The 104,440-nt window shown below is 45.0% G+C and overlaps 4 protein-coding genes and 4 pseudogenes across 5 annotated transcripts; 2 read left to right on the top strand and 6 right to left on the bottom strand.

Annotated features, from left to right (window-relative positions):
- Positions 1 to 664: 664 nt before the first annotated feature.
- DVL3 (dishevelled segment polarity protein 3) lies at positions 665 to 17,487 on the bottom strand. Its single transcript, XM_028100994.2, has 15 exons — positions 17,074 to 17,487; positions 11,700 to 11,769; positions 11,048 to 11,169; positions 10,817 to 10,926; positions 10,482 to 10,617; positions 10,202 to 10,295; positions 9,917 to 9,986; positions 9,137 to 9,276; positions 8,893 to 8,969; positions 8,710 to 8,777; positions 8,406 to 8,555; positions 7,509 to 7,640; positions 7,180 to 7,347; positions 3,749 to 3,964; positions 665 to 3,649 (listed from the first exon to the last, which is right to left on the bottom strand). Exons 1-15 carry the CDS (start codon positions 17,232 to 17,234, stop codon positions 3,213 to 3,215), a joined length of 2,151 nt encoding a protein of 716 aa, XP_027956795.1. The 5' UTR covers positions 17,235 to 17,487; the 3' UTR covers positions 665 to 3,212.
- Positions 17,488 to 21,914: 4,427 nt separating this feature from the next.
- Positions 21,915 to 22,392, bottom strand: LOC114207045 (large ribosomal subunit protein mL40 pseudogene; annotated as a pseudogene).
- A 1,542-nt stretch (positions 22,393 to 23,934) lies between these two features.
- EIF2B5 (eukaryotic translation initiation factor 2B subunit epsilon) lies at positions 23,935 to 32,672 on the bottom strand. The gene is made up of 16 exons (XM_028101048.2): positions 32,437 to 32,672; positions 31,275 to 31,399; positions 30,028 to 30,213; positions 29,757 to 29,934; positions 29,357 to 29,437; positions 29,059 to 29,136; positions 28,495 to 28,807; positions 27,310 to 27,455; positions 26,944 to 27,085; positions 26,718 to 26,819; positions 26,425 to 26,532; positions 26,149 to 26,239; positions 25,740 to 25,863; positions 25,042 to 25,167; positions 24,514 to 24,624; positions 23,935 to 24,360 (listed from the first exon to the last, which is right to left on the bottom strand). The coding sequence occupies exons 1-16, from the start codon at positions 32,623 to 32,625 to the stop codon at positions 24,301 to 24,303; spliced, it is 2,160 nt and encodes a 719-aa protein (XP_027956849.1). The 5' UTR covers positions 32,626 to 32,672; the 3' UTR covers positions 23,935 to 24,300.
- A 14,915-nt stretch (positions 32,673 to 47,587) lies between these two features.
- Positions 47,588 to 54,440, bottom strand: LOC114207139 (5-hydroxytryptamine receptor 3E-like; annotated as a pseudogene).
- A 10,892-nt stretch (positions 54,441 to 65,332) lies between these two features.
- Positions 65,333 to 72,351, top strand: LOC114207094 (tetraspanin-17 pseudogene; annotated as a pseudogene). Its single transcript, XR_003608782.2, has 2 exons — positions 65,333 to 68,206; positions 70,975 to 72,351. The product of XR_003608782.2 is annotated as a tetraspanin-17 pseudogene (transcript).
- A 40-nt stretch (positions 72,352 to 72,391) lies between these two features.
- LOC114206909 (actin-related protein 2/3 complex subunit 1A pseudogene) lies at positions 72,392 to 73,922 on the top strand (annotated as a pseudogene).
- A 6,656-nt stretch (positions 73,923 to 80,578) lies between these two features.
- LOC114207097 (5-hydroxytryptamine receptor 3C-like) lies at positions 80,579 to 85,678 on the bottom strand. Its single transcript, XM_088022973.1, is given in 10 exon segments — positions 80,579 to 80,780; positions 80,884 to 81,109; positions 81,319 to 81,405; positions 81,408 to 81,519; positions 81,884 to 82,044; positions 82,389 to 82,558; positions 82,858 to 82,967; positions 83,678 to 83,722; positions 84,150 to 84,316; positions 85,612 to 85,678. Coding segments are annotated over 10 exon segments (1,347 nt in total).
- Positions 85,679 to 92,185: 6,507 nt separating this feature from the next.
- On the bottom strand, positions 92,186 to 98,235 carry LOC114207141 (5-hydroxytryptamine receptor 3C-like). The gene is given in 13 exon segments (XM_028101150.1): positions 92,186 to 92,316; positions 92,349 to 92,402; positions 92,522 to 92,711; positions 92,713 to 92,756; positions 92,942 to 92,971; positions 92,974 to 93,142; positions 93,892 to 94,052; positions 95,192 to 95,333; positions 95,336 to 95,366; positions 95,653 to 95,762; positions 96,236 to 96,280; positions 96,698 to 96,864; positions 98,169 to 98,235. Coding segments are annotated over 13 exon segments (1,341 nt in total).
- Between the last annotated feature and the right edge of the window lie 6,205 nt (positions 98,236 to 104,440).

Below are 104,440 nucleotides of genomic sequence, written 5' to 3' on the forward strand. Positions count from 1 at the left end.
AATATTTGTTCCAGACATGAGCCTTTTCCCAGGGATCAAGACCCAAGTAAAAGGGCAGGGAGCAAGGAGGCAAATACTTGTAAGAAACTAACCAAAGCTTTTCAAGAATGTCTGTTTTATCCCGGCTATACATACGTATGTGACCTCTCAAGCCAAGGACCTGTGTGCCTTCTAGTGAAAGCATATATGTTGCTTAAAAAACCGTTGGCAAGTTTAATTTAACTGGACATGGAATTTGAAATCCCCTCTCTGATGAACAGAGTTAATCTTCACATCCAAGCTGAGAAGAGACAGCAAACCCTCAGACATGAAACGCCTACTTCCTCTTGCAGGACCTAAAGAAAATCTGTTAGCTCTTCTCTTTCTGTAGGGAGAGATGCCCTGCTGCCTTCACTGCTGCTGAGCCCATCATGGGAGGAAGGATAAAAAGGGGCAAACCTGGTTGCAAACCCTACTGTTCCAGCATCCTCCTGCTACAAGCCAGGACGTGGCAGGATGAAGATCTAGTCTCCCTCAAACGGTGGCCACAGTGTGAATCCAATAAGTGACCGAATATAGGCATTTCTAATTCTTGAACCAGCACTCAAGGCTTCACTGCTACCTTTCCAAAAGCTTTATCTTCAGTAATATCCTACCATTTAGAGTATAATAATAATAATAATAATAATAATAATAATAGCTACCATTTATTGAGCACCTATTCTACTGTGTGCCAGGCACTGTGCTAGGCACTTTTCGTACATTATCTAATTTAAATCCTCACAACAACCCTGTGAGGTAGGTATTATTATCATCATTTTACATATAAGGGAACTGAGGCTCAGAGAGATTAAATAACTCTCTTATCACAAAACCAAAAAGTAGTAGAGCTGGGATTCAAACCCAGAACAACCTGACTCCAAATCCCATGCTCCTGTGAGTTAGAGTAGAGGCAGGGGGGAGAGAAAGGACCATATTCAAGAAAGATCGTTGGAGTGGAATGGATATGATATGCTGACTAGTAAGATATGGGGAGGAATTTAAGCCCATAAATGTTACTAGCTGGTGTGCCTATGTAGAGTGTGATAAAAATAACCAGGATTGGAATTCAGGAGGAACACACTTGATGGGGGAAATGAGTTGAGTCCATATGTATATGTCCATGGTGATGTCCAGGGGGTGGTAATACAGATCTAAAATTTGGAGGGAAATTGTGGCTGGAGATATGTGTTTTAGAATCACCAGCATATCAGTGTCAACTGAGGACATCAGGATAGATAACATCATTTGAGGAGTAAACATAGAGGAAAGAGAAGTGAACCAAAGATGGAACACTGGGAGCACCAACACTGAAGGCATGAGCAATAGTGGAGGAATTCTCAAGGGAGTTGAACATGGCAGAGTCAGGAAAGGAAAAGTATAGGAGGCAGCCCTGTAGTGGTGGCTAGAGAAAGCCATGGCCTGGGTTGGAAGCAAACCTAGAACTCCTAGAAGGCAGGCAAGACTGAGTCATGCTTCCAACACAGCCCTTAGTCACCAAAAACCCCAGGAGGTCTTGGTTAAATGAATGAACGCCAAAATGTCCCTACCCTGGTTTGCCCCAAAGCCTGGAGCTTAAGACTTAATCCCACTCTTGACACCCCAGTCCTAAAAATATGGAGAGAGGTAAGCCAGGAGAATTTATAGAAGAGGTTTAAAGAGAAAGTCATAATTTGCTTAAACTGGAGAATAAGGTAAAAAAAATAAAACCTGGCACTTTAGTAGGAGTCCCAGAAGTCCTCCTGCCCAACCTTTCTCTGGGGCATCATGGTGATTATGAAATCAGGGAAGGGCGTGTGGGGTAAGCGGCAGGGTGAGGACAACCTGCCAGTTGCTTGGGGTGTCCTCTGCTGAGCCTAACCTGAGACCCAGCTTACGAAGTTTATCCAGTAGGAAGATGATGGGGACGTGTGGGAGGCTTGAGGGCTATAAGGAAGGGGAGAGGGAAGTCAGGGAACCAGCCCTACAACCTGGGAGAGAAGGTCCAGCCCTCTGGGTAGGGACCAGCCCTGAGGCTTAAGTGAACTTGGCATAGGTACGTGTGTGTGTGTGTGTGTGTGTGTGTGTGTGTGTGAGAGAGAGAGAGAGAGAGAGAAACAGAGGAGAGAAAGGGATGGGGCACTCTCTGGAAAGGGGAACAGAGTCTCATACATGGGTGAGAGGCTGGAGCCCCCCACAAAAGCCTAGTGACTCAACATGTTGAAGTGAGGGTGTGGGAGCTGAACATCCTTGGGAAGCCCTGAGGGGCTGCTGAAGCAGGGTTCCTGGTCTCCTCGGAGGCTGGGCCTCCCCTTGCTGGGGGCTCACAGAAAGTCAAACAGCCCGAAATTCTTGGCTGCTCCAGGCCCAGGAAAAATTGAGGGAAGAAAAAAGAAAGAAAAGAAATGTTTCAGGCCCAGAGGTGAGATGAGCCTGGTGGTTAGTAGGGTTAGGGGTCTGAAGGAACCAGCACACAGGGCAGGCATGGGAGTATAGATGTAGGGGTAGAGCAGATATGCTTCCCAGAAGCCACTAGCAGCTCAGGCAACTGAGGGGGCCCTTCGGGCTTCTAGTAAAGGTGGGCACAGGCTGAGATAGCTTGGATGGTTATTGGAAGTGACTACAGCTCTAGGTTGCAGGACTGAGGCAGCACCCCCCCCCCAAGGTGGGGCGGGGGCAGTTAGGAGCAGGGGCAGCTGAAGCAAGTATTTTTTGGTGTCAGTATTGTGGGGGAAAAGTTAAGAGACTGGCACACATGCTCAAGGGGATGCGGTTAATGGAGGGCTGATGTAGCTGAAATGAACGGTGCAAGGTTGCTGCGGGGGTACCGGTGGCGGGGCGGGGGGGGGGAAGGTGGGGCTAAAGGGGTGAGCAGGCCCTCAAGGGCACCGCTGGGTTCAACTCCTTAAGTGTGTGTGGGGAATAAGGAGCAGCACCAGCAAGTCGGGTCCCAGTAACATGAAGGATCCTGGGAAGGCCTACGCAGCGGTTAGTGGACAGAGGGGCAAGCTAGGGCCGGTGGCAGGTTAGGGGCCGCAGTGGCGATCGGTGGGTGCACCCCGCCCTCGCTGCGCCCAGCGAGGTTAGCGCGCCTGAATTTAGTTCAATTTATTTCCCTTTCAGGTACCAGACAAAGTAAAAAAGACGGACGGATGGAGAGAGGGACGCAGCCGCCCGGGTGCGGGAGTGGGATGCGAGTGGGGGAGGGGCCCTGTTCACATCACATCCACAAAGAACTCACTGGGGTTTCCCATGGCCATGCGGAAGGACTGTCTGCTGGCTGTCAGTTCAGGGGGCACAGAGGCCAGGTCGCGGCCCGGGGGGGCTCCTGGGGGCCCCATGGCCGCGGGCGGTGGGGGCATCATCAGCATGGGGGGACCGTAGAGAGGGGGCACGCCAGGGGGGCCGTAGCTCGGGTGCGTGTGATGGCTGCGCAGGCTGCCGGCCATGGAGTGGTGGCTGCGGTGGCTATGCTCGCTGGCGGCAGGCCCCGAGCGCTCGCTGGGCGCCCTTTCCCGCGGCCCACGCAGGCTGCTGCGAGTTGTGTGGTCCGACTCGCTGCCGCTGCCGCCCGACTTCGAGTCCCCCGCCTTCGGGTCCTTCTCCTTCCGCCGGTCACTGCCGCTACGGTTGGAGCCACTGCTCCGGCTGCCTGCAGGGGACAGGCAAGCCCAGGGCGGGCGACGCTCAGAGCTTGCAGAAGCAGCTTGGGGTTCGCCTGTGCCCCCACCACCGCCCCCCTCCACCTTACCTTCACTGTGCTGACTGCTGGCGCTGCCCCCACCATAGCTGTACCCCAGCTCTGGGAAGCCTGGGTGCGGGTTGTAGGGGTGTGGGGGCGGCGGGTACTGGTAAGGGAAAGCCATGGGCCAAGGGGCGGCCCCTGGGTGCGGCAAAGGGGCCAGCGTGTCCTGGTCAGAGGCGCCACTGGAACCGTCGTGATCATGGAGGGACAAGTTGGCCATGTCTGTGGGGGGGAAGGCCAGATGAGCTGGGTCTATCCCATGCCCCCACACCCCTAGGTCAGGAGAGAGAGGTCCCCGGTCTAGGTCGGGTGGTACATCTGTGATGACACCTAACAGCAGTGGTAGTTTATCCCCCAAATGAGTGGAGGCATAGGTCAGAGATCTCTCACTTCTTCAGACCCCCTCTGCCACCTACCTGAGATAGTGGAGAGGGAGACCCTGCAGACACAGCACCAAGGAAAACCCCTCAGGAAGGCCCTAAGCCCCACCTTCAGATGCTCAATGCCCAACCCTGACACCCAACTCCTAGGCCCAGGAAGGCCCCCTTCCAAGGGTTTGACAGTTTCTCCTCCTTCCTCAGTAAACTGGAAGAAGGAGCACAAGTCTTAAATGGGCAATATTCTCCTCTGTTCACTTGGGGGGAGTGTGGGAAGCTGAAATAGCAGACAGGTATTGCAAACCTGCAAGTCATTAGACACGATACAAAGCCCTTCACCTCATGCAAATGTTACCACCATCCTATGAAGAGGGCATTAGTCACATTTTTTCCAGATGAGGAAAGTGAAGTCCAGAGAGGTTAAATGACCCACCTGAGGTCAATCCAAATTGTAGCCAGAGCAGAAGCTAGGAGTTGCTTACTTTCTTATCTTTCCAAGTGAGTCATTAGTAAAGAGTAGGGAGCAGTTTGGGGAAATTTAGGTGAATTTTTGCCCTCTCCCTTCATCTAGGACTAAAAAAAATACCCATTATAGGCCAGAACAAACATAGGCCTTTCAGAGCCTCCCCATACAGAAGGCTAGTGGTCCAGATGGATTTTCTGGTGCTGCTGGGGAAGGTGGAAAGAGCTCAGAAAGAGAACAACTTAGATGCCTCCTCTGTGCCCTCCACCCCATTCCCAGCCAGGCCTCATTCTTCACAGTATTAACATTACTTGTTTCATGACTCTGGCTCCCACAGTAAATTGTTCACTCCTTAAGGGCAAGGCTGCCCCCACCAATGTTGGAACTACTTGAAAGGGGCCACCAGAAGTGTTACCTGCCTGGGACACCCCTTGCTCACACGTCATCATACCAGGTCCCAGAGCTCTGACACAGCTGGAATTGCCCTACGGGCCAGCTGCTGGATACAGATGGAGCCCTTTGTTCCAACTCCTTAAGTAAGCCAGCCCAACCTTCCAGGGAAGAAGAGGTCAGGAGAGGAGGATCTGAGAGGGCGGAGGCAGTCTGTGGAGTCTACCAGCTAAGCCATCAACTTTTCAAGGCCTGCAGCTAGCATGGGGGTGGGGGTGGTGGTGAGGAACAGGGGGCTGCCTTGGCTCATGCCCCAAGAGCTGGTGACTATTTCAGCCTCCGAGCTGTTGTCCTGAGGGGAGTGATTGTGGGCTCCTGGGGATCTCCCAAAGAATTGGGGTCCTCAATTCTTTCCTTTGAGCCTGCTGAGGAGGCTGAGGAGACCTTGGCCAGTGAGAAGAAAAAGACCTATCTGTCAGCATATCCCTGAGCTGGGCCTCTGGGGGGCCTTGGTGCATGGATAGAAGACCCAGGAGGCCCCAGGGATAGAAGAGTATCTCTTGAGCAAAAACCACACCTGTCTTGAGAAGCTTTAGGGGTCCCTGGAGGTTCAGGGCCAGGGCTGACTTCTTCTAATGATGATAATAATTACCACACAGGATTGAGTCTAAGAAGCCATGAATTATAAGATGCACTCCAATTTCAGAGATATCAAAATGTGAAAGAAATGTTCACCTTAGAATCAATTAAATTTATGAATGGAGAATTTTTTAAAGCACTTACTGTGGGCCAAACATGGTGCTAAAAGCATTATACACACTGTCTTAAACCTCTAAAAAGCTCTGAGATAGGTTCTACTATTACCTCCAACTTATAGATCAAGAAATTGAGGCAACAAGAGGCTGTCACTTACTCATGTTTACACAGTGAGGGCGGAGCTAGGATTTGAACTCAGAACTGTCCAACTCCAAAGCCCTAGGCACCTGTCACCCTCCATCACGACCTTGTGCTCTGAAGCAACAGCCTTTCTAGTCCTAGAACCTAACCTGAAGCATTTTAAGTCAATTTTTGGACTTCAGCCAGCAAGCACCACTGGGATGACACAAGGCTCCCTGAGGCAGAGGCGGCTGCTGGGAGTGGGCCTCTGCTCCCGGCCCTGAGCAATGCTGTCCTGTTTTGAGGACTCCCCATCCTTCCCAAGGGCTGTCTACCTGCTCAGGAGGAGAAGGGGGGGTTCCCTGCAGACCTTTCCTCCTTAAAAACCCTCATTGGCTTTGCACTCTCTCGGGATCAAGTCAAGCTTGGGGCAGCTTGCAGAGTCCTCTACAAGCTGGCCCTGACGGTTTTTTTTCAGTTTCATCCCAAGGCCCAGCCCACCCTCAAGGGTCTGAGGAGGCTGGGGACTTGGGGGCTCAAGCCAGCCCCAGGTCCTGCCTTGGTGGAACCTGCTTGGTGCTGGGAGGGTGATCAGGGGCCAACGGTAGGATCTTTGATCTTGCTAAGATAATGTTTCTGCAACACCACACACCTAGGCAGCTCCAAACGGCAGTAAGAAAAAGGACTCTGGAGCCAAAAAGACCTGGACCCAAGGCCTAACTCCTCTGTGTCTGACTGTGAGAATGGGTGGACTATTAAGTCTCAGTATCCTCAGCTGAAATAGGGACAGTGATCCATCTCCCCAAAGGTGAGGAGGCGGGGTTGTGAGGACTGAGTGAGAGTGAGATGATGCTTAGAAACAACCAGCACAGGGCGCCTGGGTGGCTCAGTCGGTTAAGCGTCTGCCTTCAGCTCAGGTCATGGTCCCAGGGTCCTGGGATCAAGCCCTGCATCGGGCTCCCTGCTCCACGGAAGGCCTGCTTCTCCCTCTCCCACTCCCCCTGCTTCTGTTCCCTCTCTCGCTGTGTCTCTCTCTGTCAAATAAATAAATAAAATCTAAAAAGAAAGAAAGAAACAACCAGCATGGTGCCAGAAACAGAGGAGGCACTTAGAAAATGCCAGGCCCAAGACGGGGATGCAGACAGGTGAAAAGGCCTGACTGGGATCTGCTTCGACTAGAGAGGGAGGCCCGTGTCAGGCCTCAAGCTGGGCCCCCACCTTGGCTGCCTGCTCACGCCTCATGTGGGCTCCCTGGGGTCTGCTGCCACATCCCTGGGCCCCTCCCCACTCCCAGCCAGGAGACAGAGCAAGGAGGTGGGGGAGGCACATACTGCCACAGAGGTCACCGAAGATGTAGTAGCACTGCTCAGAGAAGGTGATCTTGTTGACGGTGTGGCGGATGAAGCCGGCTTTCAGCAGGTTGCTGGCATACTTGCGGGCCTCCCTCCGGTCAGTGAAGCCTTCCACGTTGTGGTATAGCCAGTCCACCACATCCGAGCCTGGGGGCAAGGCCGCCACTTGATTGGGAGGCCCACCTGACTTGGGCTCATCTGACCTCACAGAAGCCACAAGGCTGGGGCTGGTGCCAGCTCCAAGGAGTGGCCCAAGGGAGATCTTCAGCCCCCACCCCGCCCTTCATCCCACCATGGGGCCCTCTCACCGATGAAAGCGTTAGGGATGGTAATCTTGAGCCACATGCGGTCTCGGACCTCCAGCCCAGATTCAGGGGAGGCCATGGCTTTGACAATGGCAGCCATGTCACTGTGGATGGACAGGTGGAAGTCGTCTAGGCCTGGGGGTGGGAGGCAGAATGGTGAGGCAGAAAGGGGCTACAGAGTTAGGTGGAGAGGAGCTGGCACTGCAGCTCTATCACCCAATAACTATGGACCAATGGTGGACACATTATTGACTTCTAGGACACTTAGTTTCCTCCTCTGTAAAAATAGGGACTTCAATATTTATTTTGCAAGGATTTGCTTGTTTGTTTTTTAAAGTAGGCTCCATGCCCAATGTGGAGCCCAACACAGGGCTTGAACTCACAACTCTGAGATCAAGACCTGAGTGGAGATCAAAAGTCCAACGCTTAACCAACTGAGCCACCCAGGCACCCCATATTTTGCAAGGGTATTTGAAGAGAGAATTAAATAATATAAATGAAGGTGCTTAGCAAAGTGTATAATACGTGTGTTATAATAAAAATGGCAGTCATTTGCTGAGTGCTTACTTTATGCCACATACTGGGATCGAGGCTTCACTTACACCCTCTTGTTAAAACCCCCTCCCTCACCCCGGGACCTGGTAGAGTGCGTATCATTAGTCCCATTTTACTAGAGGAAACTGAGGCTCGCGGGGTGCTCAATACAGGTTCAGAGGCAAACACTGTTTTGTGAGGGTTGGGTGTCCACTCTGGGAAGCTGCAGTGTGAGGTAGCTGGAATGAACTCAGCCCCCTCTCCAGCCCCCTCTGGCTTTTAAGCAAGAGTCTCCATGTGGGCCTTCATTAGTCCCTCCCACCTGGCCTCGTCTGCTGGGCCTCGGGGGCAGGGTTGGACACTCACGCTCTGTGTCAGGGATGGAGCTGGTGATGGAGGAGCTGGTGGAGGTGATGGTGCTCAGGGAGGGGCTCATGCCATAGGCAGGGAAGGTGCCGGTCATGGCTGCAGTGTGGGAGACCCAGGCTGCAGGGTCAATGGGACGGATGGGCTCGCCTGCAGGGAGGATGAGAGTCAGGGGCTGCCCACGCTGCCCACTGGCAGGCCCCACAGGGTAGGTATGAGGGTTCAGGGCAACACAGAAGGAAGGAGAGACAGGGTTCACGTGTGCCAAGCACCAGCTTTAGGGCTGAGTTGCCCAGCCACTTACTCCTGGGCAGTGTGAAGCAACCACGTGGACTTGGGTCCCAGCACTTGGCTACAGTCAGGGTGATGGGCCTGAAAGCAAGGGTGTCCCTAGTGAGGGCAGGATGCACAGAGTCCAGACCAACCCTCTTGCCTAACAGCCAGAAATGCCTGCCCCCTCCTTCCCAATGTCCCATCCCATCCATACCCCGGTTTGTGCACAATCTCCCGCAGTACCCGGACTGCGTCGTCATTACTCATGTTCTCAAAGTTGATCTCGTTTACCTGGGAGAGAGGGCCAGAAGTGGGATAAGCAGCTGGGTTGGGGAGGTGGATAGGGAAGCTGAGCTTGGTGGATCAGGTCTTCCCCCTACCAAGAAGTGGCCTCTAAATGAGCAGGGATTATCTCCCTACTCCCCATCCACACCACCATCTCCAGTGGGCAGTGGTACCTGTAACAGCATATCTCCTGGCTCGATGCGTCCATCTGCAGCCACAGCACCCCCCTTCATGATAGAGCCGATGTAGATGCCTCCGTCACCACGCTCATTGCTTTGGCCCACAATGGAGATGCCCAGAAAGTTGTACTTTTCTACAGAGAGTAATACAACCTTAAGAGGGGAACAAGGTTCCCACCCAACTTCTGAGCCCCTTATTAGAAAAGGGTGGAAAGGGATGGGAGGAACTAACATTCATCGAACCTGAATCAGGCCCGTGTTCAGCACGGTCAAGCATGCTTCCCTTCAGGCCTTGCTAGCTCTGCCACAGGGTCTCTTCATCCCATCCTACGAAGGAGGCCACTGAGCCTTGGAAAGCTTCAGCGCCTTTTCTAAGCCATTAAGTGGCAAAGCCAGGATTCAAACACAGACTTAAATTCTAAGGCTGGGGCTCTTTTTACTACATCCAGCTATCTCCTAGAGACAGTACCTAGGGCAGAAATCAGAGAGCAACAAGCATCGGCTGAAAAAGGGAAGCGGGATAGGAATCAGAAATTACTTCCTCCAGGAAGCCTTCCCTGATGCCATCCCTCTGCTTCCACAGCTCTCTGTGCTTGTCTCTGTCATAGCCCTGATCACGAGCTGCTGAAATGATCAGTGTATGTACTGGTTTATGTTTATGAGAGAAAGCTCCTCGGGGTCAGGGAACATATCTTGTGCCTCTCTGAACTCCTCAAGTCTGCCCAGTGTCTGGCATATAGTAGGCCCTCAAGAGTGTTGTTTCACCAGACTCACCCATGTTGAGAGTGACTGTGATGATGTTGAGTGACATGGTGGAGTCCGTGATGCTGCTGAAGGACGAGGACTGGAATAGACAGAGGCCCTGAGCAGCACCGAGGGCTGGCAACAACTCAACTGCTCCCACCTAGCTCCTCCTCCAGGTGAGCCCTCGGCACCCCCTCCCCTCTAAGGCTCAAATGCTGGCCCCATAGGAGGAGGTCTAAGGAAGCACACACCCTGGATCTGCCTGGACAGGGCACAGTCTGCCCCCACCCAACCCTGGCATCTCAGGCCCCGTACCCGCTCAATCCGTGAAACCTTCTGCTTCCTCCGCCGCCGCTTATGTCTTCTCATCAGGCGTGAGGCGCTGCTCTGCTCTGTGGAGCTGCTGAACCTGGGGGGCCCACAGTCGTTCCCCACCAGGCTGGCCCAGCACTGCCCCACAAGAGGCACCGCAGGGCCCAAGTCCCCCATGCAAAGCCCACAGTCCTCCCAGGGTCCCACCATCCTTGGGGGGAGGTGGGGTCAGGGCTCCTCGAGGGTTACCTCTCCCACAGTACCAATGAAACCAAAGCCCCACCTGCTGGTGGAGTCATCCTCATCCGAATCAAAGAAGCTGGTGGTCTCTAACTCGCTGCTCATAAGGGTGGATGAGCTATCATAACCCCCTGGCTCTCGCCGCCGTTCCCCCTTTGCAGTTCCATTTAGCCGGGTTGCTGCAGGGAACAGAGGCAGCTGGGTTCACAGTGCCAATGCAGGAGGGAAGGGAGGACACAGGGCTGGGCTAGGGGCTGCACTGGGGCCAGGCATACCCCAAGCTCAGGAAAGGGCAGAGATGTGGGTAGCTGAATGGAAGCGGTGGGGGTAGGCGTGGGTGGGGGGGGGAAGGAAGGTGTCTGTTCAGGGAAGACGCACTGTGCTCTGGGCCGTCCCTCCTGCGTGGCCGCTCGCGCTGGGCAGACACCAAGGAGTCTGTCTCTGTGTCATTGTCCAGGTTCTCCTGGCTGCCTCCACCAGCATGAGGGCTGCAGGGAAGAGAGGACTTGGTGGGAGAGGTGGCAGGCTGGGGGCTCCCTCCCCCCAGCCCTGGGCTGAGCTGATGCATCCCTCCCCCATGGGCCCGCTCCATCCTCAGGCCACACTCACTGGAAGGATGGGGGCCGGGAGTCCCCAATGCCTCCCGTGCGCTCCATGGGCGGTGGCAGTTCTGATGGGTTGTCAGCACAGAAGGGAGCTGGCTCTGGGTGTGAGCCCTCAGCAGACACCAACTGATGGGGAAAGAATGGGTGGGTAGTGTGGTACGGGGGGGCACCAGGGAAATAGCAGATGGTTGGCTTCTGGCAGGGCATGCAGACTTGGGGAGAATGAAGCAGGGGACATGGAGGTAGAAGGGACAGGACTGGGCAAGGTCAGCTGCGATGAGGAATGGACTCACTGCTGGTGGATGGGAGGACGGGAGGCATGAGCTATTGAAGTGGGATGGGGGCAGAGAACAAGGGTCAGTGGTCTAAGGCAGAGGTTGGCTGGAACCTGAGGCAAAGTTCCTCAAAGGGCGTCGGAGACATTTGTGTCTCTGATGAGTGTTTCGGTCCCTCCCTCTCTCCATATTCCACCTCCCCCCGGCCCCCCATCTTTCACCAAGGCTACAGAGTCTGGGGTGAGAAAGAGTTCAGGTAGAAAACTCAGGGGAGAGTCAGATATTAAGGTATAAAACCACCAGCTATAATCTCAGCAATGCTTTTCCTCTGTCTAGCCCACTGCAGGAACGCAGGAGGGAGGGCTGAGGAGGGCTCCTTACCCAAGACACCACCCGGCCATTGAAGCAGGGCAGCTTGGCATTGTCGTCGGAGATCTCCTCCTTCACCACTCTGCAGGGAAAGGGTGGGGGTGTCCGAGTGAGCTTTCTGGGGTGGAAATGGAAGGGTCCTCACAATCCTAACTCAGGGGCTCCTCCACCCTAAACTGGGAATCATGCCACCAGCCTAAGCCTGTTCAGATGGGAGCAGAGTGGGGGTCACCTAGGGACAGCTCTTTAGCACCACCAGGAAGACACCAGCCCTGCCCAGACCAGATGCCATCCTGGGGTGTCCTCTCAGTTATCAGGTGACTGCAAATTACACCTGACAAATTGCTGTCCCCCATGAATGTGGCTACTCCCTAGAATCGTGAGAGTGCTTTACCCAGTCCAACATAGCTCTTCTGGACTAGACTTATTCTTTCCCTCTGACCCTAAACTAGGAAAAAGTACATCCTTATTTCTGTCTTTCCCTTCTTGGGAATCCTGACATTCTTCTGGGAGGTGTGGATGAGGAGTTTTAAGGATATTAGGAAAGAGAAGGAGAAACTGTATTTACTGAACATCCCCCACTGCCTTTATGATAGTAGTACCAACTGCTCTCATTTACTGAGCACGTATCATGGGCCAAGCACTAAGCTAAGCACTTTGCTTGTGTCATTTCATTTAATACTCACAGCAATGCTAAGACAGACACAGATGGGGAAACTAAGGCTTAGTAAGTCCAGAAATTCACTTACGGTCACACCACTAATAAAAGCTGGAATTTGAATCCTGGTCAGCTTGATTCTTTAGCCTTTATTCGTACCTATTATACCATCTTATCTCCCTAGAATTAGAATGTGTATAATCTTCACATCACCTTCATTGTATGGACAAGATTCTCATTTTATGAGTAAAGAAATGGAGAAACATTTAGTAACTTGTCCCAGGTCACAGAGCTGGAAGATGTCAGAGTTGGAATTCAATCCCAAGCTTGCCTGACTGCAAAACCTATGGTCTTTCCATGGTATTTCACATTTTTTTCTCATACCATGACAGGTGATGTGGATGTGTGTGTGGTGTTGTTGGGGGAGACAGTGATGTGGGGCATGGAGGGGGTGGGATGTGTATAGGCATGTAATTTGGCTCGGGGGATGCATCAAGGTAAGAAGTCAGACCATGATTACAGTTTGGGGCCAGGGAAAGGAATGAGAAAGTTTGAGGAACCCAGACTGTTTCAAACACCCCAGGAGTACAGAGCTGGAAAGATGTGATCAGGGGCAAGAGAAAGGCACATGCCTGGGGTTGTGAGCAGAGAGGGAGGCTGGGAAGCCTAGTCCTTCCTTGTTCTTGGAGCAGCTTCTGCCCAGAGCCGGGAACGTGCTTGGCTCCTTGTGATGCTCACATTCTTGGACTCACAGCCAAGTTCGAAGACCGAGCCTGCCCTTCTCCCTCCCATCCAGCTCTGGTTCCTCCACCACTTCCAACCCCACAAAGACCCTGGGAAAGCAGCTCTAATCATCCTGGTCAAGCCCACGATGGCAGAAAGCCTAGGGATAGAACATGCTGAAAAGAAGGGACATGGAGATAGCTCAGAGTCATGAGCCAGGCTGGCCACAGGGTACCCTAAGCTTGCAGTCCAATATGGGAACTGGGGCTCAAAGGAAAATGGGGTATGTGGGTCTTATGGCAGAGACTGACCTGCTCTGGAGAGGGTCTCTTTGTGGTGGGAAACTGCTGCTGAATCCCCACCACTCCCTCCCTGAGCAGGCCCCACCACATAGCTCCAATGCTACAGATGTTTCCTCTCTTTCTAGGGGTCACCGACAGGTCGCCAAGGCTCCGCTGACTCATAACGATCAGCTGATCTTCAGCAACAGCCTTGGGGACCTCAGACAGACCTCCCCCTCCCACCATGGAGATGAATGGCTCAGGGTTGCACAGCACTAACACACACGCACACACGCCGTAAGCAGAGCTGAACACATCTGGGTTCTAATTCTGCCATTTGTTAGCCCTCCTATCTTAGAGAAGTTTCTTAACTTTTCCAAACCTTTGTCTTATCCTGGTAAGTGTGATTTGTGTGTTGGCATGATGTAGGCTTATAATAAAAGCTAGTTATTAGCTGTGTCAATTTTTAGCAGGTCCCATACTCTTTCCAACTAGGTGTAAGTTTCTAAGGGCGGGGACCAAACAAATCTACACATCACTCGTTGTCCATCATCGTTCATTCAATTAAAAAGCCTTTGCTAAGAGCCCAGCGGGTTTTAAATCCTGTGCTTGCCATTGTATAAACCTCAAGAAGCACCAGACCAAGAGCCTGCCTTGTCCTTGGAGGTTATGGCCCAATGGATAGTTCATACAAGTATATGGCAAGTGGGAAGTGGTCAGAACCATAAGAACAGCAGATGTGTTCACTGGACAGACATTTGTCGAGTATTACTTAGGTGTCAGGTCCTGGCTAGGAGCTGGGTAGGTGTAAGGATAAATGGGATAAAGTGCCATAACTTTAAAAGCTAAATGCAGAGAATGGGGCAATTTGGACCTGCGGAAGAAAAGGGAAGAGCAGTGTGCTCTGGGTAGGCCTAGAGGAAGGGCAGAATGTGACATGCAGCAGGGAGCAACATGGTTGGTAGTCCAACTTCCCATGTTGCTCCCGCCCACAGCTCAAGGCCACTCTAGCATCCATCAGTGCTGAAAATGTTTATTCTTCCTCCATTTCCCAAGTAATTTAAGAGGGTCTGGCCTATTTAACTTGACAAATACTTCTGGAGACCAGATGGGAGTTGGGGAGTCCTCAGTCCTCACAAACCAGAACCTCAGAGGGTGAGCTTGGAGAGCAGCCTTTCTCCTCTGACCCACTCTCCCATCTGTCAGCAGAGGTCGCTGGCCTCTGCCCGACCCTAGTCTCATGGGGCTAGGATAAGTGGCAGCCCTATCACCTCTACAGTTTGCCAAGGCTCAGCATCTCCCTCAGAGAGGATGTATCTGTTCAATGGTGATGATAATAATAACACCTACAATTGTATGATTAAGGTCTTAGACTTTGGAGCCAGATTTCTGATGCAGAATCAAGCTCTGCCACTTACTAGCTGTGTGGCCTCGGGTAAGTTACTTAACATTTCTTCATCTATAAACTGGGGATATTACTACTTATTTCATAAGGCTGTTAAGATGATTGAATGAGTAAAGATTTGAAAAGCACTCAGATCAGTGCATGCACACTGAAATACCATAAAAAGAGTTTGTTAAATAAATGAAATATATATACTTCTCAGCTACCAGTTCTCTGTGACAAGACAGCTCTAGCCCTCTCCTGCTCAATAATCCTCCTGGGGATAAAAACAAAATCAATCTCCTCCTTTAGCTTTGTTCTCAATCCTGTTAAAACAGTCTACTATAATATTTTGCAAAGGATGGTTCAAGTACCACTAACGTATGCAAGATCGCTTCAGGTGCACCTGAATGAATGTTTAATTCAATAGTTAAGTATTTATTTTTAACATATTTAGAAAGAAATACAAGTAGAAAATCAGACCTGTGATTTCATATTACTGATTGGGTCAAGCTAAGAAAGAGAGAGTGAACTGGATTTAAAGAACAATATTAAGTCAACTGTGAGCAGATGTAATGGGAACCCTCCTATGACTGCGGTTAGGCCTGGTTTGACAGCAGTCTTGGGGAGTGGGAGGTAGCCCAGAGAGGTATAGGTTTAGGAGGTGGGGGCTAAGCGCACTGGGTTCAGGGGTGAGTTGAGGGCAGAGACACAGGCCTACCCTAGTCCCTCAAGGCATCCGGTCCCAGGGAGGCTCCAGCACACTGCACTCTAGCTGATTTCCCCTATCCCATACCCTGAGGTGGCATCTTAGTCTCTTCCAACTCCGTTTTTCTCTTACCAGGCCAAGGCCTCTGCCCCCTCACTCTCACCCCTTGCAGATCGATCCCTCTTCAGAATCTTCCAATCAGGGGTGTCTGTATCTGGACTGAAGCCAGACAATCATTACTACACCAGGAGTACCCCACCCCAGTGTAGGAACAACAAAAGAAGCAAGAATGGTCAGAAGCTGCATAGCACATCCCACGTTCAAAGCACTCTCACAAACAGGCTCTCATGGGCTCATCAAACCCTGAGTTCCGTGGGGTAAGATGACAGCAAAACATGTTAGGCAGAAGACAGAGAAGGTGCTTGCTTCCCAGGCCAAGAGGGGAGGGGTCCTGGAAGAGAAGCCAGACTCATCAACACCAGGGAGGAGACTGTCTCCCCTCATTCAGCTCTGGGGCCTCAGCTCCAAAGAGCAGTGCAGGCCTCAGGCTGGGGCTGGAGAGACAGCCTTTAGGCCTTCAGGGCCCGGGAAGGCCTTCCCCACAGGCCTCCAGGCCCAGTGCCCAGTTAGTGTGGGGCAGGCAAGTCTGGGGGCCTCCCCCTCCCCCAGTCCCCTGGGAGTTGGGGGGGGGGTGTGAGGGGATGGGCCAGGCTCCCCCTCCCAGGCCAGCTGCTACAGAACCTTCCGGCTCCAACATTCCATCCCCTCTTAAAGGGGAAGTCCCTGCTTCCAAACTCCGCCTGCCCAAAGCCCTGCAGCTGGGTGGAGAAGACCCCGCCAGGCAGAGGAAGATGAAGAACACCAAGAGACTCTTCCTGGCCCTCCCATCCAGGCTCTGAGGCCCTTTCCAAGGTCTCCCCTTGGCCACGATCTGGAGGAAAAAGGCCCCAATTCTGAAGGGAAATCAGCACCTAGGCCAGTGGGGACTTCTCAGGGGTCAGGCACTCCAATTCCTTGACAACATCCTGAACACCCCACAAGGAAGGGGAGACAGCTAAATAAACATTAGGCTTGCTGGCCTTAGCTTGCAGCCTGGCCCCTGAACCGCCCCCCCCAAGTCCCCCTCCCCCCAGTTCAAAGTCCCACAGCATAGCCCCTGGATGCACTACTCCAAATACGGTTCTGAGTTGGGAGCTGAAAAGATGGAGAGGGCAAAGGCCAAGTGCCAAACACCCCAAGTCTCTGCTAAAAAGGTGGCTCCCTTGGCGGGCGGAAGGTTGGGGACTCTGGCTCTGGAATCGGGTGAAGGGGGGGGTGTGTCTGTCTATGTAGGCCACTGGTCTCTGAGGAGGTGAAGGGGACTTGGAACTCTGGTTGCTCTTGGGGAATTGGACGTCCCCCTAAAACTAGGGGGGCTAGGTCCCCCACAAGACGTAAAAGGAGAGTCCCTAAAGGGGCTAGAACTCCAGCCTCTGAAAAAGCCAGGGGGCCCCCAAATGCCCAAGTCGCCGCCTGGAATCCAGAGTAGGGCCAGAAGCCAGTGTAGCAAGGGGAGTCCAAACTGGCCGAGTGGGCCCGGAGAAGCCGGAGGGGCCGGGGTCCCCCGGAGGTGAGGCGGGGGCCATCCTCACCCGAAATCGTCGTCCATAGACTTGAAGAAGAACTTATAGCTGGGTCGCTGCAGAACGCCCTTAAAGTCCGCCAAGGTGACGCGCTCGGCGGGCAGGGGCAGCTTCACCAGGTACGGCGTCTCCTGCCCGTCCAGGTGGTAGATGATCTTGGTCTCGCCCATGGCTCCGGCCTCGGGCCCGGCGGCCCGCGCGCGGCCTGCTCCGGCGGCCGGGCCGGGCCTCTCGGGCGGCGACGGCCCTCGGCGCGGCCCAGCGGCTCAGCCTAGCTCCGCGGCCGGCCGCGGCGCCAGCTCCCTTGTTCTCCGGCCGCTCCCGGGTCCCAGCGCCGCCTGCCGCCGCCGCGGCTGCCGCTTCCGCTCCCCACTCTCCCGGCTCCGCTGGAGACTGCGACTCTTCCGGTGGCCGCGGCCCTACCCGGCTCTGCGCTGCGGCTCGGCCCGCTCCCCTCCCCCGACCCCGGCGCGGCCCCGCCCCGGCGCGAGCTCCGCCCCTGGCCGCCGCCGCGCCGCGCTGGCCTCACGGCAGATGGTTGGGGCCACTACCGGGCCCCGCGGACACCCCGCGGTGAGCTCGGCAGCCTGTGCTCCGCTCCCAGGCCTGCGGGGAGCTTGGTGGCGGTCGCCTAGGCTCCCCAGACAGGGAAGGGCAGATCTCACCAGGATGGCCGCGTTCGCGGATTCATCAAGGTCCTGGCTCTGGACCCTAGGGGGATCGGCTGTTCCTCAGCAGCCTGGGGTCACTTTGGTCCCCAGAGGTGGGGGGGGCGGCCCAGAGGGGGGGCGGTTCTGACCAGGTATCGATGGAGGAAAGTGACGTTCATGTGGCCCTTTTAGGGTCTGTTGGAAAGAATAGCTGCTGTCACTGAGTCTACCAAACTGAGTTCCTTGAGGAAGAACGGAATCGAGTTCTGATTCCTTCTTCTAACCTCAGTACAGGGCACCCGGGTGGCTTAGTAGGTTAAGTGCCTGCCTTCGGCTCAGGTCATGGTCTCAGGGTCCTGGGATGGAGTCCCATCAGGCTCACTGCTCGCTGGGAGTCTGCTTCTCCCTCTCCCTCTGCCCCTCCCCTCTGCTCCAGCGCGCGCTCTCTCGCTCTCTCTAAATAAATAAATAAAATAAAATAAAAATAAAATAAAATAAAATAAAATCTTAAAAAAAAATAACCTCAGTACAATACCTAGGTGCAAAGCCGTGGCTTAATAAATGGACTGATGCAGAATGAGATGAAAATGAGTGCATGACTGGGCCAGTAAGTCTCAAACCAGAACTAGGTATAATAGGTCCCTGACAGATCTCTTCACCTCTTAGCTCTTGATTCATTTAATAAATGGGTGCCCACCAAGGTGCAAAGCACACCGCAGGGGATAAAGTGAAAACAAGACAGTTAAGGCTGCCCTCAGTCAGGACTTTCATTCATCTGAAAGGCGTCACACCAGCTGGTAATAAATAACTTCCCAGGGACAAATGCTAAGAAAAAGATAAAATGGAGTGATGTGGTAGTAAAAGGGACAAGAGAGCCATGGGTGGTTAGAGAAAGACTCTTCCATTTGAGCGAAGACAGAATGGAAAAAGCAGCAGCTAGAAGGTCCGGTGTGGGGGGAAAGGCATTCCAGGCAAAGGGCACAGCCAGGTATAAAGGCTCAAGGCAGGAATAAACTCTCCCAATTTGAGGAACAAGAAGGCCATTGTGACTATAGTGATAGTGGTAGAATGAGGCTGGAGAGGTAGACATAGGTCCTTTAAGGCCACAGGAACAAGTATGGGCTCCTCCCACTCCATTTTGTACACTGTTGCCAAATTAGCATTTTCAAAGTACCACTTCCACAGACTCTTCTGCTCAGAAATCTCTCCACATTCCCCAGTGCTTTCCAAATATTCTTAGTACGGTATTCAAAACTCTCCATAATCGAAACTACCTACCTCTACAGCTATTTTTTCATTATATCCTGGCTAAATTTTTTACTTCAGCAAATCAACCTATTTGCTAGCCCCTGCACATACCTTGTGAACTTTCATTTCATACCCTTCTCTTCACTTTTTAAATTAAATATATGTGCATGTTAAGAAAGCTCTTAACAGCAGTTCTCTGTCCCATTTTCCACCCCAACCCAGTACATAGATATTTTTAAACCTCATACTAGTTACCGATTTATGCATTCTGGACATTGCTTATTTATTTCCAAATTTGATTGATGGATTTATCTTTCTTCACCTCCCCCTAACCTCTTAAAATAGTGAAATCATACTTTTTGGTTAAGTCAATATAGTTTTTAGCATTGACATTTTGCCTATGAGTAAATGCTTCCTTTTTACAACTTTTTGTTTCTCCTGGCATTAGTCATTGCTTTACTTTTGCATTTGCTTTTTAAAATAGTATATCTACCATTAAGTCTTACCATATAATCTAATAGTTTCTCAATGCATATTTTGTTTACACTGTCAAATATATTAGATAATCCAACCATTTTTTTCCCCTTGGAGCCTTCCATTCTCTTGCTCTGGTCTGCACTATTGGCTGTCTCAGCCTATGCACGACTGTCATCCTGGAACTTCTCTGCATCATCCTCAGAATTCCCTTTACCTCTCCTCCCTGTTGGGTCCCCATTTCCTGGATATTTTACTCCTTTGCTTTGGTAAAGCACACACTTTGGTGGCTTACTTTGAAAGCATGGGAAATAAAACGCTTTTCAAGAACTTGCAAATCTGAAAATATGATTGAAAGTAACTTTCCTTCAGAATTTTGAAGGTATCACTACATTGTCTTCCAGCATCCAGTGTTGCTATTAAGCAGTCAGTTTGAGCTCTATTTTTCCTAAGGCTTTGCACATGACTTGTTTTTACTCTCTCTGGAAGTCTTTAGGAAGTTCTTTTTATTCCTGGGGTTCTGAAAAATTTTTTAAAGATTTTATTTATTTATTTATTATTTTAAAGATTTTATTTATTTGTCAGACAGAGAGAGAGAGCACAAGCAGGGAGAGCAGCAGGCTCCCCTCCAAGCAAGGAACCCAATGCAGGACTCGATGTGGGACTCAGACTCCATCCCAGGACCCTGGGATCACAACCTGAGCCAAAGGCAGACGCTTAACCTCCGACTAAGCCACCTAGGCTTCCTGGGATTCTAAAATTTCATGGTGATATGTCTTGGTGCTAATTTACTGTGCTAGGCACTTGGTGAGCCCTTTCCATCTAGAAATTCAACAATATTTCCTTGAATTACTTAATAACATCACTACCATTTTCCCTGTTTTTTATAACTCCTGTTAGATGTTGGAGCTTCTAGATTGATCCTTATTTTTTTCCCTCCTTTATCATCCATTCCCTTTTATTTTTAAGTGACCGCACCTTTTTTGGGAGCTTTTCTTCACATTTCCAATCTTTCCCCTATCCAATTGGATAGGTAAAATGTTCACAATTCAAAATTCAACTACTTAAGGATGGATGTAGTCTCCATCCTATTCAGGCCTGCAGTCCTCCAATTCTCACTAGGAAATAGTTCACTTATTTTTAATTTCTAAAAACCTTGTTATCCAGTTCTCCCTTTTCATAGTACTTTCTTCATAGACACACTATCTTCCTTCTTTGAATTTTAAGAATAATTATAGCTCCCCGCTGCCCTGAGGTTTTCAAAAATCTCCCTCCTTTCTCATTGTTTCCTTCATTTCAGTTTTGTTTTGGTCCCCACCTGTCACACTGGAAGTTTCCTCAAATGTTCGATGGCCATTGGCGGTCTATTCACATTTAAGAGCAAGATACTAAAAAGGTGGTTGGAAGCTGTCCACGTACAGGGCTTTTTTTGTTCTGTTTTTTAAAGATTTTATTTGTTAAAATAATCTCTATACCCAAAGTGGGGCTTGAACCCACAACCCCGAGATCAAGAGTCGCACATTCCACTGACTGAGCCAGCCCCCACATACAGGGCTTATTAACTAACAGGTTTCACTGCAGAGTGATCAAGTGGGGTTGATGATGGCTTTTTGTTTTGAAGAAGCAAAAAATATATTTAAAGGCTTTCTTTTTTTCCTGTTTTTCAGTTTGTTTTTGCCTGGTATGTGCTGATATTCAGAGCCCTCATATACTTTCACTTATCCCTCATTTCCAATCTAGCCCCTCACCCCTGTCCCCATGTCTGCTCTTGAGTCCAGAGGCTCCAGTACCTCTTCCCTAAGGTTCTGAAATTTCATTCATTCTACTGGGCACTCATGAGCTCTGTCAGTCTGAAAACTCAAGACCTTTGGATTTAGGAAAACTTCATAAATATTTCTTTGATAATTTCCTCCCACCATTTCTCCAGAGACTAAATCTCCCACTTCTCGCGGGATTAGCAGGGCTAATCACCTGGCTAAACTGGATGAGGTAGAGACCTGGGAGGCCTTTTCTAGATCTTTGATTCCTCTCCACCCCACCCTGTTAGGAACAAATCCTTATCCTCTTTGCTGCACCTTTTCTGGGTTTAAAAGGGCACATTGGGTTTGCTTTTTCTTAAAAACCACCTCAGCAGACAGAACCCATCTCATTCTGTTCAGTCAACTTTCACCTTCATTTATTTTTCATTTTTCAAAATGTCAATGTCTCTCATTCATTATATTACCTCAGGTTTTCCTTACTGAGTTATAGGCCTTTTTTGAAGAATTCCTTTAGCGTTTAAATGGGGTTTGGGAAAAAGCAAAAAACCCACATGTTTAATGTGCCATATTTAAATGGAAACCCTTTGCTTTGCTTTTTTTTTTTTTTCTTGATTAAACATATTATTCACAGCATGCCTGACTCTGTGACAAGCAGGCTTGAGCCCTGGTCATTCTGGCTCTAAGGGGCAGTGTGTTCTGCGGACAGGTGCCTGCCGCTCTACCTCTTAAACTCCACCTGTGTGTATACCTTGGTGATATGGTATCTGCCTTCAGTGGGCTGGTAGTTGGAGATCGGTGGCGTGTAATCTGGCCCTTCTCTTTCAAAGGGGAACAGATTGGGGTCCCGCTTGGTGACCTCCACATGTAGGGACGGGAGTTGCTGCTCCTGCAGAGCTTCCTGCTGGGACTCCGTCATGGACCTGATGGCGTTCCTCTCCTCATGCTCTAGATGCTTGTACAGAGACCACTTCCTCAGGAGCAGAGCTCTCTGCTCACTCTCCTCAAAGGGAAGCTCCACGTGAGGCCGCTGTCTTGCTTTATCCAAGAGCCTCACAGGTGTGATAAAATCTTCGATGGGAATTAGCTCCTGGCTAGCTTTCTCCAGTCGTCTGATCCTCTTTTTCAAACGGTCCTATACTGCTTGGTCTTTTTTAGGATCTACCTTTTTTTTTCTTTTGCAGAGGTTCTGCTCTCATGGGAATGAGCCCCCAGGACAAAAATGAAGCTCGCTGGTGGGTGTCTCTAATCTGTGTCTGCCATGTTCTCAGAAGCCAACTCCACGAGCACAGAGCGTGAGCAGAAATTCCCAGTGCCACGAAGGCCACGGCCCCTCTGGCAGTCGACCCGCCCCCCTGCTTCCAGGCGAGCACCCCTTGGCGGTCCAGTCTGCAGTGCTCCTCTCAAAGGTCCGGCCTTCCCGTTGCTCCGCGTTCCCCACCCTTCTACCCCTTTCTACTTTTAGGCCACTCAGGTGTCACAATCCTGTAAGCCTTCCCTAATTACTCCACTGGAAGGAATCTCTTCCTTCTATAAAGTTCTATAGGCCACCCTCTGATCCCTGCCACCCATTAGGTAGAAATCAGAGGTGCCCTATAAGTTATTTGTATTTAACTGCTCCTAGTAGTCCATGCCATAACCTTTATATGCCTTCTAGGCACTAGGTCCTGTATCTGAAAAGCAAAAACTGAGATTTACTGAATAAGAAAAGTAAATTAAGCTCCTGCGTTTTCCTCTTTAGAAATACTTAGTAATGCCCCTCACACCCGAGTACAATTCAGTATCATTTTCCTTAGCTTACTCCTTTCTACCCAAATAAAATGAGCATTGGCAACCATTTTATCTGTGATGTTCAGGAGGGCCAATCGGTACCAGTAACATTCGCCACAGTTTAAGTGTCAATAGGGTAAGGGTTTTAGGACAATAACAAAGAGCTAAAAAAGATGAGACAGAAGGGCATGTCTCATAGTTGAGGTTAAAGGAGACTATATAGCAAAATGGCAAACTCCAGCATGGCTCTATCAATGACCAGTTATGGGACATCTCTGAATGTTAGGCTCCTCATCTGAAAATGGGGATAAGACCTACATCAACTACTGTGAAGGTTAGCTAAACACATGAAAAGTATTTAGCAAAATGCTTATCGTAAACACTCTCTCAATATTAGGGGAAAGCCCATTTCATAGGATCTTCCTCTGTTCTTAGGATACCCATTGCTGCCTTGGAGTTATATTTGCCTGAGGCAATTTCCCTTCACTGAGACACAATATGCTGAAACAGAAAGAATTCTTCATTATGAGATTCAAGTCCTTAGCTCTACTCTTAAGAGTCTTGAGACCATAAGCAAACTTCCTTATCTTGAAGATGCTGAATATCCCAGCTTCCCTGGTAGTGGTACTGGGTCAACTGGACAAAGCATGTGAGGGACTGGCAGTTGGTTAAATGGACTTTACATAGCTTGGATCATCACCCCTGGCAGGAAAGTGTTTGGACTAGGGCTCTATGGAAACAGGCTCAGGCACACCACTCCAGGACCACAAGTTGGTCCACAGAGGCTGGAAAAGAATCTAAGCCTCTGACTACCGATGAGCAATGGTCAATTAGCAAGGCACCACAGTACCACCTAGTGGCTGTTAACACCCCACTTCTGTCTCTCCCCTAGGTGTTAGGGAAAAGCTGCCAGGTTCAGAACTCTTTGGTCACCTACATCAAGAGCTGATCAGAGTTAGAGAAAAACCAAATACACCGCTCTCTTTTTTAATATTAACAAATACAAGCAGCAGAAAGGGCCAGCTGCTCTCTGCTGTTCCCTGAGAAAGCCAGAGCACAAAAGTGTTCCCCTGGGCTTCCTCTAACTGCAGGGCCTGCTTTGCTCCTCCTTGGGCAGAGCTCTGTTCCAGCCCAACTTCCCTTTTCCCAACTCTGCGGTCAGGATGGGAGGCACGTGGTTGCTGGCAGTGGGAAGAATACTGTAGTTCCAGCATCTGCTCCTTTAAGTCTCCGCTTGGATGGCGGTCACTCATCCTTCTGCAACTAGCTTCTCATTTGCTCTGGCCCAGAAGCCAGGAGGGCTATCAACCACACCCACAGAAGCAGGCAGTGCAACTTCAGTCATCTTCTGATGACTCCTCTTCTGCCTCTTTTAGCCACTGGATGAACCTCTGCAGCTGTAAGGAAGCAGAGTGGAGAGCTACTGAAGGAGGGTCATATAAACATCTTTAACAGCCACAGAGTCCCAGGGACCAATCACCCTGGAGTCTGTGGCCAAGAGCCAGGGGACCAGACAACCACCGTGGTGACAGGAGGGCGGCCTGACTCACCTGTTGGTTCTTGCGCAATTGCTGGCCCTTGTCAGTCATATCCTTTTGGCTGAACCACCTCAGGATTGTTTCCTCAGCCAGGATCTCCAGCTGGTAGAAAGCCATGAGTACCTGCACAAGGCCAAAAGGAGAGATCTCAGGGACCTTGCAGAATCCAGCAAGATATAACAGATAACAGAGGAAGAGGAGGCAAGATCTTAGCACCTCTCTCTACCAGACTGTCAGCTTCCTTTAAAACACCAAGCAGTTGCTTTTAAAAGAGACAAAAATGAGCTTTTCACTCTGCTACTGGGACAGGTATAATTTCTGGAACTACTGCTGGGTCCCCAGGATAATCCCCAAATGGATGCCTTACTAGCCTGGCTCTCAGCTGTACTATCCCAGTAATCAGCACAATAATAGGGGTGGAATGGTGCTATTAATCAAATCCTATACTGGATTCTGTTGGCCTGTTTTGTGTCTCCATGGAGGTAGCCAAGGTCTGTTTCCAAGCAAATCCAGGACTCTGGGGCTTGAGGTGGTATTCACCTTGGCCATGGAAGTACTAAGAGCTTCATGCTCCAGGAAGAAGTCCTCAATGGCTGCCAACGCTTCCAAATGATCGGCTGCACGCTTTATGTAGTTCCTAAAAACAGGGCTCCAGGACTTGAGCAGCTATGGAAGAAAGGAGAAGGGAGCTGCAATATATTCCTGAGCATGCACCTATACCCGGATAGCAAAGAGAGTCAATCCTGAAAACATGGGACTTTCAGGATATGAGAAAACAAGAGGGAGATGATACAGGCCTGAGGAATCCTGTCAACCCTGGCAGTCAGGGCTGGCGAAAAAGAAAAGATTTCCCAGGGAAAGTGAAAGGGGGTCAGATGCTATAGGCTGCCTCAAAAAATCTATTACCAGCCTAAAGGTTGATCTCATTCTGGGTCAAATCATTTCAGTCGGAGAATATAAAAGTCCAGGTCTGTTCTGGGCATACCTTTGGGGTCTAGTATGGTCTGAATCCTGGAGTCTCAAAGAGCACTCAGTATTGAACCTAACTTGATTTCTCTGGACCAGCCAAGTTTGCTCTAGTACCCAATCTGTATCCAAAGGCAAGGAGAAAGGAACCACAAGTAACACATATTCCACAATAAGACCTTCTACTGCCTATTTCCTTTAAAGTGAAACATGGCAAGGACGTGGATATGCCTCCAACCAGTCCCTTGTACCCAGCCCCGATCTTTGCTCACGGGAAGCAGCAGGGCACAGTAACGGCTTGGGTCCAGCAGGGAATCCGTTTGTTGCAGGGGGAACTCCAGGATCACGTGGCTCAGTACCTGCATCACCTCTTTTAGGCTTATGTTGTAGGCATACCTGTGGGGAGACAGGGGTGACAGCAGGGCCTTCACTGGCCCTTTTAGCCTGCTGTAGGATTATGACTTTGGCAGGACACTGAAACCACATGCAAGGGGAGGGCTTTGGCAGGGGAAAGTCTGTGCTGAGGGTGGAACCTAATGCTCTCCTTGCTCCTGATGCTACTGGCCTTGTCCATTTGGGATGCTGAGGGAATCAGTTCCTATTTGGGAAAGGAATAGGAGAGAACCTCTACCTGCCTGGGATTACTCAGAGGAGAGAAGAAAGAGGGAGGGCTGGTCTTACTTGAGAGAGTTGATCTCTAGGACTAGATTGTCACAAGAAATGTTCTCTTCCTTGCCCCGCTGTAGTGTTCCCAGGACTTCATTCTGGAACACTGAAATCAGAGCACGAGTAAGTTCATGAACCAATAACATTCCAGAATGCTTTAAGTTCTCTAGTCCTGACTTTATACCAAACCCTTCTGGGAGAAACACAAGTCTTTGGCTAGTTGATCCAGACAAAGAACAAACTGGTGGTTTTCTTCTTTTGTCCCAGCACACTGCTCTCCTGGCCAATCACCTTTGATGTCATCCATCTGTGGGGAGCCTGCTCGGCTATCTAGCTCCTCGGAATCCATACTCTGCTCACTTTCAGTTTCACTCTCTTCTTCCACGTCGATCGTGAGTCCTGAGAACCCATAAGGGTGAGAAAAAAGAAAAGTAAGGAAAGAGCTGTTGACAGAGAGGAATATATCTGCCCTGTCTGAATGTATAAAGTAATGGACGAGTAGGTGGATTCTGAAGTGTTCACTTTTCATCAAAATATTCTGACTTGGGAAGGGGGGGGGGTGACAGGAATAAGGCCTTGCTCACCCCACAGATTCTGCCGTAGTTCCTCTTCATCCTCCACATTTATGTCTGCAGCTCTCCAGAGGTAGCCCTGGCCAGCAACTCCGACTTCTGCTGGATTGTAACCTGGAAAAGGCAGTGATCTTTAGTGAACGCATAGGAAACACACAATCCCTCCAGGAGGAAACACTGGTTTTCCCATGGGGCAGAGAGACACACACAGATGCCCCACACCTGATTAGCCTCACACCTTTCAGCTTCACTTTCTCCTTTTCTTGGTTAGCCCCAGAATCGTCACTGAACTGGCCATCATCCTCATCTTCCTCTGCATCTGGAGGGTGCAAAGAGATCACCGAGCCCTCAGGCAGCGTGATGTTTGGGCCCACCACCACCTAGGGGACACAAAAAGAGTGGGTGACACAGCTTCATTAGTATGTTGGGGAAAGGTACATCTTGACAACGAGAGCGATTTTTACTAAGCTAACTAGAAGACAAACGAATCCACTGGATTTGGACTCTCAATTCAGGCTGGATCATGGGTGGACATAAGGCCCCTCTGGCTTAGCATGACCACCACTCAGTTTGGGGTCTTTGTGCAGTATGGAGCAGGTCTCACCTGGGAAGTGAGGACACAGCGTGCCTTCAGTGTAACTTGTTCCTTGACTTCAGCATTGTCACAGAGCAGAGACTGATGGATCTGTGCTCCAGCAGCCACTCGGACACCCCGCCACAGGTAGGCCTGGTCCAGTACCACGTTATCACCTGGCTCAGAACAGGAAGTACTCCTGGTCACTCAGGGTTCCAGACCAGGGCCATTCCTGGAGGATAGGGCTGAGTGATACCAGCATGGCTCCCATCCAGCTCTGATACTCCACCCCCAATTCACCAGAAACACCCTCTCCCCCTCTACACTCCAGCCCGAGGACAGAACAGTGCTTAGCATGACCATCCTCCACCAGGTTTACAACAATCACAGACTATATACCAGACTTAAGAACCTGAGAACCTTCAAGATATCTGGGGACCCCTTTGAACTCAAGAACCGTATTAGAATCATATCTACATCTAGAAGCAGAACTAAAATTTCCCATCTCTTCTTGTACATTTTAACTAATTTTTTAAAAGACTTTAAGTATCTCTATACCAACGTGGCTCAAACGCACAACCCCAACATCAAGAGTTGCATGCTCTACCAACCAAGCCAGCCAGGCACCCCTCTTCTTGTACATTTTAGAATTAGAATCTTACTGTTCTTTTAAAGGACAGTTCCATTAGAAGCACCCCATTCCTACAACCAAAGTGAGTTACCAAGAGGTCAACCAGGCAGTTATGGTTGAATAAAAAGAACACTGGACTTAGAGTACTTAGATTCAAGTCCTAGCACTACCTCTCATTAGCTATGACCCTGAGGCAGACAACCTCTTTGAGCCTGTTTGCTTGGCTATAAACTGGAGATAAATAATACCTACTTCACAAGGTTTTTGTGAGGATAAATGAAACAATGTATGCCAAAGCCCTTTATAAACTGCAATGCACCAAACAGATGTTATTATTGCATGTTAATTATCCACTTGGTCCTGAATGTGAATAGGGTACTCTGGAATGTGAAGAGTCACCCAGTAAGAGGCTCACAGGCCACAAATTAAAGGCCACAAATTTCACATCCCCATTCCCTCCTTTATTAAAGTAGCCACTCTAGTTCCTTATTCTCAGGGACTATCCCTCTGTATCCTTCACCACGCCCCACCCCCCCAGGTTCCTGCTCCTAGAATGACCATCCTGACTTCCCCACTGTGCTCACCAATGTGGCAGCCAGGGCCAATGACACTGTTGGTGATAAAGCAATTGCTGCCAATGACAGTGCCAGAACCCAGAAGCACATTTTCCTCGAGGATGCTGCCATGGCCCAGGCTGACCTCAGAACCTCGGTAAATGTTATGCCGGGAATGAGTGCAGCTCTGGGTTGTGCTGTCAGTGAAGTTCGCCTCTGGTGTGAGAGGGTAGACCCATCGGCGGATGACATCAGCGCAGACTGCCGCATACATGTGCAGGTTGGAGACCCGGGCACCATATTCCCTAGTTGTCACGTGCATGTGGATCTGGTTTCCTAGGATCTGAATGGGGAGAAGGAAAGGGAGGTAGCCCAAGCAAGTAAGAGAGGAAGAACACACCCAGGTACAACTCTTTCTAACCTTAAGTTCCCCTCTGCCCCTCAATTTCATAGCCAAATGGCTCTTTGTGTCTGATTCCCTCTCTCCTGCAGCTCTTTTCCTTCATCCTAAGGCTCAATAAAACACAAAAGGGGACCAAAAGTTATCATCAGCATGGGATAATATCTTCTAAAGAGGCCTGGGAGCGTTCTTACCTCCTCATTCACTAACAGGCCTCGGACAAAGTCATCTCGAGTTTGGTAGTCAAAGTTGTCTGTAAAGAGTTGAGGCACCTGTGGGCGGGGGGAAGTTGGGTGGGACCAAGGTGAGTGCTATTCTCTGGAAACAAAAATAAGTCCCTACAGACCTATCAGACCCTGTGATAGCTGGACAAGGGCCAGAATCCCCAAAAGGTTCCCAATGGGATACTGCAGTCAGGATGACAGCACCTATTTACTGTGGAACTCAGAGTTCTACTCTTTGGATGTGCAGCCCTGGCCCTGAAAAGCTCACCTGAGGAGAGCAGATGCTGATATGACAGTCCAGTAAATCATAGCGAATCTCTACTCCATCTCCACTGCCCTGGAACAAACTCTGTGGGGAGAAGGTATGAGGACTTTATTTAAAAAAAAAAAAAAAAGATTTTATTTATTTATTTATTTATTTATTTGTGAGAGAGAGAGAGAGAGAGAGAGCGCGCGAGCACAGGGGGAGGAGAAGAGGGAGAAGCAGGCTCCCCGCTGAGCAGGGAGCCTGATGTGGGGCTCGATTCCAAGACCCTGAGATCATGACCTGAGCTGAAGGCAGATGTTTAACTGACTGAGCCACCCAGGCGCCTGGTATAAGGACTTTAACCTGTCTCCTGCTGAAGCCTGTCACTCTCCCACCTCAAGGACCCCAGATACCCACACACCAGCGGAAAAGAAAACCGTCGAAGGCCTTGGGTCTTCTGGAAATGGAGAACCCGGTTTGTGGGACTATCCACAGCCACTACCACATTGTCCTCATGGCAACGAGTTGGGTGGCTAGGGGACGACTCTTTGAAGATCATTGTCATCACAGATACATTTTTTTCTAGCTTCCGCCTCAATCTATAAAGTATAGGAGGGAGAGAGCAGCAAAACAGCAGTTTTAGGGCTCTGCTGGTCACAAACCCTTTGTCCCTACCATCTTCCCATCCTGACCTGTGTTCTTCCAGGGCTCTGGTAATATTGATGTTTGAGACGACATCCCCATACACCAGAAGGAAGTCAGAGCGCACCAAGGCCTTGGCATCAACATCACGGAGAACATCCCCCAGTGATCGATATAATTCTGATGTAATTATTCGAACCACATTGAGGGATGTAGGGCGGCACCACTTGGATTTCCTAAAGGAAGGGTATGAGGGGAATGAGCAAATCAAGCATAAAGATCATATAGAGCTTCCCTATTTTTCTCACCCATTCAACATTCACACCCCTTCTCTATGGCTTTTTTGGGTTCCTGACAGCATCCTCTACTTCAAAGAGATTTATGAACTGTAATTAATGGTTTCAGGATCCTGTGTCACCAGTCTTGTTTTAAGGGTTGGAGAAACATGGTTATTTCTTCTCCATACCCTGACACCTGTCCCCTAACACAGATTTGAATTCAAAATCCTGCTGAGATTTAGAGTATACAAAATATCCTGGGAACACACTTTCCATGCCACTTCTCTCCATCAAAGTCCAAACCAAATTTAGGAACTGTCTAAAGGACACCATGCTAATATCCTAGTCTTTATTCCCTGAACTTCCATAAATCCTGAGATTCACTCTTTTTCAAGAAGATTTCATCAATGGGCGCCTGGGTGGCTCAGTTGGTTAAGCGACTGCCTTCGGCTCAGGTCATGATCCTGGAGTCCCGGGATCAAGTCCCGCATCAGGCTTCCTGCTCAGTAGGGAGTCTGCTTCTCCCTCTGACCCTCTTCCCTCTCATGCTTTCTATCTTTCATTCTCTCTCTCTCTCTCAAATAAATAAATAAAATCTTTAAAAAAAATAAAAATAAAAAAAGAAGATTTCATCAAACATTTGTTAAGTGTTTACTATGTACTTTGTACTAAGCTAGGCACTGGGAATACAAAGATGAGAAAGAGCTCAATATTTAGAAGCTCAGTGGAAAAACAAAGATGTTAGTCTTGTAACTTGCATACCGGAGCCATTAAATAAAAACAAAACCTACGGGACAAAATTTTTTAAGTGAGATTCAGAAAAATCCAAATGCTATTCTTTAATCTTCGTTACAACTTTAGCTGCTCACCTGATAAGTGAAGAGAAAGCCCTTAGTTCTTATGACGGAATCCAAATAGACATATTTTTCCCCTCACAATTTCCCCTTATTTAGTTATAACCATCCTAAGGGAAGTGGAAAAAATGGTGAAACATGGAAAGAAAAGTTGCAGAACCTTACAGTAAATGTTCCTTGATTTGGGCAGCCTTCCAGCAACAAAAGACAAAGGTTTCCTGTACACCTGTGGCAGTCAGAAATTCCAGAGTGTAGTCAATTAGTGCCACATTGGCCAGGGGCAAGAGGACCTGGAAGGTAAAAGATGAAAAAAGTCTGAAGTCTTGAATCCACGAAGGGCCTCTAGGTACTATTCTTTCCTCCACTTAAGTACAATTTTCACTTTCCTACCAGTGTTTCCAAACACCATTGTTTTACTTTATCTTCTCAAGTGAAAAGTAATCAGGCCCCTGCCTTTGATGTTCATGGCATCCTCTAAGCATAAGAATCTACGGTGAGAATCTAATAGTAAGCATGGAATCTACTTGCTTAGCACCAGACATAGCTGTTACAGAACAGCAGGCCACCTTGGCAAAGGAAAATACTAAAAATCAATCATATCTCCAGAAACTTAAGGAATGATAAGGCCATTTCCCCCATAAAATTTCCTTCCTTGATCCCTTTCTAAGGGGAGTCAGAGACTGGCCACCCCAATCACTTGTCCCAAATGAACAGCCTTTAGGTTTTTTGGGAGGAGTAGGGAGTTAGGATTTTTCCTGAACTGAATGCAGCTCTCTGTCTTTGACTTAACTGGGGACTGCTGAGTGACCCAGCAATCCCTAAAACTAACTCAGTCCAATTCCCCAGTATCTAGATAATACTGGGTCTGCTGGCAATCAGCCACTAAACCTGTTCTGTCCTCCTTTTGACAGATGGCACCAGCTGTCATTAAAACCTGGAAAGAAAAAAAACACACCCTCCAAGATTCAAGACGTCTGTTACTACGGGATTAGACTGTTAACAGTCTGCCTTTTTTTTTTTTTTTTTTTAGGCATATGACCACCCTTTTGCAGGCAAAAGGAAGTGTTATTCCCATTCACCCAAGGATCTTTTTCCACTGCACAGTTAAAGGCATTACAGCCTCCGTCTGAAGCACTGAATCCCCATGAAAAGGCTTCTCACAAGCACCGCTTCTATATTTAGCCCTCTGCACGCCTTCCAAACCTCAGGTGGCCAGGACTACGAGTGCCCATCTGCCAGAGTACTCCTCACTAGGCAGCCGAAAGAATAACCCGCCCTAGCCCGGCCACCTTCGGGCCCTCTGGCTGCTCCCGCGCGCGGCGCTCACCCGAGGCTGGTCCTTGGAGATAGGGAAGAAGCGGCGATTGAAGCTATCTGCCACCAGAACTGCTTGCAGGGGTGGCGGCGGTTCCTCCTCGGTCCCTTTGGCTCCCCCGCCGCTGCCGCCGCCTCCCGGCCCAGGGCCGCTTCGCTTGTTGGCCCGATTAGCCACCGCACCAGGCGCAGTCGCCGCCATCTTCTTCCCTCACGGCCACCACTTCCGCACGGAAACTGACACCGTTCGCAGTAGGGGACAAAAAGGACCCAGCGCTCGAAACGCGATGGACTAAAGGGGAAGGAGGGAGGAGACGAGGAGAAAGCAGTGCGCAGGCGTGTCCCCTAGGCGCGGGCCCTGGCTGAGGTGTGAGCTGGGAGGAGCAAACCGTGCGCCGCGGGCTGGCTCGGCGGGTTGAGGCGCGGGGTGGGGTGGAGTCCAATGGACCACAGACTCGAATTGCAGGTACAGTAGGCCTTCATTTGTACGCGAGCAAGCTGTGATTCTTGAGGGATGGTAGGACTTGGGGTCTCTGCGAGGGGGCCAGATCCATTCGGAATATGTTATCTTCCTTGCCGGGAACATGTTAACAACTGTGGTCCTCCATCTACATTCTAGTCACGTAAGTGTGACCCGGCACCTTGGGGAGCTCGGAACCCATTCAGACATCCCCTTCCCTCAGGGGACTCACCGTCTACCTAAATACAGAACGTGGTATAGTGGGGAGAGTAGTAATTCTGTTGAGCGCTGATGGTGGCCAGGGCACGATACAAACATTAAGTCATTTAATTCTTCACACATTTCTGCGAGAACATCTTACTCATTCGTTCGTTTCTTGAACTCTCAGAGGGGTGAACTTCCCCCAGCTACTAAGTGGAAAAACTGGTATTGGAACCGAACCTGTCCCACTTCGTAGTTCCACAGTCTTTCTGCCAAGTGGGGATAAAAGTTACTATTTTATGATTTCTTCATTTCTTCGTTCATTCGGCCTATCAGCATTTATTGAAACCCTACTCTGAAGTTGAGTGGGACTGGAGTTAAGCCTTGGCGGCGGAAGGAACTGCGAGCACAGAGGCGCACAGAGGCGCAAAGCCGTAGGCTCCGGAGATGCGGGAGGATTGGGGAAGAAGGCGGTGGCTGCGGGGAGAGAACCAGGCCTGCTGAGGAGCCAGACCGTGGGGACTCGGCGGAAGCGAGGCAAGGCAGCTCGGGCGGCATTTGTAGGTCAGGAGCTTTCCAGCAAGGCACCGCGCCCTTTCTGCCCAGAACTGTCCGAATTCCACGATCCGCTTATCCCGCAAAGTTTCTGCAAACCTTTCCACCCATGCCCGCCTTGCTTGTTGGGATTTGAGGTTCAGAAGGCTTAGATTTGTTGTTTCCACGTAGGACCAGGGAGATCTTTCATTTCTTCCCCATACTAGTGAATGAAAGCACTGAGCAAAAACCATTTCCTAAGGATTTTGGAAAATTTAGCCTGGAGAAGGAAAGAGAAGGCAACTCAGTAAAAGTTTTCAGTTAAATTTATGTACATTGAAGAGAATGCTGTTCTGCTGTCCTACAACTCCATAGGCAGAAAGAAAAAAAAGGATGACTAAATTGGACTACTGATTTGCGGGTGCAGGTACACACAGAGGTGGGGTGATGGTGATAGTGGTGGTGGTGAAGCATATAGAAAATAGGTCCGATTTTAGACATTTTTAAATGACTCTTGTGACCCAGGAAAGTGGTGAGTGATAAATCCAGGCCTTCTAATTTTGTAGACAGGCAACTGGATAGATGAGTTTTTTTTTTTTTAAGATTTTATTTATTTATTTGACAGAGAGAGACACAGTGAAAGAGGGAACACAAGCAGGGGGAGTGGGAGAGGGAGAAGCAGGCTCCCCGCAGAGCAGGGAGCCCGATGTGGGGCTGGATCCCAGGACTCTGGGATCATGACCTGAGCCAAAGGCAGATGCTTAACGACTGAGCCACCCAGGCGCCCCTACATGAGGTTTTTAATGGGACTCAGATGGGTCTCAGAGAGAATGTTTGTTTCAAAATTAATCGACTCAACAACAAAAATCCAAACAAAAATGAGTCCAGTTCTTGAATAAACATTTCTCAAAAAAAGATGTACAAATGGCCAATAAAGTACATGAAAAGATGCTCAACATCACTAAACATTAGGGAATCACAAATCAGAAGTACAATGAGATGTCACCTCACATACATAGGGATGGCCACTATAAAAAAACCAAACCAAAACAAAACAAAATAACAAGCGTTAGTGAGGATGTGGATTGGAATCCTTGTGCACTGTTGGTGAGAATGTAAAACAGAATAGCCACTGTGGAAAACAGGACAGTGGTTCTTCAAAAGATAAACATAAAATTACCATATGATTCAGCAATTCTACTTCTGGATATATACCGCAAAAAAGTGAAAACAGGGACTTATATTTATACACATGTTCATAGCATCATTATTCACCATAGCTAAAAAATGGAAAGCAAACCATTGACAAATAAGTGGATAAGCAAAATGTGAGCTATACATATGACAGAATGTTATTCAGCCCTTCAAAACAAACAAACAAATAAACAAAAAAAGAATGTTATTCAGCCTTAAAAAGGAAGGAAATTCTGATATAAGCTATAGCATGGATGAACCTTGAGGACATTATGCTAAATGAAATAAGCCAGTCACAAAAAGACAAATACTGTATGATTCCATTTATATGAGATACCTAGAAGAGTCATAACAGATAGTAGAATTGTGTTTGCTAGGGGCTGACTGGGACAAGGAAATGGGGAGTTGTTTTTTTAACATTTTTCTTTTGTTTTCTTTTCCAAAATTTTTATGTATTTATTTGAAAGAGAGTGTGTGTTGATAAATGTTCAGATTTTTTTTTTGTGCAGGTTTGCTATTACAGGTAATGCTGCAACAAGCATCCTTGATATTGATATCTTTATAAATTTGCATTCATTTCTTAGAATTCATTCTTAAAGGAGAGTGGTTCAAATTGGATACAATTCCCATGGCAAATGATAAGCTGTTGAACTCACTGGGAAGCCTGCTGAGGCTTAGATGTTTAATTATTACATAATTGCTATCCATGGAAAATGTGTCTTTTTGTCCTTACAACAGCAATATATGGGAGTACGTTTCCCTACAGCCTCACCAACAAAGTATATTGTCAACAATTCGGAGTTTCTGCCAATCCATAGAGGAAAAGAAGTGTACTTTTAATTTTCATTTCTCTTATTTTGAGAAATGTTGAACATCTTTTCACATGTTAAAAGACCAATTGTATTTCTTCGGTCAACTATCAGTTCTGGTTCTTTTTGTAAATTAATATATCAGCGTTAAAGTTTCAAAATGGGTCTTGAATATCAATCAGTTTAGAATTTAAGTTCTGTGAAAATCAGGACTTTCCATCTGTTTTATTCACTACTGTATCCCAGGTGTCTAGAGGGATACTTGGCACATGGCACATGCTCAATAAATATTTGCTGAATGAATTATGGGTTGTTGCTAGTCAGTAAGTGAGAGTCTGATGAGACAACTTTGAGCAAATAAATAAAAGTAATTTCAGGCTCTCCCAAGCTGAGGCCTGTAGGGTTTTTTGTTTTGTTTTTTAATTGTGGTAAAATACACACAACATAAAATTTCCCATCTTAACCATTTTTAAGTGCACAGTTAGTAGTGTTAAGGACATTCTCATTGTTGTGCTACTGTCACCACCACCCATCCATGGAAGTCTTCTTGAGTTGCAGAACTAAAGCTCTGTACTCATTAAACAATAGCTCCTCATTCCCTCAGCTCTGGCAACCAGCATTCTGGTCTATTAAAGTCTATTGTGTATCTTTGGAGAAATGGTCTATTTGACCATTTTTAATTTTTTTTAAGTTGTAGGAGTTCTTTATATATTCTGGATATCAATCTCTTATCAGATATATTATTTGCAAATATTTTCTCCATTTCCATGGGTTGCCTTTTCACTCTGTTGATAATGTCCTTTGATGCACAGAAGTTTTTACTCTGGTGAAGTCCAACTTATCTTTTTGTTGTTGTTGTTACCTGTACTTTTGGTGACATATCCGAGAAATCATTGCCAAATCCAATGTCATGAGGTTTTTTCTCCTGTTTTCTTTTAACTTCTAAATGGCACTTGTTTTTTTCCCTCCGTTGGTTCTACTACAGAGATATCAAAATAATGGTAGAATATGTCCCCTCAGGGTACCCTAGATACATGCACAAGAGCTGGCCGTTTCTAGGCATTGCTAAAGAGTCAGGACGCTAGGGGCACCTGGGTGGCTCAGTCGTTAAGCGTCTGCCTTTGGCTCAGGTCATGATCCTAGGGTCCTGGGATGGAGCCCCATGTCTGGCTCCCTGCTCAGCAGGGAGCCTGCTTCTCCCTCTCCCACTCCCCCTGCTTGTGTTCCCTCTCTCACTCTCTCTGTCAAATCAATAAATAAAATCTTAAAAAAAAGAGTCAGTACTCTGGTGATTGCATGCTTCAAGCTGGTGGATTAAAACACTTTGACGGTAGATCAAAGTTCTACCTTTTGTTCTTCTCAGCTGGGCTTACTTGTGGCTTAGTAATTAGAGCCGAGTGTTCACTGCCACAAGTGTTGTTTATTTTTCTAGTTACTTTTGGATCTGGAGTCGTTCTGAAAGTGGAGGGTTCTAAATATGTTATAGCTGAGGTTTTTACTGTGCATGTCCTAGCTTGTTAGGAAATGACAGAATAACTAAAGGTCTGAATTCTCTCCCATTCTTTTTTTTTTTCCTCCCTGGAATCTTCACTATCACTTCCAGTAATAAAACTAGTTTCTACAGGTATAACAATCCTCTTTGTCTTCCAGGCTGAGAGTTGAGGAAAAAATATCCTCTAAACCTTCTGTAGTTCAGACAAAACAGACTGGGATTATTCAAAAGAAACTTCACTCAAAAACTTAAGGGAAGGAGTGCCTGGGTGGCTTAATGGTAAGCATCTGGCTCTTGATTTCTGCTCAAGTTGTGGTCTCTAGGTGTGAGACTGAGCCCTGTGTTGGGCTCCACGCTCAGCCGGGAGTCTGCTTCTCTCTCTCTCTCTCATTCTCCCTCTCTCCCTCCCTCCCTCCCTCCCTCCCTCCGCCCCTCCCCCCTTCTCCCACCCCTGCTTGCATGTGCATGTGGGATCTCCCTCTCTAAAATAAACAAACAAATAAACAAATAAAACTTAAAAAAAAACTTAAGGGGAGAGAAGAAGAGAGGGGGAAAAAGGGAAAATAAAGTCATTGACATAAAATACTTGGGCTGGGCCTTGATAAGGTGCTGGAGTTGGGCACCACCACCCCCTAGAGGTCATTGCTGTGTTGTGCACCAACCTATTCTGCAATTACCTTAGACTTATTCAGGTACCTTTTTTTTTTTTAAGATTTTTATTTATTTATTTGACAGAGAGAGAGCACAAGCAGGGAGAAGCAGGTTCCCCGCTGAGCAGGGAGCCCCATGCGGGACCCGATCCCAGGACACTGGGATCATGACCCGAGCAGAAGGCAGCTGCCTAACCGACTGAGCCACCTAGGTGCCCCTGAGACCAGTTTTCTTGAAGACGCCTTGAGCTTCGTGGATGGGGAGAGAGCCAATAGGGTTCCTGAGACAGCATTGCCAAGAGAAAAAAAGTATGGTTAATAGATCGGCTTGATTATCAGAGTCTTGAATTCCGATGGAGCAGGGATTGTATGAACAGTGTGACACTGTACCTGACATGCTCTTTATTCAGCCTCTGCCAAGGGACATGTGTGCTCCTAGAGGCGGAGGGCTGTGGTGTGAAGGAGAGGAAGCACGTAGGGTGACCAACTGTCCCTGTTGTCCAGGACTATCCCAATTTTAGCACTGAAATTCTTGCATCCTGGACTCAAGGAAACTCTCAGTCCTTGGAAAACTGAAATGTTTGGTTACCATAGAGGCAGGTCACTAGGTGCCTGTGGTTCTGCTGTGGTAACTTCCTCCTAAAGAGCCTACTTGGAGGGGTGCCTGGGTGGCTCGGTCACTAAGCGTCTGCCTTCGGCTCAGGTCATGATCCCAGGGTCCTGGGATCGAGCCCCGCATCGGGCTCCCTGCTCAGCGGGAAGCCTGCTTCTCCTTCTCTCACTCCCCCTGCTTGTGTTCCCTCTCCCATTGTGTCTCTTTCTATCAAATAAGTAAATAAAATCTTTAAAAAAAGAAAAATTGAAAGCCTACCTGGAGAAATAACCAGAGGTTCCCTAATACATGGACAAAAAGGAGATCCTGAGTCTGGTGGGCCAGAGGATGTTAGCAACACTGTGGCACTTACTGGTGGCAGAACTGCAAAACACCAAAGACAAAAAAAATTAAAGGCAGTCAGATAGAAAATATATATTATCTAAAGGGGAACAAAAATTAGATTGATTTCACTAGAGCACAAATGGAAGCCAGAAAATAGCATAACATCTTTAGTTTATTTTATTCTATTTTTTAGAAGATTTTATTTATTTATTTGACACAGAGAGAGAGAGCGAGCGCAAGCAGGGGGAGTGGCAGGCAAAGGGAGAAGGAGAAGCAGGCTCCCCGTGGAGCAGGGAGCCCTGTGCAGGGCTCCATCCCAGGACCCCAGGATCATGACCTGAGCCGAAGGCAGACATTTAACTGACTAAGCCACCCAGGTGCCCCAGCGTAACATCTTCTTCTAAAAAATATTTTATTTATTTATTTATTTGATAGAGAGAGACACAGCAAGAGAGGGAACACAAGCAGGGAGAGTGGGAGAGGGAGAAGCAGGCCTCCCGTTGAGCAGGGAGCCCGATGTGGGGCTCAATCCCAGGACCCCGGGACCATGACCTGAGCCGAAGGCAGACGCATAACCGACTGAGCCACCCAGGCGCCCCCCAGCATAACATCTTTAAAGTGTTAAAAGAAAATATTGTCAACCTAGAATTCCCATCCCAGAGAAATTATCTTTCAGGAACAAGGGTGAAATACATACATTTTTGGATCAACAAAAACATACCATTAATCAATAAAAGACCTTTTTAAATGGAACTTCTTTTTTTTTTAAATTTTTTTATTGTTATGTTAATCACCATATATTACATCATTAGTTTGGTGCAGTGTTCCATGATTCATTGTTTGTTCATAACACCCAGTGCTCCATGCAGAACGTTAAATGGAACTTCTTAAGTTCTACTGTCCAGGGCAGTAGCCACTAGCCACATATGGCTATTTAAATTAAAATTATAAAATAAAAAATTCAGTAATGAGTCACATTTGCCACATTTCAAGTGATCAATAATCATATGTGGCCAGCAGCTTGTATATTGGACAATGCAGATATTGATTATTTCCACCATTTGGAACAGCATATTGAATAGCACTGTTAAAAGATATACCTCAAGCAGAAGGAGAAAATTCCAGAACAAAGGTCTGAGATGCAGAGTGGAAGATCTAGTAAAAAAAATTGTAAATGTGTAAGTAAATTTAAACAAATATTGATGATATAAAATAATATTAATGTCTAAATTGAGGGGGTTAAAAAAAGAAAGTGCTAAATCGTACATATAAGTCAGGAAGGTGATGATTAGAGTTCGAACATTCTAAGATCTTATTATTCATGTAAAAACTGGATCAAAAACTAAAATTCAACAATATGCTGTTTACAATCAACACACCTAAACATAAGGACTCAGAAATGCTGAAAGTAAAAAGATGAAAAAAGATACACCAGGCAAATACTATTCAAAACAAATCTGTTGGTAAATTTTACTAGAAATTAAAATGGTCACCTTGTAATGATAAAGCTTTAATTTGCCAGGAAGATAAAATGTTTCAAATTCTGTGCACCTAAAAATGAAGCTTCAAAGTATATGAAGTAAAAACTGACAAAACAACAAGAAATAACTGACAAATCCACCATCGTAGTAAAAGATTTTAAATAAAGCTCTCAGTATTTGGTAGATCAAAAAGTTAACATGAATAAGGATACAGAAGACTTGAAGATCACAATTAACCATATTGATTTAATAGATATATACAGATCACCATTCCATAAGTGACGAATACACATTATTATTTTTATATATATTTTTTAAGATTTTATTTATTTATTTGAGAGAGAGAATGAGATAGAATGAGCACGAGAGGGGGGAGGGTCAGAGGGAGAAGCAGACTCCCCGCTGAGCAGGGAGCCCGATTTGCGGCTGGATCCCGGGACTCCAGGATCATGACCTGAGCCGAAGGCAGTCGCTCAACCAACTCAGCCACCCAGGCGCCCCCACATTATTATTTTTAAATAAATATTTTATTTATTTATTTTGACATAGCACAAGCAGGGGGAGAGGAAGGCAGAGGGAGAGGGAGAAGCAGGCTCCCCACTGAGCTGGGAGCCCAATGCAGGGCTCGATCCCAGGATCCCAGGATCATGACCCGAGCTGAAGGCAGACATTCAACCGACTGAGCCACCCAGGCGCCCCAATAATACACATTATTTCCAGATGCCTGTGGAATGTTTGTAAGCATTAACCATACATAAAGCAAATCTCAACAGATATCAAGGAATTGGTGTTATACAGACCCTTTCCATGAAAATTATGGTCCTTTGAGCAACATCAGTATCACATGAAAGCCTGTTAGAAATGTATAAGTTCAAAAAAAAAGGAATGTATAAGCTCAGCAGCACCTGGCTGGCTCAGTTGGTAGACCATGTGACTCTTGATCTCAGGGTCCTGGGTCTGAGGCCCACACTGGGCATGGAGCCTACTTAAAAAACAAAACAAAACAAAACAAACTGTAAAAATTTAGGCCTCCCTCCAAATCTCCTGGGTCAAAATCTGCATTTTGACAAGATCCTGGAGGATTCATGTGTACATTAAAATTTGACACAAAGCAAGTTTTCTTTTTCCTTTTTGTTTTTTTTTTTAAGTTTTATTTATTTAAGTAATCTCTACACCCAATGTGGGGCTCAAACTCACAACCCCAAGATTAAGAGTCACATGCTTTTCCAACCCAGCCAGCCAGGCACACCATAGGAAAGACTTTTTTTTTTTTTTTAATGTAAACTCTAAACCTAACGTGGGGCTTAAACTCACGACAACACAAAGCATGTTTCTAACCACAGTGTAATTAAGTTAGAAATCAATAACATGAGGATAATTAAGAAAACTCCATATATTTGGAAATTACAAACACCTCTGAAAATAGTTATACATACATATATATATTCATGTGTATATCCTATGACATATGATTATATACATATATTGATACTGTTTATTCCATCTACAATCTTTGTGTATTTGTCAATCCTGGTTGGTTTCCTGAATCTGTAACCCCAAAATTGAGAATCACTGCCTCAAACTTTGTGTCATAATATTAGTTTAATTGAAGATAATATTTTAAGAGCCAGTAATGTGCTTTTTTTCTTTATCTTTCTGAATACATGACATCAACATAGTTGGTTTGAGGCCTGCATCTGCCTGAGAAGAGATTAGGATTTGTAACAGAAAGGAGGCAAAAGGAAAGAAACAAGCAGTTTTTTTTTAAAGATTTTATTTATTTGAGAGAGAGAGAGAGAGAGAACGTGAGCGAGAGAACACAAGCAGGGGGAGGGGCAAAGGGAGACAGAGAAGCGGGACATGGGGCTAGATCCCAGGACCCTGGGATCATGACTGGAGCTGAAGGCAGAACCACCCAGGTGCCCCCCATGTGTTTTTCTAAGAGTTTTAGTTTTTACTTTTAGTCTGTGATATACTTTGAGTTAATTAAAAAAATTTTATTCTTAAGAGTTTATTTATTTGAGAGAGAGTCACAGAGATAGCGAGAGAGAGCACGAGCAGGAAGGAGAGGGAGAAACAGACTCCCTGCTAAGCAGGGAGCTAACTCCGGGCTCAATCCCTGGACCCTGGGACCATGACCTGAGCAAAAGGCAGGCTCTTAGCCCACTGAGCCACCCAGGTGCCCCTGAGTTAATCTTTTTAAAGTTTTTTTTTTTTTTTTTTTTATTCATTTGAGAGAAAGAGAGAGAGCGTGAGCAACAGCAGGAGCAGTGGGGAGGGTCAGAGGAAGAGGGAGAAGCAGATTCCCTGCTGAGCAGGGAGCTGGACCAGGGGCTTGTTGAGTCCAGGACTCTGGGATCATGACTTGAGCCGAAGGCAGACACTTAAGGGCTTAACTGACTGAACCTCCCAGGCACCCCTGAGTTAATTTTTGTGTATGGTGTGATTTGGAGATCCAAAGTCATTCTTTTGCATATTGAAATCTAGTTGTTCTACCACCATTTGCTGGAAAAATTATTGTTTGTCCACTTTGGTTGTTTTTTTTTTTAAGATTTTATTTATTTATTTGAGAGGGAGAGTGCACAAGCAGGGGGAGCAGCAGAGGGAGAGGGAGAAGTATGCTCCCTGCAGAGCAGGGAGCTTGATATGGGGTGGGGGGGGCTCCATCGCAAGACCCTGAGATCATGACCTGAGCTGAAGGCAGACACTTTTTTTTTTTTAAAGATTTTTATTTATTTATCTGACAGAGAGAGACACAGCGAGAGAGGGAACACAAGCAGGGGGAGTGGGAGAGGGAGATGCAGACTTCCTGCTGAGCAGGGAGCCCGATGCGGGGCTTGATCCCAGGACAGACGCTTAATGACGGAGCCACCCAGGGGCCCCTCATTGTCCACTTTGAATTATTTCAGTCTCTTTGTTTTTTGTTTTTTAAGATTTATTTTTTTATTTGAGAGAGAGTGAGAGTGGGGGGAGGGGTAGAGGGAGAGAATTCTCAAGCGGATTCCTGGCTGAGCACAGAGGCCCCCCACCCCCCCAAGCACAGGGCTCAATCCCAGGACCCTGAGATCATGACCTGAGCTGAAATCAAGAGCTGGCCTCTTTACTACTTTAGCCACCCAGGCGCCCCTATCTTGGTCCCTCTGTAAAAATTAAATTAATCATAAATGTTAGGGTTTGTTTATGAAATCTCAATTGATCTCTATGCCTATTTTTATGTCAGCAACACACTGTCTTGATTATTTTAGTTTGTAATAAGTTTTGAAATCAGGAAGTATAGGACTACAAACTGTGTTCTCTTCCATGATTATTTTGGCTATTCTGAGTCTCTTGCATTTCCATATGAATTTTAGAATCAGCTTGTCAGTTTCTACAAAAAAGGCAGCTAGGATTTTGATAAGGATTTTGTTGAATTTGTAGGTTAATTTGGGAAATATGGCCATCTTCACAATACTAAGTTTTCCAAATCTAGAACATGATATATGTTTCCATTTATTTAGATCTTCTTTAATTTTTTCAGCAGTGTTTTGTAGTTTTCAATATATAAGTCTCATATTCCTTTTGTTAGGTTTATTCCTAAATATCTTATTTTTTATGATTCCTAATTTTATTTTCAGGTTATTTATTGCAAATGTATATAAATATAATGCTTTTTGTATATTGATTTTGTAGCCTATAACCTTACTGAACTCATTTACAGTTATACTTCATTTTATTGCACTTAGCTTTATTGCAATTCACAGAATTTGTTTTTTACAAATTGAAGGTTCGTGGCAACCCTGCATCGAACAAGTCTGTCAGTGCCATTTTTCAAACAGCATTCGCTCACTTTGTTTCTCTGTCACATTTTGGTAATTCTCTCAATATTCCAGGCTTTTTCATTGTTATATTTGTTATGATGACCTGTGATTAGTGATCTTTGATGTTGCTATTAAAATTGTCTTGGGGTGCCACAAACTGTGCCCATATAAGATGGCCAACTTAATAAATGTGTGTGTTCTGATTGCGCCACCAATTGGCTATACCCCCATCTCTCTCCCTTTCCTCTGATTCCCTATTCCTTCAGACACAATACTGAAATTAGGCCAATGGCCTTTAAGTGTTCAAGTGAAAGGAAGAGTCATACTTCTCTCACTTTAAACTGAAAGCTAGAAATGATTGAGCTTAGTGAGGAATGCATGTCAAAAGCTGGGCCTCTTGCACCAAACAGTTATCCAAGTTATGAATGCAAAGGAAAAGTTCTTGGGGCACCTGGTGCAGTTGGCTCAGTGTTGGACTCTTGGTTTTGGCTCGGATCGTGATCTCAGGTTTGTGAGACTGAGCCCCGCATTGGGCTCTGCGCTCAGTGTGGAGTCGGCCTGGGTTTTTCTCTCCCTCTCCCTCTGCCCCTTTCCTCTGAGCACTCGCTCTCTCAAATAAATAAAACTTTGAAAATTTCTTAAAGAGGGACACCTGGGTGGCTCAGTCGGTTAAGCAGCTGCCTTCAGCTCAGGTCATGATCCCAGGATCCTGGGGTCCAGTCCCACATGGTGGGGGGGGGGTCCTTGCTCAGCAGGGAGCCTGCTTCTCCCTCTGCCTGCAGCTCTCCCTGCTTGTACTCTCGCTCACTCTCTCTTGCCTATGCTCTCTCTCTCTCTAGCAAATAAATAAATAAAATCTTTAAAAAAAAGAAAATTTCTTAAAGAAAATGAAAAGTGCTACTACAGTGAAACACATGAATGATAAGAAAGTAAAATAGCCTTATTGCTGATATGGAGAAAGTTTGAGTGGTTTGGATAGAAGATCAAATCAGCCACAGCATTCCCTTAAGCCAAAGCCTAATCCAGAGCAAGGCCCTAACTCTTCTCAATTCTATGCAGGCTGAGAGAGGCAAGGAAGCAGCAGCCAAAAAATGTGAAGCTAGCAAAGGTTGGTTCATGTGGCTTAAGGAAAGAAGCCATCTCCATAACATAAATGTACAAGGGGGAACAGTGAAGTGCTGATGTAGAAGCTGCAGCAAGTTATCCAGAAGATCCAGCTACGGTAATTAATTAAGGTGGCTACCCTTAACAACAGATTTTCAAGGGAGATGGAACAGCCTTCTATTGGAAGAAGATCCACCTAGGACTTTCATAGCTAGAGAGGAAAAGTCAATGCCTGGCTTCAAAGCTTTAAAGGACAGGCTGAATCTCTTATAAAGGGCTAATGTAGCTGGTGACTTTAAGTTGAAGCCAGGGCTCATTTACCATTCCAAAAATCCTAAGGCCTTTAAGAATTATGCTAAATCTGCTCTACTTGTGCTCTGTAAATGGAACAACAAAGCCTGGATGACAGCACATCTGTTTATCTGTTATGGTTTACTAAGTATTTTAAGCCCACTATTGAGACCTACTGCTCAGAAAAAAAGATTTCTTTCAAAATATTACTGCTCATTGACAAAGTGTCGAGTCACCAAGAGCTCTGACAGAGATGTACAAGGAGATTGGTGTTGTTTCATGCCTGCTAACACAACATCCATTCTGTAGCCCATGGGCCAAAGAGTAATTTTGACTTTCAAGTCTTATTATTTAAGGAATACATTTTGTAAGGCTGTAGCTGCCATAGATAATGATTCCTCTGATGGATTTGGGCAAAGTAAATTGAAAACCTCTGGAAAGGAGTCACCATTCTAGATGCCACTAAGAATATTTGTGATTCATGGGAAGAGGTAAAAATATCAGCATTAACAGCAGTTTGGAAGAGGTTAATTCTAGCCCTTAGGGATGACAGGGAGGGGTTCAAGACTTCAGTGGGGGAAGTAACTGCAGGTGTAGTGGAAATAGCAAGAGAACTGGAATTAGAAGTGGAGCCTGAAGATGGGACTCAACTGCTGCGATCTCATGATAAAACTAACGGATGAGGAGTTGCTTCTTCTGGATGAACAGAGAAAGTGGTTTCTTGAAATGTAATCTGTTTCTGGTGAAGGTGCTGTGAAGATTGTTGAGATGACAACAAATGTTTTAGAATACTACTAAACTGAGGATTTGAGAGGACTGTCTCCAATTTTGAAAGAAGTTCCACTGTGGGTTAAATGCTATCAAACAGCATTGAATGCTACAGAGAAATTATTGTGAAAGGAAAAGTCAGTTGATGTGGCAAACTTCACTGTTGTCTTCAAGAAATTGCTGCAGCCACCCCAGCTTTCAGCAACCACCACCCTGAGCAGTCAGCAGCCATCAGCATTGAAGCAAGATCCTCCGAAGCCAAAAGATTACAACTTGCTGAAAGCTCAGATGATGGTTAGCATGTTTTAGCATAAAGTACTTTTAAATTAAGGTATGTACTTTTTTTAGATTTATTTATTTATTTGAGAGAGAGCATGTGTTGGAAGGGGAGCAGAGGGAGAGGGAGAAGCAGACTCCCTGCTAAGCAGAGAGCCCGATGTGGGGCTCGATCCCAGGACCCTGCGATCATGATCTGAGCTGAAGGCAGACGCTCAACAGACTGAAATAGCTATAATGCTATTGCAAACTCAATAGACTACAGTATAGCGTAAACATAATTTTTATATCTACTGGGAAACCAAAAAATTTATTGACTCATTTTATTGTGATATTTGCTTTCTTATGGTGGTCTGAAACCTAACCTGCAATATCTTTGCAGTATGCCTGTACAATAATGAAAAAGATGAATAAAAGAATCTACAAGTAAGAAATATGTCTTTCAAAATGCCAAAGAGGGGAGCCTGGGTGGTTCTGTAGGTTGAGCGACCAACTCTTGGTTTTGGCTCAGGTCATGATCTCAGGGTCCTGGGATCGAGCCCTGCGTTGGACTCTGTGCTCAGCACAGAATCTGCTAGAGATTATCTCCCACTCTCTCTCTCTCTGCTCCTCCCCTGCTCATGCTCACTCTCTCTCTAAAATAAAAATAAATAAAACTTTAAAAAAATAAAATAAAATGCCTAAGAAAATTAAAACTTCCCAGACAGGACTGTTGTCACATTGGACTTGAAAGTAAGAGAATAGTGTGTTATGACATCAAAATTTTATCACAGGCAGAGGGATGTACAGGTGATATTTTGAAACTATCAGTTTTGAATAGTTAATTTGTACCCGAAAACATGATAAAGAACCAGAGATCTCTGCAGAATGATTTATTGGGACAAGTAAGTAAGCAGAGGAGGTGGGACTGCTATGGAAAAGATATAAGGAGAGCCTAGAGCCACATAGGAAGACTGAGGGAAGTCTACAGAGTGCAGATTCAAGAGGAAAATGTCTGGAGTTGGGTTGAAACTGATCAGTGGGGCTGGATTGAGATGCATGGAATGCAGCAGGGAGCTGGTCATCTTTGGGCTGTGACAGTCGATACTCAACAAGGCAAAAACCTGACTGGTCTCTGGAAGCCAGAAACAGTTCTGGGCTGGGATCTGCAGGAGCAGATAGACCTCATGCCTAGGTGTTCTAGAGGGTGATGATGGTGACCATGGAGTGGCCATGAAGAGCAGGTAGAGGAAGAAGAGTAGGGTGTCCATCATGTGGCTGAACTGTACCACGGGTCAACCAAGTGCTGCCTCTGAGTCTCATCTTCCCGGCCATTGTTGACTCAGGACACCCATTTAACTCTGCCTCTCTGGGACCTGACACCTTCCCCACCAACTCCACAGGCTCCTCACACCTATGGTGAGACAGAGACTCAGCCAGGGCTATGAAGTTCACCTGGGGAGGAAGGGGGACAGGGAAGGAGACAGGAGCAAAGAAATGACTGTGTAGAAAGAGGAAATGTATGCAGTGCTGAACCCTTACCAGGCAGGTGGGCCGGTGGGAGGGCCAGGCCTTTATTTCCCTTCTCGGGTGCAGTGGGGCAGCACTTCATTGGGCTGGTGCGGGAGAAGAGACGAGAATGAAGCCACTGAGGCACAGGTGGGGGCTGGGTGGTGGCCAGGTGCAGCAGGTAGGTGATGAAGATGGTCTCTAGCAGACTGACCACCATCAGGGACAGACACAGGGCAAAGTAGACCCCTGGAGGGAAGGTAGGTCTACATGTGGGCCAGAGGCACCAACCTAGGACTTCTCTCTTCCAATCCCATCCTGGCAAGCATAGAGTCTCCTTTTCCCAGTATATCTCCCTTCCCTGAGCTAGTTCAGTCAGTCCTTCCCACCTTTCTTTTCCCAAAGACTGGAGAGGCTATATTGATAAGGGGGGTTCCACTGGTGGGGAGTAAGTCATTCATCATGAGTAGGAAGACGTTGTAGCCCAGCAGAAGGGTTATCTTGAATGGGGCACGATTCCTGCTTTCTGCTGACAGGTAGAAGCTGACAGCGTCGATGGCAATCAGAAAGCCACTGGGCACCAGGAGGTTTATGATGTAGAGTCTGGGCCTACACCTGATGGCCACCTTGGGAGAAGAAAGAGGGAAGTGGATAAGAGATTTGGAGTCTGCCAGGAATAGTAGTGGTTGTGCCTCTGCCTTTCTTGTTGGTCTAATATCACCCTGAGATCTGGAGATATGCAGAATACAGCTTCATAATTAAGTATAGAACCTGCCATGGGTGAATTAGGCAAGAGCAGTGAGCTTTAGGAAAAAGTGTGGCTGGATCCACACACCTTGGTCACCATTTGTTCATAATTTCTTTATATTTTGTTTTCTGTTGTTTTATTGGTTGCTCTCATTCACCCACATCCCTGAGACTCTATTGCAACTTACCCGTGTAGAGAAATGAGTTGAAGGTGAGTGTGCAGTTCTGCTGGTCAAAAGGGAAGTAGAAGATATCCAGGCTACAGATGCTGGCCACCTTCATGGGTTTCTTATATCTGATGCGACCTTCATTACTTACATATGCTGTGAAGCCTTTTGGGGTCTTATCTACATCCATGCTGTAAGAGAGATGGGGTGGGATGCAGGTGTTATGGTTTTTCCTCTTACCTTTGTGGTCATTTGTCAGCCATTTAAGACCACTTGTAGTGGCTCCAATGGTAGATTGTAAATTCTACTGATTCCAGAAAATGGCATTCCCTCTGCCTTTTCCCAGCCCTTAATACACATGACTCAACGATGAAAATGTCTGGGAGCCATAAGTTCTGGGTTGCCACACTGATCTTCGTGATGCCCTCACACTCCTCTGGGTTCTATCTGATAAATGGGTTATCCCAGACCTAGAACCCAGGTAGAGGAGAGGTGAGAGCCTGATATGAATCGAGACTGTTTTTTCCTGTCCTTTGATTGTTCTTTAAAAAAAGTTATGAAATATTTCCTGCACATAAAAAGTATATAAAATAATGAAATAAACATGTGTCTATCACTAAACTTTATGGAATGAATATTTTGATAAATTTACTTTGGCTTTTTTTCAAGAAATAAGAATTACAGATAGAATTGAAGCACTCTGCATTCGTTTCTTCATAAATTTTGATCCCTCTCCTTTCCCATTTCTGTGAGAAATTACTGGTGATCAGAGAAATCCTCTTCTTTCTTCAGTAGGAATGAGATTCAGAGATGAAAGATCAATAACTTAGCCTCTTTGAGCTAGAATTTCCCTAGTGTGAAATAAGGAGATTAGTAGATATCAAATGAAATAAGCCTTATCAATGGATTTTAAAACTGTAATGTTGTTCATAGGTATTATGTATTAGTATCTAGCATGGCTTCAAATGTCTTCCAGACCCCTTTCACCAGTCTTTATTGCAAGGAGACCTTGAACAAGCCAGTGGGTTCTTTGAAGCCAAGAGACTTAGTGGTCTTCCTCTCCTTGGTAAGTGCCAGGCACCACCCTCCCTTGTCTCTGGGATGACCTTTCCAAACTGTCTTTTCCAAGTCTGGCAACCTTCTTCGAAAACCGTTTTCAAGGATTATCTAATTCTGTGGGCTTGTCCAGTCTCAGGACACTCTCAACAGCAGCTGCAGTTTGTGGAACCACAGCCACAACAGAGGGCTCTATGCAGATTAAATAAAGACTTGTACTAGGTCAGTGCTTCTCAACTCTCACTTTGCATATAAAATACCTGGGGATCATATTGAACTGTAGATTCTGATTCAGTAGGTTGGGTGACTAACTCATCCTGATTTGCTCAGGACTTTGCTGGTTTTTGCATTGAAAATTTCATGTCCTGAGAATTCCTCAGTCTTGGGCATGTTGGGATGGTTGGTCATGCTGGGTGGCACCCAAAATTGTGTGCATTTCTAGGCTTCCAGGTGGTGCAATCAACCAGTGCTGCCCATCTGGGAACTACACTTTGAGAGCAAGATTAGGTGATCATTACTATTATTCCTCTTCTCTCTCCTTCCCTTCAACCATGCTTTTCAAATTGGAAACTTGTTTCATTTACTTTCATTTTTTTCCCCTCTTATTTTCTAATTAATGCATTTAAGATACAAACTTTCTACTGAGTTATACTTTGGCTATATTTATAGATTTTCATATGTAGAGCTCTTAATTTCTCATCAGTTTATAATTTCTATTTAATTGTTTTATTTTCTTATTTATTTGTTTTTAAAAGATTTTATTTATTTATTTATTTATTTGACAGAGAGAGACACAGCGAGAGAGGGAACACAAGCAAGGGGAGTGGGAGAGGGAGAAGCAGACTTCCCTGCGGAACAGGGAGCCTGATGCGGAGCTCGATCCCAGGACCCTGGGATCATGACCTGAGCCGAAGGCAGACACCCAACGACTGAGCCACCCAGGCGCCCCTTTCTCTTTATTTTTTAAAGATTTATTTTATTTATTTGAGAGAGAGAGAGAGAAAGAAAGATCACACCAGGGCGCCTGGGTGGCTCAGTTGGTTAAGCGACTGCCTTCGGCTCAGGTCATGATCCTGGCGTCTCGGGATCGAGTCCCACATCGGGCTCCCTGCTCGGCGGGGAGTCTGCTTCTCCCTCTGACCCTCTTCCCTCTCGTGCTCTCTATCTCTCATTCTCTCTCTCTCAAATAAATAAATAAATAAGATCTTTAAAAAAAAAAGAGAAAAGAAAGATCACGCCAGTGCACACGCAGCAGGGAGAGACTGTGGGAGAGGGAGAGAGAGTCTCAAGCGGACTCTGAACTGAGAGCAAGCCTGATGCAGGGCTCGATCTCATGACCCTGAGATCACAACCTGAGCCTAAACCAAGAGTCAGACTCTTAACTGACTGTGCTACCCAGGCGCCCCTGTTTTATTTTCTCTTTAGCCCAAAGTATTTGGAAGTTTAATTTAAATTCCCAAGAAATAAGGTTTTCTTGGGGAGTGCTATCTTTTTCTGGTTAGTTTCATTTTCTTGGATTGTGATCAGAGATTGTGGTCTAGATAATTTCTGCTTTCTCGACTTTATTGAGATCTTTGTGGCCAAAAATATGGTCAGTGTGGGACAATATTCCATTTGTGTCAGAAGAGATTATGCATATTCATTGGCACAAAGTTCGATTTTTATTAAATCAAGTTTCTTTCCTTTTTTTTTTTTTTAAGTAGGTTCCACACCCAGCGTGGAGCTTAACACACAGGCTTGAATTCAGGATCCTGAGATCAAGACCTGAGCCAATATCAAGAGTTGGATGCTCAACCAACTGAGCCACTCAGGCACCCCTAAATCAAGTTTCTTAATTGTGCTGTTAAAAATCACAACATTTTTATTCTTTTTCTATTTGATTTTGAAAGCAGTATATTGAAGCCTCTCACCATGATTGTAGATTTTTCAATTTCTCCATCATGGGTTTCAAAGATATGTTGTTAGGTACATAAAGGTCATAATTACATATTGGTTTAAAATCCTTTCTGACTGTAAATGAAGGGAGAGAATAAACAGTATTGGCCATACCATTTCCAGCCACAGGAACGGTGACAAGAGCTGTAGTTGTTCATCCTGTCAAAATAAATTTCCTGTTCACGGTATGATGCTGGTAAGAAGTCTGTCCGTCCCTCCCACTCCCCACTTCTGTTTACCAACCCTCAAGATATGTCAAAGTGGTGCTGCGATCAAGGCCAACATGTAGGTCAAGGACAAAAACTTGATTAAAACAGATGTTTTGGGCCATGGATGGGAGAGTTCACAGGAGGACTTCTCAATCCTGGCTGTATCTTAGAATCACTTGAGTAGCTTAAAAATACCAAAGTCTGGGTTCCATCCAATCAGAACCTCTGGGTGTGGAGCCTGAACAGTGGTGTGCAGCCACAGTAGAAAATCACTGGGTGAGAAGAAAAGAAATTCTCTTCTATATGCTGTTACATCTCATCCTGCTGAACCAGACACAATATCTTTGAGATCCCCACTGGGCAAATGAGGCTGCAATGCGGACAAGGGCTTTTGGGGTTGCCTTGCCAGGGAGAGAAAAAATTAAGGGCTAGAGGGATTAGCACTCACCACATCTAGGATGGCAGACATAGTGAAGGAGATGTTGACTAGGGTGGGGATGCTGAAGTTGGTGATTGGACGGAAGGCCTTCCTGCCAAACACTGAATCCAGAACAGTGGGATACACCCCATGCTGGCCAGACCCTGAGCAGTTGTTGATGAAGGTACTGCTCCTTCCTGTAGTGGACATAGAATGTGTGAGGAGAGGGAGAGAAGTCTCATGTTGCCTATATGAGAGGGCCCTATGACAGGATTTTGGGGGTAGACTGTGATAATAATGATAGCTAACGTTTATTGAGCATTGACTATGTGCCAGGTATAGTCTAAGCCCTTTAAACAAATTACCTCATTTAATCCTCCCAAGCCCCTAACAGGTAGAAATTATTTTTATCCTTATGTAATAAATGAGTCAACTGAGATGCAATGAGAGGAATTAAATTCCTTACATCAAATATTTAAGGGGCAGAAACTGGACTTGATCTGAACCCCAGTTTGTTTGATGCTGCTGCAGCATGCACCCCCAATGATGAGACAGAGAATGGGGGAGGGGGATCACCAGGAGAGGCCCAGATGCTGGGTGCTGCCCACCAAGGCCGGGGAGGATGTGTTGGGCTGGAAGGCAAATGATGGAAGCTAATGGGGTATGCTGAGTTAGGGCTCTGACCTTCTTCCTAATCTTTCTGCTTCCATGCAAAGCAGGCCCAAATCTATATGCAAACCGAGCCCTGGGACAGTGACAGCCATTGGCTAGGATTCCATGGGGTGCGGTGCCCAAAGAGAATGCACCTATTTCACCTTCACTGCCCCAAATTTCCTTCCTTCTCCCTATTTTGCTGCCCAACATTCTAACAGTTTTCTAGTTTGAGGCTTTCGAGGTGTTGCCTTCCCCTCTTTTCTGACTAATAAATATTCCAATTCTCTACTGGTAGAAATCTGTTAGAGGAACAACAACCTGGAATGAAAGAGAGTTGTGTGCCAACGATATGGAGCCTTATCCGTTCCCAGAGTCACAGTGCTCTCCAGGCAAATCCCTGAATCATTCTATGAGTAATGAATATTCATTTGTCAAGCATGGTCTATGAGTGACCAGAGGAATATTTCTAATGTTTTCTACTGAGGAGACTAGGTGTACAATTTGTTCCTCTTTCTTGTACTGGCCTCTAAAGCCACCTCTGGTACAGCCCTCCCCTACTCTCCATTATCCAGAAGTTATATGACAACCAAAGGGGAGAGATGACATTTACTGATACCTATCAAATGCAAGGCAGCCACTGTGCTACTCACTTTCTCTCACTGAATCCTCACAACTCTGCAAGGTAGGTCCTATTTTACAGATGAGGAAACTGGAGCTCAGAGAGGTCAGGCAATTTGCCCGAGATTACATAAGGAGCCAAGTGAGGGACCAAGATTCAAACCTAGGTTCGTCTGTCTCCAAATCCCATGTTCTTTCCACTCTACCATGTTAACTCCCTGAAAAAGAAGCACACTCCATCTTCACTCTCCACCTGCTACCCTCTGGCATCTTACCTAACCTAGAGCACTTGGATCCTGTAGGTGGATGAGGATGTTATGGCTAAAAGTGAGCACTTTGCTACAATGGGGTGGGTTTCATAGCTGTAGAGAAAAAGAATCATACCTGTGTATAGAAAGATGGATGGACATTTAGGCTAAATAGAAGAGAAGACAATGAGGGATGGTTCATGGGAAGAGAAATAGAAGTGTTCTTGTGTGGCACACCTCTGGAAGGATATTTTCTGTCTTTCAGGGAAGGAATGTCTATTCAGGCATTATTATGACAAAGTTATGAAATAACAATGCCCATTTTAGATAATCGCTGGAAGTTGGAGATTTGTAAGAAGTTTTTAGGTGTTTACAGAGAGTCTTTGCTCTTTTCCCTGTTGTTGCCCCTTTCCTACCTTGAAGTAGAAGACTGAGAACAAGAAAGAAGGGGAATCTCTTTTTGTGGAACCAACTTCCTTCCATTTTCTTTGTCTAAATTCTTCTCCAGGAGTGTACCAGCACCCAGGAATCCCTAGATTAAAAGATCACAGGCCACACCTAGAGTCTAATTTTGAATACTGATAGTATTGGTTGACCACTGACATTTGTTACCTTCCTGAAAAGAGAGTTCTGGTTGTCTTGTTCTTGCCCACGCTGGAGGTTCTGTTTGCTTTTAAGACTTTCTCTCTCATATATTTCACTACAATGTGTATGGTTGTAGATTAGTTGATATGTATCACATTCAGACCTTTGTGTGATCTCTCAATCTGAAGACTCATTTCTTCAATTCTGGAAAATTCTGAGCCACTTAAAAAATAGTGTATTCCCTCTACTTTTTCTCTTACTAGATACATGTTGAATCATTTCCTTTTACCTTATACTTCTTTAACCTCTTGTATTAGTTTCCCACTGCTGTTGTAACAAAGCATAAACTTAGTTGACTTTAAAAAACACAGATTTATTATTTTACAGTTCTGTAGGCCAGAAGTCTGAAATGAGTCTCACAGAGCTAAAATCAATGTTTTGCCAGGGCTGCCTTCCTTCTGGAGGCTCTAGGAGTGAATTCATTTCCTTGTCTTTTCCAGTTTTTAGAGGCTGCCTGCATTCTTTGATTCATGGTCCCATTTTTCCATCTTTAAAGCCAGCAACATTGGCAAGTCTTTTTCACACTGCCATCTCTCTGCTTCCCATGCTCTTCTCTCCCATTGTAATTAATGATTACAATGGGTCTACCTGGATAATCCAGGATACTCTCCCTATATCAAGGTCTGCCAATTAGCCAATTTAATTCCATCTGCAACCTTAATTTACCCTTTCCATATGACATATTCACAGGTTCCAGACATTAGAATGTGGATATCCTTGGGGGACCATTATTCTGCCTAACATACCCCTCTTTCATATTTTCCATCCATTTATCTATGTCCTTAGTAATTCTTTCAGATCTGCTTTCCAGGTAAATTTTCTTCTCAATTATATTTAAACTATTGTCTAATCTGTCCACTGAGTTTTCAATTTCAGTGATTATATTTTTTGTTTCTCTAAGTTCTTTTTGGTTCTTTTAAGAAACCAATCTTTTTGGTTCTTTTCTTTTTTCTTTCTTTCTTTCTTTTTTTTTCTTTCTTTCACTCTTTATTTCTTGTACTGTTCATCATTTTGGTTTCTAATATTTCTTTAATCTTTCATTAGTTGGAACTGTTAAAGCAAAACCAAAATGGAGACCACAGTTTGAATATATTCCTAGACCAAACACTCATAATCATGCAACCAAAACTTAAAACTGTCCTGATTTCCCCAAAATGCTTACTCTGACTTTAAACAAAAATTAAGATTTTTTTCATGTCAGCATGACCTTAAAGCTTCCTAGACGTGGGGCACCTGGCTGGCTCAGTCAGTGGAACATGCCCCGACTCTTGATCTTGGAGTGGTGAATTTAAGCCCCACATTGGGCATAGAGCTTACTTAAGAAAAAACAAAACAAAACAAAAAACAAAAACTTCTTAGCTAGTCAGCTACAAAGTAAGCTTGCAACGAAAAGGAGTGTAATTTTCTATTAACCAATCACAATAGAAAATGTACTCCCACATTTCATGCTTTATAAACTGAGCTGTAACTACTGAGATTCAAGTTTCTTAACTACTTTGGGTTGGAAGTTTCCCTATTCTCCAACAGTTTGTTCCTTGCTCAATAAAATATTCATATTAAGCAGAGCTTTCTGAATTTTCTTTTGATAGAACATATTTGTTTTACATTTCCTTTCAGATTGTTTTATTACATCTAGTTCTTGGTACGCTATTTTGCTACCTTTGTCTTAAGTGGTTTGTTTCCTCATGATTTGTAACTCTTGATGGTAAACTCATCTTCAGTAGGAGGTTATTTCATTGGGAGTTTCATGTGCTTGGGTTGTGAAGCTTCCTTACAAAGAAAATTGTCATTTGCCTCTGACATAGCCTTTGGATTTTTACCAGGTCCAGTCATTTCTTGTGTGTGTGTGTGTGTGTGTGTGTGTGTGTGTTAAGAATCCCACATCATATGAGTAGTGTAAATTTAGACTCCATACTAATATGTGACACAGGCTTGGTGTTTCAATTCCTTGCATATGACCTTTCCTCTCTACCGCTGGCCCCAAGTCTTTGGCTACCTTTTGTAGTCTGAGATAGAGGGAGTAGTAGATGGCCAACTCAGAGACATGTCAATCTGCAGTCTACTTGCTAATGATGTTAGAAGATAAATGATGAAAACCTCATTAGGAAAAAAAAAAGATGAGAATCTGTATCTTTAGGTAATTTTGAGGTCATTTATTATAATCTTTAAACCAAGGTGAATTTTTTCCCCTATGTATCTTTTTTTTAAGATTTTATTTATTTATTTGACAGAGAAAGACACAGCGAGAGCAGGAACACAAGCAGGGGGAGTGGGAGAGGAAGCAGGCTTCCCTCGGAGCAGGGAGCCCGATGTGGGGCTCGATTCCAGGACCCCAGGATCATGACCTGAGCCAAAGACAGATACTTGACTGAGCCACCCAGGCGCCACCCCACCATGTATCTTTGATCAGTGGTCATCCAAACTTACGGTTTTTTTAAATTTAAATTCAATTAGCCAACATATAGTACATCATTAGTTTTTGATGTACACTTCAATGATTCTTTAGTTGCAAATAATATATTAACATTTCCAGGGACACCATCCCATTATTTCTTATGTTACCCTATTTTATGTTTGAACAAAACCTGGTTACTGAAAAGTTTTTTTAAAAATCCAAATTTGCATTCTTGTAGCTTACACCACTGGTGTAATTTCAGCCCAGTAGGGATGAAGAATAAGTTAATTCTATCTTCTGCATCACACCTTTCAAATATTTCAAGATAATTATCATGTGTAATGGGGTAATGTTTAAAACTACTAAGCCTATGAAATTTTCAGTTCTCACTGTTCCTTCCAACACACATACATCTACCTCCTTGCAGCCCCAGAAATCAGTTTCTTCTGTAACCCTTCTGCTATTATAGACCTGGGGGAGGGCAAATGTTACCCCTATAAGAATATGACTTGTGGAAAATCTCTGCTGCAGTAGAAGGGGACGAAATCCTTCTTTTTCTGGCCTGATAGAATATGGGACAAAGGAGAGAAGAGGGAAGGGAGTAAGTGATAACATTCACACATGATCACACACACACATTGATTCTCTGCTGAAATCTGTGTGTGTGCATGCATATGTGTGTAGTTGGGAGGGGGCTAGGTAGGTTGAGAGAAATATCAAAAAAAAAAAAATGCCAAAAAAGCAGAGGAGGCTTATGCCCCATCACTCATTTGGGATCCAGGAAAGAGACTGCTATTCCCTGTGGCCCCAGACTGGTAAGTGGAAGCTGCAGAGTACAGAGTTGTTAGGCAGACAGCGGGCCTGAGTTAACACTCCTGTATCTCCTTTGGCCCCCATGAGATATGGAAGGGAGCCAGAAATTCCTCAGCTGGATGAAGCACCTCTGCAGTAGAGGCGGTGGGGTAGACGGTCAAGGCCAGATGGAGGCCCTGCGTGAAGCTCAGAGGGGTCTACAGCCACAGCAGTTGCAGAGGTAGAACCAAGCCAGTGAAGGAAAACTCTATCAGAGCCAAGACTCTAGCCAAGAATTCACCAGTGACAGACTTTAAGCAGTAGGTGCCATTAGAGCACCCAGCAACCAAGAGAAAAAGGACATCACCACGGAGACAAGAGAGGACTCACAGGGCCTGCACAGGCTGATCGGAGACCCCATTTTTCTCCACTGCCATGAGGTCACAAAAGCCCCCGAGTCTACAACTTTGAGAATCTAATGAAAGCTAAAAGACCCTTTGTCCAGCCAGAAAAATGTTCACATGCACTAAATTTTACATATAATTTCAAGGTTCACAAGCCATGGACTTTAGCTTAAGACCCTCTTCTCAGACTAAGTTAAAGAACCATATAAAAGAACAGTGGCTTGTTTTGGGATACTCACTGGTTTTAGTGAAATAGTGATCACTATATTCTGCTCTAGTAGTCATCTGTTTAGGATTCCAGTTAAAAGTTTTGCTCAAGGTTGAGGTCAAACTTTACTGACCTAATGTTTTTGGAATTTACCTTTCCCCCCACCAAATTTTAGAAATAAGGAAAATGTTTGTGCATTTGCCAAATACTCCTTCTTTTCTCCATGATTCATGGCTATTACTAACTCTGGTTCGGAAATTACATCTGCAGAGTCTTATGTTAACCTTTGATGAAAATCAGGCTTAGAGATGTAAAATCTCTTAAGTTAGTTGGGTGTTTTTTCTCTTTCCTTAATATTTGTTGGTATTCAATTCTCTTGGTCATTTTTGCTTATCTCCAATCAGCTTGATTATCTTACCTAATGGAAAAGACAAAAATCTCTTCCCCAAGGATGACTCTTTCTCTTTGTATGTATTCTATTCTCAATATATCAAGACATTATGGTGGGAAGAGTATCGACCTTGGAATTGGAAGACATAGATTCAAATCCTGGCTCCATCACATACTGACTGTTTAATTCTGAGGAAACCTCTTAAATTCTGAGTATTTGATCTCATCTCCAAAATGGGGATAATAATACCCCCTTTGTAGGTTTTTGGATGGTGATGAAAGAGATGGCATTTGAAAAAAATTAGTTCAGTGCTGGGCATTTCATAGGTACTGAGTAAACGTTCTCCTTCCTCATTTCAGCGTTATTCTCAAGCACTCACTTATTCTGGCCATTAACCTTCCTTTACTGTTCTTACAAGCTCATGCTACTCTTTTGTTTTTGTTCTTGTTTCTGAGTCCCTTCTTCTCTTGTTTGCATAAATCCACAGGAATATTTTATCTGTACTGGGGACACAGTGCACAGAGTCCAAGAGATTCCTAGTAGTCTATTAAATGGTTGAGATTTGGGGGGCGCCTGGGTGGCTCAGTGGGTTAAGCATCTGCCTTCAGCCTAGGTCATGATCCCTGGGTCCTGGGATCCAGCCCCAGGTCAGGCTCCCTGCTCAGTAGGGAGTCTGCTTCTCCCTATGCCTCTCCCCATCCCCCAATTGTGCTTTCTATCTCACTCACTCTCTCACATAAATAAATAAAATCTTTAAAAAATAAAAACTAAATTAATTAATTAAATAAGTGGTTGAGATTTGGGAAAAAGTTATTGGCTCCAAAATATAAAAAGAAAATTGAAAAATCAAAATTAATAAATATTTAATTAAATGTTAAATAACCTGAACATTGTCAGGTAGCCTATTCAACTCTTACATTATTATTATTTTTTAAGATTTTTTAATTTATTTGACAGAGAGAGACACAGTGAGAGAGGGAACACAAGCAGGGGGAATGGGAGAGGGAGAAGCAGGCTTCCCGCTGAGCAGGGAGCCTGATGATGGGGCCTCAATCCCAGGACCTTAGAACCATGACCTGAGCCAAAGGCAGATGCCCAACAACTGAGCCACCCAGGTGCCCCCAACTCTTACATTATTATAAATAGCCCCACAGGTCTTTATTCACAATTCTGGAATCCCGAAAGTTCTGAAAATAAATTTTTTTTTTTTGGTTAGTTTGGGGTGAACTGATTTGGCAGCACAACCTAACCTGAACTAACTTGAAAGCTGTTTATTATCTGTATTTATGCCTCTTAGTGTAAATATTCATACATTTTTTTTCTGCAGAAATAGAAATGTGTTTGATTATGAATACTGTCCCAAGCCCCTATGGAAGCATTATGTAATATATGGTATATGCAATCTATTATCATTCTAAAATCTGAAAAGTTCTGAATTCTAATAGTATATCTACTCAAGGGAATTAGATCAAGGATTTCATTCTTGTGTAAATAATATGTGAGAGAGGAGTTAAGTTTTCATATGTTTACTATAATGTGTGTGTGTGTGTGATTCCAACATTAAGTGAGATGCTGTAAAGTCTCTCTCAGTGGGTGGGAGAGAGAGCAAGAGAGAGAGCAGGAGCATGTGCAAGCATGGCCATGTGATTTTCCATAAGAATATCACATTCTTTTTTTTTTTTTAAGATTTTATTTATTTATTTGAGAGAGAGACCGAGAGAGAGCATGAGCAGGGGTGGTGATGAGGGTGGAGGTGGGGCTGTGGGGAGAGGGAGAATCAGGCTCCTGCTGAGCAGGGAGCCATATGCGGGCCTGGATCCCAGGACCCCAGGACCCCAGGACCCTGCGGGATCATGACCTGAGCTAAAGGCAGCCGCTTAACTAACTGAGTCACCCAGGGGCCCTGAAAATTTCATTCTTTTAAAAGGACTTCTAATAAGTGCGTAAAAATTGGCCCAATATCCTTAGTCATCAGAGAAATGCAAATTAAGACCACAATGAGAGGGGTGCCTTGGTGGCTCAGTTGTTAAGTGTCTGCCTTCGGCTCAGGTCATGATCCCAGGGTCCTGGGATTGAGCCCTGCATTGGGCTCCCTGCTCCGCGGGAAGCCTTCTTCTCCCTCTTCCACTCCCCCTGCTTGTGTTCCTTCTCTCACTGTGTCTCTCTCTGTCAAATAAATAAATAAAATCTTAAAAAAAAAGACCACAATAAGATACCATTTTATACCCTCTAGAATGGTTAAAATAAAGAAGACATACAATAACCAATGTGTGGGGGACATGGAGAAGCTGAGAACTTTATACATTGCTGGTGAGAATGTAAAATGGTGAAACCACTTTGAAAAACAATTTAAGTTCCTCAAAAAGTAAAAGATAAAACTCTTTTTTAAAGATTTTATTTATTTATTTGAGAGAGCGAGAATGAGAGAGAGAGAGAGAGAGAGAGAGAGCACATGAGAGGGGGAAGGGTCAGAGGGAGAAGCAGACTCCCTGCTGAGCAGGGAGCCCGATGTGGGACTCGATCCTGGGACTCCAGGATCATGACCTGAGCCGAAGGCAGTCGCTTAACCGACTGAGCCACCCAGGCACCCAAAAGATAAAACTATTATACTACCTCACAATTCTACTCCTATGGACTGCCCAGGAGAGATTACAATATATCCACAGAAAGACTTGCACATGGATGTTCATAGTCAAAATTTGGAAACAACCTAAATGTCCATCAGCCAGTGAAAGGATAGGTAAATGTGATATATCCATATGATGAAATACTATTCACAGTCAAAGGAAATCAACTACAGACACATGCTATATCATGAATGAAACTCACAAACACTGTGCTAAGTGCAAGAAGCCAAACACAACAGACCATATATTGTATCATTCCATTTATATGAAATGTTCAAGAAAGGCAAGTCCATAAATACAGAAAGTAGATTAAGTGGTTTTCTGAGACTGGATGTGGAAAGTGGATTAGCTATAAATGGGTGTGAAGGATTTTATTGGGGAGATGAAAATGTTCTAAGACTGATTTGTGGTATTGGTTATACCACAGTAAAGTTACCAACAATCACTGAATTGTACACTTGAAATAGGTGAATTTTATGGTATAAAAAAATACCTCAAAAAGTTGTTTTTGGAATGCCTGGGTGGCTCAGTTGGTTAAGCGTCTGCCTTCAGTTCAGGTTGTGATCCCAAGGTCCTGGGATCGAGTCCCCATTGGGCTCCTTGTTCAGTGGGGAGCCTGCTTCTCCCTCTGCCTGCCACTCCCCCTGCTTGTGCTCTCTCTCTCTCTGACCAATAAATACATAAAAAGTCTTAAAAAAAAGTGGGTTTTTTTTGGTTTTTTTTGTTTTTTAACTGGCTCTTAGTCTAAGAGAGAAAAGCAATTACAAGCTACAAGGTTTTCCTGGTATATTTTTCCTTAAACCCTCTAATCTCAGTTTCCCAATCTGCAAAATATTCTTGTGCAGGGGCCACACCAATCTTCTCTGTATTGTTTGCAATACAGAATATTCTTTTTTTTAAAGATTTTATTTATTTATTTGAGAGAGAGAGAGCGAGAGAGCCAGCATAAGCAGGGGGGAAGGGCAGAGGGAAAGGGAGAAACAGGCTCCCTGCAAACCAACCAACCAACCAACCAACCAACCAACCCCTGGGATCATGACCTGAGCTGAAGGGAGACACTTCACCGACTGAGCCACCCAGGTGCCCCCAGAGTATTCTTAATAATAGTACCTACCTCTCTAGGTTATCGTGATGATTAAATAAGATAAGCTTATGAAGCATTTAGCACAATTCCTGGACAAGGTAAGCAATAAATTAAGATTAGCTGTAGAAAGAAGTTTTGTGTTTCAATGGAAAACTATACACCACCTATAGCATACCCTTCAGGGCTCTCTGATTCTAGCCGTTTTTCTTGTCTTTCAGCTATTTTGCGATTTTTTTTTTAAGATTTTATTTATTTATTTGAGAGAGAGAGAGAGTGTGCGCGCGCATGAGGGAGGGGAGACTCCCCGCTGAGCCGGAAGTCCGATGAGGGACTCGATGCGGGACTCGATGCGGCACTCAATGCGGGACTCAATCCTGGGACTCCAGGATCTTGACCTGAGCCGAAGGCAGTTGCTTAACCAACTGAGCCACCCAGGCACCCTATTTTGCGACTCTTGAAAGTTGTAGGTAGCTGATAGATAGGTGAACTTTGTCCTGTCTGGTAGAGATGCAGTGAACTTCCTGTGGAAAAATCAATTTTGTCTCTATTTGTAATTCATTTCAACATTCCTTTATTCCATATAAATGTGTGTTCTTTTGAACTAGTTATTACATCTATTTGGTTCCCTTATATCATATAAGGAAAATAAAAATCTTAACACGTGTTCATTTTTATATCTGTGTGAGATTCATGATTTTGCTTTTTTCTGAAATTGTCTTTTAACAGTTTTGGAAGTTCCACCAAGATGCCCAATGGATTCACCTGACAGAGCCAGGTAACATTCATCAATCTCATGGATGGTGTAAACCTGGGCACATCTTCTTTTGGCTTCCAGGGGTGAATTCAAAGAGGCAATAGGACTTTGGTGACTCTCCGTTTTTCCAAATTTTAATTTTGTTTTCTACTCATTTTGTTTTCAGTTTGTTTTAGCTGATAAATTATTCCTTATTAGAAATTTGGTTTAATGGTCTGACAATTTGATGATTCTGTAGATGGGTTAATGGTCAATAGATAGCTTGTCCCTGTTGGATGAAAAATGTCAGAGACTGATTTATTTATCTTTTCTGTTTGTGTGTTTGTTTATTTTGAGTTCAAATCAATGAAGAATTTATATCCACTGTGGACAGAATAAGTCCTTTATATGGACCATGGAGTTTTATAATTTTGTGTCTACTCTTAACCTATGGCTGAAATTTTAAAATTTAAGCTCAAAGTTCTATTTGCACTTATTTGTCTGTCATTGTATCTATAGTGCAGAAAGGTGTGAAAGTGAAATATTTTCTACCTCCAGATGGCATTACTAAATTTGATTATAAGATCTCTTTAAGGATCTCTGTTCTGATTGGTTTGTAGAAATAAGCACATATATAAACTGAATATTCCTCATTTCAGAAAATAAGGAGGTTGAACTTCTAATACTTTCAATGTGCTAGATTTAAAAAGTATTCTTACAGAAACAGATACAGAATTGTTAAGAATTCAAGTTCACATGATTTAGGCAATTTTTTTGGCAAATTAGTCCAGTTTAGTATTTTTGACTTAATAAAAAGAATAGTTTTTTTGATTTATCAATGTAAGTGTAATACAAACTTATGTTTTTATTCTACTTAGATAAGTTCTTCCTAAATGTATACAGATATACTCCCCAAATAAGCTAACATTACTTCTACTTAATTTTTAAGGTTATGAAAAATATAGATTTGTGTTTAGTCAAATTGATTCATCATTCTGACAGTAATTATTTTATTATATTTATTGAAAATTGTATTTCAACAGTAACTGTGTTCTGTAGTATGTCAACTTGAAGAGGATTTGTGAGGGGGTTAGGTAACCTAAAGCTTTGGACTGACACTAAATCAAGTTAATGGATATTTATTGGATGTTTAGGTCATTTCTAAACTGAAACACCAATTACTAAACATAATTTTAAGTGTATATAGTTTTGCTTCTTCATTTTTGTTTTGTAATAAGAGCTAACATTTATTGAGTGCATAGTTCTGTAACATTTATGAGAATTACTTCATTCAATCCTCAAAACAACCTTATGAAACTGGAACTATTAGTCTTCTACTTTTTAACTTACCCAAGGTCACATAGTCAGTAAGAAGCAGAGTTGGAAGGTGAACCCTGGTAGTCTGACCCTGGAGAATGTGATCTTAACCATAAAGCTGTATTTTCTTCGTTTGGGCAGTACTACCACTAAGTAGGCTCTTGAAACCCCTTTGTAAGTTCCTCCCCTGGTTTGTTAGGGTAGGCCATATGTTCGGTTTTCTTTGTTTTTATTGAGGTGTAATTGACATATGACATTGTATTAGTTTCAGGTGTACAAAATAATGATTTGATATTTGATATATTGCAAAATGATTACCACCATAAGTCTAGTTAACATGTTAACATACATAGTTATAAAATTTTTTTCTTGTGATGAGAATTTTTAAGATCTATTCTCTGAGCAACTGTCACATTCGCAGTATGGCATTACTAACTATAGTGACCGTGCTGTACGTTACATCCCATGACATATTTATTTTATAACCGGAAGTTTTTGCCTTTTGACCCCCTTCACCCATTTCACGCTCCCTTGCTTCTTACTTTATATGCTATGAAAAGGCAGTATAGGCATGTTCATTTTTGCCACTTTGAGAAATTATAAAGTCAGTGATGCATATGGCCATAGAAAGCTGAGCTAATCTGCTAAAATGCTGAGGTGTGTCATTGCACACTCACACACTTCCGCTTTCACTTTGTGAGAAAGAAATAAGAAGCAGCCTCTGGGGTCCTGGGAGCCCTGTTCCTAGCCATTGGCCTCTGGGCCTGGAGTGAGAAGGGCATTCTCTCCAATATCTCGGCGCTGACAGATCTGGGAGGCCTCGACCTAGTGTGGCTGTTTGTAGTGGTTGGAGGCGTCATGTCGGTGCTGGGCTTTGCCAGCTGCATTGGGGCCCTCCGGGAGAACACCTTCCTGCTCAAGTTTTTCTCAGTGTTCCTCGGCCTCATCTTCTTCCTGGAGCTAGCAACAGGGATCCTGGCCTTCGTATTCAAGGACTGGATTCGAGACCAGCTCAATATCTTCATCAACAACAATGTCAAGGCCTATCGGGACGACGTTGACCTCCAGAACCTCATTGACTTTGCTCAGGAATATTGGTCTTGCTGCGGAGCCCGAGGGCCTAATGACTGGAACCTCAATATCTATTTCAACTGCACTGACTTGAACCTGAGCCAGGAGCGCTGCAGGGTGCCCTTCTCCTGCTGCGTCAGTGACCCTGCGGAAGATGTCCTCAACACCCAGTGTGGCTATGATGTCCTGCTCAAACTGGAGCTGAAGCAGCAGGGCTCCATCCACACCAAAGGCTGTGTGGGCCAGTCTGAGAAGTGGTTGCAGGACAACCTGATCGTTGTGGCTGGGGTCTTTGTGGACATCACTCTCCTCCAGATCTTTGGTGTCTGCCTGGCCCAGAACCTTGTGAGTAACATCAAGGCAGTGAAGGCCAACTGGATCAAACATGAAGATGGCTACAAACTACTCAAATAAACAAAACCTTGAAAACCACTGGCTTATGCCCACCATCTCAGAGGTTCTGTCGGCTGCAGGGCCTCAGCTGTGCTGTCTGCCTGGGGCCCCGGCCTGGACCCACCCTGCCAACTTGTTTTCTTGGCCTGGATTGTGTATACATTGAGCCAACCTTTAAAACTTGGTATATTTCACATAAAAGTCCAGATCCCCAGCATCTTGTGAAGAATGGCTGTCTGGCCACAGCGGCTCTTTGGTGGCATTCGCTCCTGGAATGTGCGCTTCCCGTTCTCTGAGGGACCCGCCTGGCCTGTTCTGCTCACTTAAGTGCCTTGCCTGCCTGACCCTGTAGGCTGGGAATTGGCCTCCTCCAACTCTGCAAGGTTTTCCCCTGCAAATGCTGCCAGGCTGCTATGGGCCTAACCTGGATCGAAGCCTGGGAGAGTGAAGAATGGGGAGGCTGGAGCCTGCCCGGAAGAGGCCACAGCCTGGGAAGGGTCTGGTCCTCCTGGGGGCTAAGATGGGTGCCACCGTGCGTGGGATGGAGATCAGGAAGGTTTGGGGCAGGAGGAAGCTGGAAGCCTGAGCTTGGCACCGGTGGGGATAGGGGGAACCAGGTTTGGGGGCCACTGATGGTTGGCTCCTAGGCTCACTTGGAATCTAGTTCAGTCTTCCCGGTGGCTTCCCGGTGGCTTCCCGGTGGCCTGGAGAGTTGCTTCCTGGCCACTAGAGGGCGCGCCAGCACAGCTTTACCTGGATCTGGCTTTCCTAGGGCAACCCCACCCAGGTACAGCCCTGTGCCTGGTGTGTCCACCCTGCTTACTGGTTCTTTGGGTTTCAGGGAATTTACAAACTTCTAAAGGAGCAAACTGGCTCAGATTTGGGAAGTCTGGCTACTGTTCTCAGATCTGCACAAAGGGGTATGTGTGGAGTGAGCATTTGTGGATGAAAGGAGAGGTTTGGGCTAGTGCACAGATCGCTAACTTAGATGCCCTCAGGGCCAGGTGGGTTATAAAAATAAAGTAGGCCTTTGAGTTGTGAGGCCTTTGCAGTGAGACTCTAATTTTTCCTGCTAGTCCTGGAGATGGGATAGAGAGAGACATTTCTTTGTGACATTTTGCATGATTGAGTCTGAGTCGCTAATTGCAACTGGCCTTGAGTGGCAATAAGATGTGGTGGGGATTGTGGCAAAGCACAGATTCCCACCTGAAATTGGTGGCTGTCCTTCAGTTGTAGCTAATTGCTGTAAAGCGGGAATGCAGGTAGGTCTAATGCAAGAAATCTGGAGAAGCCAAAAAGCTAGATTTTTATGTGAAGTATTCTGATTTTTAAGTTGTTGGCAACTAATAAAAAAACATCTTAAACCCTGCTAGTCGAACAAAAGGTGTGGGGGCCAGCTGTGGCCCCCCTGCCACGGTAGATCCCTCTGGGACAGTCCCCCATGGGGGCCCGGGGGACTCCACCGTTCAGGAATGCTGGGAGCTGCTGCAGGTGGGCAGGGTGTGGGGCAGGCACCTAGCATCGTGGCTCCCAGGTGCAGGCTGGGCGGTGTCCTCTGGTCTCTGAAAGACACAGGCTGTGGGTGGTCTCTACATGCTACAAATGCTACAATAAATGCAGCTCACAATATTGTGCAAAAAAAAAAAAAAGCAGCCTCTGATGTCCAAAGTGATCTAACACTCACAGGCCATTTGTTCATTTTAAACAATCTTACAGAATACCAGCCTCAGACATGATTACCCTGAGACCATGATAGAATGGATAAAACAAGGCTGCTTCATAATTTTGTTTACTCACATATAAGATAACTATATAAAACCACAAAATACCAAATATCCCCTCTCTTGCTAAATGAATGACTATTACTCCTTATGCAGTCATTCCCTTGATCTCTGACAGTATTCAATTTTGGACAGAGCCTTGCTTCTTTATACTCTCTCCAAACCACCCAAGGGAAGACCAAATCCTATAACAGGTTCTTTGTAATTATCTCTCACTGAGATATTCCATGGTTACCTGTGATTTTTGTTCTGCCTTGTTGCAATGAGTAGTAAAGCTGACTTGTCTAACTACATGTATGTTTCTGGTGGTCTTTGGCAGAAGGGCCTTGACAAATGAATTGGTCATTTTCCCCACATTCCTGGCACTGCCATATCATCAACTACTGCTTTCTTCTTTGTTGGTCTAAGGTAAGTCCAAACAATTGAACATCAAAATAAATATTGATAATAGTGGATTTAACTCTTTGAAAAACATAATGACCCATGAATATGTTCTGATATAAATGAATAAAATAAAAGGGAAAGCTCTACTTTACATTAGAGTGCCAATGAATAAGTGTAGAAGAATTGATGGAATTAGAAAAGGATGATTTTGTAAAGATCCCTGAATATGTAATTCATACAAGAATCATTATGTTGAGGAACGGGATAATTACATGGTCTCAAAGCATCTTTCTGCAAAACTCTTATTAATTATTAATTAATAAGCATGACATACCTGCTAATTATAACCTCTAATTAACTACTAATTTAATTAACTACTAATCAACAAATTCATTTAACTACTCGTTAATAGTTGTATCATCAGTAAAGGGACAAATTGACGTTGTGCACTTCCTTGATGTGCTGAGAAGAACCCAGTATCGCTTCTGGGGTATTCCTGCAAAAAATGCATAAATTATAAGTAAATATTAGACAAATACAAATTGAGGGACAATCCTCAAAAAATAACTGGCAGTACTCTTCACAAATGTCAAGATCATGAAAGACAAGGAGATTGAGAAACTGTTCCAGATTGAAGGAGACTGAAGCTAAATGCAGTGTATTTCTGGGCTTAATCCTGCATCTATAAAAGACATTATTGGGACCAAAGGAAAAATTTGAATAGGGCTTATAAATTAGATGGGAATCTTGGATTGATGTTAATTTTCTGATGTTGATGGTTGTACTGTGATTGTATGGGAGAGCGTCCTCATTTTTAGGAAATATGTACTGAAATATTCAGGGTTAATGGGTCATGAATTCTGCAACTGTTTCTCAATGATTTAGAAATATCCACAATTGAGGAATCCCAGTGACATGTACACAGGAGGTCTTTGTACAATTTTTGTAATTTTTATGTGAACTTACCTCATTTTTTTTTTAAGAGGAAGAAAGGAAGAAAAAGCAAAAGTAAGTCTAGACGTTCTGCATGTGTCCTCTTTCCTTTAAGCCAGAACTGAATCATGGGGTATTGGCCTCCAGGAGAGGGCGGCAGATCTCTTGGTTATGTGGTTGGAGCCTTTGGTCATAATCAGTTATTATTTCTTTTTAATATTAGCATGGTCACATTTTTACTTGTTAAATTTGAATCTAGCATCTTCTGGGCTCCAACTGGGGATCCATATCACTGATCTATGTAGTTTAATTAATATACAGATGTTTAGGACTTACTCAAGATTTATTGAATCTCTTTACTTGGCATTCTTGATATGTTCTTGGTGTATTCTTACAAAAATCTTGGTATATTCATGATATATAAAGTCAGGATTATTATATGTTATGTCTCAATATTTTTTCCTTTTTCTTTCAAGATTCTATTTGTTTGACACAGAGAGAGAGAGAGCACAAGCAGTGGGAGTGGCAGGTAGAGGGAGAAACAGGCTGCCGGCTGAGCAGGGAGCCTGACTTAGGGCTCGATCCCAGGACTCCAAGATCATGACCCGGGCTGAAGGAAGACACTTAACTGACTGAGCCACACAGATTCCCTTCAATATTTTTTCTTTGTAAAAAGGGTGTTCATCCATTTTTATAAATTAGATGTAATGTTCACTGTCTAATTTGAAAATAGAGTTAATCGTATTTATTATTACTTTGTCTAAAGCTTTTCTTAGATTGACTTTATTTTATTTTTTTAAAAAAGATTTTATTTATTTATTTTTAGAGAGATCACACAAGTGGGGTGGGGTGGGGTGGAGTAGGGAACAGCAGAGGGAGAGGGAGAAGCAGACACCCTGCTGAGCAGGGAGCCCAATGCAAGGCTCGATCCCAGGACCCTGGGATCATGACCTGAGCCAAAGACAGACACTTAACCAACTGAGTCACCCAGGTGCCCTTAGATTGACTTTATTATCTTGGTTTGCATGCCATAGAAAAAACCAAATTTCCTTATCATTTTGCATAATTCTTGTAATGATTTCTTATCTGCTCTTCCATTTTTTAAAATTGTCAGTAATAAGCTAGTAGGCTAACTACAACCATTTAAAATTTTTTGTCATATACAGGGGCGCCTGCCTGGCTAAGTCAGGTAAGTGTCCAACTCTTGATCTCATGGTCAAGAGTTTGAGCCCATTGTTGTTAAAAAAAATGGCTAAGATGGTAGATTTGGGGCACCTGGGTGGTTCAGTTGGTTAGCGTCTGACTCTTGATTTCAGCTTAGGTCATGATCTCAAGGTTGTGAGATCAAGCCCTGAGGCAGGCCCTGTTCTGGGCATGAAGCCTGCTTAAGATTCTCTCTCTCTCTCCCACTCTAAAAAAATTTTTTTTGTCATATACAGATAGTTTTTTATTTGATGCTTCCCTGAAAGATTTTCAATCAACTATAAGCCAGAGTACTTCATCTTCAACCAAGGAATGTTTCAGAATTCTGTGGAAAAGGACTATGCCAGATACTTTGGGGTACAGGTTTCTTATGGCATCACTTAATTTGAGACCATACTAGTGGACTGAGCCAGGATTTCTGGAACTCTAGAGAAGACAATAGGTTCATAAGACTGCTAGCCCAAGATCCACTGAAACAAGAATTAATTACATAGGACTGATGAATTGATGAGGGATGATTACTGTTTTTGCTTAAACTATTATTGATATTTTCATAATGTTCTATTTTCTGGATATTTAAGGAAGCCCTTTTTCTTTCCTCTTAAGCTAGCTATAACTCATAACAATTTAACAATTATAACTCTGCTTTTTTTCAGACTCTGCTTTTGTACACCAAAAGGAAACATTTGTGAATGATAGCTCATTCTCTTTGCCTGGAGCCCTCTAAAATTTGGAAACTTTTATCAAATATTCTTAATTTCATGACAATATAATTATCATATTTTCATGACAATATAATTATTGGCATAGATTCAGTAAGAATCTGTCCTCCTTTTTACCAGGACATAATTGGAAACACTGGGTGTGCAACCAAGGACTTGCCTGGAGTGTTATATTTGGAAATGATACTCCTTTAATCAGATATGGCCAGACACATCTAAGGACCTAGGTTGACTTTATGGAGCCAATACTTACAAACCCTTCCAGGAAAATTGGTTGGTATCTGGCTTACAAAGTTCTCAGCTTCTGGTGGGTAAGGTCACTTTCTTGTCAGACCCGGGAATCTTAGGGTATTTGGAGAACTTCAAGAAGAGACAAATTCACCGAATGGCTACCACAGCTGAATTCAGGTGTTGAGTTCTTGGTGTGACTATCTAACCTCAGAGGCTTTTAAAAGTCAAATTTGAGATTTTGGGGGGAAGCCTTTCAACAAAGCAAGTTTAAGGAGGCCTAAGTGGCAAATTATCACTCTTGTTGCACCAGTGTAAATAGTGAAGTTAGAGACCAGCCTTATCTGCAATCAAGAATAATCTTCCTTTGTCCCCTGAAACAAATAATACATTATATGTTAATTTAAAAAATAAAAAATAAAAAAATAAAAAAAGAATAATCTTCCTTTGAGATTATTTTTGATCAAAAGAGATATTATAGAAAAAAATGTGTACTTCAATGAGAAATTATGCATTGTCTAGGATAACAGTTCCCAGCTCTCTGATAAGAGCCCTGTTCATTGTCTCTGGGCTATTTATCAACTTTTTAAAATTGCAGGTAACTGATGAATATTGCCAATGACAAAAACCAAACAATTAAGAAGATTGATTTTATTTAGGGGGCACCTGGGTGGCTCAGTCGTTACGCATCTGCCTTCAGCTCAGGTCATGATCCCAGGGTCCTGGGATTGAGCCCCGCATCAGGTTCCCTGCTCAGCAGGAAGCCTGCTTCTCCCTCTCCCACTCCCCCTGCTTGTGTTCTTGCTCTTGCTGTCTCTCTCTCTCTGTCAAATAAATAAATAAAATCTTAAAAAAGAAGAAAGATTGATTTTATTTAGGCTGCTACAGTAGGGAGATCACCCAGATCTACAGATCAGTATCTCGGCAGGGTAGTATTGCCTTAGACTTTTAATAGGGTGAAGTGGACAAGTTATAGGTGGAATGATTTACAGTTGGGAGTATTTCACAATCAGAAGTCTCAGTCAGGTCAGCCGCTCCCTCTGGGCCTCGGTCCTCCACCCGTGTCCGCCAGAGCCTGTTCGCGTCGACTGACCAGAGTCCGCGAATTCTCCGCTCCGAGCCGGTCCGCACTGTCCCGATCCCAGCTTTCTATCCTTTGAAAACACTAAGAATAATGTCCCTGCATCAGTTTTTACTAGAGCCAATCACCTGTCATGCCTGGAACAGGGATTGTACCCAGATTGCTCTTAGCCCCAATAATCATGAAGTCCACATCTATAAGAAGAACGGGAGCCAGTGGGGGAAAGCTCATGAACTCAAGGAGCACAACGGACACATTACAGGTATCGACTGGCTCCCAAGAGTGACCACATCGTCACTTGTGGGGCAGACCGCAATGCCTATGTCTGGAGTCAGAAAGATGGTGTCTGGAAGCCAACCCTGGTGATCCTGAGAATTAATCGTGCAGCGACTTTTGTCAAGTGGTCCTTGCTAGAGAACAAATTTGCTGTGGGAAGTGGAGCGCGACTCATTTCTGTTTGTTACTTTGAGTCTGAAAATGACTGGTGGGTAAGCAAGCACATTAAAAAGCCAATTCGATCCACGGTCCTCAGCTTGGATTGGCATCCCAACAATGTTTTGCTGGCAGCAGGATCATGTGATTTCAAATGCAGAGTGTTTCTGCCTACATTAAAGAAGTGGATGAAAAGCCAGCCAGTGCGCCCTGGGGCAGCAAGATGCCTTTTGGTCAGCTGATGTCAGAGTTTGGTGGCAGCGGCACTGGTGGCTGGGTACATGGGGTCAGCTTCTCTGCCAGTGGGAGCCGCCTGGCCTGGGTCAGCCACGACAGCACCGTATCCGTTGCTGATGCCTCAAAAAGTGTGCAGGTCTCAACTCTGAAAACAGAGTTCCTGCCCCTTCTGAGTGTGTCATTTGTCTCAGAGACTAGTGTTGTAGCTGCGGGCCATGACTGCTGCCCAATGCTCTTCAACTACAATGACCGTGGCTGCTTGACCTTCGTCTCCAAACTAGACATTCCCAAACAGAGCATCCAGCGCAACACGTCTGCCATGGAGCGCTTTCGCAACATGGACAAGAGGGCCACGACTGAGGACCGCAACACAGCCTTGGAGACGCTGCGCCAGAATAGCATCACTCAGGTGTCTTATTTATGAGGTGGACAAGCAAGATTGTCGCAAATTTTGCACTACTGGCATCGATGGAGCCATGACAGTTTGGGATTTCAAGACCTTAGAGTCTTCCATCCAGGGCCTCCGGATAATGTGAAGCTGAGTGAGCCTCCCAGATCCAGCATGACAAATGGACAGACTGACAGACTGACAAATGCACTGACGCAGCCCCGCCGTGTGCATGGTGGTGAGGAGAGCCAGCAGCAAGGAGACACTGAAGACAGGTTTTGCACAAATATCGTTTGTGTGTTTTTGTTTGAATATAACTGGTGACAGTGTTGGTTTTTTAAAAGCAGCCGTGATTTGGGTTTTTCTGTTTTTTGTTTTTGCTATTTCATTCCATTCTTGACCAAAGCTTCTCTTTAAGTAGTATATTATGGAAAATTGTCACACTAACTTAAAGGAAAGGGTGGGAGACATGTCCATTGTCTGCTAAACAAATAAAAATACTGAATGTGTAAAAAAAAAAAAAGAAGAAGTCTCAGTCAGTTAAATAGGAAATGTTTAGCTCTGTCTCTGGTTCGTTTTAGGGGATAAACAGCTCTAATTTCGGTTAATCATTCATGTGACAAAAAACTGGAATTTGGAGGATCTGTGTCTTGCCTTGCTGGTGGGTTCAGGCAAAAGGGGAAATGTTTGTTTGGTCTTGTCACAAGTAAACAAGGGAGGCACCTGTAAGGCCTACAGGAGTCATGAGAAAGAATGGATGGTGAGTGAGTCTTATCTAAGTCATTCAGGGAAAGGTGGTTCTTTTCTATCAGCCATTTCCGGAACACAAAAGGGTGGTGGGATCTCAGAAAGCAAAGTATTGGGGAGATTTCTTAACTGTTGGTGTTTTCTGGGAACACAGGGCTCAGGTAAAATTCAACATTGTCAATATGCAAACTCTGCCATGTCCTGTAGAGTTCCAGTGGACTTATAACCTCCATTTGCAATTCAGTATCTTCACTCTATATAAATCTGTGCTTCTTGACTTTTCCTTTGAACCAGTTATAACATTTGTCTGGTTCTCTCATAATGTATGAGTTCAATCAATTCTTCAATATGTATTCCTTTTTTTTTTAAGATTTTATTTATTTATTTGACAGAGAGAGCGATAGTGAGAGAGGGAACATAAGCAGGGGGAGTGGGAGAGGGAGAAGCAGGCTTCCCGCTGAGCAGGGAGCCCAATGTGGGGCTTGATCCCAGGGCACTGGGATCATGACCTGAGCCGAAGCCAGATGCTTAACGACTGAGCCACCCAGGTGCCCCAATATGTATTCCTTTTTATATTTGTATGAGAGTCATGATTTTGCCTCTTTCTAAAAACTGTCTTTAAACAGTACGATCCAGGGGTGCCTGGGTGGCTCAGTCGTTAAGCGTCTGCCTTTAGCTCAGGTCATGATCCCAGAGTCCTGGGATTGAGCCCCACATCGGGCTCCCTGCTCTGAGGGAAGCCTGCTTCTCCCTCTCCCACTTCCCCTGCTTGGGTTCCCTCTCTAGCTGTCTCTCTCTCTAGCTGTCTCTCTCTCTGTCAAATAAAATCTTAAAAAAAAAATAAACAGTATGATCCATATAGCTTATTCAGATTCCACCAGTTAAACATGCGTTCATTTGTGTGTGTGTGTGTGTGTGTGTGTGTGTGTGTGTGTGAACAAGTCAGTTTCTAAGGGTCCCAGTGAGAGGCCAGGGGATCATGAGAGCTGTGGAAAGTCCAAAGGCTGGTGGTGGCTACAGTGAAGACTGACATCCAGAGGTTAAGCGTTATCAGATAGAGTGCGGTGGGATGAATCCTTTGGTGGAGATCATTCTGGATTCAGAGTCTAGAGCTTAGTTTATTCAAGAATTATTCAAGAATTATTATTTCTGCATTCCTTGGCAATATTAAAACATAAGAGTAAGAGTTAGACATAATTGGGTTCAAAATGGTTCTATCATTTACTTGCTGTGTGATCCTGGGGAAGGATCTTAACTTCCTTCTACCTGAACCCTGTCCTTATCTGCAAACTGGGAATAATGTTAAAACCTACCTCATAGAGTTGTGAGGATAAAATAACATAATGGATGTGATAGACTTGGCATATAGAAAGTACTTGGGGGATGCCTGGGTGGCTCAGTTGGTTAAGTGTCTGTCTTCAGCTCAGGCCCTGACCCCAGGGTCCTGGGAGTCCCACACTGGGCTCCTTGCTCTGCGGGGAGCCTGCTTCTCCTTCTGCCTGCCGCTCCCCCTGCTCATGTTCTCTCTCTCTCCCCTGACAAAAAAAAAAAGTACTCAGTAAATGAGGGCTATTGTTAAAATAACTTTTCTAGGGGTGCCTGGGTGGCTCAATCGCTTGGGCTTTTGCCTTCAGCTCAGATCATGGTCCCAGGGTCCTGGGATCAAGCCTCGTGTTGGGCTTCTTGCTCAGTGAAAAGCCTGCTTCTCCCTCTCCCCACCCTCCTGCTTGTGCTCTCTCTCTCTCAAATAAATAAATAAATAAAATCTTTTAAAAAAATAACTTTTCTATGTCCAAACCAAAGAAAGGCCTAAACTAACAATCTTTCATGAAAACTATAGAAGCCACCACATCTCTATTTTACTTCAGACCTATTAATACTCAGACATCAGAGTTCTTGCTCAACAAGGACAGATGGAATAATAGTTCATGAGCTTGTCAACTTCAACAGTAGGTCAATGATGAAAACCACAGGTGCATGTTGATATGTGTTCTTTGGTTGGTTGGTTGGTTTTTGCAACTTTCATATTTCTTTTCATGTAACTTTGTTTTTTTTTAAAGTAGGCCCCACGCCCAGTGTGGAGCCCCATGTGGGGCCCAGTGTGGGGCTTGAACTCACGACCCTGAGATCAAGACCTAAGTTGAGATCAAGAGTCAGACACCTAACCGAATGAGCCACCCAGGCACCCCTCATGTAACTGTTTTTTAATAAAGGCAATTCACTAAGTCTATGAATATAATTTTATTTGTAGGTTTTAATAGGCCTGTTCACATTTACAAATCATCTGACAATGTGTCCAAAATTTAGTCAGGAAAATATGGATAATGTAGTATCCGTAGTATGCTCTTTTGCCAAATCCTAAGGTAACCAATCTCAGAAGGGTCTGAGTAGGGTCCCCACTAGAGGGCGGTATGGATCTCCCAAAGGACTGACAAACACAAACACTTCAGGTCTTCCTTTCAGCTTTACACATCACTAAGGACCTGTTAATTCAGGATTGCTAAAAATGAGGCATTTGTAAACTAAAATTTGCACATTACTCAATGTCCTCCAGAATCCAATTTGGCATTCTACTATGATCCTGCAGCCTGTGAGACAGTCACAAAATCCTACCTGCAAGCAGACATGGGGCTTGTTGGGATTCTTTCAATTTCCGGGGCTTTTTCTTATCAGAGCATCAGCAGCATTGGTCTGAGGTGGTTGAATTGCTATTCATGCTCTTTAATAAACTGCTAGCTTTGTTTCATCATCATCGTCTATTTAAAATCACATGGATTGTTTGATTCTCCCCTTCAGGGTGTTGTGATGCATTTGCATCAAAAGTAATTTCACTTTGTGTTTCAGGTGTCTATCTTATTGTTAAAGTGGACATATACAAATTCCCTCAAAATCTGCTTGTGACAGTGCATTGGTGATGTTCTTTCAGAGAATAGAAGCTAAATAATTTATAATATCAAGACAAGTGTTGTAAAAGTATTACCTATTTTAAAGTTTATAAGGCATTGTTTTATAATTAAATGGGTAAACTCACAGTCTCTCATATGGTATATAGTAAGTATGTAGTGAGCAATTCTAGCAATAACTTTTCTGCAACTTTTAATTTTGTTCCTTTTTAATTCTATATTACCACCAGTTCTTTTTCAAGTAAGGCCGTATACATAGGTGAGTAAAATAGTTTTTATGATCAAAGCCATTTGAAAGTTTCTGTTTTAAACCCTTTGAATGGATTATAAATGTTTACCCCTACAATCCTTAAACATTACACAATAGCATCAAAATAATCAATATGGGACTTCTTTCCAATTTCTCACCTTGTTCATCTAAGGATCCTGGCTATCCAGATCTGCTTCTATAATTGTAGTGCTTGTCTATCATGTTTCATCCCAGCCTCCCCGTATGAATACATCAGTATGAATCCCAGGACATATCTCATCATTATATGATTATCTGTTTCTTGGCTGGCTCAAGTGTCACTTTCTCAGAGAGGCCTTCCTAGAACATCCTGTTAATCTGTGTGTCACTCTCTGTCCTATTACCCTGTTTTATTTTCTTTGGAGTAATTATCAGTATATGAAATCAGCAGTTTGTTACTTGAGAAGATCAGCCGCCTCCTATCTGTCTTACTTGTTTATCCCCAGCTCTTAGATAAAATGTCTACCACATAAATAAGCAGTTAGTAAAGATTGGATACATGAGTAAATGAATGCTTCACTCATTTCATTCATTCCATGGTGCTGTTCTGGGGACCAGATGACTTGATGGTCCATAGAAGCAGAAGTTCTCCTTTGAGCCTGATGGCATGCCCCATGTACATAATATCTGTATTCCCATCTTCTATCGAGGATCTCTGAGTTGGTCTGACTGGTGAATGTTTCATATAGTTAGGGATGGTAGAAACTGTGTCTGACCTGAAGTCGTGGGTGATTTCCAAATCAAGGAAGCGTGCAGAGCTGACAGGTGAGTGGGGAACTGCAGTCCGTGGGCTCCTGGTGAGTCATATGATGGTGGAGGAGGGCCAGGGACAGACATTGATGAAAACTGAGTATATGGAGTCAGGAGTCAGAGAGTCAGGGAGATGGCAGCAGGGAGCAGGGGAATGAGAGAATAAGCAGGAAGGAAGTGGTAGGCTCAGAGAATTGTGTGGTGGGGTATTTATTTTTTGTTATTGTTTAGCAACTTTATTGAGATATAATTTACATACCACAAAATTCACATATTTAAAGTATATAGTTCCATGGTTTTTAGTATATTTACAGAGTTATGCAATCATCACCAGTCTAATTTTAGGACATTTTTATCATCTCCCAAAGAAATCCTATACCCCTTAGTGTCATTCCTCATTCACCTGCCCTTTTCTCTGCCAAGTGCTAGGCTACCACTAATCTACTTCCTGTTCCTATAGATTAGCATATTCTGGACATTTCATTCAAGTGAGATTATATAATATGTGGTCTTTTGTGTCTGGCTTTTCTCTTACTTAGCATAATGTTTTCAAGGTTCATCCATGTTGTAGCATGTATGAGTGCTTCATTTTTTTTTATAGGCAAGTAATAATATTTCATTGTGTGGATATAAAAAATGTTATTTATCTGTTCATCAGTTAATAGACATTTGGGTTGCTTTAGCCATTTTGAATAATGTTGCTATGAACATTCGCACACAAGTTTTTGTGTGGACATATGTTTTCATTTCTCTGGGGCATGTATCTAGGAGTGGAATTGCTGGGTTATAGGGTTACTCTATGTTCAACACTTTGAGGAGCTGCCAAATTGTTTTCCAAAGTGCCTATGCTATTTTGCATTCTATTGTGGGGCTATTTCTGGTAGATGATTTTATGAGTTTGTTCTGGACACTTGAGCCATCTGAGTACCAGGAGAACGAGTGTGTTGTCATTCTGCCTGGATCCTGCCGTTCAACTACCGCTGCACAAACCCCTGGCCCCCTGAGGCCCATCCTGCAGTGATTCTAATGTACTAATGTACTAATGTACTAATGTAACCCCAGAGGTGCACTGTGATTAGTCAGTCCCAGCAAGCCCTCCATCTGTTCATGCATTAGTCACCTTTCAGAGTCCAAGTTCACACTACCTCCTCTGCTACCTCCGTTGTTTCAATTCTGAGTGCACATTAGAATCTCATGGGGAGCTTTCAAATATACCAAATCCAGGGTCCACACCAAAGTTCTAATTTAATTGGTCTGGGAGAAGGCCTGGGGGCTAGGATTATTTAAAAGGCTCTTCAGGGGTGCCTGGGTGGCTCAGTCGGTTCGGTTGAGCATCCGACTCTTGGTTTCGGCTCAGGTCATGATCTCATGGGTCGTGAGATTGAGCCCTGTGTGGAGCCCCATGTAGAGCCCCGTGTAGGGCTCCATGCTCAGTTGGGAGTCTGCTTGAGGAGTCTCTCCCTCTGCCCCTCTCCCCACTCATGTGTGCATTCGCTCTCTCAGATAAATAAATAAATCTTAAAAAAATAAATAAAAAAATAAAAGTCTCTTCAGATGATTCTAATGTGCAGACAGGATTGAGCACCACAGTTCTGCTCCCACTAGAAGAATCCTTTCTTCTCTGAACTTCACAGCAGTTTCTTTTCAATGGCACTCACCAAAACTTTAAAAACAGATTCTACACTTAATTGCAATTATTTAACATATATATTTTATTTGTCCAGCTGGGCCACAAGCTTTTTGAGGACAGAGCTGTGTTTGATTCATTCCCAAGTCTCCATTTGTGAGGGGACATCTGTTTATAGCACCATCTATGCTCCTGATGCTTTTCTAGAGTAATGCATAGGAGCCTGCTGGGCAGCAAATTATCATGAAGCCCTCCCTGGCCACCCACCTAAACTTGCAGTCTCCTCCTCCCCCACCTCACATTCTTCCTTCCCTAATTTGCTTTTCCCCTTGGCGCTTAGCACATGCTCTATGTTTCACTTATTATCTTCTTTATTGTCAGTCAGTCTCCACCCACCCTCCATGAGGGTAGAGATTTTTGTCAGCTTGGCTCACTGCTGTACCCTCAGCACTCAGAACAGTGCCTAGCACGTGGTAGGTGCTCAATAAGTATTTATTAAAAGAATAAATAAATATGTTAGCCTATATGTAAAAAGAGGTTTAATCCCTTTCCTCTACACCAGTGAGTTAGTTTTTTTTTTGTAAATACTTGCAGTCATTTATTATAAAGTCTTCCTTTTCCAGTAAAAGTTATATTTCTAATATAAATGTGTAAATTCTGAATTCATTATGTTTTAGAAATATAGTCCTATTTCTGAGAGAGTCTGCAGAGGTTCTATGTAAGCCCTGGAGCAGGGATCGTTGCATATCTGGAACTATGTATGCAAATTGGAGCAGAGGAATGGGGTCTGGGATGGTCAGTTGAAGCTGGAGAAACCTGAACACTGGCTTGCTCTTGCACCATTAGAATTCAGCTCCTAGGTGTTCCAGAGGACGATGACCGTGATAATGGAGGAGGCCAAGAAGAACAGGTAGAGGTGGAAGAGGAAGGTGTCCATCCTGTGGCTGAACTGCACCCACAGGTCAGCTAGCTGGGTGCTTGTCAATCCTGAAGCCCCATTCAGCTCTGCCTCTCTGGGTCCCAGCTCCTTCCCTAGCAATTGTCCTGGCTCCTGGGTCCTGTAGGGAAGACAGAGACTCAGCCATGAAGTAGGAAGGAGACAGGATTGGGGAAGTGGGGGACTGGGGAGGCTGGGCCCAGTGTAGACAGTATAGGCAGTGCAGATTTTCCTTACCAGGTAGGTGAGTGGGCATGAGGCCTGGGCCCACATTCTTCCAGAGCGCAGTGGGGCAGCATTTCCTTGGGCTGGCCCAGTAGAGGAGCAGAGGGTGGAGCCACCAAGGCATGGGTGGGGGCTGGGTGGTGGCCAGGTGCAGCAGGTAGGTGATGAAGATGGTCTCCAGCAGGCTGACCGCCATCAGGGACAGACACAGGGCAAAATAGACACCTGGGTTGGGGGTGAGGAGCATGCATGAGAGAGGCCCAGAAGAACCAGCAATCCCCCTTTACTCTGTGTCACACAGAGAGCCCTTTCTGAGATGCCTGCTTTCTCCCTTCTGCCTTAGCTGTCTGAGCAGGTCTAGCCAGTGCACCTGTCTACCTTGCCTCCTTCCTCCCCACCCCCGCCACTTTCCAACAGTGAGGAGGTGGGCGTACTGATGAGAGGGGTGCCACTAGCAGGAAGTAGTTTATTCATCATGAGCGGGAAGACGTTGTAGCCCAACAGAAGGGTTATCTTGAATGGGCACGATTCTTGCTTTCTGCCGGCAGGTAGAAGCTGAGGGCGTCAATGGCGATCAGAAAGCTACTGGGCGCCAGGTTTATGACATAGAGGCTGGGCCTGTGCCTGATGGCCACCTGGGGGGAGGAGAGAGCAGAGAACCAGGTGAAGCTAGGACTGAGGGGAGCCTGGGGAATGATTCCAGACCCTTCCTCCCTCGGTGTCCTCAGCCCAACAGGAGCTCTTTCTGGGGCTGGTTGAGAAGCAGCCTTCCCATGACTAAAAAGACTTTGCCATATGCACCAAAGAAAACCTATGCCAGAGCTGGCAGGTTCAGAGAGGGGGGCTGCTCTGGGGGACTTGGGAGACAGGAAGCCTGTGAGGGTTGTGGCACCCAATGGGTTTCTGGTCTTGGGACAAGAAGTGAGAGGCTCAGGCATTTAGAAAGATCTGATGAGGGAGATAAGGGGGACGGACACATCTCACAGTCTCTGGGCTTACGTAGAACATGATCTGGTCAAAAAGACTGGAGCCCACAGACATCTTTGGGGTGGCCTTGTTGATGCCCAGGAGCTCCCACTCCCCTTGTGTGCGGACAATGTCACGTGAGGTGTCCACTATCTTATACACTTCCTTTTCCATGCCCAGCAACATGTTTTCCACTGCAGGGGGAGACAAACATTCATTCAACACACTGTTTAGCACCTGCTCTGTGCAGGGCTCAGAGAGATGAGCTAGAAAACTGCTTTAGCTCCCTCTCTCTGGCTGCCCAGTAACATGGCTTCCTCGCTCCTCAGTCGCCTCCTTTCAATTCTGGGCTTTCTCAGAAGGCTTGTCTCCTCCTAAGTTCAACTCCCCCACCCCACCACCCACACACCCCCGATCAGCAAATACTCCACTGTCCCTTTTTAGGTATTTAAAAAGATAACTTTGCTGTGTGTGCTGTTTTGTTGCCCCACTCATTGATCTCATTTTACCCCATGCCGGAACCCCCACCGCAACTCACCTGTGTAGAGGAAAGAGCTGAAGGTGAGTGTGCAGTTCTGCTGGTCAAAGGGGAAGTAGAAGATGTCCAGGCTACAGATGCTGGTCACCTGCATTGGTTTGTTATACACAACGTGACCGTCATTGGTCACATATGCAGAGAGGCCTTCTGGGGTCTGATCCACATCCATGCTAAGTGGTAGAAGGGGAGAGAGGCAGATGCTTTGGGTTTCACATCAGCTTAAGCTTCTCTCTTAAGGTGGGGCTTCCCAACATTACTCACTATGGCCATTCTGCCATCTTTTCTGCTTACCACTTTCTCATTTCTAGAAGAAACATCTTCTAGAAATGAGAGACAGTTGATGAGCCATGATTGTGCTCCTCTGAAATAAGTTTTTGGTGGTCCCACTGAATGGGTTTCCCCCATACCACCCTGGCCTGCCCCTTGCAGAAGGGTCTCTGCTCCAGCTTTCCCTAGCCCTGGTACCCACGATTCCACGATGAAGATGTCTGGGAGCCACAAGTTCTCAGTTGTCACAGTGAGTTTACTGATGGTACCACATTCTTCTGGATCCCAGCTGATGAATGGGTTATTCCAGATCTAGAGCACAGAGCACAGAGGGATGGTTATGGCTGAAACCTGGAGCTAGTTTATGTCATATACCCTTCCACACACACACGTGTATGTATTTTTCTCTAAATGTATGTACTACAGGCATATGATAAAATTTTAACCATTCCAGAAAGGTGTAACATAAAAAACAAGCTTCTCCCTCCTCAGTTCACTCCAACTCAGCTCATATCCCCAACTCAGTCTCCTTATTAACAGTTTCTTGGGTATCTTTCTAGAAAAAAAATTAATACATATTCCAGCATTCATTTTTACTTACACAGGTAAACTCATACTTTGCACATTGTTATGCATGTCACTTTTTTTTTAAACCTCATTTCCTTTTAAACTCTGATTCCTCTTCTCTCCTGGTGATAATGTCCCCGTTGTTTAGCTAACAAAGTCTTGTTGGCCTTTCACTTCACACTCAAGGGAAATCGGAAGTTGGGTGCTGGATAACTTTGGGCCTGGAGCTTACTTAGGGGATTTCAAAGGTACTTCCCCCTTCTTTCTGCATTTTCCATCTGTGTCTTTCAAAGTTGTTTGGCAGCTCAGAAAGCTATTTGTCATGAGCATGGGCCCATTTTGGTTGGATTTATCTACTCCCTCAGGCACTGCCAATTTCAACAAATGTGATTTTTACAAACAAGCCCAGAAAAAAGGGGAAAAAGGGGGAAGAGAGCTAAGCTGGACTTACGTACCAACTTTAACCACAGAAATGATGTCAGCAGCTGAAGTTGTTCATCCTGACAAAAAGAAGTCCTCATTCAGGATGATTAATGCTCTGAGATCGGGTCCCAGTCCAGCGCTTGACTTTGTTTCCTACGTGGTCCCATGGGACTGTTCAGCTTTTCAGTCACAAGTCCCAAAAGAAACGTGGGTCCAAAAAATGCAGGTTACATGGAAAATGTAGGGGGAAAGACAGCACGGGGGCCCATTGGAAATATGTTTTATCTGCCTATAGGGACAGAACTCAGGACAAATATTCCCTGCAGAAACGTCGCTGCCGTGTTCCCTTCACGTCTCTCCATCCCATAGGATGGACATCTGACTTGTAGAGCATCTGGGGATGGATTGCTCACCACTGGACCAGTGCAAGGTTGGGTTGCCAGGAGGAAGACTCCTTGTTCCCTACTAGCAGTCAATGGAAAGAGTGCAGGGGTCAGAACTCACCACTTCCAGGATGGCAGACAAAGTGAAGGAGATGTTGACCTGAGTGGGGATGCTGTAGTTGATGACTGGACGGAAGTCCTTCTGGTTAAATATAGTCTGGAAGGCAGGAGCGTCCACCCCGTGCTGGTCAAAGCCTGAGCAATTGATGGTGAAAGCGTTTGACCTTCCTGTAGAGAGCAGAGACCCTATGAGTTGGGAATAGGACTTTTGTGTGTCCTACGTGAGAGGAGTACCAGGGCTGAGGCCTGAGAGCCTCTCTGCAGAGAAAGAAAATGTGGACACGGGGTGAGGCACGTGAGCCCTTCCTTCCTGGGCCAAGATTTCTGAAGGCCAAGCCCTTCCTGCCAGGGCTGGGGAGCATGGGCTGGTCTGGTAGGCAAATGCGGGAAGTTGATGTGGTGAGCTGAACCAGGGCTCAGACCTTTCTTACTGTGCTTTACTCCCATATAAAGCCCCCCCCAGATTCGTATGCAAACAGCCTCTCTGGGGAGTCCTAGTCCTTCCGTAGTTCCAACCCTGAAGTTTTGGCTTTTGTTTGACCATACTCTTTTCTTTCTAGCTCTATTATGACTTATTCTCATAGTCACTAAACAAAATTTCCCTAAAATTTTGTTTCTTAATTACCCCTTCCCGCTTTCATATTTTCCCATTTCCTGGAAGGAAAAATTTGGAAAGAAGTCAACCTGAGTGCACCCTGAAATATGTGGGGACTTAATGTTGCCCTGAATGTGAATTTATTGGCTACCCACTATGTGCTGTGCTCTGTGCCCTTCTCCAGCTCAGTGGCTTCCTCTAAGACCCATGGGAACCAGCTTCATGGTCACCATTCTGAGAGGATCTCACTGATCATCTACCATGTGCTTGGTGGAGCCAGGCAATGAAATGTAGAAGCCCTTTGGCTCCTCTCACCCTCATCACAGCCACAAATGACTGTGTGGTTATTCCTGTAACTACAGCCCAACAAGTCCTTGTGCCTCGTCCAGGCACTCCCCCATACCAGCTAACTCATAAGGTACATCTCCAAACCAAGAAGAAACACATCGCAGGGGAAGAAAATGTCCTTTCCCCTCTACATCACCTCCTCCACAAGATCTTCCTGAGTGAGCTGGGAAAAGAGCTATGTTCCTGTCACCAGGACCGAAACCACCCTGTTCATAGTTACTATATCTTGGTAGAAAGGAAAAGTTGGACACTATAAAGGGGTGGCATTGGAGAGGTGGCAAATGGAAAGACAGACAGTTCAGTAGATGCCTAGGCAGGCAGATGAGAGAGGGGCTGTGTGTACTAATCAGTGAAATGGGTTTTTTGTCTGTTTCCAAGGAAGCCATAGCATAGATCCTACAGAGAAAGAAAATGTTTAACCCAGTTATTTTAGATGTTCTCTAGTTCTGGAGAATGAGAAGGTTTCTGGATTTTGCCCAGAACAGCATTCCCATCTTTCCTTGTTCTTGCCCCATCTTACCTGGAAGCAGAAAGCTGACAGTGAGGTAGAGGAGGACTCCCCCCTCCACAGACAACCCCCCTTCCATCGTCCTCTTCTGGACTCTTCTCTGGGGATTCACCAGGAGCCCCCAAACTCTTGAGCTTAAAGGAGCTCAGATCACACCTTGGTTCCCGGTTTTCAATAGTGCTCATGACAGGTGACCACTTCCTGGTGAGAGGCTGTGGCCAGAGAGGGCACAGCAGAGTGTCCTGCTTTGTCCCTGTGCTGGTATGCCTTCCGGGCTCCAGGCAGGGGGATGTTAGGCCTTCAAGATCAGGGGAAAAACACCTGTTTAGCAGCCTTGCCTAGATGAGTGGTTTCAATCTGAGTTCCAAGTACTTTTCGGAGAAAATGGGGGACGTGGGAGATCGGGCAGGTAAAGCCATTGATAAAGGTCTCATCAGGTGCTTCTGGAACTAACTATGCCTCAGAGAAAGTGCATGGATCATTCAGAAAGGGATGTGGTGGAGACACCTGCTAATTTCGCAAGGCAAGAACATGTAATTATTTTGTTGCAGACCTAGAAATGTATCCTTTATCTACTTGTGGACATTAGGGATTATTGTCAATAGTGAGTTAAAAGTATTGAGAGTAAGCTTCTTTTTCATGATATAAACCTGACTAAAAGACCTCTGCCCCCACAGCCGGCACAGCTAGTACAGATCTGCATCATCCCTTGTTTGCCCTATTGGGACATCCTCCTAAGATTTCCTCTGCTCGGGCGCCTGGGTGGCTCAGTGGTTAAGCGTCTGCCTTCGGCTCAGGTCATGATCCCAGTGTCCTGGGATCGGGCCCCCTGCTCAGCGGGAAGCCTGCTTTCCCTCTCCCACTCCCCCTGCTTGTGTTCCCTCTCTCTCTGTCAAATACATAAATAAAATCTAAAAAAAAAAAAAAGGTTTCCTCCGCTTGTTTTTTCCCCCAGTCCAATTCTTTTTTTTTTTTTTTAAGATTGTATTTATTCATTTGTGAGAGAGAACAAGGCAGGGGGAGAGGCAGAGGGAGAGGGAGAAGAAGACTCCCCAGGACCCTGGGATCATGACCTGAGCCGAAGGCAGATGCTTAACTATCTGAGCCACCCAGGTGTCCCTCCCCAGTCCAATTCTTCATTTTGCCACTCCCCTAACACAGAACTCCCCTGCTAACCCTTCCTTATCTAATGTCTCTGAAGGCTTACAGCCCTGGGGCCATGAGGGAATATGTGAGTAAACAAATCACTTGATGAGCTTTTTGAAAATACCTGCACTCCCCGCCTCTGCCTCTCCGACCCCTATGGAAGGGTGTGCGTGTATTTAAAGCGCCCCAGATGGTTCTGACACACTTCATTGAGAACTTTTGGGCTGGTCTGTGTTACCATACCACAAACAGGATACTGATATTGATATATATACTCACGATAGAGAACTTTAACACCAGGATCCCCATGTTTTCCTTTTATAGCTACAACCACCTCCCTCCCTCCCTAACCTCCCGCTGTCTGGCAGTCATTCATTTGTTCTCCGTTTCCATAATTTTGTCATTTCAAGATGTTATATAAATCAAATCACACAGTATAAACTTTTGGAGACTGGCTTTTTTTTTTTCACTCAGTGTAATTCTCTGGAGACCCATCCAGATTGTTGTGTGCATCAGTATGTATTCTTTTTTATTGCTGACTAGTATTCCATGGTAGGAATGTACCACAGTTTGTTCAACCACTCACCTGTTTAAGGGCTTCTGAAGTTTTAAAAAATGTTTTAATTTTGTTGAAGGACTTCTGAGTTTTAAGAGAAAACACTTATTTCCTCTACTTTACTCACAACACTTAAAAAAATTGATTTATTTATTTGGGGGGAGGGGCAGAGGGAGAGGAAGAGAGACTTTCAGGCAGACTCCCCACTGAGTGCAGAGCCTGATGCGGGGCTCCAACTCACGACCCTGAGATCATGACCTGAGCCGAAAAACTGAATGAGCCAGCCAGGTGCTCCCACAACCAAAAGGTGGGCTTTTCCCTCACACCAAGTAATTCTGACACTACCCCTTCTGGCATACTCCTTGGGTTAAGGGCTCAGTCCCTCAAGACTGACCCCCACTTCAGGTGCCAATTGCAAGTCAGGGCCTCCTGTACTTCTGACCAACTGACAATAAATTGGGGGTCCCCACAACCTCCTCCTCAGATTCAATTTTTTGCTATAACAGCTCACATAATTCATGGAAACATTTACTTCTGTTTACTGGCTGAAAAGTTTATAATAAAGTATACAGATGAACAGCCAGATGAAAAGGTACACAGGGTGAGATCTGGAAGGGCCCTGAGGATAGGAGCTTCTGTCTCCATGGAGTTCCAGCATGTAGATGTGTCACCAACCTGGAAGGTCTCCAAACTGCATAGTTTAAGGATTTTTTATGGAGGCTTCATTATGTAGGCATGATCAATTATTAATTCAATCTCTAGCCCCTCTCCCCTCCCTAGAGGGTGGGGATTGGGGCTGAGAGTTCCAAGCTTCCAGTCATGCCTTGGTATTTCTGGTGACCAGTCCCCATCCTGAAGCTATCCAGGAGCCTACAAAGAGTCACCTCATTAGAACAAAAGATGCTCTTATTATCTAGGAAATTCCAAGGGATTTATGAACTCTGTGTCGGGAACTGGGAGCAGAGACCAAATATACATTTTTTCACAGAGTTGTTTATAGTTTTTGTCTATTACATGTATACCTGTTATAAATGTTTGTCTACAGGTTTTTGTGTGAACAAAAGTCTTCTGGAATAAATACTCAGAAGCAGAATTGCTAGATGGTATGGTGTTTGCGTGTACAGTTTTTAAAGAAATCGCAATACTCTTTTCCAGAGTGGCAGTATATTCCCACTCACAATGTATGAATGATCCAGTTTCTCTGCATTTTTCAGGCTTTAGAACTTTGGATAAGGAAGGACTTCTGAAAATAGGACCCTAAAATCACAAACATAAAGGGAATGATTGATAAATTCAGCATTTAAAAAATGTTAAACTTATTTTCATTAAAGGACACTAAATGTGGGGCGCCTGGCTGGCTTAGTCTGTTAAGCATCTGCCTTCGGCTCAGTTCATGACCCCAGAGTCCTGGGATCGAGCCCCGTATCGGACTCCCTGCTCAGCAGTGAGTTTACTTCTCCCTCTGTCCCTCACCCCACTCGTGTTCTCTCTCACTCTCTCTGTCTCTCTCTCAAATAAATAAATAAAATCTTTAAAAAAAAAAGGACACTAAATGTGAAAATTCAAATCATAAACCAGGAAAATATCTTTGCAACACATAACTGACAAAAGAATAGTAGAAAATACATAAAACATGCCTATAAATGAATAACAATGACAAAAAACCCTATCAGAAAAAGGACTGAAGGGGCACCTGGGTGGCTCAGTCATTAAGCGTCTGCCTTTGGCTCAGGTCATAATCCTCAGGGTCCTGGGATTGAGCCCCGCATCGGGCTCCCTGCTCTGCAGGGAGCCTGCTTCTCTCTCTCCCACTCCCCCTGCTTGTGTTCTCTCTCTCGCTGTCTCTCTCTGTCAAATAAATAAAATCTTTAGGAAAAAAAAAAGAAAAATGGACTGAAGACATGAATTGGCACTTTATAGAAGAGAAAACACAAACAGCCAACAAACAACAAAAAGATATTCACATAAACATAGGGAACAAACTGCTGGTTGCCAAATGGTGAAGGGGAGAGGGAGGTACAGGCTTCCAGGTATGGAGTGACTAAGTCATGGGGATGAAAGGCACAGCCTAGGGAATACAGTCAATGGTATTGTCACAGTGTTGTATGGTGACAGATGGGAGCTACCCCTTTGGTGAGCAGAGCATAGCTTATAGAGTTGTCAGATCACTATGTTGTACAACGTAACATAACATTGTATGTCTGCTATACCTGAGTTAAAAAAAAAAAGAGAGAGAGAAAATAAACACTGAGATGTGAAAAGGTTGTGAGAATACGCCTGGATGCTGCTAATGAAAAGAGAGTGGGAAGCTGGTAGAAACGACAAGTCAAGAAGTTAGAAAACATGATCAAACATTTGAGGACAGTAACATATCCAGGGCCAGTGGGCTGGGTTTTGTTGTTGTTGTTGTTGTTGAGAGAGAGAGCGCACAAGTCGGGAGAGGGGCAGAGGGAGAAGCAGACTTCCACTGAGCAGGGAGCCCAATGCGGGGCTTGATCCCAGGGTCCTAGGATCATGACCTGAGCCGAAGGCAGATGCTTAACCAACTGAGCCACCAGGGCATCCCATGGTCTGGTTTTTATAAGCAGTTCATAAATTTCCAATGCACACTCAATAGAGGTTTACAATAGAAACTGGAGGAAAAAGAAATAAAGTTATTATCACAAGGGCTACTATTTATATGTATCTTTTAAATGGGAGAAGGATGGCAGGAACCAGAAGCACCCCCTCCGAAACTGAAATACTCCTAATGTTCCTGATGACAAGTCTAAGCTAGTACTAGCTTAAAATGTTTCACTTCATTTTTAGGTCATATCTTAGACCACAAGGCTCACCTCAACCCTAACATATGAACAGGATGTTCTTTTGCAAAGGATATTGTCAATTATAATGGTCTTGGCACAGAAAATGTAAAGTCACATTTCAATAAGTTAGAAAAAAATTACAAAATGACATCTAGAGAAATATAAATGTGGAGATGGGAAAGGGAAAAGAAATGATGCAAAAGTGATCTTAAGAAATTTGGAATTCCTCAAAGATGTGGTAAACACTCTTCATTTTATGCTACTGGCAAAAGTCGAGGACAAGTTTCTGCATGAGAAATATGTTCTGAGTAATGGAAAGAAGGAAACACATGGGAATGTGCAAGCAGAAAGGCCTGTTGGTGTATAATTAACGTCTCTAAGGACTCAAAGGTAAAGTTGATGCATAAAAATGTGTTGCTAATTTTCCACACGAGATATGGAAAAATAAAATAAAATATACCAGGATGGGATAAAGGGATTACACCAAGGGATAGTAAAATACTGATTCTTGGTTGGCTTGAATTCACGCATACATTTAATCATTCAGTGAGTCTGTGTTAAGCACCCATGGTGTGTCAGGCATAATACCATATACTGAGTTAAAAAATGAGACATTGTACCTGACCCACATGAAGACACACTCTCTTAAGAGAGGCAGAAATATAAAGAAATCTCTGAAATGTATTCACCTAATTGAAATATAATTCCGAAATTTATCTTTGGTATTCTTTTACTTCCCTTTTCAACTTCCGTCAGGATCTCCTGAGGGCCAGCTGTGAGAATCCTTCCCAAGATCGTAGCTGCCCATGAAGGTGTAAAGTACGATTAATAAGAAACACTTAAAAAAATAGGGTTTTTTTGATAGTAAAAATAATACATGCTCACTGAAAACAATTAAGAAAACACAGATGAAGATATAAAAGAAAACAGTAATCATTTCTTATCACATTATCCAGGACAAAGTTTGCTTATGTTTTGGTCTCTAGCCATCTGTACCTTTTTCTCTGTACTTCTCTCCAGCCCTGTTTTTCTTTTCTTTTTTTTTTAAACATAACGTATATATAAAAACTGCTTTGTAACTTGTTTTTTCCATTTTATATATCATGGACCTGTTCCCGTGGTATTAACATTGATCTATATTCTCACTTTAAATGGCTACAAAGCATTTAATTGTGTGGCTATATGACAATTTATTTAACCTGAGCCCTTTAATTGAGGTCCTTAACTAGTCTTCTTGGATCTCCTCCAAGCATGTACATCAGATTTTACTTATTTATTTTGAGAGAGTGAGTGCAAGTTGGGGGGGAGGAGCAAAGGCAGAGGGAGAGAGAGAATCTCAAGCAGACAGAGTGTGGAGCCCCAAGCAGGGCTTGATGTCACAACCCTGAGATCATGATCTGAGCGGAAATCAAGAGACGCTTAACTGACTGAGCCACGCAGGTGCCCCAAGCATGTATTCAAAAGGCCCTCCCTGTTTGATTTTGTGAATTCAGAGGAGGGCGGGGAAGATAAAATATATCATTTATTTCAAAGAACAATTTCAGGAATGAGAGCGGTAAAGGCAAGTGAAATGAAAGTGGTTGATGAAAGAAACATTTTGCAATTATAAATATTTTATAGTGATTTCTTACAAATGAGACTTGACCTTTTCATTTTTTTAAAACTGTGAAAGTGTCTGAAAGACTTCAAATCAAATCAGATTACATTTGTTTAGAGTGAACTATCAAAGTGTCTGCAGAGGACTCTCTGCTCCAGTGTTTGTGGACCTATCCGAAATGTACTGAGGAGCCAGTGCTGCCTGAAAAGTTGTATTTTGGGACAAGCAATCAAGGAGAGACTCTACTGACCCTGACCTCCATTGATAACAGAGTCAGAAGTTAGGTGTGGCTAAGGAAAATGTGGCGGAATGAGAACCATGGCATATGAGAAATCAGGACATTGTTTGGGGGCAATTCTGAACCTGTTCTGTAGGGTTAGAATTTGAGGGTTATAGATCAGAAAAGGGGCCCAGGTCTGGCTGGCTCTAACACCAAGAAACTCCCACTGTGGTTTGCCGAGAGAAGTGGATGTGAATGTCTGCCTAGGTGTTCCAGAGGATGATGACCGTGTTGATGCAGGTGGCCATGAAGAGCAGGTAGAGGTGGAAGAGCAGGGTGTCCATCATGTGGCTGAACTTCACCCACAGGTCGACCAAGTCCTGCCTCTGAGTCTCTTCTTCCTGCTGGGCCCTTGTTGACTCAGGCTCCCATTTAACTCTGCCTTTCTGGGACCTGACACCTTCCCCACCAACTCCAGGGCTCCTTCACACCTACAGAGACGGAGACTCAGCCATGGGCCATGAAGTGCCCCTGGGGAGGGAGGGGGCCAGGAAAGGAGACAGGAGCAGAGAGTGGAGGTGTGGGAAGAGGAAATGTACGCAGTGCTGAACCCTCACCAGGCAGGTGGGTGGGGGTGGGGCCCAGGCCCTTATTTCCCTTCTGGGGTGCAGTGGGGCAGCATTTCCTTGGGCTGGTGCAGCAGAGGAGCAGAGGGTGGAGCCACCGAGGCATGGGTGGGGGCTGGGTGGTGGCCAGGTACAGCAGGTAGGTGATGAAGATGGTCTCTACCCAGGCTGACCACCATCAGGGACAGACACGGGTCAAAGTAGACACCTGAGGGCAAAACAAATTACAAGTAAACCAGGACAGATTCATCTCTACATTTTTCTTAAGACTTTCTCCAAATCCAGTCTTTTGTGGGAACCCCTTCCCTCCTTAAGTGGAGAGACAGCCGGTTCCTGGTTCCCCTCCCTATGCCTTCCTGCCTTTGCTTCCCTGGAAAGTGGGAGGGGCCGTACTGATGAGGGGGATGCCACTGGCTGGAAGTTATTCATCATGAGCAGGAAGACATTGTAGTCCAGCAGAAGGGTCATCTTGAATAGGGCACGATTCTCATTTTCTGCTGGCAGGTAGAAGCTGAGGGCGTCGATGGCAACCAGAAAACCACTGGGCACCAGGAGGTTTATGACGTAGAGGCTGGGCCTGTGCCTGATGGCCACCTGGGGGGAGGAGAGATTGTGGAGAATGTGGCAAATATCCTGATGTCAGAAGGTTCTTGTATATATATATATATATATATATTTTTTTTAAAGATTTTATTTATTTGACACAGAATGAGAGAGAGAGAGAGAGTGCATAAGCAGGGGAACAGCAGAGAGAGAGAGGCAGAGGGAGAAGCAGGCTCCCCACTGAGCAGGGAGCCCAACGTTGGGCTTGATCCCAGGACCCTGGGATCGTGACCTGAGCCGAAGGCAGACATTTAAGCAGCTGAGCCACCCAGGCGCCCAGACGGCTCTTGTGTATTTGACTGTAATCCTTGCTGATGTAGTGTTTGGCTGGCTGTAGGATGATTGCTTTAGGTAACACATGCATTTAATTGTATCCTCTACAGAAGTGCCCTGCTTTGTTGTCTAATTTTCATATGGCCACTTGCTGGGAACACAACAATTATAGACTTTTAGGGGCAAGTAGGGCCCTTTGGACCATCACAGAGATGGCTGCTCCATTCTGAACAGTAGAGCTTTTAAGAGCCCAGCAGCTCCTCCTTTCTGTAGGGTGGAGAAGGGGGAAGCGGGGGGAAAGGGGAAGCCCTGGTGATCTTTCTTCAGGGCAGTTAGGATAGAGGGTGGAGTGGGGAGAAGTGCTTGGCCCCCTGGAAATTCTTTTTACATCCCAAAGTGCCTTAGATCAAGAGGAAAATCATAGAGGAACTGGGATCAGAAGTCGAACAAGGGACCCTTGGACTTACATAGAACGTAATCTGGTCATATAGGTTGCTGCCCACCAACATCTTTGGGGTAGCCTTGTTGATGCCCAGGAGCTCCCACTCTCCCTGGGTCTGGATGAGGTTACGAGATGTGTCTGTTATCTCCCACACTTCCTTGTCCATGCCCAGTAGCATGCTGTCCACTATAAGGAAGGCCAAGGGCAGCTCAGTCCAGAAGTGCTTCCAAGCTTCCTGCTCCCAAATTAAATTCCTTCCCCACTGAGCTTCTTTAGCAAATTTTCCTTTCTGTTCTTTTAAGGCAAAGCATCCAGGTTTTCTCAAAAGTGGGTTACAGGACCACAACTCATGTGTGTACAGGCTGCAGCATTGATTTTTTTTTTTTTTGGTTGAAAACAGGAATGAGTCAAAGTTGTTATGGGAACATTAGATATGACTCAAATGTGAGTCAAGAACTTTTGCAATCATTCCTATTTTCCTTCTCCATTCCCTAGTTGTATGATGTTCTTTTAGTGGAATCAAACTTGAACAGCTCAACCTTTTCATAACTACATGCATGCCCATTATAATGATTAATATACCCAAATCTACCACATGACACCTGGTGGCATTCAGTGTTTACTGGTTTAAGTGTGTTAGCTATCAAAATTAAAAGTTTTCAACTAAAGCGAAATAAGTCAATCAGAGAAAGACAAGTATCATATGATCTCACTGATATGAGGAATTTGAGAAACAAGGCAGAGGATCATAGGGGAAGGGAGGGAAAAATGAAACAACATGAAACCAGAGAGGGAGACAAGCCATAAGAGACTCTTAGTCTCAGGCAACAAACTGAGAGTTGCTGGAGTGAGAGGGGGTGGGAGGGATGGGGTGGCTGGGTGATGGACACTGGGGAGGGTATGTGCTATGGTGAGCGCTATGAATTGTGTAAGACTGATGAATCACAGACCTGTACCCCTGAAACAAATAATACATTATATGTTAATAAAAAAAAGTTTTCAGCTAAAAATTGTAGAGCAGGAGCTCTATAGCAGCCCAGGGTCAGATGGGCCTCATTTGGCACAAGGGCCATCCAAGATTTCAAGCAGTAGTTCTTTCTTTTTTTTTTAGTTTGTTTGTTTATTTATTTATCTATTTATTTATTTATTTATTTTAGTAATCACTACACCCACGGTGGGGCTTGAACTCACAACCTGGAGATCAAAAGTCACATGCACTTCCAACTGAATCAGCCAGGTGCTCCTGTAGTTCTCTCTCTCTCTCTCTCTCTTTTTTTAATGTCTGCCCCGAATCTTGAATAACTAGCAAAACATGTCTTGCTCACCTGTATAGAGGAAGGAACTGAAGGTGAGTGTGCAATTCTGTTGGTCAAAAGGAAAGTAAAAGATGTCCAGGTTATAGATGCTGGTCACGCGCACTGGCCTGTTGTACTTCATTGGACCTTCACTGTTAACGAAGCGCCTCCAGGTGGACCTGGAGGCGCTTGATCCACATCCATGCTGCTCATGAGAGGGAGGGAGTGGGTGCTGGGGTGCCTTCATTAACTTTTTTTTCCCTCCCTTTCCACATCTTCCCCTACTGTGCTCCCCTTTTGATTCTTTCTCTACTGTCACTCTATCTTGTCTCCGGTACATCTCTTAGTGCTTTGTGGCAGTCAATTAATTGAGGCTGAGCCCCAGTCTGAACCTTCTGATGTTCCTGTGCCCTGCACTAACCCAAGGCTGCTCTTTGCAGATGAGCTTCGTGCTGGCTTTCCCCAACTGCCCCCCCCGCCCCAATACGCACGATTCCAAAATGAAGATGTCTGGGAGCCACAGGTTTTCAGCCGAGACAGTGAGTTTTTTGAGGCTGACACACTCTTCTGGATTCCAACTGATGAAAGGATTGTCCCACATCTGTAGCCAGGGCAATGGGAAACAGAGATGAGCAATGCTGGAGTTTATTCAGTCAGCTTCTCCTGCCCCTCCCATTCTTCTTTGAGCTCTGATCTTCTTTCCCCCACTCATGTCCCTAATGACCCCAGCCTGTCTTCCCCTTCTTTATCTCGCCAAGTGTTATTGGTAAAGTATCCTGTAATCGCCTTTTTTCCAGGCAGACCTTAAGTATAGCCCAAAACCCTTTGGTCCCAGAAGCACACCAGTATGTTGGCCTGCAAACCATTTGGCCATTTTCTTGGACCACCATTTCCGCCTTTGTAAGCTGTCCAGGGAGATGTGTGTGCCCAAGGCCAGTCCAGTTCAAGATGGAGTGATTTGGTCCCACAAAGATTATAGATTTAGTGGAGGTTGGGACTAGGAAACCCCTAAGTTACTCCTCAAATTTATACTTACAAATGAAAGTGGGAAGGGGATAGTTGAATTTGCCTTACCAAATTGACCCACAGGAATGATGTCAGAAGCTGGAGCTGCGCATTCTGGTAAAGAAATTCCCATCCAGCATTATTAGTACAAAAAGACTTTGCCCATGCCCACCTCATATTCTTACCAATATTTACTAATTTATTGGGCCAGACATAGTTCTAGGTGCTCAACTGTCTTTTCCTTACTTGTCTCCCTTGTATCTAGGGACAATTCAGGTTTTAACTGACATAGAGATACTTCTTCCTGGAACATTCCAGGAAGGGCAGCACTCAAGAAGGAATCCTTCCTGAAAAAATACCACTGCAGCATTCTTCTTTACGTCTCCCCATCCCGTAGGAAAATCCTCTAATTTGTGCAGAATCCATTTAGAGGACCAGTTGTTCACCACTGGACCAGTACAGTGTTGTGTTGACAGGGCAGAGGATCCTCGTTCCCTATTAGAAAAATGGAAAGTGGGGACCAGGTCTCACCACTTCCAGGATGGCAGACAGGGTGAAGGAGATGTTGACATGAGTGGGGATGCTGTAGTTGACGACTGGATGGAAGGCCTTTCTGTCAAACACTGCTTGGAAGGCAGCACGATCCACCCCGTACTGGTCAAAGCCTGAGCAATTGATGGTGAAAGTGTCGCCTCTTCCTGTAGTGAGCAGAGACCCTGTGAGAGAGGGCTTCTATGGCCAGGGCTGAAACCTCTCTGCAGAGAGAAAACAGATGGCATACTGGGAGGAGTGGTGAGCCCTCCTTCCTGGGCCAAGATTCCCCAAGGCCAAAGCCCTTCCTTCCAAGCCAGAGAGGATAGGCTGATCTGGTAGGCAAATGGTGGGAGTTGATCTGGTGAGCTGGACCAGGGCTCTATTCTCATTCCTATTGTTTTGTCCTCATGCAAACCCTACCCAAATCTGTATGTAAACTTGGCCTTGGTACAATGGCAGCCACTTCAATAAGTCCTCAAGTGTACCCATCACAGGCTTCTTGGGTCTACCTAGGAGCCCCTCTCAGCACTGCCTTAAAGCTTGTCATCCGAGTCACTTAGAAATCTGCTATAGTGTATTTCTCTTCCTCATTCTCAGGGACTTATATTTACTGAAGATAAGAACTGATTTATCAAGAAAATAAGGAAAGTTAACAATTGTACTTTCTAGGTAGATATGGGTAACATGTAGTAGGTATTCTGAATTGGTGTGTACCTTGGTGCTATGCATTTATTTTGCCCTTCTCAGACTTAGTGACTTCAGATATCTTGGGATTTATTTCCAGCACTGGGATAATTAGGTGATATCACTGAGGTTATACTATATGCCTATCATATAGTGAGACCTGAGCAGATGTTGTCTCTTGGCTATGACCAGGGAACCATCTTGGTAGTACCTGGGCAGAATCTTTCCCCATTTGCAGCTTTGTGTGATCTTTTGCTCTGCTTGCTCCTCTACAACTCCATCTCTTTCCATAATATTTAAGGTATATACCCAGACTAGGAACAAATATTCCCCCATGTAAGCAAAATATCTACTCCTACCTCGAATTGATTCCTACCCTCCCTCAGTGTTTTACACTTACTCCTACATGGCACATTTAAAAATCCATGGCTACTCTTCTCACAGATACAATATTAAGGGAAGAAGACAGGGAGAGTGGGATGAGGGTGTGGTGGGAGGGACACTGGAAGTGAAGGAAAAGGTGGAATTGGAGAGGTAGTGAAGTGGGACAGTTTGGCAGATTCCTGTATGGACAGGAATAGAGAAGGCTGTGTGTACTGATCAGTGGAATGTCTTTCTATCTGCCACACACACACACACACACACACACACACAATCAAGACACAGATATTAGGGAAGAAATACCTAACATGTTAATTCTGAATGTTCTCCAAGTGCTACAAGGAAGTTCCTAGATATCCTTGAGAACCACATTCTGGTCTTCCCTGTTCTTGCCCCATCTTACCTGGAAGCAGAAAGCTGACAGTGAGGTAGAGGAGGACTCCCCCCTCCACAGACCACCCCCCTTCCATCCTCCTTTTCTGGACTCTTCTCTGGGGATTCACCAGGAGCCCCCAGACTCTTGAGCTTAAAGGAGCTCAGACCACACCTTGGCTTCTGGTTTTGAATAGTGCTCATGACAGGTGACCACTTCCTGGTGAGAGGCTGTGGCCAGAGAGGGCACAGCAGAGTGTCCTGCTTTGCCCCCGTGCTGGTATGCCTTCCGGGCTCCAGGCAGGGGTGGGAGTTGGGCCAACACAAAGGGAGAAGCCCCTGTTTGGCAGCAAGGTGCTGAGATCAATAACAAAATAACTTGCCTTAATGAGAGGATGAGGGCTAGGGAAGTAAGAATCAAGTTCTTTTAAGACTAGGGTATCTGCAGATTTGGAAAGGTGACAATATTTAGTGATTTGGTTATGTATTCATTAAGGATAATTGCAAATGCCAAATTATAAATCTTGATTCCTGCCTTCATCATCTATTGTCAATATTTCTCCAACAGCCCCTAACAAGATTTCCTCCTTTCAACCCCTCTGCCTTTCTGATTCATTTTCCCTAAACCAAATTTTCTATACATTTTTTACTTTACTACATGATAAAAGAAGTCATAAAATTAAGATAGCAGAACTGTTTTTAATGTCTTTGCGTTGTCAGTAGTTTTATACATTATCATAAACTAGTAATCTCAGATAACATCAATCTTAATGGCATGTAGCAATATTATATCTTATGTGACATCTGTATAGAAAACACAGTTGGACCAAATGAGTGAATTGGAGCATTGTTCTATTAAGTATCTTAGTTACATTTCCAGAAAGACTTGGAAATTTTTCTCTTGCAGAAAGGGGGAAGGATCAGACCTAGAATACAAAAGAAACTTTGTTTAGAATGGAAGATTATGACAGCCCTAAATAGAAAGAGCTGAGGAAGGCAGGAATGACTGAGAGGCCCAAAGTAGGAAAGCACAAGAGAGACATATTTTCTGTGTAAGATTTGAAATATCTACAGTGCTTCAGCCCCACCAGCTCTGTAAGGCATTTCTTCCCCATTTTGGAAACTTGGCTAGAGGATTGGGCCATCATGCCCTGTAGGACCAAAGTACTTCTGTGTCTATATCCAGGGATACACCTGTGGGGCACTGGACTCCTGGATTGGCTAGGAGTGAAGGATTTCCTAGTACACTTGAGTTCCACAGGTAGGCTGGCTACCAGACCTTAGGTCTAGGAAAGTGGGGTTAACTTCAAGCCCTGATGAAAGGCAGCTGGAGACCATTGATGGGTATCTTGCTTTTATCAAGGTTGGCTGAAAAACTGGACCTAAGTCTATAAGTTGGACTCAAAAGTAGATTTAGCTGCCGGGAAATGCGTATGACGGAGGCAGGAGGAATAAAGCAGTAAGGCATCGCCTCTCCTGCTCAGTAACCTCACGGAAAGCAGGAGGCACGTCTTGTTCTACCCATCACTCGTGCCCCCCCACTGTCCCCACCCAGTGGGCGGCACATAGTAGTTAGCTGTCAATAAATGTTAGTTCAGTATCTGGCCATCAGTTCACTGTGGATGGGGAGAGACACACACAGGTACCGTGGGCAGATGTAGGGAAGGTGGTAGGGCACCTCATTGCGGTCCTGAGGCTGCATCAGAGAAGTTGCTTGCTATTCCCGTGGTGTTGCTAAGGTGTGGGCCTCCATCTTGGGTGCCATTTGGTAGAGAAGGGGGTTGGTACAGCCAGTGAGATACAGAGGCCTAGAGCCAGGGCCCAGCCTTTTATTTCTGACTGCCCGCCCGTCTAAGTTTCCAATAAAGGCCTAACCAGAGCTACCATTAACTGAGTTTGTGCCATGTGTGCCTCACTGTGGTAGGCACTTTACTTAGAGTATTCTTATCCTCCCAACTACTTGGAGAGGTCAGCAGTATTACTCCCATTTTACAGATGAAGAAAACTGAGGTAAAGAAGGTAAAAAAAATCTTGCTCCGTGTCTACTCAGGCAGAAATAGGTAGAATCCAGATTCAAACCCAGGTCTGATTCCATTGTTCTTTCCTTGCTCTTTTAATCACTCCATAGCTGGGAAGTCATTTGGTCTGGATTATTAGGCCCCTAGTTTCCCACCAGCGAAATCCCTAGGCCTAGACAATGCTTGGATTCAAAGGTAAACAGGAGGACAGGAGCTGTAGTTTTGTAAGTCATAGACACAAGTCACTTTCTCCTTAGCTTATTCCGAGCGGGATCACACTGCATGGTCCCACTACTCACCTGGGACCCTGGTGGGTCAGGTTTGGGAATATAGCTGTAACCTGGCAAGGGCAGAATGAGGTGGTGGAAAGGGGAAATGAGGGCCATCGTTTGGCAGCCCTGATGGATGGCAGTCACACACACAGGCCATTGGCCAGGGCTAAGGATCCAGGAGTACAAAGGCAGCTACAACATCCAAACTACAGAATGGGTCACTAGCTGGGGTCAGGCTGGCTATGGCATCTGGAGCAGGAGAGGAGGAAGGTCTTGGGACTCTGAAACACACCTGGAAGAAGAGTGCCATGAACAAGTACTCATCTGAGCTGCCATTTTGACAGGCTTAGGCTCTGATCCCAGGCTTTCTTGAAGTATGACAACCCCACACTTATCACTTCATTTTTCTCGCCTAAAAAACGAGGGGGCTGAACTAGAAAGCCAGTAATTCTTTGTGTCTGTGGCCTCCCACCTAGAAGTCAATTTTGCATATTAAGTCTCAGTCTGCATGATAAATAGATGCTCTCTGGTGCATCACATTTGGCTTTCTAGTTTCTGTAAGCTTGTAAATGATTTTTTAATTCATATTTTAAAAATAATTTAACCTGCTTTTTTAGCTCCACTTCACAAATGAAATTTAAGCTCGTGGGGTGAATCCATTTGTACAAGTTTTACCCAACAAGTAATGAGTCAGATTAGAACCCAAGGTTGCCAGATTCCAAAGTCTCCCTATTATACTATTCCTGCCACCTTGCCTTTTAGAAGAACCAGTGCTTATGAATGACCAAATAGGAGAGGTCACTGAAGGGAGGGGTCAGAAATTGGAGGAGGGAGGGACGCACTCAGATGGTTAATTGTCTGCCTTCAGCTCAGGTCATGATCCCAGGGTCCTGGGATCGAGTCCCGCGTCAGGCTCCTTGGTCAGCGGAGAGTCTGCTTCTCCCTCTCCCTCTGCCTACCGCTCCCCCTGCTTGTGCACATGCTCTCTCTCTCTGACAAACAAACAAAATAAAATCTTAAAAAAAAGAAAGAAATTGGAGGAGGGAAAGGATGGGCTTGAAATGAAATCTATGACTTCACATCCTAGAGTGGACCTGAAGGAGGAGAGAGAACAAAGATGGTAATGAGATAATACATGTTAATGTCAGGTTAATATGGAGCTGAAAGAAAATGTGGAAAACATGGAGAAATACTGCCTACAATAGTTTAGAGAAAGGAAGTGAACACAGATGTGTGCAAGAACCACAGGTAGCGCTGCAGATGAATGGACAAGGTGAAGGGCTATCCCGCAGAGACAAGCCATCATGTGCAAGCTAGCCCAGGCAGAACCAGTTGCCTGTTGGCAGATTTTTCTGAAGATTTTCCTAAATTTTTCTAAATTACCTTGCAAAGCCTTTCAGAGGTTTGCCCCATAATAAGAGGAGAGTCATTAGCCCCCAAGTGTGCTTATTGGACACTTTTATTTCTGACTGTTATAGTTGGAACAGAAAGGCAGCAACTGTATCTGTAAATTTTCTGGGAGAGTTATGGTTCCAAGGTTCCACACGATTATCATTTGTGTGTTAAGATCGTGTGCTCAAATTTTGCTTGTGGAGAAGATAAAATCACTATAATTATATTGTGCCTTCTCTCGCTGAGAGGAGATCTAGTTTCTTAATTCATGTGTCAAAAAAAACCCCACATTACATATCTCCTGTTCGAATAAAACATAAAGCTATGTGTCAGAAAAAATGTGAAGAAAATAAGCAGAAAAATATGTACCATGAAGATGGGTGGGAAAACGAAAATCCCATAAATTGATCTTAAATAATTTCAGGACCCACCCCCCCCAAAAAAGCTGGGTCAATGAGCTTCTTAGCAAAGTCAAGAATGAGTTTCCAGGTGAGATGTCCGTCTTGGGATAGGGCAAAGGAGTAGAAGATCCAAAAGTATCTGGCCATAGAATATGTATGAGCAGTAAAAAATGAAACCCATAGCGAATACAAAGGAAAGGCAGATTTCCCAGATGAGATCTGGGAAAATATACCCTACAGGAAGCAAATAGTGAAGTTGGCTGTTATGACTTATAATGGGGGTGGAGGGGAGAGGGGAGGAGTGGGGAAGACTGAGGGAGGGAATAAAAGGAAATTTGAAAGGAAGTTTGTCTTTGGGACCCTGAGCAAGGCCTTGCTCTTTCTGTCTTGATTCTCCTAAGGCGTCAGCTAATGGAACTGACGTCTCAGCACGGGACTCTTAGAGACCCTGTCCAGTTCTCGTCCTCAGTTTGGAGGGCAGTGAGGCGGAGGCTCAGAGTCCAGTAGCTAACCACGGCTCAGTCACTTTCTAGCTGGGGCACCCGGGGGACAGCTCCGTGGCTGTCACTTCAACTCCGTGCTTCATTTCCTTCATTTATTTCATCTTCTGTGCCTGCATATATAAAATGGGGGCAATAATACAAACCCACAGCACTAAAACCTAAAGAGCTTTGAAAACCAAATGATTTTTCACAAATTATTTGGTGGCAAAACCTGACCTGAACTGATGCGAGACCATCCCAATTTCATTTCTGCTCCTTACTGTGAATATTCATAGATTTCACTGCAGAAATGTTAATGTGTTTGATTATAGGGCATTGCCCCATACCCCATACAGTACATGCATGATTATTTCCTTCTTAAAATCTGAAAAATTCCAAATTCCAAAACACATTTGGCTCCAAGTGTTTGTGGATCTATAGTTCCTACTTCATAAGGTTACTGTAGGATTAAATGTGGTTATTTATCTAAGACCCTTAGGAGACTGCCTGACACATATTCCTAACTTAATAAATGTTGGTTATTATTATTACCATATTGTGTCCTTTTTAAACGCCCACTTTGTAGAAAGCTGTGAGTAGAGGACTTGCGGAAATAATAACAGATATGCTGATTTATTTAGGTGAACGTCAGGGGCTCCTGATTTGAGCCCAGATTGTGTATACACTAGTTTTTGGACATGCCTGGAATGCTGGTGGTGGTGAGGGGGTGCTTGCCAGGGCCTTACAAACTGAGAAACCCAAGACGTTCCTGGAAAAAAAAAATGCAGATCAAAGAAAAGGAGATTTAAGGAACACAAGTTGAGTTGGAAGACCATGGGCCTGAGTGCAAGGAGCAATTTAGAGTTTAGCAGGGTGCTACTGCCTCAATACTCCCAGCTTCCTATGGATTCCTGCCCGAGTCCCAGCGGTAGCAGGCTGCAAGGAAAGAACAAGTAATAGCTGGTCCTGGTGATTCAACATCCAGCTGGGGACATCTGCCCTGACTAGCTTGGGCTCTGCAGGGCAGATGCTCCTGTAGCAAACACTGGGGTGGGACCTTGGGCCTGCACCACCAACAGCAACCCTTCTCGTGAACATTGATAGCCTTGCCACCCTTTGGGCATCTACAGCTCCCTACGGAGGGAGCCAAAGAAGTTTGAGGAAGAGCAGCAGAGAGGAGGAACCCAGGAAATGTTGTTTAGTAAACACTACCGTTAATCTCTCAGGCTGGAGATAGAAAGTAGTAGAATAACAAAAGAAAGGAAAAGAAATTGTTGCTAAAAAGAAAAGATTTTGTGTGAGTTGTAATTAATTTGCTCTCATATCTGTGCTTTTCTGAACCTGGGGTGTCCAGCAAATCATGTCACAGCTCCCATGTACAGCGACACCGTGGAGCCTCTCCATCCCCCAGACAAGTAGTGGGAGAGATGGGCCAAAAGACAAACACTTGCAAAACCATAAGGCAAGTGCTAGGAAGGGGAATTTTCCAGTTCATATGGGGGCATTTGTGTTATTCCCAAATAAAGCAGATGCCATTTTCAAATGTGCTTTCCTTGGCCTTGTGTTCTTTCCTTCGAAAGATTAAAGGCACATCCACTTTGATTGCAACACAGTTAACGGTAATTCAGGATTATGTTAACATCTAAATGCTTAAGGATGAATGAGTCATATGTCAGGCTGTGACAAAATGCTTCATTCTTTAAGTAAGAGATGCCTGATTCTGGCACATTATTAATTT

This window comes from Eumetopias jubatus, unplaced genomic scaffold (genome assembly GCF_037043125.1).
Source record: "Eumetopias jubatus isolate StellerSeaLion01/CBP00866 unplaced genomic scaffold, mEumJub1_p1.0 scaffold_1, whole genome shotgun sequence".
Lineage (NCBI taxonomy): Eukaryota > Metazoa > Chordata > Mammalia > Carnivora > Otariidae > Eumetopias > Eumetopias jubatus.

Bases quoted from the DNA above. Each gene is read 5' to 3' on its own strand.
- DVL3 (XM_028100994.2), bottom strand. From the start codon at position 17,234: ATGGGCGAGACCAAGATCATCTACCACCTGGACGGGCAGGAGACGCCG. The intron at 10,618-10,816 runs GTGCGTCTTCCC...TGTTCCCTGCAG, and splicing joins GAGGGACGGCCCAGAGCACA to CAACCCGGCTAAATGGAACT. The intron at 10,296-10,481 runs GTGGGGCTTTGG...TGGGCCCCCCAG, and splicing joins GAGGATGACTCCACCAGCAG to GTTCAGCAGCTCCACAGAGC.
- EIF2B5 (XM_028101048.2), bottom strand. From the start codon at position 32,625: ATGGCGGCGACTGCGCCTGGTGCGGTGGCTAATCGGGCCAACAAGCGA. The intron at 29,935-30,027 runs GTCAGGATGGGA...TATACTTTATAG, and splicing joins AGAGCCCTGGAAGAACACAG to ATTGAGGCGGAAGCTAGAAA. The intron at 25,864-26,148 runs GTAAGACCAGCC...GTCTCCCCACAG, and splicing joins CTAGAGATCAACTCTCTCAA to GTATGCCTACAACATAAGCC.